We start from the raw sequence: 144,179 nt of genomic DNA, 5'->3' as shown, positions 1-144,179 counted from the left end.
CCACCCGATGATGACAGCTCCCTCAGCCAGCCGATGATGACAGCTCCCTCACCACCCGATGATGACAGCTCCTCAGCCACCCGATGATGACAGCTCCCTCAGCCACCCGATGATGACAGCTCCTCACCAACCCGATGATGACAGCTCCTCAGCCACCTGATGATGATAACAGGGCCCTCAGCCACCCAATGATGACAGATCCGTCACCAACCCGATGATGACAGCTCCCTCAGCCACCTGATGATGACAGCTCCTCAGCCACCCGATGATGACAGCTCCCTCACCAACCCGATGATGACAGCTCCCTCAGCCACCCGATGATGACAGCTCCTTCACCAACCCGATGATGACAGCTCCTCAGCCACCTGATGATGACAGCTCCTCAGCCAGCCGATGATGACAGCTCCTCAGCCAGCCGATGATGACAGCTCCCTCAGCCAGCCGATGACAATTCCCTCACTGACCAGATGACAGCTCCCACAGCCACCCGATGATGACTAGTTGGGCCCAAGCTTGCTGTACAACATTAAAACCTATTCAGTCTGTCTACAAACAGGCTCTCAAAGTGCTTGATAGGAAGTCCAATAACCATCATCATTGTCACATCCTTAGAAAACATGAGCTCTTGAGTTGGGAAAATCTTGTGCAGTACACCGACGCATGTCTTGTATTCAAGATCCTTAATGGCCTGGCTCCCCTCCACTCAATATTTTTGTTAAACAGAAAACCCAGACATATGGCAGCAGATCCACAAGGTCTGCCATGAGAGGTGACTGTATAGTTCCCCTAAGGAAAAGCACCTTTAGTAAATCTGCATTCTCTGTGAGAGCTTCCCATGTCTGGAATACACTGCCATCAGACACACATAACTGCACCACATATCACACTTTCACAAAATGCTTGAAGACATGGCTAAAGGTCAATCAGATTTGTGAACATGGTCCCTAGCTGTGTGTTGCCGCCTTCCATGTTGTCTGTAGCTTGTGAGGTATGGAAACACTTTGTTGCTTTTATGAATTTTGTCTTGCTGCTTTTTGTTCTATGTTGCTCTGTCTGTATGCTATGTCTTGCTTGTCCTATGTTGCTATGTTGCTATGTCTATGGTGCTATTGTCTATATTGTAATTGTTTTTAATAACCTGCCCAGGGACTGCGGTTGAAAATTAGCCGGCTGGCTAAAACCGGCACTTTTACTGAAACGTTGATTAATGTGCACTGTCCCTGTAAAAATAAAATAAACTAAACTAAACTAAAACTAAACATCTCCCTTACCAACCCGATGATGACAGCTCCCTCATGAACCCGATGATGACAGCTCCCTCATCAACCTGATGATGACAGCTCCTCACCAACCTGATGATGACAGCTCCATCAGCCACCTGATGATGACAGCTCCCTCAGCCACCCGATGATGACAGCTCCTCAGCCACCCGATGATGACAGCTCCCTCAGCCACCCGATGATGACAGCTACCTCAGCCACCCGATGATGACAGCTACCTCAGCCACCCGATGATGACAGCTACCTCAGCCACCCGATGATGACAGCTACCTCAGCCACCCGATGATGACAGCTCCCTCAGCCACCCGATGATGACAGCTCCTCAGCCACCCGATGATGACAGCTCCCTCAGCCACCCGATGATGACAGCTCCTCAGCCACCCGATGATGACAGCTCTCTCAGCCAGCCAATGATGACAGCTCCTCAGCCAGCCAATGATGACAGCTCCCTCAGCCACCCGATGATGACAGCTCCCTCAGCAACCCGATGATGACAGCTCCTCAGCCACCCGATGATGACAGCTCCTCACCAACCCGATGATGACAGCTCCTCAGCCACCCGATGATGACAGCTCCCTCAGCCAGCCGATGATGACAGCTCCTCACCACCCGATGATGACAGCTCCCTCACCACCCGATGATGACAGCTCCTCAGCCACCTGATGATGACAGCTCCCTCACCAACCCGATGATGACAGCTCCCTCAGCCACCTGATGATGATAACAGGGCCCTCAGCCACCCAATGATGACAGATCCGTCACCAACCCGATGATGACAGCTCCCTCAGCCACCTGATGAGGACAGCTCCCTCAGCCACCCGACGAGGACAGCTGCCTCAGCCACCCGATGATGACAGCTCCCTCAGCCACCCGATGATGACAGCTCCCTCAGCCACCCGATGATGACAGCTCCTTCACCAACCCGATGATGACAGCTCCCTCAGCCACCTGATGATGACAGCTCCCTCAGCAACCCGATGATGACAGCTCCCTCAGCAACCCGATGATGACAGCTCCCTCAGCAACCCGATGATGACAGCTCCCTCAGCCACCTGATGATGATAACAGCTCCCTCAGCCACCCAATGATGACAGATCCGTCACCAACCCGATGATGACAGCTCCCTCAGCCACCTGATGAGGACAGCTCCCTCAGCCACCCGATGATGACAGCTCCCTCAGCCACCCGATGATGACAGCTCCCTCAGCCACCCGATGATGACAGCTCCCTCACCAACCTGATGATGACAGCTCCCTCACCAACCTGATGATTACAGCTCCCTCAGCCAGCCGATGATGACAGCTCCCTCAGCCAGCCGATGATGACAGCTCCCTCAGCCAGCCGATGACAATTCCCTCACTGACCAGATGACAGCTCCCACAGCCACCCGATGATGACTAGTTGGGCCCAAGCTTGCTGTACAACATTAAAACCTATTCAGTCTGTCTACAAACAGGCCCTCAAAGTGCTTGATAGGAAGCCCAATAACCATCATCATTGTCACATCCTTAGAAAACATGAGGTCTTGAGTTGGGAAAATCTTGTGCAGTACACCGACGCATGTCTTGTATTCAAGATCCTTAATGGCCTGGCTCCCCTCCACTCAATATTTTTGTTAAACAGAAAACCCAGACATATGGCAGCAGATCCACAAGGTCTGCCATGAGAGGTGACTGTATAGTTCCCCTAAGGAAAAGCACCTTTAGTAAATCTGCATTCTCTGTGAGAGCTTCCCATGTCTGGAATACACTGCCATCAGACACACATAACTGCACCACATATCACACTTTCACAAAATGCTTGAAGACATGGCTAAAGGTCAATCAGATTTGTGAACATGGTCCCTAGCTGTGTGTTGCCGCCTTCCATGTTGTCTGTAGCTTGTGAGGTATGGAAACACTTTGTTGCTTTTATGAATTTTGTCTTGCTGCTTTTTGTTCTATGTTGCTCTGTCTGTATGCTATGTCTTGCTTGTCCTATGTTGCTATGTTGCTATGTCTATGGTGCTATTGTCTATATTGTAATTGTTTTTAATAACCTGCCCAGGGACTGCGGTTGAAAATTAGCCGGATGGCTAAAACCAGCACTTTTACTGAAACGTTGATTAATGTGCACTGTCCCTGTAAAAATAAAATAAACTAAACTAAACTAAAACTAAACATCTCCCTTACCAACCCGATGATGACAGCTCCCTCATGAACCCGATGATGACAGCTCCCTCATCAACCTGATGATGACAGCTCCCTCACCAACCTGATGATGACAGCTCCCTCACCAACCTGATGATGACAGCTCCCTCGGCCACCTGATGATGACAGCTCCCTCGGCCACCCGATGATGACAGCTCCCTCGGCCAGCCGATGATGACAGCTCCCTCGGCCAGCCGATGATGACAGCTCCCTCAGCCACCAGATGATGACAGCTCCCACATCGACCCGATGATGACAACTCCCTCACCGACCCGATGACACTTCCCTCACTGACCAGATGACAGCTCCCACAGCCACCCGATGATGACATCTCCCTTACCAACCCGATGATGACAGCTCCCTCATGAACCCGATGATGACAACTCCCTCACCGACAAGATGATGACATCTCCCTCACCGACAAGATGATGACATCTCCCTCACCGACAAGATGATGACATCTCCCTCAGCCACCCAATGAAGACAACTCCCTCACCGACAAGATGATGACATCTCCCTCAGCCAGGCGATGATGACAGCTCCATCAGCCACCCGATGATGACAGCTCCATCAGCCACCCGATGATGACAGCTCCATCAGCCACCCGATGATGACAGCTCCATCAGCCACCCGATGATGACAGCTCCCTCATCGACCCGATGATGACAGCTCCCTCATCGACCCGATGATGACAGCTCCCTCATCGACCCGATGATGACAGCTCCCTCACCGACCAGATGATGACAGCTCCCTCAGCCAGCAGATGATAACAGCTCCCTCAGCCAGCAGATGATAACAGCTCCCTCAGCCAGCAGATGATGACAGCTCCCTCAGCCAGCAGATGATGACAGCTCCCTCAGCCAGCAGATGATGACAGCTCCCTCAGCCAGCAGATGATGACAGCTCCCTCAGCCAGCAGATGATGACAGCTCCCTCAGCCAGCAGATGATGACAGCTCCCTCAGCCAGCAGATGATGACAGCTCCCTCAGCCAGCAGATGATGACAGCTCCCTCAGCCACCAGATGATGACAGCTCCCTCAGCCACCAGATGATGACAGCTCCCTCAGCCACCAGATGATGACAGCTCCCTCAGCCACCAGATGATGACAGCTCCCTCAGCCACCAGATGATGACAGCTCCCTCAGCCACCAGATGATGACAGCTCCCTCAGCCACCAGATGATGACAGCTCCCTCAGCCACCAGATGATGACAGCTCCCTCAGCCACCCGATGATGACAGCTCCCTCATCGACCCGATGATGACAGCTCCCTCATCGACCCGATGATGACAGCTCCCTCACCGACCCGATGATGACAGCTCCCTCAGCCACTAGATGATGACAGCTCCCTCAGCCACTAGATGATGACAGCTACCTCAGCCACCCGATGATGACAGCTACCTCAGCCACCCGATGATGACAGCTACCTCAGCCACCCGATGATGACAGCTACCTCAGCCACCCGATGATGACAGCTACCTCAGCCACCCGATGATGACAGCTACCTCAGCCACCCGATGATGACAGCTACCTCAGCCACCCGATGATGACAGCTCCATCAGCCACCCGATGATGACAGCTCCCTCACCGACCAGATAATTACAGCTCCCTCACCGACCAGATAATTACAGCTCCCTCAGCCGACCAGATGATAACAGCTCCTCAGCCAGCAGATGATGACAGCTCCCTCAGCCAGCAGATGATGACAGCTCCCTCAGCCAGCAGATGATGACAGCTCCCTCAGCCAGCAGATGATGACAGCTCCCTCAGCCAGCAGATGATGACAGCTCCCTCAGCCATCAGATGATGACAGCTCCCTCAGCCACCAGATGATGACAGCTCCCTCAGCCACCAGATGATGACAGCTCCCTCAGCCACCAGATGATGACAGCTCCCTCAGCCACCAGATGATGACAGCTCCCTCAGCCACCCGATGATGACAGCTCCCTCATGAACCCGATGATGACAGCTCCCTCATCGACCCGATGATGACAGCTCCCTCACCGACTAGATGATGACAGCTCCCTCAGCCACTAGATGATGACAGCTCCCTCAGCCACTAGATGATGACAGCTCCCTCAGCCACCCAATGATGACAACTCCCTCAGCCACCCGATGATGACAGCTCCCTCAGCCACCCGATGATGACAGCTCCCTCAGCCACCCGATGATGACAGCTACCTCAGCCACCCGATGATGACAGCTACCTCAGCCACCCGATGATGACAGCTCCCTCAGCCACCCGATGATGACAGCTACCTCAGCCACCCGATGATGACAGCTCCTCAGCCACCCGATGATGACAGCTCCTCAGCCACCCGATGATGACAGCTCCCTCAGCCACCCAATGATGACAGCTCCTCAGCCACCTGATGATGACAGCTCCCTCAGCCACCCGATGATGACAGCTCCCTCAGCCACCCGATGATGACAGCTCCCTCAGCCACCCGATGATGACAGCTCCCTCACCAACCCGATGATGACAGCTCCCTCAGCCACCCGATGATGACAGCTCCCTCAGCCACCCGATGATGACAGCTCCCTCAGCCAGCCGATGATGACAGCTCCCTCACCACCCGATGATGACAGCTCCCTCAGCCACCCGATGATGACAGCTCCCTCAGCCACCCGATGATGACAGCTCCCTCACCAACCCGATGATGACAGCTCCCTCAGCCACCTGATGATGATAACAGGGCCCTCAGCCACCCAATGATGACAGATCCGTCACCAACCCGATGATGACAGCTCCCTCAGCCACCTGATGATGACAGCTCCCTCAGCCACCCGATGATGACAGCTCCCTCACCAACCCGATGATGACAGCTCCCTCAGCCACCCGATGATGACAGCTCCTTCACCAACCCGATGATGACAGCTCCCTCAGCCACCTGATGATGACAGCTCCCTCAGCCAGCCGATGATGACAGCTCCCTCAGCCAGCCGATGATGACAGCTCCCTCAGCCAGCCGATGACAATTCCCTCACTGACCAGATGACAGCTCCCACAGCCACCCGATGATGACTAGTTGGGCCCAAGCTTGCTGTACAACATTAAAACCTATTCAGTCTGTCTACAAACAGGCTCTCAAAGTGCTTGATAGGAAGTCCAATAACCATCATCATTGTCACATCCTTAGAAAACATGAGCTCTTGAGTTGGGAAAATCTTGTGCAGTACACCGACGCATGTCTTGTATTCAAGATCCTTAATGGCCTGGCTCCCCCTCCACTCAATATTTTTGTTAAACAGAAAACCCAGACATATGGCAGCAGATCCACAAGGTCTGCCATGAGAGGTGACTGTATAGTTCCCCTAAGGAAAAGCAGCTTTAGTAAATCTGCATTCTCTGTGAGAGCTTCCCATGTCTGGAATACACTGCCATCAGACACACATAACTGCACCACATATCACACTTTCACAAAATGCTTGAAGACATGGCTAAAGGTTAATCAGATTTGTGAACATGGTCCCTAGCTGTGTGTTGTCGCCTTCCATGTTGTCTGTAGCTTGTGAGGTATGGAAACACTTTGTTGCTTTTATGAATTTTGTCTTGCTGCTTTTTGTTCTATGTTGCTCTGTCTGTATGCTATGTCTTGCTTGTCCTATGTTGCTATGTCTATGGTGCTATTGTCTATATTGTAATTGTTTTTAATAACCTGCCCAGGGACTGCGGTTGAAAATTAGCCGGCTGGCTAAAACCGGCACTTTTACTGAAACGTTGATTAATGTGCACTGTCCCTGTAAAATAAAATAAACTAAACTAAACTAAAACTAAACATCTCCCTTACCAACCCGATGATGACAGCTCCTCATGAACCCGATGATGACAGCTCCCTCATCAACCTGATGATGACAGCTCCTCACCAACCTGATGATGACAGCTCCATCAGCCACCCGATGATGACAGCTCCCTCAGCCACCCGATGATGACAGCTCCTCAGCCACCCGATGATGACAGCTCCTCAGCCACCCGATGATGACAGCTCCTCAGCCACCCGATGATGACAGCTACCTCAGCCACCCGATGATGACAGCTCCTCAGCCACCCGATGATGACAGCTCCCTCAGCCACCCGATGATGACAGCTCCTCAGCCACCGATGATGACAGCTCCCTCAGCCACCCGATGATGACAGCTCCCTCAGCCAGCCAATGATGACAGCTCCTCAGCCACCCGATGATGACAGCTCCCTCAGCCACCCGATGATGACAGCTCCTCAGCCACCCGATGATGACAGCTCCTCACCAACCCGATGATGACAGCTCCCTCAGCCACCCGATGATGACAGCTCCTCAGCCACCCGATGATGACAGCTCCCTCACCACCCGATGATGACAGCTCCTCAGCCACCCGATGATGACAGCTCCCTCAGCCACCTGATGATGACAGCTCCCTCAGCCAACCCGATGATGACAGCTCCTCAGCCAGCCGATGATGACAGCTCCTCAGCCAGCCGATGATGACAGCTCCTCAGCCAACCCGATGATGACAGCTCCTCAGCCACCCGATGATGACAGCTCCCTCAGCCAGCCGATGATGACAGCTCCCTCAGCCACCCGATGATGACAGCTCCCTCAGCCACCCGATGATGACAGCTCCTCAGCCACCTGATGATGACAGCTCCTTCAGCCAACCCGATGATGACAGCTCCTCAGCCACCTGATGATGACAGCTCCCTCAGCAACCCGATGATGACAGCTCCCTCAGCAACCCGATGATGACAGCTCCTCAGCCACCTGATGATGATAACAGCTCCCTCAGCCACCCAATGATGACAGATCCGTCACCAACCCGATGATGACAGCTCCTCAGCCACCCGATGAGGACAGCTCCCTCAGCCACCCGATGATGACAGCTCCTCAGCCACCCGATGATGACAGCTCCCTCAGCCACCCGATGATGACAGCTCCCTCAGCCAACCGATGATGACAGCTCCTCACCAACCGATGATGACAGCTCCTCACCAACCAGATGATGACAGCTCCCTCAGCCAGCCGATGATGACAGCTCCTCAGCCAGCCGATGATGACAGCTCCCTCACCAACCCGATGATGACAGCTCCCTCACCAACCTGATGATGACAGCTCCTCAGCCACCCGATGATGACAGCTCCCTCAGCCAGCCGATGATGACAGCTCCTCACCAACCTGATGATGACAGCTCCTCACCAACCCGATGATGACAGCTCCCTCACCAACCTGATGATGACAGCTCCTCAGCCACCCGATGATGACAGCTCCTCAGCCACCCGATGATGACAGCTCCCTCAGCCAGCCGATGATGACAGCTCCCTCAGCCAGCCGATGATGACAGCTCCCTCAGCCAGCCGATGATGACAGCTCCTCAGCCACCCGATGATGACAGCTCCCTCAGCCAGCCGATGATGACAGCAACCTTTAGCCACCAGATGATGCCAGCTCCCTCATCAACCCGATGATGACAACTCCCTCAGCCACCCGATGATGATGACAGCTCCCACATCCACCCGATGATGACATCTCCTAGCCAACCCGATGATGACAGCTCCCTCATGAACCCGATGATGACAGCTCCCTCACCACCAGATGATGACAGCTCCTCACCAACCAGATGATGACAGCTCCCTCACCACCAGATGATGACAGCTCCTCAGCCACCAGATGATGACAGCTCCCTCAGCCACCCGATGATGACAGCTCCTCAGCCACCCGATGATGACAGCTCCCTCAGCCACCCGATGATGACAGCTCCTCAGCCACCCGATGATGACAGCTCCTCAGCCACCAGATGATGACAGCTCCCTCAGCCACCAGATGATGACAGCTCCTCAGCCAGCCGATGATGACAGCTCCTCAGCCACCCAGATGATGACAGCTCCCTCAGCCAGCAGATGATGACAGCTCCCTCAGCCACCCGATGATGACAGCTCCTCACCAACCCGATGATGACAGCTCCTCAGCCACCCGATGATGACAGCTCCTCAGCCACCCGATGATGACAGCTCCCTCACCAACCCGATGATGACAGCTCCTCAGCCACCTGAGATGATGACAGCTCCCTCAGCCACCCGATGATGACAGCTCCTCAGCCACCCGATGATGACAGCTACCTCAGCAACCCGATGATGACAGCTCCCTCAGCCACCCGATGATGACAGCTACCTCAGCCACCCGATGATGACAGCTCCCTCAGCCACCCGATGATGACAGCTCCATCAGCCACCCGATGATGACAGCTCCATCAGCCACCCGATGATGACAGCTCCATCAGCCACCCGATGATGACAGCTCCTCAGCCACCCGATGATGACAGCTCCTCAGCCACCCGTCATGATGACAGCTCCTCAGCCACCAGATCGATGACAGCTCCTCAGCCACCAGATGATGACAGCTCCCTCAGCCAGCAGATGATGACAGCTCCTCAGCCAGCAGATGATGACAGCTCCTCAGCCAGCAGATGATGACAGCTCCTCAGCCAGCAGATGATGACAGCTCCTCCAGCCACCAGATGATGACAGCTCCCTCAGCCACCAGATGATGACAGCTCCTCAGCCACCCGATGATGACAGCTCCTCAGCCACCCGATGATGACAGCTCCCTCATGAACCCGATGATGACAGCTCCCTCATCCACCCGATGATGACAGCTCCTCACCGACTAGATGATGACAGCTCCTCAGCCACTAGATGATGACAGCTCCTCAGCCACTAGATGATGACAGCTCCTCAGCCACCCAATGATGACAGCTCCCTCAGCCACCCGATGATGACAGCTACCTCAGCCACCCGATGATGACAGCTACCTCAGCCACCCGATGATGACAGCTACCTCAGCCACCCGATGATGACAGCTACCTCAGCCACCCGATGATGACAGCTACCTCAGCCACCCGATGATGACAGCTCCCTCAGCCACCCGATGATGACAGCTCCTCAGCCACCCGATGATGACAGCTCCCTCAGCCACCCGATGATGACAGCTCCTCAGCCACCCGATGATGACAGCTCCCTCAGCCAACCCGATGATGACAGCTCCCTCAGCCACCCGATGATGACAGCTCCCTCAGCCACCCGATGATGACAGCTCCCTCAGCCACCCGATGATGACAGCTCCTCAGCCACCCGATGATGACAGCTCCCTCAGCCACCCGATGATGACAGCTCCTCACCAACCCGATGATGACAGCTCCTCAGCCACCCGATGATGACAGCTCCCTCAGCCAGCCGATGATGACAGCTCCCTCACCACCCGATGATGACAGCTCCTCAGCCACCCGATGATGACAGCTCCCTCAGCCACCTGATGATGACAGCTCCTCACCAACCCGATGATGACAGCTCCCTCAGCCACCTGATGATGATAACAGGGCCCTCAGCCACCCGATGATGACAGATCCCCAGCCAACCCGATGATGACAGCTCCTCAGCCACCTGATGATGACAGCTCCCTCAGCCACCCGATGATGACAGCTCCCTCAGCCACCCGATGATGACAGCTCCTTCACCAACCCGATGATGACAGCTCCCTCAGCCACCTGATGATGACAGCTCCCTCAGCCAGCCGATGATGACAGCTCCCTCAGCCAGCCGATGATGACAGCTCCCTCAGCCAGCCGATGACAATTCCCTCACTGACCAGATGACAGCTCCCACAGCCACCCGATGATGACTAGTTGGGCCCAAGCTTGCTGTACAACATTAAAACCTATTCAGTCTGTCTACAAACAGGCTCTCAAAGTTCTTGATAGGAAGTCCAATAACCATCATCATTGTCACATCCTTAGAAAACATGAGCTCTTGAGTTGGGAAAATCTTGTGCAGTACACCGACGCATGTCTTGTATTCAAGATCCTTAATGGCCTGGCTCCCCCTCCACTCAATATTTTTGTTAAACAGAAAACCCAGACATATGGCAGCAGATCCACAAGGTCTGCCATGAGAGGTGACTGTATAGTTCCCTAAGGAAAAGCACCTTTAGTAAATCTGCATTCTCTGTGAGAGCTTCCCATGTCTGGAATACACTGCCATCAGACACACATAACTGCACCACATATCACACTTTCACAAAATGCTTGAAGACATGGCTAAAGGTCAATCAGATTTGTGAACATGGTCCCTAGCTGTGTGTTGCCGCCTTCCATGTTGTCTGTAGCTTGTGAGGTATGGAAACACTTTGTTGCTTTTATGAATTTTGTCTTGCTGCTTTTTGTTCTATGTTGCTCTGTCTGTATGCTATGTCTTGCTTGTCCTATGTTGCTATGTTGCTATGTCTATGGTGCTATTGTCTATATTGTAATTGTTTTTAATAACCTGCCCAGGGACTGCGGTTGAAAATTAGCCGGCTGGCTAAAACAGGCACTTTTACTGAAACGTTGATTAATGTGCACTGTCCCTGTAAAAATAAAATAAACTAAACTAAACTAAAACTAAACATCTCCCTTACCAACCCGATGATGACAGCTCCTCATGAACCCGATGATGACAGCTCCTCATCAACCTGATGATGACAGCTCCTCAGCCACCTGATGATAACAGCTCCCTCAGCCACCTGATGATGACAGCTCCCTCAGCCAGCCGATGATGACAGCTCCCTCGGCCAGCCGATGATGACAGCTCCCTCAGCCAGCCAGATGATGACAGCTCCCAGCATCAACCCGATGATGACAGCTCCCTCAGCCACCCGATGATGACACTCCTCACTGACCAGATGACACTTCCCCTCACTGACCAGATGACAGCTCCCACAGCCAACCCGATGATGACATCTCCTTACCAACCCGATGATGACAGCTCCCTCATGAACCCGATGATGACAACTCCCTCACCGACAAGATGATGACATCTCCTCACCGACAAGATGATGACATCTCCCTCAGCCAGCCGATGATGACAGCTCCTCAGCCACCCGATGATGACAGCTCCTCACCGACAAGATGATGACATCTCCCTCACAAGACAAGATGATGACAGCTCCTCAGCCAGGCGATGATGACAGCTCCTCAGCCAGCGACGATGACAGCTCCTCAGCCAGCCGACGATGACAGCTCCCTCAGCCAGCCGACGATGACAGCTCCTCAGCCAGCCGACGATGACAGCTCCTCAGCCAGCCGACGATGACAGCTCCTCAGCCAGCCGACGATGACAGCTCCTCAGCCAGCCGACGATGACAGCTCCTCAGCCAGCCGACGATGACAGCTCCTCAGCCAGCCGACGATGACAGCTCCTCAGCCAGCCGACGATGACAGCTCCCTCAGCCAGCCGATGATGACAGCTCCTCAGCCAGCCGATGATGACAGCTCCCTCAGCCAGCCGATGATGACAGCTCCTCAGCCAGCCGATGATGACAGCTCCCTCAGCCACCCGATGATGACAGCTCCTCAGCCAGCCGATGATGACAGCAACCTTTAGCCACCAGATGATATCAGCTCTCTCAGCCACCCAATGATGACAGCTCCCACAGCAACCCGATGATGACAACTCCCTCACCGACCCGATGACACTTCCCTCACTGACCAGATGATAGCTCCCACAGCCACCCGATGATGACATCTCCCTTACCAACCCGATGATGACAGCTCCTCATGAACCCGATGATGACAGCTCCTCATCAACCCGATGATGACAGCTCCTACCAACCCGATGATGACAGCTCCTCATGAACCCGATGATGACAGCTCCTCATCAACCCGATGATGACAGCTCCCTCATCAACCCGATGATGACAGCTCCCTCATCAACCCGATGATGACAGCTCCTCACCGACCAGATGATGACAGCTCCCTCAGCCAACCAGATGATGACAGCTCCTCACCACCAGATGATGACAGCTCCTCAGCCAACAGATGATGACAGCTCCTCAGCCACCCGATGATGACAGCTCCTCAGCCACCCGATGATGACAGCTCCTCAGCCACCCGATGATGACAGCTCCCTCAGCCACCCGATGATGACAGCTCCCTCAGAACCCGATGATGACAGCTCCCCCATGAACCCGATGATGACAGCTCCCTCATCGACCCGATGATGACAGCTCCCTCACCAGCCGATGATGACAGCTCCCTCACCGACCGGATAATTACAGCTCCCTCAGCCACCAGATGATGACAGCTCCCTCAGCCACCCGATGATGACAGCTACCTCAGCCACCCGATGATGACAGCTCCTCAGCCACCCGATGATGACAGCTCCCTCAGCCACCCGATGATGACAGCTCCTCAGCCACCCGATGATGACAGCTCCTCAGCCAGCCGATGATGACAGCTCCCTCAGCCAGCCGATGATGACAGCTCCCTCAGCCAGCCGATGATGACAGCTCCCTCAGCCAGCCGATGATGACAGCTCCTCACCAACCCGATGATGACAGCTCCCTCACCAACCCGATGATGACAGCTCCCTCAGCCACCCGATGATGACAGCACCTCAGCCACCTGATGATGACAGCTCCTCACCAACCCGATGATGAACAGCTCCCTCAGCCACCTGATGATGACAGGGCCCTCAGCCACCCAATGATGACAGATCTGTCACCAACCCGATGATGACAGCTCCTCAGCCACCTGATGATGACAGCTCCTCACCAACCCGATGATGACAGCTCCATCAGCCACCCGATGATGACAGCTCCTCAGCCACCCGATGATGACAGATGATGATGACAGCTCCTCAGCCACCCGATGATGACAGCTCCCTCATCGACCCGATGATGACAGCTCCTCACCGACCAGATGATGACAGCTCACCACCAGATAATTACAGCTCCTCAGCCAGCAGATGATAACAGCTCCTCAGCCAGCAGATGATAACAGCTCCTCAGCCAGCAGATGATGACAGCTCCCTCAGCCAGCAGATGATGACAGCTCCTCAGCCAGCCAGATGATGACAGCTCCTCAGCCACCAGATGATGACAGCTCCTCAGCCACCAGATGATGACAGCTCCCTCAGCCACCAGATGATGACAGCTCCTCAGCCACCCGATGATGACAGCTCCTCATGAACCCGATGATGACAGCTCCCTCATCGATGATGACAGCTCCTCACCGACTAGATGATGACAGCTCCTCAGCCACTAGATGATGACAGCTCCTCAGCCACTAGATGATGACAGCTCCCTCAGCCACCCAATGATGACAACTCCTCAGCCACCCGATGATGACAGCTCCCTCAGCCACCCGATGATGACAGCTCCCTCAGCCACCCGATGATGACAGCTCCCTCAGCCACCCGATGATGACAGCTCCTCAGCCACCCGATGATGACAGCTCCTCAGCCACCCGATGATGACAGCTACCTCAGCCACCCGATGATGACAGCTCCTCAGCCACCCGATGATGACAGCTCCTCAGCCACCCGATGATGACAGCTCCCTCAGCCACCCGATGATGACAGCTCCTCAGCCACCCGATGATGACAGCTCCCTCAGCCACCCGATGATGACAGCTCCTCAGCCACCCGATGATGACAGCTCCTCAGCCACCCGATGATGACAGCTCCCTCAGCCACCCGATGATGACAGCTCCTCACCAACCCGATGATGACAGCTCCCTCAGCCACCCGATGATGACAGCTCCCTCAGCCAGCCGATGATGACAGCTCCCTCACCACCCGATGATGACAGCCACCCTCAGCCACCCGATGATGACAGCTCCCTCAGCCACCCGATGATGACAGCTCCCTCAGCCACCTGATGATGATAACAGGGCCCTCAGCCACCGATGATGACAGATCCTCACCAACCCGATGATGACAGCTCCTCAGCCACCTGATGATGACAGCTCCTCAGCCACCCGATGATGACAGCTCCTCAGCCACCAGATGATGACAGCTCCTTCACCAACCCGATGATGACAGCTCCCTCAGCCACCTGATGATGACAGCTCCCTCAGCCAGCCGATGATGACAGCTCCTCAGCCAGCCGATGATGACAGCTCCTCAGCCAGCCGATGACAATTCCCTCACTGACCAGATGACAGCTCCCACAGCCACCCGATGATGACTACAAGCTTGCTGTACAACATTAAAACCTATTCAGTCTGCAAACAGGCTCTCAAAGTGCTTGATAGGAAGTCCAATAACCATCATCATTGTCACATCCTTAGAAAACATGAGCTCTGAGTTGGGAAAATCTTGTGCAGTACACCCGCATGATGACATGGCCTGGCTCCCCTCCACCAATATTTTTGTTAAACAGAAAACCCAGACATATGGCAGCAGATCCACCTGCCATGAGAGGTGACTGTATAGTTCCCCTAAGGAAAAGCACCTTTAGTAAATCTGCATTCTCTGTGAGAGCTTCCCCATGTCTGGAATACACTGCCATCAGACACACATAACTGCACCACATATCACACTTTCACAAAATGCTTGAAGACATGGCTAAAGGTCAATCAGATGACAGGTCCCTAGCTGTGTGTTGCCGCCTTCCATGTTGTCAGCTTGTGAGGTATGGAAACACTTTGATGATGAATTTTGTCTTGCTGCTTTTTGTTCTATGTTGCTCTGTCCATGATGTCTTGCTTGTCTTATGTTGCTATGTTGCTATGTCTATGGTGCTATTGATGACATTGTTTTTAATAACCTCCCAACCGGTTGATGATGACAGCTGGCTAAAACCGGCACTTTTACTGAAATGATTAATGTGCACTGTCCCTGTAAAAATAAAATAAACTAAACTAAACTAAAATAAACAGCTCCCTTACCAACCCGATGATGACAGCTCCCTCATGAACCCGATGATGACAGCTCCTCATCAACCTGATGATGACAGCTCCCTCAGCCACCTGATGATAACAGCTCCCTCAGCCACCCGATGATGACAGCTCCTCGGCCAGCCGATGATGACAGCTCCTCAGCCAGCCGATGATGACAGCTCCCTCAGCCACCAGATGATGACAGCTCCCACATCAACCCGATGATGACAACTCCTCACCGACCCGATGACACTTCCTCACTGACCAGATGACACTTCCTCACTGACCAGATGACAGCTCCCACACCAACCCGATGATGACATCTCCTTACCAACCCGATGATGACAGCTCCCTCATGAACCCGATGATGACAACTCCCTCACCGACAAGATGATGACATCTCCTCACCGACAAGATGATGACATCTCCCTCAGCCAGCCGATGATGACAGCTCCTCAGCCACCCAATGATGACAACTCCCTCACCGACAAGATGATGACATCTCCCTCAGCAAGGCGATGATGACAGCTCCCTCAGCCAGGCGATGATGACAGCTCCTCAGCCACCGACGATGACAGCTCCCTCAGCCAGCCGACGATGACAGCTCCTCAGCCAGCCGACGATGACAGCTCCCTCAGCCAGCCGACGATGACAGCTCCTCAGCCAGCCGATGATGACAGCTCCTCAGCCAGCCGATGATGACAGCTCCTCAGCCAGCCGATGATGACAGCTCCCCAGCCAGCCGACGATGACAGCTCCTCAGCCAGCCGATGATGACAGCTCCCTCAGCCAGCCGACGATGATGACAGCTCCTCAGCCAGCCGATGATGACAGCTCCCTCAGCCAGCCGATGATGACAGCTCCCTCAGCCAGCCGATGATGACAGCTCCCTCAGCCACCCGATGATGACAGCTCCCTCAGCCAGCCGATGATGACAGCAACCTTTAGCCACCAGATGATATCAGCTCTCTCAGCCACCCAATGATGACAGCTCCCACAGCAACCCGATGATGACAACTCCCTCACCGACCCGATGACACTTCCTCACTGACCAGATGATAGCTCCCACAGCCACCCGATGATGACATCTCCCTTACCAACCCGATGATGACAGCTCCCTCATGAACCCGATGATGACAGCTCCTCATCAACCCGATGATGACATCTCCTCACCAACCCGATGATGACAGCTCCCTCATGAAGATGATGACAGCTCCTCATCAACCCGATGATGACAGCCATCAACCCGATGATGACAGCTCCCCATCGACCCGATGATGACAGCTCCCTCACCGACCAGATGATGACAGCTCCCTCACCGACCAGATGATGACAGCTCCCTCACCGACCAGATGATCACAGCTCCCTCAGCCAACAGATGATCACAGCTCCCTCAGCCACCCGATGATGACAGCTCCCTCAGCCACCCGATGATGACAGCTCCCTCAGCCACCCGATGATGACAGCTCCCTCAGCCACCCGATGATGACAGCTCCCTCATGAACCCGATGATGACAGCTCCCCCATGAACCCGATGATGACAGCTCCCTCATCGACCCGATGATGACAGCTCCCTCACCGACCGGATGATGACAGCTCCCTCACCGACCGGATAATTACAGCTCCCTCAGCCACTAGATGATGACAGCTCCCTCAGCCACCCGATGATGACAGCTACCTCAGCCACCCGATGATGACAGCTCCCTCAGCCACCCGATGATGACAGCTCCCTCAGCCACCCGATGATGACAGCTCCCTCAGCCACCCGATGATGACAGCTCCCTCAGCCACCCGATGATGACAGCTCCCTCAGCCAGCCGATGATGACAGCTCCCTCAGCCAGCCGATGATGACAGCTCCCTCAGCCAGCCGATGATGACAGCTCCCTCAGCCAGCCGATGATGACAGCTCCCTCACCAACCCGATGATGACAGCTCACCAACCCGATGATGACAGCTCCCTCAGCCACCCGATGATGACAGCACCCTCAGCCACCTGATGATGACAGCTCCTCACCAACCCGACGATGACAGCTCCCTCAGCCACCTGATGATGATAACAGCCCTCAGCCACCCAATGATGACAGATGACAGATGACAGCTCCCTCAGCCACCCGATGATGACAGCTCCTCAGCCACCTGATGATGACAGCTCCTCACCAACCCGATGATGACAGCTCCCTCAGATGATGACAGCTGCCTCAGCCACCCGATGATGACAGCTCCTCAGCCACCCGATGATGACAGCTCCTCAGCCAGCCGATGATGACAGCTCCCTCAGCCACCAAAGATGACAGCTCCTGATGACAGCTCCCTCAGCCAGCTGATGATGACAGCTCCTCAGCCAGCCGATGATGACAGCTCCCTCAGCCAGCCGACGATGATCAGCCAGCCGACGATGACAGCTCCCTCAGCCAGCCGACGATGACAGCTCCCTCAGCCAGCCGACGATGACAGCTCCCTCAGCCAGCCGATGATGACAGCTCCCTCAGCCAGCCGACGATGACAGCTCCCTCAGCCAGCCGACGATGACAGCTCCCTCAGCCAGCCGACGATGACAGCTCCCTCAGCCAGCCGACGATGACAGCTCCCTCAGCCAGCCGACGATGACAGCTCCCTCAGCCAGCGATGTCAGCCCTCAGCCAGCCCGATGATGACAGCTCCCTCAGCCAGCCGACGATGTCAGCTCCCTGACAGCTCCTCAGCCAGCCAAAGATGACAGCTCCCTCAGCCAGCCGACGATGACAGCTCCCTCAGCCAGCCGATGATGACAGCTACCTTTAGCCACCAGATGATGCCAGCTCCCTCAGCCACCCGATGATGACAGCTCCACAGACGATGATGACATCTCCCTACCAACCCGATGATGACAGCTCCCCAGCCACCCGATGATGACAGCTCCCTCAGCCACCTGATGACAGCTCCTTCACCAACCCGATGATGACAGCTCCCTCAGCCACCTGATGATGACAGCTCCCTCAGCCACCTGATGATGACAGCTCCCTCAGCAACCCGATGATGACAGCTCCCTCAGCAACCCGATGATGACAGCTCCCTCAGCAACCCGATGAGGACAGCTCCCTCAGCCACCCGATGATGATAACAGCTCCCTCAGCCACCTGATGATGATAACAGCTCCCTCAGCCACCTGATGATGATAACAGCTCCCTCAGCCACCTGATGATGATAACAGCTCCCTCAGCCACCTGATGATGACAGATCCGTCACCACCCAATGATGACAGCTCCCTCAGCCACCCGATGAGGACAGCTCCCTCAGCCACCCGATGAGGACAGCTCCCTCAGCCACCCGATGATGACAGCTCCCTCAGCCACCCGATGATGACAGCTCCCTCAGCCACCCGATGATGACAGCTCCCTCAGCCACCCGATGATGACAGCTCCCTCAGCCACCCGATGATGACAGCTCCCTCAGCAACCTGATGATGACAGCTCCCTCAGCAACCCGATGATGACAGCTCCCTCAGCCACCTGATGATGACAGCTCCCTCAGCCACCTGATGATGATAACAGCTCCCTCAGCCACCTGATGATGACAGCTCCGTCACCAACCCAATGATGACAGCTCCTCAGCCACCCGATGAGGACAGCTCCCTCAGCCACCCGATGATGACAGCTCCCTCAGCCACCCGATGATGACAGCTCCCTCACCAACCTGATGATGACAGCTCCCTCACCAACCTGATGATGACAGCTCCCTCAGCAACCTGATGATGACAGCTCCCTCAGCCAGCCGATGATGACAGCTCCCTCAGCCAGCCGATGATGACAGCTACCTCAGCCACCCGATGATGACAGCTACCTCAGCCACCCGATGATGACAGCTACCTCAGCCACCCGATGATGACAGCTCCCTCAGCCACCCGATGATGACAGCTCCCTCAGCCACCCGATGATGACAGCTCCCTCAGCCACCCGATGATGACAGCTCCCTCAGCCACCCGATGATGACAGCTCCCTCAGCCACCCGATGATGACAGCTCCCTCAGCCACCCGATGATGACAGCTCCCTCAGCCACCCGATGATGACAGCTCCCTCACCAACCCGATGATGACAGCTCCTCAGCCACCCGATGATGACAGCTCCCTCAGCCAGCCGATGATGACAGCTCCCTCATCACCCGATGATGACAGCTCCCTCAGCCACCCGATGATGACAGCTCCCTCAGCCACCCGATGATGACAGCTCCCTCAGCCACCTGATGATGACAGCTCCCTCACCAACCCGATGATGACAGCTCCCTCAGCCACCTGATGATGATAACAGGGCCCTCAGCCACCCAATGATGACAGATCCGTCACCAACCCGATGATGACAGCTCCCTCAGCCACCTGATGATGACAGCTCCCTCAGCCACCCGATGATGACAGCTCCCTCAGCCACCAGATGATAACAGCTCCTTCACCAACCCGATGATGACAGCTCCCTCAGCCACCTGATGATGACAGCTCCCTCAGCCAGCCGATGATGACAGCTCCCTCAGCCAGCCGATGATGACAGCTCCCTCAGCCAGCCGATGACAATTCCCTCACTGACCAGATGACAGCTCCCACAGCCACCCGATGATGACTAGTTGGGCCCAAGCTTGCTGTACAACATTAAAACCTATTCAGTCTGTCTACAAACAGGCTCTCAAAGTGCTTGATAGGAAGTCCAATAACCATCATCATTGTCACATCCTTAGAAAACATGAGCTCTTGAGTTGGGAAAATCTTGTGCAGTACACCGACGCATGTCTTGTATTCAAGATCCTTAATGGCCTGGCTCCCCTCCACTCAATATTTTTGTTAAACAGAAAACCCAGACATATGGCAGCAGATCCACAAGGTCTGCCATGAGAGGTGACTGTATAGTTCCCCTAAGGAAAAGCACCTTTAGTAAATCTGCATTCTCTGTGAGAGCTTCCCATGTCTGGAATACACTGCCATCAGACACACATAACTGCACCACATATCACACTTTCACAAAATGCTTGAAGACATGGCTAAAGGTCAATCAGATTTGTGAACATGGTCCCTAGCTGTGTGTTGCCGCCTTCCATGTTGTCTGTAGCTTGTGAGGTATGGAAACACTTTGTTGCTTTTATGAATTTTGTCTTGCTGCTTTTTGTTCTATGTTGCTCTGTCTGTATGCTATGTCTTGCTTGTCCTATGTTGCTATGTTGCTATGTCTATGGTGCTATTGTCTATATTGTAATTGTTTTTAATAACCTGCCCAGGGACTGCGGTTGAAAATTAGCCGGCTGGCTAAAACCGGCACTTTTACTGAAACGTTGATTAATGTGCACTGTCCCTGTAAAAATAAAATAAACTAAACTAAACTAAAACTAAACATCTCCCTTACCAACCCGATGATGACAGCTCCCTCATGAACCCGATGATGACAGCTCCCTCATCAACCTGATGATGACAGCTCCCTCAGCCACCTGATGATAACAGCTCCCTCAGCCACCCGATGATGACAGCTCCCTCGGCCAGCCGATGATGACAGCTCCCTCGGCCAGCCGATGATGACAGCTCCCTCAGCCACCAGATGATGACAGCTCCCACATCAACCCGATGATGACAACTCCCTCACCGACCCGATGACACTTCCCTCACTGACCAGATGACACTTCCCTCACTGACCAGATGACAGCTCCCACACCAACCCGATGATGACATCTCCCTTACCAACCCGATGATGACAGCTCCCTCATGAACCCGATGATGACAACTCCCTCACCGACAAGATGATGACATCTCCCTCACCGACAAGATGATGACATCTCCCTCAGCCAGCCGATGATGACAGCTCCCTCAGCCACCCAATGAAGACAACTCCCTCACCGACAAGATGATGACATCTCCCTCAGCAAGGCGATGATGACAGCTCCCTCAGCCAGGCGACGATGACAGCTCCCTCAGCCAGTCGACGATGACAGCTTCCTCAGCCAGCCGACGATGACAGCTCCCTCAGCCAGTCGACGATGACAGCTCCCTCAGCCAGCCGACGATGACAGCTCCCTCAGCCAGCCGACGATGACAGCTCCCTCAGCCAGCCGACGATGACAGCTCCCTCAGCCAGCCGACGATGACAGCTCCCTCAGCCAGCCGACGATGACAGCTCCCTCAGCCAGCCAATGATGACAGCTCCCTCAGCCAGCCGATGATGACAGCTCCCTCAGCCAGCCGATGATGACAGCTCCCTCAGCCACCCGATGATGACAGCTCCCTCAGCCAGCCGATGATGACAGCAACCTTTAGCCACCAGATGATATCAGCTCTCTCAGCCACCCAATGATGACAGCTCCCACAGCAACCCGATGATGACAACTCCCTCACCGACCCGATGACACTTCCCTCACTGACCAGATGATAGCTCCCACAGCCACCCGATGATGACATCTCCCTTACCAACCCGATGATGACAGCTCCCTCATGAACCCGATGATGACAGCTCCCTCATCAACCCGATGATGACATCTCCCTTACCAACCCGATGATGACAGCTCCCTCATGAACCCGATGATGACAGCTCCCTCATCAACCCGATGATGACAGCTCCCTCATCAACCCGATGATGACAGCTCCCTCATCAACCCGATGATGACAGCTCCCTCACCGACCAGATGATGACAGCTCCCTCACCGACCAGATGATGACAGCTCCCTCACCGACCAGATGATCACAGCTCCCTCAGCCAACAGATGATCACAGCTCCCTCAGCCACCCGATGATGACAGCTCCCTCAGCCACCCGATGATGACAGCTCCCTCAGCCACCCGATGATGACAGCTCCCTCAGCCACCCGATGATGACAGCTCCCTCATGAACCCGATGATGACAGCTCCCCCATGAACCCGATGATGACAGCTCCCTCATCGACCCGATGATGACAGCTCCCTCACCGACCAGATGATGACAGCTCCCTCACCGACCGGATAATTACAGCTCCCTCAGCCACTAGATGATGACAGCTCCCTCAGCCACCCGATGATGACAGCTACCTCAGCCACCCGATGATGACAGCTCCCTCAGCCACCCGATGATGACAGCTCCCTCAGCCACCCGATGATGACAGCTCCCTCAGCCACCCGATGATGACAGCTCCCTCAGCCAGCCGATGATGACAGCTCCCTCAGCCAGCCGATGATGACAGCTCCCTCAGCCAGCCGATGATGACAGCTCCCTCAGCCAGCCGATGATGACAGCTCCCTCACCAACCCGATGATGACAGCTCCCTCACCAACCCGATGATGACAGCTCCCTCAGCCACCCGATGATGACAGCACCCTCAGCCACCTGATGATGACAGCTCCCTCACCAACCCGACGATGACAGCTCCCTCAGCCACCTGATGATGATAACAGGGCCCTCAGCCACCCAATGATGACAGATCCGTCACCAACCCGATGATGACAGCTCCCTCAGCCACCCGATGATGACAGCTCCCTCAGCCACCTGATGATGACAGCTCCCTCACCAACCCGATGATGACAGCTCCCTCAGCCACCCGATGAGGACAGCTCCCTCAGCCACCCGATGAGGACAGCTGCCTCAGCCACCCGATGATGACAGCTCCCTCAGCCACCAGATGATGACAGCTTCCTCAGCCAGCCGACGATGACAGCTCCCTCAGCCAGTCAAAGATGACAGCTCCCTCAGCCAGCCGACGATGACAGCTCCCTCAGCCAGCCGACGATGACAGCTCCCTCAGCCAGCCGACGATGACAGCTCCCTCAGCCAGCCGACGATGACAGCTCCCTCAGCCAGCCGACGATGACAGCTCCCTCAGCCAGCCGACGATGACAGCTCCCTCAGCCAGCCGACGATGACAGCTCCCTCAGCCAGCCGACGATGACAGCTCCCTCAGCCAGCCGACGATGACAGCTCCCTCAGCCAGCCGACGATGACAGCTCCCTCAGCCAGCCGACGATGTCAGCTCCCTCAGCCAGCCGACGATGTCAGCTCCCTCAGCCAGCCGACGATGTCAGCTCCCTCAGCCAGCCGACGATGTCAGCTCCCTCAGCCAGCCGACGATGTCAGCTCCCTCAGCCAGCCGACGATGTCAGCTCCCTCAGCCAGCCAAAGATGACAGCTCCCTCAGCCAGCCGACGATGACAGCTCCCTCAGCCAGCCGACGATGACAGCTACCTTTAGCCACCAGATGATGCCAGCTCCCTCAGCCACCCGATGATGACAGCTCCCACAGCCACCCGATGATGACATCTCCCTTACCAACCCGATGATGACAGCTCCCTCAGCCACCCGATGATGACAGCTCCCTCAGCCACCTGATGATAACAGCTCCTTCACCAACCCGATGATGACAGCTCCCTCAGCCACCTGATGATGACAGCTCCCTCAGCAACCCGATGATGACAGCTCCCTCAGCAACCCGATGATGACAGCTCCCTCAGCCACCCGATGATGATAACAGCTCCCTCAGCCACCCGATGATGACAGCTCCCTCAGCCACCCGATGATGATAACAGCTCCCTCAGCCACCTGATGATGATAACAGCTCCCTCAGCCACCTGATGATGATAACAGCTCCCTCAGCCACCTGATGATGATAACAGCTCCCTCAGCCACCTGATGATGACAGATCCGTCACCAACCCAATGATGACAGCTCCCTCAGCCACCCGATGAGGACAGCTCCCTCAGCCACCCGATGAGGACAGCTCCCTCAGCCACCCGATGAGGACAGCTCCCTCAGCCACCCGATGATGACAGCTCCCTCAGCCACCCGATGATGACAGCTCCCTCAGCCACCCGATGATGACAGCTCCCTCAGCCACCCGATGATGACAGCTCCCTCAGCCACCCGATGATGACAGCTCCCTCAGCAACCTGATGATGACAGCTCCCTCAGCAACCCGATGATGACAGCTCCCTCAGCCACCTGATGATGATAACAGCTCCCTCAGCCACCTGATGATGATAACAGCTCCCTCAGCCACCTGATGATGACAGATCCGTCACCAACCCAATGATGACAGCTCCCTCAGCCACCCGATGAGGACAGCTCCCTCAGCCACCCGATGATGACAGCTCCCTCAGCCACCCGATGATGACAGCTCCCTCACCAACCTGATGATGACAGCTCCCTCACCAACCTGATGATGACAGCTCCCTCAGCAACCTGATGATGACAGCTCCCTCAGCCAGCCGATGATGACAGCTCCCTCAGCCAGCCGATGATGACAGCTCCCTCACCAACCTGATGATGACAGCTCCCTCACCAACCCGATGATGACAGCTCCCTCAGCCAGCCGATGATGACAGCTCCCTCAGCCAGCCGATGATGACAGCTCCCTCAGCCAGCCGATGATGACAGCTCCCTCACCAACCCGATGATGACAGCTCCCTCATGAACCCGATGATGACAGCTCCCTCACCGACCCGATGACAATTCCCTCACTGACCAGATGACAGCTCCCACATCCACCCGATGATGACATCTCCCTTACCAACCCGATGATGACAGCTCCCTCATGAACCCGATGATGACAGCTCCCTCATCAACCCAATGATGACAGCTCCCTCACCAACCCGATGATGACAGCTCCCTCACCAACCTGATGATGACAGCTCCCTCAGCCACCTGATGATGACAGCTCCCTCAGCCACCTGATGATGACAGCTCCCTCAGCCACCCGATGACGACAGCTCCCTCGGCCAGCCGATGATATCAGCTCCCTCAGCCACCCGATGATGACAACTCCCTCACCGACCCGATGATGACAACTCCCTCACTGACCCGATGACACTTCCCTCACTGACCAGATGACAGCTCCCACAGCCACCCGATGATGACATCTCCCTTACCAACCCGATGATGACAGCTCCCTCATGGACCCGATGATGACAGCTCCCTCATCGACCCGATGATGACAGCTCCCTCATCGGCCCGATGATGACAGCTCCCTCATCGACCCGATGATGACAGCTCCCTCACCGACCAGATGATGACAGCTCCTCACCGACCAGATGATGACAGCTCCCTCACCGACCAGACGATGACAGCTCCCTCACCGACCAGACGATGACAGCTCCCTCAGCCACCCGACGATGACAGCTCCCTCAGCCACCCGACGATGACAGCTCCCTCAGCCACCCGACGATGACAGCTCCCTCAGCCACCCGACGATGACAGCTCCCTCAGCCAGCCGACGATGACAGCTCCCTCAGACAGCCGACGATGACAGCTCCCTCAGCCAGCCGACGATGACAGCTCCCTCAGCCACCAGACGATGACAGCTCCCTCAGCCACCAGACGATGACAGCTCCCTCAGCCACCAGATGATGACAGCTCCCTCAGCCACCAGATGATGACAGCTCCCTCAGCCACCAGATGATGACAGCTCCCTCAGCCACCAGATGATGACAGCTCCCTCAGCCAGCCGACGATTACAGCTCCCTCAGCCAGCAGACGATGACAGCTCCCTCAGCCACCAGACGATGACAGCTCCCTCAGCCACCAGACGATGACAGCTCCCTCAGCCACCAGACGATGACAGCTCCCTCAGCCACCAGATGATGACAGCTCCCTCACCGACCAGATGATGACAGCTCCCTCACCGACCAGATGATGACAGCTCCCTCAGCCACCAGATGATGACAGCTCCCTCAGCCACCAGATGATGACAGCTCCCTCACCCACCAGATGATGACAGCTCCCTCACCCACCAGATGATGACAGCTCCCTCAGCCACCAGATGATGACAGCTCCCTCAGCCACCAGATGATGACAGCTCCCTCAGCCACCAGATGATGACAGCTCCCTCAGCCACCCGATGATGACAGCTCCCTCAGCAACCCGATGATGACAGCTCCCTCAGCAACCCGATGATGACAGCTCCCTCAGCAACCCGATGATGACAGCTCCCTCAGCCACCCGATGATGACAGCTCCCTCAGCCACCCGATGATGACAGCTCCCTCAGCCACCCGATGATGACAGCTCCCTCAGCCACCCGATGATGACAGCTCCCTCAGCCACCCGATGATGACAGCTCCCTCAGCCACCAGATGATGACAGCTCCCTCAGCCACCAGATGATGACAGCTCCCTCAGCCACCCGATGATGACAGCTCCCTCAGCCACCCGATGATGACAGCTCCCTCAGCCACCCGATGATGACAGCTCCCTCTGCCAGCCGATGATGACAGCTCCCTCACCGACCCGATGATGACAGCTCCCTCAGCCACCAGATGATATCAGCTCTCTCAGCCACCCGATGATGACAGCTCCCTCACCGACCCGATGATGACAGCTCCCTCACCGACCAGATGATGACAGCTCCCTCAGCCACCAGATGATGACAGCTCCCTCACCGACCAGATGATGACAGCTCCCTCAGCCACCAGATGATGACAGCTCCCTCAGCCACCAGATGATGACAGCTCCCTCAGCCACCAGATGATGACAGCTCCCTCAGCCACCCGATGATGACAGCTCCCTCAGCCACCCGATGATGACAGCTCCCTCAGCCACCCGATGATGACAGCTCCCTCAGCCACCCGATGATGACAGCTCCCTCAGCCACCAGATGATGACAGCTCCCTCAGCCACCAGATGATGACAGCTCCCTCAGCCACCAGATGATGACAGCTCCCTCAGCCACCAGATGATGACAGCTCCCTCAGCCACCAGATGATGACAGCTCCCTCAGCCACCCGATGATGACAGCTCCCTCAGCCACCCGATGATGACAGCTCCCTCAGCCACCCGATGATGACAGCTCCCTCAGCCACCCGATGATGACAGCTCCCTCAGCCACCCGATGATGACAGCTCCCTCAGCCACCCGATGATGACAGCTCCCTCAGCCACCCGATGATGACAGCTCCCTCAGCCACCCGATGATGACAGCTCCTCAGCCACCCGATGATGACAGCTCCCTCAGCCACCCGATGATGACAGCTCCCTCAGCCACCCGATGATGACAGCTCCCTCAGCCACCCGATGATGACAGCTCCCTCAGCCACCAGATGATGACAGCTCCCTCAGCCACCAGATGATGACAGCTCCCTCAGCCACCAGATGATGACAGCTCCCTCAGCCACCAGATGATGACAGCTCCCTCAGCCACCAGATGATGACAGCTCCCTCAGCCACCAGATGATGACAGCTCCCTCAGCCACCAGATGATGACAGCTCCCTCAGCCACCAGATGATGACAGCTCCCTCAGCCACCAGATGATGACAGCTCCCTCAGCCACCAGATGATGACAGCTCCCTCAGCCACCAGATGATGACAGCTCCCTCAGCCACCCGATGATGACAGCTCCCTCAGCCACCCGATGATGACAGCTCCCTCAGCCACCCGATGATGACAGCTCCCTCAGCCACCCGATGATGACAGCTCCCTCAGCCACCCGATGATGACAGCTCCCTCAGCCCCCCGATGATGACAGCTCCCTCAGCCCCCCGATGATGACAGCTCCCTCAGCCACCCGATGATGACAGCTCCCTCAGCAACCCGATGATGACAGCTCCCTCAGCCACCCGATGATGACAGCTCCCTCAGCCACCCGATGATGACAGCTCCCTCAGCCACCCGATGATGACAGCTCCCTCAGCCACCCGATGATGACAGCTCCCTCAGCCACCCGATGATGACAACTCCCTCACCGACCCGATGATGACAACTCCCTCACTGACCCGATGACACTTCCCTCACTGACCAGATGACAGCTCCCACAGCCACCCGATGATGACATCTCCCTTACCAACCCGATGATGACAGCTCCCTCATGGACCCGATGATGACAGCTCCCTCATCGACCCGATGATGACAGCTCCCTCATCGGCCCGATGATGACAGCTCCCTCATCGACCCGATGATGACAGCTCCCTCACCGACCAGATGATGACAGCTCCCTCACCGACCAGATGATGACAGCTCCCTCACCGACCAGACGATGACAGCTCCCTCACCGACCAGACGATGACAGCTCCCTCAGCCACCCGACGATGACAGCTCCCTCAGCCACCCGACGATGACAGCTCCCTCAGCCACCCGACGATGACAGCTCCCTCAGCCACCCGACGATGACAGCTCCCTCAGACAGCCGACGATGACAGCTCCCTCAGACAGCCGACGATGACAGCTCCCTCAGACAGCCGACGATGACAGCTCCCTCAGCCACCAGACGATGACAGCTCCCTCAGCCACCAGACGATGACAGCTCCCTCAGCCACCAGATGATGACAGCTCCCTCAGCCACCAGATGATGACAGCTCCCTCAGCCACCAGATGATGACAGCTCCCTCAGCCACCAGATGATGACAGCTCCCTCAGCCAGCCGACGATTACAGCTCCCTCAGCCAGCAGACGATGACAGCTCCCTCAGCCACCAGACGATGACAGCTCCCTCAGCCACCAGACGATGACAGCTCCCTCAGCCACCAGACGATGACAGCTCCCTCACCGACCAGATGATGACAGCTCCCTCACCGACCAGATGATGACAGCTCCCTCACCGACCAGATGATGACAGCTCCCTCAGCCACCAGATGATGACAGCTCCCTCAGCCACCAGATGATGACAGCTCCCTCACCCACCAGATGATGACAGCTCCCTCAGCCACCAGATGATGACAGCTCCCTCAGCCACCAGATGATGACAGCTCCCTCAGCCACCAGATGATGACAGCTCCCTCAGCCACCAGATGATGACAGCTCCCTCAGCCACCCGATGATGACAGCTCCCTCAGCAACCCGATGATGACAGCTCCCTCAGCAACCCGATGATGACAGCTCCCTCAGCAACCCGATGATGACAGCTCCCTCAGCCACCCGATGATGACAGCTCCCTCAGCCACCCGATGATGACAGCTCCCTCAGCCACCCGATGATGACAGCTCCCTCAGCCACCCGATGATGACAGCTCCCTCAGCCACCCGATGATGACAGCTCCCTCAGCCACCAGATGATGACAGCTCCCTCAGCCACCAGATGATGACAGCTCCCTCAGCCACCCGATGATGACAGCTCCCTCAGCCACCCGATGATGACAGCTCCCTCAGCCACCCGATGATGACAGCTCCCTCAGCCACCCGATGATGACAGCTCCCTCTGCCAGCCGATGATGACAGCTCCCTCACCGACCCGATGATGACAGCTCCCTCAGCCACCAGATGATATCAGCTCTCTCAGCCACCCGATGATGACAGCTCCCTCACCGACCCGATGATGACAGCTCCCTCACCGACCAGATGATGACAGCTCCCTCACCGACCAGATGATGACAGCTCCCTCAGCCACCAGATGATGACAGCTCCCTCACCGACCAGATGATGACAGCTCCCTCAGCCACCAGATGATGACAGCTCCCTCAGCCACCAGATGATGACAGCTCCCTCAGCCACCAGATGATGACAGCTCCCTCAGCCACCCGATGATGACAGCTCCCTCAGCCACCCGATGATGACAGCTCCCTCAGCCACCCGATGATGACAGCTCCCTCAGCCACCCGATGATGACAGCTCCCTCAGCCACCAGATGATGACAGCTCCCTCAGCCACCACATGATGACAGCTCCCTCAGCCACCAGATGATGACAGCTCCCTCAGCCACCAGATGATGACAGCTCCCTCAGCCACCAGATGATGACAGCTCCCTCAGCCACCAGATGATGACAGCTCCCTCAGCCACCAGATGATGACAGCTCCCTCAGCCACCCGATGATGACAGCTCCCTCAGCCACCCGATGATGACAGCTCCCTCAGCCACCCGATGATGACAGCTCCCTCAGCCACCCGATGATGACAGCTCCCTCAGCCACCCGATGATGACAGCTCCCTCAGCCACCCGATGATGACAGCTCCCTCAGCCACCCGATGATGACAGCTCCCTCAGCCACCCGATGATGACAGCTCCCTCAGCCACCCGATGATGACAGCTCCCTCAGCCACCCGATGATGACAGCTCCCTCAGCCACCCGATGATGACAGCTCCCTCAGCCACCAGATGATGACAGCTCCCTCAGCCACCAGATGATGACAGCTCCCTCAGCCACCAGATGATGACAGCTCCTCAGCCACCAGATGATGACAGCTCCTCAGCCACCAGATGATGACAGCTCCCTCAGCCACCAGATGATGACAGCTCCCTCAGCCACCAGATGATGACAGCTCCCTCAGCCACCAGATGATGACAGCTCCCTCAGCCACCAGATGATGACAGCTCCCTCAGCCACCAGATGATGACAGCTCCCTCAGCCACCCGATGATGACAGCTCCTCAGCCACCCGATGATGACAGCTCCCTCAGCCACCCGATGATGACAGCTCCCTCAGCCACCCGATGATGACAGCTCCCTCAGCCACCCGATGATGACAGCTCCCTCAGCCACCCGATGATGACAGCTCCCTCAGCCCCCGATGATGACAGCTCCCTCAGCCCCCGATGATGACAGCTCCCTCAGCCACCCGATGATGACAGCTCCCTCAGCAACCCGATGATGACAGCTCCCTCAGCCACCCGATGATGACAGCTCCCTCAGCCACCCGATGATGACAGCTCCCTCAGCCACCCGATGATGACAGCTCCCTCAGCCACCCGATGATGACAGCTCCCTCAGCCACCCGATGATGACAGCTCCCTCAGCCACCCGATGATGACAGCTCCCTCAGCCACCCGATGATGACAGCTCCCTCAGCCACCCGATGAGGACAGCTGCCTCAGCCACCCGATGATGACAGCTCCCTCAGCCACCAGATGATGACAGCACCCTCACCAAGCTGATGATGACAGCTCCCCCACCAACCTGATGATGACAGCTCCTTCAGCCACTTGACGATGACAGCTCCCTCAGCCAGCCGACGATGACAGCTCCCTCAGCCAGCCGACGATGACAGCTCCCTCAGCCAGCCAAAGATGACAGCTCCCTCAGCCAGCCAAAGATGACAGCTCCCTCAACCAGCCAAAGATGACAGCTCCCTCAGCCAGCCAAAGATGACAGCTCCCTCAGCCACCCGATGATGACAGCTCCCTCAGCCACCCGATGATGACAGCTCCCTCAGCCACCCGATGATGACAGCTCCCTCAGCCACCCGATGATGACAGCTCCCTCAGCCACCCGATGATGACAGCTCCCTCAGCCACCCAATGATGACAGCTCCCTCAGCCACCCAATGATGACAGCTCCCTCAGCCACCCGATGATGACAGCTCCCTCAGCCACCCGATGATGACAGCTCCCTCAGCCACCCGATGATGACAGCTCCCTCAGCCACCCGATGATGACAGCTCCCTCAGCCACCAGATGATGACAGCTCCCTCAGCCACCAGATGATGACAGCTCCCTCAGCCACCAGACCAACCCAGGCCCTTGTTGCTGCTGCCGCCCGCCAGAGATATCAGATTGCTAAAAGCTAACGTCAAGAAGTTATGTGGAACTGTCACATGCTATTAGAGCACAGATTAGTGACAGGCAGCGCCCTGGCGAGAGAAGAGAGGAGGGGAAAATGGCGAGGGGAGAGGGTGACAGGGCAAGAGAGGAAAGGGAGGGTTGGAAAGAGGAAATGGGGATAGAGTGAGGGAGGAATGTGAAGTCATAAAGAGAGATAGGACAGGGGGGTGGAGTGAGTGAGGGTTGTGGGGGATCTACATACATATTGACTTTCTGTATATACAGAGAGGGGATCTCTTAGCAGGAGTAAGGAAGAGGGACAAAACTGTGAAAGACCACCGCACATAACATTGTGAAAGACCACCGCACATAACACTGTGACAGACCACAGGGAGCACATAACACTGTGACAGACCACCGCACATAACACTGTGACAGACCACAGCACATAACACTGTGACAGACAGCAGCACATAACACTGTGACAGACAGCAGCATATAACCCTGTGACAGACAGCAGCACATAGCACTGTGACAGACAGCAGCACATAACACTGTGACAGACAGCAGCACATAACACTGTGACAGACAGCAGCACATAACACTGTGACAGACAGCAGCACATAACACTGTGACAGACAGCAGCACATAACACTGTGACAGACAGCAGCACATAACACTGTGACAGACAGCAGCACATAACACTGTGACAGACAGCAGCACATAACACTGTGACAGACAGCAGCACATAACACTGTGACAGACAGCAGCACATAACACTGTGACAGACAGCAGCACATAACACTGTGACAGACAGCAGCACATAACACTGTGACAGACCGCAGCACATAACACTGTGACAGACAGCAGCACATAACACTGTGACAGACCACACGGAGCACATAACACTGTGACAGACAGCAGCACATAACACTGTGACAGACCACAGGCAGCACATAACACTGTGACAGACCACAGGCAGCACATAACACTGTGACAGACCACAGGCAGCACATAACACTGTGACAGACCACAGGCAGCACATAACACTGTGACAGACCACAGGCAGCACATAACACTGTGACAGACCACAGGCAGCACATAACACTGTGACAGACCACAGCACATAACACTGTGACAGACAGCAGCACATAACACTGTGACAGACCACAGGCAGCACATAACACTGTGACAGACCACAGGCAGCACATAACACTGTGACAGACAGCAGCACATAACACTGTGACAGACCACAGCACATAACACTGTGACAGACCACAGGCAGCACATAACACTGTGACAGACCACAGGCAGCACATAACACTGTGACAGACAGCAGCACATAACACTGTGACAGACCACAGCACATAACACTGTGACAGACAGCAGCACATAACACTGTGACAGACCACAGGCAGCACATAACACTGTGACAGACCACAGGCAGCACATAACACTGTGACAGACAGCAGCACATAACACTGTGACAGACCACAGCACATAACACTGTGACAGACAGCAGCACATAACACTGTGACAGACAGCAGCACATAACACTGTGACAGACAGCAGCACATAACACTGTGACAGACCACAGCACATAACACTGTGACAGACAGCAGCACATAACACTGTGACAGACAGCAGCACATAACACTGTGACAGACAGCAGCACATAACACTGTGACAGACCAGCAGCACATAACCGCAGGCAGCACATAACACTGTGACAGACAGCAGCACATAACACTGTGACAGACAGCAGCACATAACACTGTGACAGACCAGCACATAACAGGCAGCACATAACACTGTGACAGACAGCAGCACATAACACTGTGACAGACAGCAGCACATGACAGACAGCAGCACATAACACTGTGACAGACCACAGCACATAACACTGTGACAGACAGCAGCACATAACACTGTGACAGACCACAGGCAGCACATAACACTGTGACAGACAGCAGCACATAACACTGTGACAGACAGCAGCACATAACACTGTGACAGACAGCAGCACATAACACTGTGACAGACAGCAGCACATAACACTGTGACAGACAGCAGCACATAACACTGTGACAGACAGCAGCACATAACACTGTGACAGACCACAGCACATAACACTGTGACAGACCGCAGCACATAACACTGTGACAGACAGCAGCACATAACACTGTGACAGACAGCAGCACATAACACTGTGACAGACAGCAGCACATAACACTGTGACAGACCACAGGCAGCACATAACACTGTGACAGACCACAGGCAGCACATAACACTGTGACAGACAGCAGCACATAACACTGTGACAGACCACAGGCAGCACATAACACTGTGACAGACCACAGGCAGCACATAACACTGTGACAGACCACAGGCAGCACATAACACTGTGACAGACAGCAGCACATAACACTGTGACAGACAGCAGCACATAACACTGTGACAGACAGCAGCACATAACACTGTGACAGACAGCAGCACATAACACTGTGACAGACAGCAGCACATAACACTGTGACAGACAGCAGCACATAACACTGTGACAGACCACAGCACATAACACTGTGACAGACAGCAGCACATAACACTGTGACAGACCACAGGCAGCACATAACACTGTGACAGACAGCAGCACATAACACTGTGACAGACAGCAGCACATAACACTGTGACAGACAGCAGCACATAACACTGTGACAGACAGCAGCACATAACACTGTGACAGACCACAGCACATAACACTGTGACAGACAGCAGCACATAACACTGTGACAGACAGCAGCACATAACACTGTGACAGACAGCAGCACATAACACTGACAGACAGCAGCACATAACACTGTGACAGACAGCAGCACATAACACTGTGACAGCACATAACACTGTGACAGACAGCAGCACATAACACTGTGACAGACTGTGACAGCACATAACACTGTGACAGACAGCAGCACATAACACTGTGACAGACAGCAGCACATAACACTGTGACAGACAGCAGCACATAACACTGTGACAGACAGCAGCACATAACACTGTGACAGACAGCAGCACATAACACTGTGACAGACAGCAGCACATAACACTGTGACAGACCGCAGGCACACACATAACACTGTGACAGACACTGTGACAGGCAGCACATAACACTGTGACAGACAGCAGCACATAACACTGTGACAGACAGCAGCACATAACACTGTGACAGACAGCAGCACATAACACTGTGACAGACCGCAGGCACATAACACTGTGACACAGCACATAACACTGTGACAGACAGCAGCACATAACACTGTGACAGACAGCAGCACATAACACTGTGACAGACCACCGCACATAACACTGTGACAGACCACAGGCAGCACATAACACTGTGACAGACAGCAGCACATAACACTGTGACAGACAGCAGCACATAACACTGTGACAGACAGCAGCACATAACACTGTGACAGACCACAGCACATAACACTGTGACAGACAGCAGCACATAACACTGTGACAGACCACAGGCAGCACATAACACTGTGACAGACCACAGGCAGCACATAACACTGTGACAGACAGCAGCACATAACACTGTGACAGACAGCAGCACATAACACTGACAGACAGCAGCACATAACACTGACAAACAGCAGCACATAACACTGTGACAGACCACAGGCAGCACATAACACTGTGACAGACAGCAGCACATAACACTGTGACAGACAGCAGCACATAACACTGTGACAGAAAGCAGCACATAACACTGCGACAGACAGCAGCACATAACACTGTGACAGACAGCAGCACATAACACTGTGACAGACCGCAGCACATAACACTGTGACAGACAGCAGCACATAACACTGTGACAGACAGCACATAACACTGTGACAGACAGCAGCACATAACACTGTGACAGACAGCAGCACATAACACTGTGACAGACAGCAGCACATAACACTGTGACAGACAGCAGCACATAACACTGTGACAGACAGCAGCACATAACACTGTGACAGACCGCAGGCAGCACATAACACTGTGACAGACAGCAGCACATAACACTGCGACAGACAGCAGCACATAACACTGTGACAGACAGCAGCACATAACACTGTGACAGACAGCAGCACATAACACTGTGACAGACAGCAGCACATAACACTGTGACAGACAGCAGCACATAACACTGTGACAGACAGCAGCACATAACACTGTGACAGACAGCAGCTCATAACACTGTGACAGACAGCAGCACATAACACTGTGACAGACCGCAGCACATAACACTGTGACAGACAGCAGCACATAACACTGTGACAGACAGCAGCACATAACACTGTGACAGACCAAGAGGCAGTAGATGGTATAGAGTACAGTATATACATATGAGATGAGTAATGTAGGGTATATAAACATAAAGTGGCATAGTTTAAAGTGACTAGTGATACATGTATTACATAAAGATAGCAAGATGCAGTAGATGATATAGAGTACAGTATATAGATATACATATGAGATGAGTAATGTAGGGTATGTAAACATTATATTAAGTGGCATTGTTGAAAGTGGCTAGTCATACAGTTGAGTCCGTATGTTGGCAGCAGCCACTCAATGTTAGTGTTGGCTGTTTAACAGTCTAATGGCCTTGAGATAGAAGCTGTTTTTCTGTCTCTCGGGTCCTGCTTTGATGCACCTGTACTGACCTCGCCTTCTGGATGAAAGCGGGGTGAACAGGCAGTGGCTCGGGTGGTTGTTGTCCTTGATGATCTTTATGGCCTTCCTGTGACATCGGGTGGCAGGTCGTTTGCCCCCAGGGATGCGTTGTGCAGACCTCACTACCCTCTGGAGAGCCTTACGGTTGTGGGCTGTGCAGTTTCCGTACCAGGCGGGGATACAGCCTGACAGGATGCTCTCGATTGTGCATCTGTAAAAGTTTGTGAGTGCTTTAGGTGACAAGCCAAATTTCTTCAGCCTCCTGAGGTTGAAGAGGCGCTGCTGCGCCTTCTTCACAATGCTGTTTGTGGGGGTGGACCAATTCAGTTTGTCCGTGATGTGTACGCCGAGGAACTTGAAACTTACTACCATTTCCACTACTGTCCCGTCAATGTGGATAGGGGGGTGCTCCCTCTGCTGTTTCCTGAAGTCCACAATCATCTCCTTTGTTTTGTTGAGTGTGATGTTATTTTTCTGACAGGGCCCTCACCTCCTCCTTGTAGGCCGTCTCGTCGTTGTTGGTAATCAAGCCTACCACTGTAGTGTCGTCCGCAAACTTGATGATTGAGTTGGAAGTGTGCATGACCACGCAGTCATGGGTGAACAGGGAGTACAGGAGAGGGCTCAGTACGCACCCCTGTGGGGCCCCAGTGTGTTCTACAGACTGTAACACAACTTTTTGATATTTCGTCTGCAACTAGTGAACACAACTAGTGAGTTTTGATTTGTTTACCAAACGCGCTAACAAAAGGAGGTATTTGGACATAAATTATGGACATTATCGAACAAATCAAACATTTATTTTGTAACTGGGATTCCTGGGAGTGCATTCTGATGAAGATCATCAAAGGTAAGTGAATATTTATAATGTTATTTCTGACTTCTGTTGATTCCAACATGGCGTATATATGTATTGGTTGTCTGAGCGCCGTACTCAGATTATTGCACAGTTTGCTTTTTCCGTAAGGCTTTTTTGAAATCTTCCACTGCATTAAGGAGAAGTTTATGTTTATTTCCATGTATAACACTTGTATTTTCATCAACATTTATGACGAGTATTTCTGTAAATTGATGTGGTTCTCTGCAAAATCACCGGATGTTTTTGGGACGACTAAACATAACGCTCCAATGTATACTGAGATGTTTTGATATAAATATGAACTTTATCGAACAAAACATACATGTATTGTGTGTCATGCCTTGGTCATAGTGTTTTGTGTTTTCGTTATATATTTGGTCAGGCCAGGGTGTGACATGGGTTTAATGTTGTGTTTCGTATTGGGGGTTTTGTAGGTATTGGGATTGCGGCTGAGTAGGGGTGTAGCATAGGTTGGCTGCCTGAGGCGGTTCTCAATCAGAGTCAGGTGATTCTTGTTGTCTCTGATGGGGAACCGTATTTAGGTAGCCGGGGTTTCACTTTGTATTTCGTGGGTGATTGTTCCTGTCTCTGTGTAGTTTCACCAGATTGGCTGTAATTAGGTTTCACGTTCCGTTTGTTGTTTTTTGTATTTATTAAGTTATTTCATGTATCGCTATTCTTTCATTAAAGACATGAGTAACCACCACGCTGCATTTCGGTCCGACTCGCTTTCTACAAACGAAGAACGCCGTTACATTGTGTAACATGAAGTCCTATGAGTCACGCCCGGACCTTAGAGCCTTTTTATGTCTCTATGTTGGTTTGGTCAGGTGTCAGGGTGTGATTTGGCATTCTATGTTCCTTTTCCTATGTTTTTGTATTTATTTTGTTTTGGCCGGGTATGGTTCTCAATCAGGGACAGCTGTCTATCGTTGTCTCTGATTGGGAACCATACTTAGGTAACTTTTTCCCACAGGGTTTTTGTGGGTAGTTGTTTTCTGTATAGTTTAGTTTCCTTACAGAACTGTTCGTTTTCCTCTTTTTTATTTTTGTTCAAGTGTTCTGATTGAATAAAATATCATGAACACGTACCACTCTGCGCTTTGGTCCAGTCATTTACAGAAAGAAGATTGTTACACTACGAGTGTCATCTAATGAAGATCATCAAAGGTTAGTGATTAAATCTCTCTATTTCGGATTTTTGTGACTCCACTCTTTGGTGGGAAAAATGGCTGTGTGTGTTTTTGTGATACGGCTCTGACCTAACATAATCGTTTGGGGTGCTTTCGCTGTAAAGCCTATTTGAAATCAGACACTGTGGTGGGATTAACAACATGATTACATTTAAAATGGTATAAGATACTTGTATGTTTGATGAACTTTAATTTGGAGATTTGTTGTTTTGAATTTGGCACCCTGCACTTTCACTGGCTGTTGTCATATCAATCCCGTTAACGGGATTGCAGCCCTAAGACGTTTTAAGCATCAACTGTCAGAGCAGCTTACTGTGAGCACCTGTTCACAGCAGTCTGTAAATAGCCCACCCAACTACCTCATCCCCATATTGTTACTTGTATTTTTGTTCCTTTTCACCCCAGTTCACATGCACATTCATCTTCTGCACATCTACCACTCCAGTGTTTAATTGCTAAGAGTTAATTATTTTGTCACTATGGCCTATTTATTGCCTTGCATCCCTAATCGTACCTCATTTGCACACGCTGTATATAGACTTTTCTATTGTGTTATTGACTGTACGTTTGTGTATTCCATGTGTAACTCTGTGTTGTTGTTAGTGTCTCACTGCTTTGCTTTATCTTGGCCAGGTCACAGTTGTAAATGAGAACTTGTTCTCAGCTGGCCTACCTGGTTAAATAAAGGTGATTTTTATTTTTTTATCAAATATAAAATAGTAGACTTTGCCCTATTGGCTTGGGTGATACACCGTTCATACATCATACCATGGTTTTTCGAAAAACAGATGTTATGATTTTCAACACCATAAAAAAATATAAATGAACAACACCACGAGTTATAACTATAAGAAATCTAAGATGTGTCAAATAAATGATATGCAGCTCAGGACTCCAGCTATGCATTTGGTTTGCTAACTTTCTAGCTAAGAGACTAGATATCAAGAGAAAGCTTCTTGGTTACAGCGGAGACATTACATCCCATCCTGGATCAAGATCCCTGTTGCCTAAATTATTAAGTGCGTAAAAAAAGAAATGCCCCTTATGTTCACATTCGTTAATACTGCATACCCCGGGATGGTACAGAAACGGTATGATGTTATGACCCAACCCTAGCAGAGAGTACTACTTTTCACCAGAGCCTGTTAGTATTTGTTTTGCTTTTCACCCGAGCCCATAGGATTTGTTTTGCTTTAAACCAGAGCCCATAGGATTTGTTTTGCTATAAACCAGAGCCCATAGGATTTGTTTTGCTTTAAACCAGAGCCTGTCAGGACTTGCTAATTAGCGTTTAAAAATTGTTTTAGAGTAAATTGAGGTGAATATATTGTTTTATTTAAACCAGATTAGGATATGTTTTATTTAAATATAGCCCATATATTGTTAAGAATCATCTTGTTGAGAGAGAATTAAACGGTTATCAAAACTTTATAAAAGGATTTGGTTTTCTTTTCCCAGAGCCCTGGCTCCCGAATCATTCCCGTGCCTGGCTCCCGAATCATTCCCGAGCCTGTATTTGTTTTCTTTTCCCGTGCCATAGGATTTGGCTCCCGAATCATTCAGTGCCTGGCTCCCGAATCATTCCCGTGCCTGGCTCCCGAATCATTCTGCCTGGCTCCCGAATCATTCAGGTGCCTGGCTCCAGAATCATTCAGGTGCCTGGCTCCCAAATCACCAGTGCCTGGCTTTGAATCATTAAACCAGTGCCTGGCTTTGTTTTGCTTTAAACCAGTGCCCTGGCTTTGTTTTCATTCCCGTGCCTGGCTCCCAATCAGCCCGTGCCTGGCTTTGTTTTCTTTAAACCAGAGCCCTGGCTAGAATCATTTGTTTGGCTAATCATTCCTGTGCCTGGCTCCCGAATCATTCCTGTGCCTGGCTCCCGAATCATTCCTGTGCCTGGCTCCCGTTTAAACCAGTGCCTGGCTCCCGAATCATTTTTGCCTGGCTAAACCAGAATCATTCCGTGCCTGGTCGAATCATTCCGTGCCTGGCTCCCGAATCATTCCCGTGCCTGGCTCCCGAATCATTCCCGTGCCTGGCTCCCGAATCATTCCCGTGCCTGGCTCCCGAATCATTCCCGTGCCTGGCTCCCGAATCATTCCGTGCCGGGCTCCCGAATCATTCAGGTGCCGGGCTCCCGAATCATTCAGGTGCCTGGCTCCCGAATCATTCAGGTGCCTGGCTCCCGAATCATTCAGGTGCCTGGCTCCCGAATCATTCCTGTGCCTGGCTCCCGAATCATTCCTGTGCCTGGCTCCCGAATCATTCCTGTGCCTGGCTCCAGAATCATTCCTGTTCCTGGCTCCAGAATCATTCCCGTGCCTGGCTCCCGAATCATTCCCGTGCCTGGCTCCCGAATCATTCCTGTGCCTGGCTCCCGAATCATTCCTGTGCCTGGCTCCAGAATCATTCCTGTGCCTGGCTCCCGAATCATTCATGGCAACGTGACAATTGGAACCACTTCCATGTTTGACCGCTAGGTTTTATGGGTATGTGGGACTCTATTCCTTACGGCTTTATGCAATGTCACATAAAGCCAGACATTTTATACACTAATGGTATCGTCTTATAATCTTGATTTAAATATGTAATGCCTTAAAGCCGTCAAGATATCTCAAGCAGAACGATACTGGTAACTAACCCCTTCATCGGTGTTGTGGATTTTAGCTAGCAGGTCTGATCTATAGAGGAGACGTCAACCTGCTTCAGAGCAGGTCTGATCTATAGAGGAGAAATCAACCAGTATCAGAGCAGGTCTGATCTACAGAGGAGACATGAACCAGTATCAGAGCAGGTCTGATCTATAGAGGAGAAATCAACCAGTATCAGAGCAGGTCTGATCTACAGAGGAGACGTCAACCTGCTTCAGAGCAGGTCTGATCTATAGAGGAGAAATCAACCAGTATCAGAGCAGGTCTGATCTACAGAGGAGACATCAACCAGTATCAGAGCAGGTCTGATCTATAGAGGAGACATCAACCAGTATCAGAGCAGGTCTGATCTATAGAGGAGACATCAACCAGTATCAGAGCAGGTCTGATCTATAGAGGAGAAATCAACCAGTATCAGAGCAGGTCTGATCTACAGAGGAGACATCAACCAGTATCAGAGCAGGTCTGATCTATAGAGGAGACATCAACCAGTATCAGAGCAGGTCTGATCTATAGAGGAGACATCAACCAGTATCAGAGCAGGTCTGATCTATAGAGGAGACATCAACCAGTATCAGAGCAGGTCTGATCTATAGAGGAGACATCAACCAGTATCAGAGCAGGTCTGATCTATAGAGGAGACATCAACCAGTATCAGAGCAGGTCTGATCCTAGAGTAGACATCAACCAGTATCAGAGCAGGTGCCTGGCATCAACCAGTATCAGAGCAGGTCTGATCTATGAGACATCAACCAGTATCAGAGCAGGTCTGATCTATAGAGGAGACATCAACCTGCTTCAGAGCAGGTCTGATCTATAGAGGAGACATCAACCTGCTTCAGAGCAGGTCTGATCTATAGAGGAGACATCAACCAGCATCAGAGCAGGTCTGATCTATAGAGGAGACATCAACCAGTATCAGAGCAGGTCTGATCTATAGAGGAGACATCAACCTGCTTCAGAGCAGGTCTGATCTATAGAGGAGACATCAACCAGTATCAGAGCAGGTCTGATCTATAGAGGAGACATCAACCAGTATCAGAGCAGGTCTGATCTATAGAGGAGACATCAACCTGCTTCAGAGCAGGTCTGATCTATAGAGGAGACATCAACCAGTATCAGAGCAGGTCTGATCTATAGAGGAGACATCAACCAGTATCAGAGCAGGTCTGATCTATAGAGGAGACATCAACCAGTATCAGAGCAGGTCTGATCTATAGAGGAGACATCAACCAGTATCAGAGCAGGTCTGATCTATAGAGGAGACATCAACCAGTATCAGAGCAGGTCTGATCTATAGAGGAGACATCAACCTGCTTCAGAGCAGGTCTGATCTATAGAGGAGACATCAACCAGTTTAGCAGGTTTCTATAGAGTAGACATCAACCAGTATCAGAGCAGGTCTGATCTATAGAGGAGACATCAACCAGTATCAGAGCAGGTCTGATCTATAGAGGAGACATCAACCAGTATCAGAGCAGGTCTGATCTATAGAGGAGACATCAACCAGTATCAGAGCAGGTCTGATCTATAGAGGAGACATCAACCAGTATCAGAGCAGGTCTGATCTATAGAGGAGACATCAACCAGTATCAGAGCAGGTCTGATCTATAGAGGAGACATCAACCAGTATCAGAGCAGGTCTGATCTATAGAGTAGACATCAACCAGTATCAGAGCAGGTCTGATCTATAGAGGAGACATCAACCAGTATCAGAGCAGGTCTGATCTATAGAGGAGACATCAACCAGTATCAGAGCAGGTCTGATCTATAGAGTAGACATCAACCAGTATCAGAGCAGGTCTGATCTATAGAGGAGACATCAACCAGTATCAGAGCAGGTCTGATCTATAGAGGAGACATCAACCAGTATCAGAGCAGGTCTGATTGCTGTAGCCTTCTCACAGTCCTCCAATTACTCAGTCAGTCATTTAGCTCAGAACCAGACTCCATCTTCTCTCCGTCAGCTGGGGGCTACGCCAGCCGCATGAGTATTTGAGTGTATGAAGCCTCCATTTTGTTGACGCTTTGGGTTGTCCGTGCCCACGGCCAGTTATTTATTCAAGGCCTTTATAATGGAGTTGTCACATCTGTCAGATGGCAAGGAGGAGGAATGCTAAAAGGTCAGGGAGAAAGATAGCAGCTGCTCCGGCCAAACATCTCCTGCCTCCAAATAGCACCGTCATCACACAAACAGATGGGTCTCTCCCATTTCTGTCTCCCCCTATCTCCCACACTCTGTGTACTGCCTCTCTCTCTCTCTTCCCCCCACTCCTGTCTCAGATCTCTCTCCCTCCCTCCCTCTGTCCTCCCTCCCTCCTCCCAGTTATATTCTCTTTCTCGCCCCCCAAACCACCCCCACTTCCCCTCTCAGATCTCTCCCTCCCTCCCTCCCTCCCTCCCTCCCTCCCTCCCTCCCTCCCTCCCTCCCTCCCTCTCTCTGTCCTCCCTCCCTCCCCCGTTATATTCTCTTTCTCGCCCCCCAAACCACCCCCACTCCCTCTCAGTGCCTCTCCCCCACTTCCCCTCTCAGTCCTCTCTCTCCCTCTCTATGCACCCTCACTCTTCTTCTCTCTGCTCTCTCTCTCTGCCCTCTCTCTCTGTGTCTTCTTTCCCCTCTCTCTCTATCGGTCCTTTCACTCTGTCTCTCTCACCCTCCCTCTCTAGGTACAACGCAGCTATATCAAGGTCAGTTTAAACTGTCCTGGCCAGAGGTAACACTTCTGCTCAATCAGAAACACAGAGAAACAAGGACGAAGGGACCAACCTGGTGTTTATGCAGAATGTCTTACCTGTTTCTATCTGAATGATATTGTGTTACTCTATCTTCTCCAAGAACAAAATAAAAGCTTCTTTATGACTGGCTAACTGAACCAGTCATCATTTAAAACCTCTGTATGAATGGCTAACTGAACCAGTCATAATTTAAAACCTCTGTATGAATGGCTAACTGAACCAGTCATAACCAGGACACATAGTGCATTGCTTCTGACCAGGACCCATAGGGTACTACTGTTGACCAGGACCCACAGGGTACTACTGTTGACCAGGACCCATAGTGCATTGCTTCTGACCAGGACCCATAGGGTACTACTGTTGACCAGGACCCATAGGGTACTACTTCTGACCAGGACCCATAGGGTACCACTGTTGACCAGGACCCATAGTGCATTGCTTCTGACCAGGACCCATAGTGCATTGCTTCTGACCAGGAACCATAGTGCATTGCTTCTGACCAGGAACCATAGTGCATTGCTTCTGACCAGGACCCATAGGGTACTACTTCTGACCAGGACCCATAGAGTACTACTGTTGACCAGGACCCATAGAGTACTACTGTTGACCAGGACCCATAGAGTACTGCTGTTGACCAGGACCCATAGAGTACTGCTGTTGACCAGGACCCATAGAGTACTGCTGTTGACCAGGACTGCTGTTGACCTGGTCCTTCTGTGGCTCAGTTGGTAGAGTACTACTGCTTGACCAGGACGCCAGGGTAGTGGGTTCGATTCCTGTTGACTAGGACCCATACGTAGAATGTATGCTGTTGACCATGACTGTAAGTACTGCTTTGGACCAGCGTCAGACCCTAAATGGCATATATAGGACCCATAGGATGCCATTTGGGACTCAGCTTGGTAGTTCTGTTGAGGAATAACAAAGGCTGTCTGTCTTGGTCTCTGCTCCTGGTGTTGTCTTTGATGGTCATAGATACATAGTTACGCTGCATAGAAAGGAAGACTCTCCTCTCCTTCCCTACCCCCTCCCCTTCTCTCTCCTCTTCCCTTCCCTCAGTAGGGGACCTTCAGTACATGTTTTATTCAACGTTGTCTAAAAATAGAACTGTAGAACCTAACCTTGAGTACAAGGTGTCTCCTGAAAGCTGGAGATCTTGGCATTCCAGCCATATCATACAATCTTTGTTGCAACTTAGTACCATATATGGGCATGCGGTCATATAAGGGCAGGCCATACCCACAAGCCCATTTCAAGATGGCTGGATGTGGTTAAACAACGTTGATATGTGGTTAAACAACGTTGATATGTGGTTAAACAACGTTGATATGTGGTTAAACAACGTTGATATGTGGTTAAACAACGTTGATATGTGGTTAAACAACGTTGATATGTGGTTAAACAACGTTGATATGTAGTTAAACAACGTTGATATGTGGTTAAACAACGTTGATATGTGGTTAAACAACGTTGATATGTGGTTAAACAACGTTGATATGTGGTTAAACAACGTTGATATGTGGTTAAACAACGTTGATATGTGGTTAAACAACGTTGATATGTGGTTAAACAACGTTGATATGTGGTTAAACAACGTTGATATGTGGTTAAACAACGTTGATATGTGGTTAAACAACGTTGATATGTGGTTAAACAATGTTGATATGTGGTTAAACAACGTTGATATGTGGTTAAACAACGTTGATATGTGGTTAAACAACGTTGATATGTGGTTAAACAACGTTGATATGTGGTTAAACAACGTTGATATGTGGTTAAACAACGTTGATATGTGGTTAAACAACGTTGATATGTGGTTAAACAACGTTGATATGTGGTTAAACAACGTTGATATGTGGTTAAACAACGTTGATATGTGGTTAAACAACATTGATATGTGGTTAAACAACGTTGATATGTGGTTAAACAATGTTGATATGTGGTTAAACAACGTTGATATGTGGTTAAACAACGTTGATATGTGGTTAAACAACGTTGATATGTGGTTAAACAACGTTGATATGTGGTTAAACAACGTTGATATGTGGTTAAACAACGTTGATATGTAGTTAAACAACGTTGATATGTAGTTAAACAATGTTGATATGTAGTTAAACAACGTTGATATGTGGTTAAACAACGTTGATATGTGGTTAAACAACGTTGATATGTGGTTAAACAACGTTGATATGTGGTTAAACAACGTTGATATGTGGTTAAACAACGTTGATATGTGGTTAAACAACGTTGATATGTGGTTAAACAATGTTGATATGTGGTTAAACAACGTTGATATGTGGTTAAAACACACAGATGATAAGGATATGCTACATATGTGTATGTGACCAACACAATTTGATTTGATGTGTTATTTGTCAGCCTGTGACCTACCACTATGAGCCCAGAGAGACAACAAGTTCATTTTATGATTTGTTTTTTTCTAAAACAAGTTAAGCTTCCATGTGGTATGTGTTTGAGCTATATGAATCTTTAGGTTGTTACCAAACACAAGTAGCCCAAACTTATTTGTTACCAAACACAAGTAGCCCAAGCCCAAATAATATACGGCAGAGTTAGAGCGTAAAATGTCCCCCTACTGACTACATCTTTGCCTACAAAAATGTTTTTTTTTAATGTTTATCTTTGGACCTGTGGTTATAGCATGAGACTGGGGAGGAGGGTAAAACGAAAGATGGACAGTCCTTTAGCCAATAGGATAAGCGTCTACAGTTCAATCGGATGACCTGGGTTTGACTAAGTGTGATTTGAGTAGCTCTATAGTGTCATGCGTTTGCTAAAGGGATTGTGAAAGGAGGCACTCAAAACGTAGAGAGAGCATCATAGTAGTTTGGCATGAAAATGTATTATCAGGGATGTAAAAACCAAGTAAACTACCCAACAGGGGGTAAAAACCAAGTAAACTACCCAACATGGGGGGTAAAAACCAAGTAAACTACCCAACAGGGGGTAAAAACCAAGTAAACTACCCAACAGGGGGTAAAAACCAAGTAAACTACCCAACATGGGGGTAAAAACCAAGTAAACTACCCAACATGGGGGTAAAAACCAAGTAAACTACCCAACATGGGGGTAAAAACCAAGTAAACTACCCAACATGGGGTAAAAACCAAGTAAACTACCCAACATGGGGGTAAAAACCAAGTAAACTACCCAACATGGGGGTAAAACCAAGTAAACTACCCAACATGGGGGTAAAAACCAAGTAAACTACCCAACATGGGGTAAAAACCAAGTAAACTACCCAACATGGGGTAAAAACCAAGTAAACTACCCAACATGGGGGTAAAAACCAAGTAAACTACCCAACAGGGGGTAAAAACCAAGTAAACTACCCAACAGGGGGTAAAAACCAAGTAAACTACCCAACATGGGGGTAAAAACCAAGTAAACTACCCAACATGGGGGGTAAAAACCAAGTAAACTACCCAACATGGGGTAAAAACCAAGTAAACTACCCAACATGGGGGTAAAAACCAAGTAAACTACCCAACAGGGGGGTAAAAACCAAGTAAACTACCCAACAGGGGGTAAAAACCAAGTAAACTACCCAACATGGGGGTAAAAACCAAGTAAACTACCCAACAGGGGGTAAAAACCAAGTAAACTACCCAACAGGGGGTAAAAACCAAGTAAACTACCCAACATGGGGTAAAAACCAAGTAAACTACCCAACATGGTAATCCACCACAGACTCAGGTTGGCACTGAGACCGCACTGAAAGAGGTGTATTCCACCATAAGCAAACAGGAAAACTCTCACTAGGCAGCGCTCCTAGTGGCCGGGGACTTTAATGCAGGAAACTTAAATCAAATTTTATCAGCATGTTAAATGTGCAACCAGGGGGGGATTATAGACCACCTTTACTCCACACACAGCGATTCGTAGAAAGCTCTCCCTCGCCTTTCATTTGGCAAACCATAACTCTATCTTCATGATTCCTTCTTATAAGCAAAAACTAAAGCTGGAAGCACCAGTGACTCGGTCTATCAAAAAGTCGAAGCAGATGCTAAACTACAGGACTGTTTTGTTAGCACAGACTGGAGTTTGTTCTGGGATTCTTCCGATGGCATTGAGGAGTACACCACATCAGTCACTGGCTTTATCAATAACTGCATTGAGAACGTCATCCCCACAGTGACTGTACGTTCATACCCCAACCAGAAGCCATGGATTACAGGCAACATCCGCACTGGGATAAACGGTAGAGCTGCCACTTTCAAGGTGCAGGACTTTAACCCGGAAGCATATAAGAAATCCCACAATGCCCTGCGATGAACCATCAAACAGGCAGAGTTTCAATACAGGACTAAGATCGAATCGTACTAAACCAGCTCCGATAATCGTTGGATGTGTCAGGTCTTGCTAACTATTACAGACTACAAAGGGAAGCACAGCCGAGAGCTGCCCAGTAACACGAGCCTAGCAGATGAAATAACTTATATGCTCGCTTAGAAGCAAGTATCACTGAAACATGCACGAGAGCACCAGCTGTTGCGGACGACTGTGTGATCACGCTCTCCGGAGGCGATGTGAGTAAGACCTTTCAACAGGTCAACATTCACAAGACCGCCAGGCCAAACGGATTACCAGGAGGTATTCTGCGCTGACCAACAGCCAAATGTCTTCACTGACCAATCCAGCATGTTTCAAGCAGACCACCACAGTGCCTGTGCCCAAGAACACTAAGGTAACATGCCTAAATGACTACCGACCCGTAGCACTCATGTATGTAGCCATGAAATACTTTGAAAGGCTGGTCATGGCTTACATCAACACCATTATCCCAGAAACCCTAGACCAGCTCCAATTTGCATTCCGCACCAACAGATCCACAGATGATGCAATCTCTATTGCACTCCACACTGCCCTTTCACACGTGGACTAAAGGAACACCTATATGAGAATGCTGATCATTGACTACAGCTCAGCGTTCAACACCATAGTGCCCTCAAAGCTCGTCACTAAGTTAAAGACCATGGGACTAAACACCTTCCTCTGCAACTGGATCCCGAACTGGCCACTCCCAGGTAGTAAGGGTAGGTAACAACACAGCCACCACGCTGATCCTCAACACGGGGGCCCCTCAGGGGTGCTTGCTCAGTCCCCTCCTGTACTCCCTGTTCACTCAAGACTGCATGGCCAGGCATGACACCATCACCATCATTAAGTTTGCCAATGATACAACAATACTAGGCCTAATCACCGACAAGGACGAGACAGCCTATAGGGAGGATGTCAGAGACCTGACCATGTGGTGCAAGGACAACAACCTCTCCCTCAACGTGATAAAGACAAAGGAGATGATTGTGGACTTCAGGAAAAGGAGGACCGAGCACGCACCCATTCTCATCAATGAGGCTGTAGTGGAGCAGGTTGAGAGCTTCAAGTTCCTTGGAGTCCACATCACCAACAAACTACCATGGTCCAAACACCAAGACAGTTGTGAAGAGGGCACGACAAAACCAATTCCGCCTCAGGAGACAGAAAAGATTTGGCATGAGTCCTCAGATCCTCATAAGGTTTTACAGCTGCACCATAGAGAGCATCCTGACGGGTTGCATCACTGCCTGGTATGGCAACTGCTCGGCATCCGACTGCAAGGCACTACAGAGGGTAGTGCGTACGGCCCAGTACATCATCGGGGCCAAGGCTTTTGCACCCCCCCCCTCCCTACTCTCTGTTATTATCTATGCATAGCCACTTTAATAACTCTACCTGCATGGTCATAGGCACTACAGAGGGCACATTGACATGATGACTCTGTACCGGTACCCCCCGTTTACAGCCCTTTGTTATTTACTGCTGCTCTCTGTTATTATCTATGCATAGCCACTTTAATGAGTGATCAGTGAGATATACCTGCTGGAGCGCGTGTTTTTATCGTGACCAGTGAGCTGAGATAAGCGGTGGAGCTTTACCTAGCATAGACTTATAGACGACATGGAGCCAGTGGGTCTGGCAACGAATATGTAGCAAATATGTACCTGATACCAGATCAATAGATATTCTGGTTACAGGGAAATTATTCAGCATACACTTGACTACTCTGCCTCTGGCATCTCCTCCTAACTCTAGTCAACATTAATACTGTAAATGACTTACCTAACATCTCCTAACTCTAGTCAACATCAATACTGTAAATGACTTACCTAACATCTCCTCCTAACTCTAGTCAACATCAATACTGTAAATGACTTACCAAGCATCTCCTAACTCTAGTCAACATCAATACTGTAAATGACTTACCTAACATCTCCTCCTAACTCTAGTCAACATCAATACTGTAAATGACTTACCTAACATCTCCTAACTCTAGTCAACATCAATACTGTAAATGACTTACCTAACATCTCCTCCTAACTCTAGTCAACATCAATACTGTAAATGACTTACCAAGCATCTCCTAACTCTAGTCAACATCAATACTGTAAATGACTTACCAAGCATCTCCTAACTCTAGTCAACATTAATACTGTAAATGACTTACCAAGCATCTCCTAACTCTAGTCAACATCAATACTGTAAATGACTTACCAAGCATCTCCTAACTCTAGTCAACATCAATACTGTAAATGACTTACCAAGCATCTCCTAACTCTAGTCAACATCAATACTGTAAATGACTTACCTAACATCTCCTAACTCTAGTCAACATCAATACTGTAAATGACTTACCTAACATCTCCTAACTCTAGTCAACATAAATACTGTAAATGACTTACCTAACATCTCCACCTAACTCTAGTCAACATTAATACTGTAAATGACTTACCAAGCATCTCCTAACTCTAGTCAACATCAATACTGTAAATGACTTACCAAGCATCTCCTAACTCTAGTCAACATCAATACTGTAAATGACTTACCTAACATCTCCTAACTCTAGTCAACATCAATACTGTAAATGACTTACCTAACATCTCCTCCTAACTCTAGTCAACATCAATACTGTAAATGACTTACCTAACATCTCCTCCTAACTCTAGTCAACATCAATACTGTAAATGACTTACCAAGCATCTCCTAACTCTAGTCAACATCAATACTGTAAATGACTTACCTAACATCTCCTCCTAACTCTAGTCAACATCAATACTGTAAATGACTTACCAAGCATCTCCTAACTCTAGTCAACATCAATACTGTAAATGACATACCTAACATCTCCTCCTAACTCTAGTCAACATCAATACTGTAAATGACTTACCTAACATCTCCTCCTAACTCTAGTCAACATCAATACTGTAAATGACATACCTAACATCTCCTCCTAACTCTAGTCAACATCAATACTGTAAATGACTTACCTAACATCTCCTCCTAACTCTAGTCAACATCAATACTGTAAATGACTTACCTAACATCTCCTCCTAACTCTAGTCAACATCAATACTGTAAATGACATACCTAACATCTCCTCCTAACTCTAGTCAACATCAATACTGTAAATGACTTACCTAACATCTCCTAACTCTAGTCAACATCAATACTGTAAATGACTTACCTAACATCTCCTCCTAACTCTAGTCAACATCAATACTGTAAATGACATACCTAACATCTCCTAACTCTAGTCAACATCAATACTGTAAATGACATACCTAACATCTCCTCCTAACTCTAGTCAACATCAATACTGTAAATGACTTACCTAACATCTCCTCCTAACTCTAGTCAACATCAATACTGTAAATGACATACCTAACATCTCCTCCTAACTCCAGTCAACATCAATACTGTAAATGACATACCTAACATCTCCTCCTAACTCTAGTCAACATCAATACTGTAAATGACTTACCTAACATCTCCTCCTAACTCTAGTCAACATCAATACTGTAAATGACATACCTAACATCTCCTCCTAACTCTAGTCAACATCAATACTGTAAATGACTTACCTAACATCTCCTCCTAACTCTAGTCAACATCAATACTGTAAATGACATACCTAACATCTCCTCCTAACTCTAGTCAACATCAATACTGTAAATGACATACCTAACATCTCCTCCTAACTCTAGTCAACATCAATACTGTAAATGACTTACCTAACATCTCCTCCTAACTCTAGTCAACATCAATACTGTAAATGACTTACCTAACATCTCCTCCTAACTCTAGTCAACATCAATACTGTAAATGACTTACCTAACATCTCCTAACTCTAGTCAACATCAATACTGTAAATGACTTACCTAACATCTCCTCCTAACTCTAGTCAACATTAATACTGTAAATGACTTACCTAACATCTCCTCCTAACTCTAGTCAACATCAATACTGTAAATGACTTACCTAACATCTCCTCCTAACTCTAGTCAACATCAATACTGTAAATGACATACCTAACATCTCCTCCTTACTCTAGTCAACATTAATACTGTAAATGACATACCTAACATCTCCTAACTCTAGTCAACATCAATACTGTAAATGACTTACCTAACATCTCCTTCTAACTCTAGTCAACATCAATACTGTAAATGACATACCTAACATCTCCTCCTAACTCTAGTCAACATCAATACTGTAAATGACATACCTAACATCTCCTCCTTACTCTAGTCAACATTAATACTGTAAATGACATACCTAACATCTCCTAACTCTAGTCAACATCAATACTGTAAATGACTTACCTAACATCTCCTCCTAACTCTAGTCAACATCAATACTGTAAATGACTTACCTAACATCTCCTCCTAACTCTAGTCAACATCAATACTGTAAATGACTTACCTAACATCTCCTCCTAACTCTAGTCAACATCAATACTGTAAATGACATACCTAACATCTCCTCCTAACTCTAGTCAACATCAATACTGTAAATGACTTACCTAACATCTCCTAACTCTAGTCAACATCAATACTGTAAATGACATACCTAACATCTCCTCCTAACTCTAGTCAACATCAATACTGTAAATGACATACCTAACATCTCCTCCTAACTCTAGTCAACATCAATACTGTAAATGACTTACCTAACATCTCCTCCTAACTCTAGTCAACATCAATACTGTAAATGACATACCTAACATCTCCTCCTAACTCTAGTCAACATCAATACTGTAAATGACTTACCTAACATCTCCTAACTCTAGTCAACATCAATACTGTAAATGACTTACCTAACATCTCCTCCTAACTCTAGTCAACATTAATACTGTAAATGACTTACCTAACATCTCCTCCTAACTCTAGTCAACATCAATACTGTAAATGACTTACCTAACATCTCCTCCTAACTCTAGTCAACATCAATACTGTAAATGACTTACCTAACATCTCCTAACTCTAGTCAACATCAATACTGTAAATGACTTACCTAACATCTCCTCCTAACTCTAGTCAACATCAATACTGTAAATGACATACCTAACATCTCCTCCTAACTCTAGTCAACATCAATACTGTAAATGACTTACCTAACATCTCCTCCTAACTCTAGTCAACATCAATACTGTAAATGACTTACCATACACAGTTCAATATTGAAGAGCAATGTATTTGAACTGGGTATTTAATAGGGCCGTTTAAAATAGGAATTTTACTGGTGATGAGGTGATAAATGTGAACAGGTAGTCCTCAGAGTAACTCCAAGATAACAGACTTAAAAAGATGAATAGGGAGAGATGGCCTTACTCTGTTAATTCAAAAGGTTTTAAAATTCTACACAAGCAGGGTAAAACAAGCTCAAGTAGAGTTCTGTTAATAATAATAATAATAATAATATATGCCATTTAGCTGACGCTTTTATCCAAAGCGACTTACAGTCATGTGTGCATACATTCTACGTATGGGTGGTCCCGGGAATCAAACCCACTACCCTGGCGTTACAAGCGCCATGCTCTACCAACTGAGCCACAGAAGGACCACAAGGATTCCAAGGATATCGATGCTCAACCTTTCAGAAGCGTGTCTCCCCCTGCTCGCCGTTTGCAATATGCTCAGTTCATGTTCCCGTTTACATTTTAGTCATTTAGCAGACACTGTTATCCAAAATGACTGTTAGTGCCGCCTCCTTACGATATGTAGTTGGAACAACCACATATCACAGGCATATAAAGTACATGTTCCCCCAATAACATATCTGACAGTGGAGTCAGAGCTAGAGGGGGGGGGGTCATGTGCAAGTGGTGGTAAAAAAATAAAAAATACATTTAACAGGCAGTGGCTTGGGTGGTTGTTGTCCTTGATGATCCTTCTGGATGGTAGCACTATTAACAGGTAGTGGCTCGGGTGGTTGTTGTCCTTGATGATATTTTTGGCCTTCCTGTGACATCAGGTGCTGTAGGAGTCCTGGAGGGCAGGTAGTTTGCCCCCGGTGATGCGTTGGGTAAACCGCACCACCCTCTGGAGAGGCCTGCAGTTGCAGGCGGGGCAGTTGCCGTACCAGGCGGCCAGGCGATACACCCCGACAGAATGCTCTCAGTTGCGCATCTGTGAAATGAGGGTTTTCCCCAATGGGTCGGTCCCGAGGCCATTACACTTCCTACAGTGTATGAAACTGTGATTTAGATGGAGCCGTAAAAATAAAAATAAACACAAAATGGAGATCGGAGGCTTGTTGGTTAATTGACCTTTATTGGGCCTTCTGGTTCATTTGAGTAGGGGAATTAAATGAACATGATCATTCAGGCCCAGAGTATTAACAGCCATCCATCCAACCCCATTACATGTATCACCTGATTTAGTACTGCTTTTTATTAACAGCCTTTAATTTTGCAGTGAAGAGAGAGAGAGGCTTCATTCCAGCTGAGCAGATACAGTAGCATGATTCCTCTTCCTGGTTTATGACCCTCAGGATTCTATTATAGATAGGGAATAGGGTGTGTCTGAAATGGCACCCTATCTAGTGCACCGTTGACCCAATAGGAATTCCTCGACTCCATTTTGGACTCGCACTACTACAGTCTGCAGTATACAGAAGTGCTCTAATAGTTGTTCCCAGCTGAACTGTGAACTGGGTTTTGAAAAAGGCTGACGGAATTCCGTTGCCTCGGTTTTAAGAAATAAATGTCCATTTGTCTAAAATAGCCTAATGACTTAATTGGCTGCAGGAGTGAGAGATGTATTTTTTTTAACCTTTATTTTACCAGGCAAGTCAGTTAAGAACAAATTCTTATTTTCAATGACTGCCTAGAAACAGTGGGTCAACTGCCTGTTCAGGGGCAGAACGACAGATTTTGTACGGGGATTTGAACCTGCAACCTTTCGGTTTCTAGTCCAATGCTCTAACCACTAGGCTACCCTGCCGCCCCAGGTGTTATAAACTGTAAGGTTGGCGATGGAAGAGGGTTTCTGGGGTGTTAAATGGGGAGTGCTAGTACCATCTTGTGGTAGGTGCATATCACACGTGTAGGTTGGGACTCCAGGAAACATTTAGCTCTGATTGAACCTGATTAAATATTACATCAATATAAAAATTAATAAAAACTTAACTATAGTTATTTTTAACCTGTTTACTCCTACCCCCTACTTTTTCGAACATTCTGTTAAAAATCACGCAAAATTTCAGCACCCTGCTTCTCATGCCAGGAATATAGTATATGCATATGATTAGTATGTGTGGATAGAAAACACTCAGACGTTTATAAAACTGGTTAAATCACGGCTGTGACTATAACAGAACGTGCGTTTCATCGAAAAGTGCAGGAAAATCTGATCACTGAAAATGGAAAAATATATCCATGCGCAACTTCAACCGATTGATAAAGGTGAACCACATTAAATGGGGCCGAGGTTGCAATACCTACAGCTTCCACACGATGTCAACAGTCTTGTCATTTGCCTACGATTTGTTTCTTGGTCAAACGAAGAAGAGACAGCCCATTTCTTCAGGTCTCCGACTGGATATTTTGGTTGAGATTTACCCGGACATTATTTCAAGACGTACAGCAATAGAATATACATCGCCTCGTGATCAATTTGATCGCTTATTAACGTTTACTAATACCTAAAGTTGCATTACAAAAGTATTTCGAAGTGTGCTGCCATCCTGTTAGAAGATAACAGATTATTTTATTACAATGGTTAAATTGGATTTTCATTGTGTTCAATGGTGTTATTTGCCCCCTAGTGGCGCTTTCTGGTACTTAGAAAGTCAACGCAAACGGGAAGTTCAGAATTTGTTTTGCAGCATAGAAGCAGCTACAAACAACGCTACGGTGCAGGTCTTTCAATGTAGTTATTTCTTGTCACGCTTCAGCCTTGGAAAAATATTTGTTTGTAAGTTCGATTCAAGCATTTAGCTAATGATGATAATCTTGTTATTGATAGAGTTTCTTACATATCAATGTTGGTTGCATTTACTCACAAAGTGCAATGCCTTTTGTGTATGTCGTTAGCTGTATTACTTTGCTCATGCGTCATGCAAACGAATTGTAAAATATACAATACTGTAGTTTTGTTACTGTTTTTAGTGTAATATGCTTTGTTATTCTACATAGATGGTTATACATTATTAGAGTAATGAAAGGAGCAATTACCATATGGTTAACAATTAGCTATATGGTTTGGCATCATGCCAGATGCATGGTACCTTAGCGTGTGCTTTGTATTCATGCAACTTCAAATGTTTAATGTACAGCTACAGTATGTCGGTGTGAATTGTCATTATATGTTGCCCTAGAAGACTAAATCAACCCTTGTTCACCAGAATGTCATAAGTCGTTTGAAGCATTCATACCATCTAGTTGTAAAAGTCTGATTCATTCATGGAGCAAATAGAAAATGTCTCCCGTGGATCTTTATGGCCTTCCTGTGACATTGGGTAGTGTAGGTGTCCTGGAGGGCAGGTAGTTTGCCCCCGGTGATGCGTTGTGCAGACCTAACTACCCTCTGAAGAGCCTTATGGTTGAGCAGTTAGCTTTCCAGGCGGTGATACAGCCCGACAGGATGCTCTCGATTGTGCATCTGTAACAGTTTGTGAGTGCTTTTGGTGACTAGCCGAATTTCTTCAGCCTCCTGAGGTTGAAGAGGCGCTGCTGCGCCTTCTTCACGATGCTGTATGTGGGGGTGGACCAATTCAGTTTGTCCGTGATGTGTACGCCGAGGAACTTAAAACTTACTACCCTCTCCACTACTGTTCCATCAATGTGGATAGGGGGGTGCTCCCTCTGCTGTTTCCTGAAGTCCACAATCATCTCCTTAGTTTTGTTGACGTTGAGTGTGAGGTTATTTTCCTGACACCACACACTCCAAGGGCCCTCACCTCCTCCCTGTAGGCCGTCTCATCGTTGATGGTAATCAAGCCTACCACCGTTGTGTCGTCCGCAAACTTGATGATTGAGTTGGAGGCGTGAGTGGCCACGCAGTCGTGGGTGAACAGGGAGTACAGGAGAGGGCTCAGAACGCACCCTTGTGGGGCCCCAGTGTTGAGGACCAGGGTCTCGAGTTTGATGACGAGTTTGGAGGGTAAATGCTGAGCTGTAGTCGATGAACAGCATTTTACTCATGCCGGCTGCAGTGAGTCTGCATGTTTTGGTTGCAGGCCGTGTCAGTGGCACTGTATTGTCCTCAAAGCGGGCAAAAAAGTTATTTAGTCTCTCTGGGAGCAAGACATCCTGGTCCGTGATGGGGCTGGTTTTCTTTTTGTAATCCGTGATTGACTGTAGACCCTGCCACATACCTCTTGTGTCTGAGCCGTTGAATTGCGACTCTACTTTGTCTCTATACTGACGCTTAGCTTGTTTGATTGTCTTGCGGAGGGAATAGCTACACTGTTGGTATTCGGTCATGTTTCTGGTCACCTTGCCCTTGTTATAAGCAGTGTTTCGCGTGAATGCTGCAATCAATCCACGGTTTCTGGTTTGGGAATGTTTTAATCGTTGCTGTGGGTATAACATCGTTAATGCACTTTCTAATGAACCCACACACCGAATCAGTATATTCGTCAATGTTGTTGTTTGACGCAGTGCGGAACATATCCCAGTCCAGATGATGGAAGCAGTCTTGGAGTGTGGAGTCAGCTTGGTCGGACCAGCGTTGAACAGACCTGAGCGCGGGAGCTTCTTAATTTAAGGCTGGAAGGAACAAAATGGAGTCGTGGTCAGCTTTTCCGAAAGGAGGGCAAGGGAGGGCTTCATATGCGTCGCGGAAGTTAGAATAACGATGATCCAAGGTTTTACCAGCCCTGGTTGCACAATCGATATGCTGATACAATTTAGGGAGTCTTGTTTTTAGATTAGCCTTGTTAAAATCCCCAGCTACAATGAATGCAGCCTCAGGATATGGGTGGACATTGTTACATTCCCCAGCAAGAAAACCAAATAAACTATCTCAAACAGAAGAGGGAACATTTAACTCATCTGAATGGTAGGCTACAGTTCCCTTGACGTACCATAGGCCTATTTAAAGACCCCTCTGTGGACGTGATTCTGAGTTAATATCAAAAGGGTCGTGAGAGGTTATAGACCTACAGTCAGTGTCCAGATGTCAGTGTCCAGATGTCAGTGTCCATTTAACTCACCTGAATGGTAGGCTACAGTTCCCTTGACGTACCATAGGGCTATTTAAAGATCCCCCCCCCCTCTTGTGACTGTCAAATGTGTATAGAGTCTCACAATCATCACACATAACCTAGACAGCCCTGCTATCATCCTCTTTTAGCTCTTGGATCTACCCATCCCGGACCCGGGATTATTGTCATCAACTGACACCAAGTAGCATAACACAACGTACAAAAAATCTTACTAGAAAGTATTTATATTCATGAAATCACAAGTGAAATATACCACCACTACTGCTACCACCACCACTACCAACACCACCACCAATACAACCACCACTACCACCACTACTGCTACCACCACCACTACCACCACTACTGCTACCACCACCACTACCACCACTACTGCTACCACCACCACTACCAACACCACCACCAATACAACCACCACTACCACCACTACTGCTACCACCACCACCACTACTACAACCACCACCACTACAACCACCACCACTACTGCTACCACCACCACTACAACCACCACTACCACCACTACTGCTACTACCACCACCACTACTACAACCACCACCACTACAACCACCACCACTACTGCTACCACCACCACTACCAACACCACCACCAATACAACCACCACTACCACCACTACTGCTACCACCACCACCACTACTACAACCACCACCACTACAACCACCACCACTACTGCTACCACCACCACTACAACCACCACTACCACCACTACTGCTACTACCACCACCACTACTACAACCACCACCACTACAACCACCACCACTACTGCTACCACCACCACTACCAACACCACCACCAATACAACCACCACTACCACCACTACTGCTACCACCACCACTACTACAACCACCACCACTACTGCTACCACCACCACTACTACAACCACCACCACTACAACCACCACCACTACTGCTACCACCACCACTACTACAACCACCACCACTACAACCACCACCACTACTGCTACCACCACTACCTCCACCACCACCACTACCTCCACTACAACCACCACTACCGCCACCACCACCACTACAACCACCACCACCACCACCACCACCACTACTACCACCACCACCACTGCTACCACTACTACCACCACCACTACTGCTACCACCACTATCACTACTACTACCACCACTACTGCTACCACCAACACCACTACTACTACCACCACTACATGCTACCACTACCACCACCACCACTACTGCTACCACCAACACCACCACCACTACCAGCACTACTACGACCACTACCACCACCACCACTACTACTACCAGCACTACTACTACCACCACAAACACCACCACCACTACTACTACCAGCACTACTACTACCACCACCACTACCACTACCACTACCACCACCACCACTACTACTACTACTACCACCACTACCACCACCACCCAACCAGTGAACATCCTCCCAATCCAATTATCCCCCAGGTCAGCTGCCCCCCCCAACCCTCACAACGAGGACCTCAACATGACAATAACACATAGGATCTGAGCAGAGCAACAGGCCCAACCTCTACTATTACACCCACCCAAACCACGTCCTGTGAACTAAGTGGCATGTAGTAGATGCTCAACATACTCTACTGTGACTGTGAGGGCCTAAACCACACAAAAACAACACTAGACACTATGGAACACAAACATTTAATATCTCATCCTGGAATATACAAGGTCAGAGGTCATCTGCCTTTGGCCTAAAGAGCAGGAACCCAGACCTCAAAGAAATCAGAAATACAGACATTGTCATCCTACTGGTTGCCCTCTAGGTTACAGAGAGCTGGTAGTCCCATCCACCATACTACCAGGTGTGTGGTATAGAGGAGATGGACCCACTCGTTGCCCTCTAGGTTACAGAGAGCTGGTAGTCCCATCCACCATACTACAAGGTGTGTGGTATAGAGGAGACGGACCCACTCGTTGCCCTCTAGGTTACAGAGAGCTGGTAGTCCCATCCACCATACTACAAGGTGTGGGGTATAGAGGAGACGGACCCACTCGTTGCCCTCTAGGTTACAGAGAGCTGGTAGTCCCATCCACCATACTACCAGGTGTGTGGTATAGAGGAGACGGACCCACTCGTTGCCCTCTAGGTTACAGAGAGCTGGTAGTCCCATCCACCATACTACCAGGTGTGTGGTATAGAGGAGACGGACCCACTCGTTGCCCTCTAGGTTACAGAGAGCTGGTAGTCCCATCCACCATACTACCAGGTGTGAAACAGGGAAGGGTCTCAGGGGGTATGCTAATTTGGTATAGATCAGATGTAACCCACTCTGTTAAATTAATTAAAACAGCAAAATGGTACATTTGGCTAGAGTCCTACCTACAGTATATCCAGCCCCCCACACACACACACACACTGTAAATAGCTGTATGTCAATATATAATTTTCCCATATGGGACACACAGGGGACTCAGACAAAAGCAGAAAAGCGATAATCTAGCAGCACATTAGAGGACAATCCCAGATGCTGCAAACCCTTCTCCTCTCCTAAGTGAATGCATTATAATTTCACGATGTGTGTCCCAAATGGCACCCTATTCCCTATATAATGCACTACTTTTGACCAGGGCCCTATGGCACCCTATTCCCTATATAGTGCACTACTTTTGACCAGGGCCTTAAATGCTTTTGCATCTGCGTTCTATTAATTTTCATGTCTGAATTAGCTTCGACTCAAAGCCAATTCTCTGTCCATCTGGGTTATGGCTGGTGGAGGTAATGAATATGTTTTATTTGTGAGGCAGTAATACATCGTGGTGGTTGGTGGTTGAAGATATCCCTCTAGTGGTGTGGGGGCTGTGCTTTGGCAAAGTGGGTGGGGTTATATCCTTCCTGTTTGGCCCTGTCCGGGGGTGTCCTCGGATGGGTCCACAGTGTCTCCTGACCCCTCCTGTCTCAGCCTCCAGTATTTATGCTGCAGTAGTTTATGTGTCGGGGGGCTAGGGTCAGTTTGTTATATCTGGAGTACTTCTCCTGTCCTATTCGGTGTCCTGTGTGAATCTAAGTGTGCGTTCCTTAATTCTCTCCTTCTCTCTTTCTTTCTCTCTCTCGGAGGACCTGAGCCCTAGGACCATGCCCCAGGACTACCTGACATGATGACTCCTTGCTGTCCCCAGTCCACCTGGCCATGCTGCTGCTCCAGTTTCAACTGGCCTGGGCCCTAGGACCATGTCCCAGGACTACCTGACATGAGGACTCCTTGCTGTCCCCAGTCCACCTGGCCATGCTGCTGCTCCAGTTTCAACTGTTCTGCCTTACTATTATTCAACCATGCTGGTCATTTATGAACATTTGAACATCTTGGCCACGTTCTGTTATAATCTCCACCCGGCACAGCCAGAAGAGGACTGGCCACCCCACATATGCTCTCTCTAATTCTCTCTTTCTTTCTCTCTCTCGGAGGACCTGAGCCCTAGGACCGTGCCCCAGGACTACCTGACATGATGGCTCCTTGCTGTCCCCAGTCCACCTGACTGTGCTGCTGCTCCAGTTTCAACTGTTCTGCCTTATTATTATTATTCGACCATGCTGGTCATTTATGAACATTTGAACATCTTGGTCATGTTCTGTTATAATCTCTACCCGGCACAGCCAGAAGAGGACTGGCCACCCCACATAGCCCGGTTCCTCTCTAGGTTTCTTCCTAGGTTTTGGCCTTTCTAGGGAGTTTTTCCTAGCCACCGTGCTTTTACACCTGCATTGTTTGCTGTTTGGGGTTTTAGGCTGGGTTTCTGTACAGCACTTTGAGATATCAGCTGATGTACGAAGGGCTATATAAATAAATTTGATTTGATTTGATTTGATCGTGAATTTCCTCTCCTCTCTTTCCTGTTCTAACTTGAATATATGAGAGAGAGAGAGAGAGAGAGAGAGAGAGAGAGAGAGAGAGAGAGAGAGAGAGAGAGAGAGAGAGAGAGAGAGAGAGAGAGAGAGAGAGAGAGAGAGAGAGAGAGAGAGAGAGAGAGAGAGAGAGAGAGGTAGTGGGTGAGAGGGAGACCACGAGAAAGAGTGGGAGAGAGGAAGTGAGCAGATGAGCTCTCACATTTTTTAGCATGTTTTTACAAAAAGATAGATAAACTTGGATTTTTCCACAAGGACATATACAGGATACTACCCTCCACAACACAACCTAAACTCCAAACCTACCAACTGATTTTGGACAAAATGACCTGATAGCATTCCTACTACCAAAAAATGTTTATTCCCAATGGTAATCTTGTTGGGGATAGGGGGCAGTATTTTCACTTTGGATGAATTGCGTGCCCATAGTGAACTGCCTCCTACTCTGTCCTAGATTGCTAATATATGCATATTATTATTACTATTGGACAAAAAAACACTCTGAAGTTCATAAAACTGTTTGAATTATGTCTGTGAGTATAACAGGAAGTGAAATTCTGAATACATGTCTAATTTCCAGTCATCGCCTATCCACTTCAAAATAAGATATGGATCTGGTAGCACTTCCTACGCCTTCCACTAGATGTCCTCATTCAGTAGAACGTGGAATGGAGCCTCTGGTGTGAACTTTGACCGAATGGGAGGGGAAATAGTCACTGTCCTGGCAGAATGCAATTTCCCCGTTGCACCTTTGTCTGTTGATGTCACCATCGTTCCATTTGTCTGTGGATGTCACCATCGTTCCATTTGTCTGTGATGTCACCATCGTTCCATTTGTCTGTGGATGTCACCATCGTTCCATTTGTCTGTGGATGTCACCATCGTTCCATTTGTCTGTTGATGTCACCATCGTTCCATTTGTCTGTTGATGTCACCATCGTTCCATTTGTCTGTGGATGTCACCATCGTTCCATTTGTCTGTGGATGTCACCATCGTTCCATTTGTCTGTGATGTCACCATCGTTCCATTTGTCTGTGGATGTCACCATCGTTCCATTTGTCTGTGATGTCACCATCGTTCCATTTGTCTGTTGATGTCACCATCGTTCCATTTGTCTGTGATGTCACCATCGTTCCATTTGGCTGTTGATGTCACCGTCGTTCCATTTGTCTGTGGATGTCACCGTCGTTCCATTTGTCTGTGGATGTCACCATCGTTCCATTTGTCTGTTGATGTCACCATCGTTCCATTTGTCTGTGGATGTCACCATCGTTCCATTTGTCTGTGGATGTCACCTTCGTTCCATTTGTCTGTTGATGTCACCATCGTTCCATTTGTCTGTGGATGTCACCATCGTTCCATTTGTCTGTTGATGTCACCATCGTTCCATTTGTCTGTGGATGTCACCATCGTTCCATTTGTCTGTGGATGTCACCATCGTTCCATTTGTCTGTGGATGTCACCATCGTTCCATTTGTCTGTGGATGTCACCATCGTTCCATTTGTCTGTGGATGTCACCATCGTTCCATTTGTCTGTGGATGTCACCATCGTTCCATTTGTCTGTGGATGTCACCATCGTTCCATTTGTCTGTTGATGTCACCATCGTTCCATTTGTCTGTGGATGTCACCATCGTTCCATTTGTCTGTGGATGTCACCATCGTTCCATTTGTCTGTTGATGTCACCATCGTTCCATTTGTCTGTGATGTCACCATCGTTCCATTTGTCTGTGGAAATGCAGGATACTAGACAACAAGGTATCTGAGTCAACCAATGTCAACCTGTGCAAGTCTGGAACAGTATTGGTTGAGGGCAACCCCAAACAGTTTCAGCTGGATTTTTACATAATCAAAGAGCGAGCGCAGCAGAAGAAGCTCTCTTGAGAAAGATACCCCCGCCCCGAGCATGTCAGACCAGACTCTTCAATAAACAACCCCACAGATGAGCAACCCCAAGCGGAAAGTCAATCTCCCAGCACAGAGCACTACTCCCTCATTGAAATGAAGGTTAAATTCACCCAGCTGGAGGTGAGGCAAGTGGAGCTGGACACACTCCAATCAGCTCAAAAAAATTGTCCAGCTCAACAACAGCCCCTCAACCAGACCTGGAGAGCTGGAGGTGGAGAGAGACTTGTCTGCACTCTGGACTGTGGTGAGACAACTTCAACAGGAGGAAGAGCAGGAGAAGGAGAAGAAGAACCAGCGGCAGGAGAAAAACAGAGCACTCGAGGAGAAGGTGAGAGTTCTGGAGGAGAAGGTGAGAAGGATGGCGTGTGACAGAGAACAACCCATTAGAGAGCTGGCCACCCCCGCAGAGAAGACAGTAGAACAGTCCACCCCCACAGAGAAGCCAGCAGAACAGCCCACCCCAGACTCTGACCATAGCCTCAACATCACAGAAGAACAGTCCTCCTCAGACCCTGACCAAACTCTCAACATCACAGCAGAACCGTCCACTTCAGACCCTGACCATAGCCTAGATATCACAGCAGGACAGACAAATGACGAACCCCAAGCTCAGGGGATCCCACCCCCTATAAGCACCCCCATGTCAGCCACCCTGATAGCAATCCTGACAGTCCCCCCACCGAGGACACACACAAGCCACAGATTGTACTTCTTATGGACTCAAATAGGAAATAGAAACAAGAAAATAAACTTATTCCCAAACACAGTGTGTAAACTCTGGTGTCCAAACACCCAGCACGCCCTAGACCTTCTGTCTGAGGACAAAATAGAGTTGTGAGCCAGCCACATAATAATACACACAGGCACGAACAACCTGAGAACACAGCAGGAAAGGGTGGCCACAGCAGGAAAGGGTGGCCACAGCAGGAAAGGGTGGCCACAGCAGGAAAGGGTGGCCACAGCAGGAAAGGGAGTGATTGAAAAAGCTTATTTCACTTTCCCCAACACGAAAGTTGTTCTCCACCCTGCTACCACAAAAAGACTTCCACCCTGCTACCATGCAGCGGGTAAACACAAGTATTTCCCGTGACTAACCAAACGTTTTCCTGGCCCACCACTCCACCCTGGACTTCAACCGCCTTTACGGCCAGGTCCACATATACAAGGCAGCCGGGCGCTAAAGGCCCTCAACCGCAGCCCCAACACTTCACACAGGAGCAACAGATCAATAGACACCGCACCCAGATCAGCAAAACACCTCTGGACCTACATCCAGAACACAACACAACCAGCCACATCCACACCTCCCGAAACAAACCACACCCCATATAGACGCCCTCAGATCAGACCTGTAGGCCCCACCCTACCTTTATTTTTTACATTGAACCTTTATTTAACTAATCAGCTAAGAACAAATTCTTATTTACAATGACGGCCTGCCCGAACAAACCCGGACGACGCCGGGTCAATTGTGCGCTGTCCTATGGGACGGTTGTGATACATCCTGGAATCAAATGAGGGTCCGTCTCCAGCACTGAGATGCCACATGTTTATCAAATGCGTTCTCCAAGTTGTGCAAGTTGATTTTGTTCACCCACACCAGAAGAGATCAGGACACACAGATTGAAATATCAAAACAAACTCTTAATCAATTATATTAATTTGGGGGACAGGTCCAAAAGCACTAAACATTTATGGCAATTTAGCTTGCTGTTCCTAACTAATCTGTCCTGGTATTTAAACATTGGGTTGTTATTTTACATGAAATGCACAAGGTCCTCTACTCCGACAATTCATCTATAGATAAAACATTTAAACTGAATTTGTTTCTCGTCATCTCTCCTTCAGGCTTCTTGTTCTTCTTGGGACTTTATATGGCGGTTGGCAACCAACTTTACAGTGTGGACCTAAGTTCATCTTTCAATCACCCATGTAGGTATATGCTCCTATAAACCAATGAGATGGGAGAGGCCGGACTTACAGCGCATTGAGCGTCACAAATGGAACACAGACTACCATCATTTATACTACTACAACTACCATCATTACTACTACAAGACTGTGCAAAGCTGGTAAGGCAAAGGGTGGCTACTTTGAAGAATCTCACATATAAAATATATTTCGATTTTTTTAGCACTTTTTTGGTTACTACATGATTCCATATGTGTTATTTCATAGTTTTGATGTCTTCACTATTATTCCACAAATATTAAAAATGAAGAAAACGCCTTGAATGAGTAGGTGTGTCCAATCTTTTGACTGGTAGTGTTTATCCCACCAGTAGAATCCCCATACATTAATGAAGACAGCTTCTCCATCCTTGAGGAGGAAATCAATCATTTCCAGGCCCAGAAACATGTACTAGTCTGTGTCGACCTAAATGCCAAAACCGGACAAGAACCCGACACCCTCAGCACACAGTGGAACAAACACCTACCTGCAGGTGACAGCATCCCCTCCCCCATATGCCCCCCTAGACACAACTACAACAACATAACCAACAGCATTCCCTCCCCCATATGCCCCCTAGACACAAGTACGACAACATAACCAAACACCTGCCTAGAGGTGACAGCATTCCCTCCCCCATATGCCCCCTAGGCACAAGTACGACAACATAACCAAACACCTACCTGCAGGTGACAACATCCCCTCCCCATATGCCCCCTAGGCACAACTACGACAACATAACCAAACACCTACCTGGAGGTGACAGCATTCCCTCCCCCATATGCCCCCCTAGACACAACTACGACAACATAACCAAACACCTACCTGGAGGTGACAACATTCCCTCCCCCATATGCCCCCCTAGACACAACTACAACAACATAACCAAACACCTACCTGGAGGTGACAACATTCCCTCCCCCATATGCCCCCCTAGGCACAACTACAACAACATAACCAAACACCTACCTGGAGGTGACAACATTCCCTCCCCCATATGCCCCCCTAGACACAACTACAACAACATAACCAAACACCTACCTGCAGGTGACAACATTCCCTCCCCCATATGCCCCCTAGACACAACTACAACAACATAACCAAACACCTACCTGCAGGTGACAACATCCCCTCCCCCATATGCCCCCTAGACACAACTACAACATAACCAAACACCTACCTGGAGGTGACAACATTCCCTCCCCCATATGCCCCCCTAGACACAACTACGACAACATAACCAAACACCTACCTGGAGGTGACAACATTCCCTCCCCCATATGCCCCCCTAGGCACAAGTACGACAACATAACCAAACACCTACCTGCAGGTGACAACATTCCCTCCCCCATATGCCCCCTAGACACAACTACAACATAACCAAACACCTACCTGGAGGTGACAACATTCCCTCCCCCATATGCCCCCTAGGCACAACTACGACAACATAACCAAACACCTACCTGGAGGTGACAACATTCCCTCCCCATATGCCCCCTAGGCACAACTACAACAACATAACCAAACACCTACCTGGAGGTGACAACATTCCCTCCCCCATATGCCCCCCTAGGCACAACTACAACAACATAACCAAACACCTACCTGGAGGTGACAACATTCCCTCCCCCATATGCCCCCCTAGGCACAACTACGACAACATAACCAAACACCTACCTGGAGGTGACAACATTCCCTCCCCCATATGCCCCCCTAGACACAACTACAACAACATAACCAAACACCCACCTGCAGGTGACAACATTCCCTCCCCCATATGCCCCCCTAGACACAACTACAACAACATAACCAAACACCTACCTGCAGGTGACAACATCCCCTCCCCCATATGCCCCCTAGACACAACTACAACATAACCAAACACCTACCTGCAGGTGACAACATTCCCTCCCCCATATGCCCCCCTAGCCACAACTACAACAACATAACCAAACACCTACCTGGAGGTGACAACATTCCCTCCCCCATATGCCCCCCTAGACACAACTACGACAACATAACCAAACACCTACCTGCAGGTGACAGCATTCCCTCCCCCATATGCCCCCCTAGGCACAAGTACAACAACATAACCAAACACCTACCTGGAGGTGACAACATTCCCTCCCCCATATGCCCCCCTAGGCACAACTACAACAACATAACCAACAGCATTCCCTCCCCCATATGCCCCCCTAGGCACAACTACAACAACATAACCAAACACCTACCTGGAGGTGACAACATTCCCTCCCCCATATGCCCCCCTAGGCACAACTACGACAACATAACCAAACACCTACCTGGAGGTGACAACATTCCCTCCCCCATATGCCCCCCTAGGCACAACTACAACAACATAACCAAACACCTACCTGGAGGTGACAACATTCCCTCCCCCATATGCCCCCCTAGGCACAACTACAACAACATAACCAAACACCTACCTGGAGGTGACAACATTCCCTCCCCCATATGCCCCCCTAGGCACAACTACAACAACATAACCAAACACCTACCTGGAGGTGACAACATTCCCTCCCCCATATGCCCCCCTAGGCACAACTACAACAACATAACCAACAGCATTCCCTCCCCCATATGCCCCCCTAGGCACAACTACAACAACATAACCAAACACCTGCCTAGAGGTGACAGCATTCCCTCCCCCATATGCCCCCCTAGACACAACTACGACAACATAACCAAACACCTGCCTAGAGGTGACAGCATTCCCTCCCCCATATGCCCCCCTAGACACAACTACGACAACATAACCAAACACTTGCCTAGAGGTGACAGAATTCCCTCCCCATATGCCCCCTAGACACAACTACGACAACATAACCAACAGCATTCCCTCCCCCATATGCCCCCCTAGGCACAACTACAACAACATAACCAACAGCATTCCCTCCCCCATATGCCCCCCTAGGCACAAGTACAACAACATAACCCACAGCATTCCCTCCCCCATATGCCCCCCTAGACACAACTACAACAACATAACCAAACACCTACCTGGAGGTGACAGTATTCCCTCCCCCATATGCCCCCCTAGACACAACTACAACAACATAACCAACAGCATTCCCTCCCCCATATGCCCCCCTAGACACAAGTACGACAACATAACCAAACACCTACCTGCAGGTGACAGCATTCCCTCCCCCATATGCCCCCCTAGGCACAAGTACAACAACATAACCAACAGCATTCCCTCCCCCATATGCCCCCCTAGGCACAACTACAACAACATAACCAAACACCTACCTGGAGGTGACAGCATTCCCTCCCCCATATGCCCCCCTAGACACAACTACAACAACATAACCAAACACCTACCTGGAGGTGACAACATTTCCTCCCCCATATGCCCCCCTAGGCACAAGTACAACAACATAACCAAACACCTACCTGGAGGTGACAACATTTCCTCCCCCATATGCCCCCCTAGGCACAACTACAACAACATAACCAAACACCTACCTGGAGGTGACAACATTCCCTCCCCCATATGCCCCCCTAGGCACAACTACAACAACATAACCAAACACCTACCTGCAGGTGACAGCTTTCCCTCCCCCATATGCCCCCCTAGGCACAACTACAACAACATAACCAACAGCATTCCCTCCCCCATATGCCCCCCTAGACACAACTACAACAACATAACCAAACACCTACCTGGAGGTGACAGTATTCCCTCCCCATATGCCCCCTAGGCACAACTACAACAACATAACCAACAGCATTCCCTCCCCCATATGCCCCCCTAGGCACAAGTACAACAACATAACCAAACACCTACCTGGAGGTGACAGCATTCCCTCCCCCATATGCCCCCCTAGGCACAACTACAACAACATAACCAACAGCTTTCCCTCCCCCATATGCCCCCCTAGGCACAACTACAACAACATAACCAACAGTATTCCCTCCCCCATATGCCCCCCTAGGCACAACTACAACAACATAACCAACAAAAACAGGTCACAACTCCTGCAGCTCTGTCGCACGCTGGGTATGTACATAGTCAATGGTAGACTTTGAGGGGACTCCTATGGTAGGTACACCTATAGCTCATCTCTTGGCAGTAGTACTGTAGACTACTTTTTCACTGACCTCAACCCAGAGTCTCTCAGAGCGTTCACAGTGAGCCCACTGACACCCCTATCAGATCACAGCAAAATCATAGTCTACTTGAACAGAGCAATACTCAATCATGAGGCATCAAAGCCAAAGGAACTGAATAATATCAAGAGCGGCAGGGTAGCCTAGTGGTTAGAGCATTGGACTAGTAACCGGAAGGTTGCAAGTTCAAATCCCTGAGCTGACAAGGTACAAATCTGTCGTTCTGCCCCTGAACAGGCAGTTAACCCACTGTTCCTAGGCCGTCATTGAATAATAATAATAATATAATATAATAATAATAATAATAATATATAATATAATATAATAATCATTGTCATTGAAAATAAGAATTTGTTCTTAACTGACTTGCCTAGTTAAATAAAGGTAAAAATCAATTTTAAAAATAAAATAAATGCTATAGATTGAAGTAAAGTATTGGGGAAATCTACCAAAAACAATTAGGCAACAACAAATGTGATCCCTTTTAGAAAACTTCTTGGACAAGACGTTTCACTGTAACAGGAAAAGAAGGAACAACATGTCAGAAAGTAGCTCAATGTCATTGAAGAATCTATAGACACTTCTTGGAAAACACTAACAACACGAATAATTATCTATCCAACACGGAGATGTATGGATAAACCATTTCTCCAATCTTAGAACATACCAGAACACACTGGAATCTCTCATTACATGAACTACAGGACAAAATGTTGTAACGCAGCACGCTGAGAGTCGGGAATCAATTTCAGGGAGTGTTTTAATAAATAAACACAACAGACATAACACAGGAACAGAACCAATAACGCCTGGGGAAGGAACCAAAGGGAGTGACAAATATAGGGATGGGAATCAGGGAGATGATGGAGTCCAGGGAGATGATGGAGTCCAGGGAGATGATGAGTCTGATGATGCGCAGGTGCAGGTAATGATGGTGACAGGTGTGAGCCATAACGAGCAGCCTGGTGACCTAGAGGACGGAGAGGGAACACACTTGACAGGTGTGAGCCATAACGAGCAGCCTGGTGACCTAGAGGACGGAGAGGGAACACACTTGACAGGTGTTGATGGTATTCTAAATAAAATGATAAAATATACAGACCACAAACTCCAATTGGCTATACTTAAACTTTTTAACATCATACTTAGCTCTGGCATCTTCCCAATTATTTAGAACCAAGGACTGATCACCCCAATCCACTAAAGTGGAGACAAATTTGACCCCAATAACTACCGTGGGATAAGCAACCATAGGAAAATCCTCTGCATTATCATTTACAGCAGACTTGTGCATTTCCTCAGTGAAAACAATGTACTGATCAATGTCAAATTGGCCTTTTTACCAAATTACCGTACAACAGACCACGCATTCACCCTGCACACCCTAATCGACAAAGAAATAAACCAAAACAAAGGCAAAACCTTCTCATGCTTTGTTGATTTCAAAAAAAGATTTAGACTCAATTTGGCATGAGGGTCTGCTATACAAATTGATGGAAAGTGGTGCTGGGGGTAAAACATACGACATTATAAAATCTATGTGCATCAACAACAAGTGTGCGGTTAAAATTGACAAAAAACACACATTTCTTTCCACAGTGGGGTGAGACAGGGATGCAGCTTAAACCCCACCATCTTCAACATATGTTAACAAATTGAGTGAGGGCACTAGAACAGTCTACAGCACAGCACCCTACTTTAATTTTAAATCAAATGTCTACTATTTGCTGATGATCTGGTGCTTCTGTCGCCAACCAAGGAGGGCCGACAGCAGCACCTAGATCTTCTACACACATTCTGTCAGACCTGGGCCCCGACAGACCTGGGCCCCGACAGACCTGGGCCCCGACAGACCTGGGCCCCGACAGTACATCTCAGTTAGACAAAAATAATGATGTTCTAAAAAGGTCAATTTCCCATAAAACAAATTCCATACAGACACTGTTGCCCTAGAGCACACAAACTATACATAACTCTGTCTAAACATCAGCGCCACAGGTAACGTCCACAAAGCTGTGAATGAGCTGAGAGACAAGGCAAGAAGGGCCTTCTATGCTATCAAAAGGAATATAACATTTGACATACCAATCAGAATCTGGCAAAAATTATATATATTCTATTTTATTTAACCTTTATTTAACTAGGCAAGTCAGTTAAAGAACAAATTCTTATTTACAATGGCGGCCAAACAAAAAGTTAAAAGGCCTTCTGCGGGGACGGGGGCTGGTATTAAAAATGACAAATAAAATAAAAATATAGGACAATACACAACAAGAGAGACACCACGCCACTACATAAAGAGAGACCTAAGACAACAACATAGCACTGCAGCAACACATGAAAACATAGCATGGTAGCAACACAACATGACAACAACATGGTAGCAGCACAACATGGTAGCAGCACAACATGGTAGCAGCACAACATGGTAGCAGCACAAAGGGCAAGAAGGTAGAGACAACAATAAATAGATCACGCAAAGCAGCCACATTTTTTTTTAAATTTTTTTATTTCACCTTTATTTAACCAGGTAGGCTAGTTGAGAACAAGTTCTCATTTGCAACTGCGACCTGGCCAAGATAAAGCATAGCAGTGTGAACAGACAACACAGAGTTACACATGGAGTAAACAATTAGCAAGTCAATAACACAGTAGAAAAAATGGGCAGTCTATATACAATGTGTGCAAAAGGCATGAGGAGGTAGGCGAATAATACAATTTTTGCAGATTAACACTGGAGTGATAAATGATCAGATGGGCATGTACAGGTAGAGATATTGGTGTGCAAAAGAGCAGAAAAGTAAATAAATAAAAACAGTATAAAAACAGTATGGGAATGAGGTAGGTGAAAATGGGTGAGCTATTTACCTATAGACTATGTACAGCTGCAGCGATCGGTTAGCTGCTCGGATAGCTGATGTTTGAAGTTGGTGAGGGAGATAAAAGTCTCCAACTTCAGCGATTTTTGCAATTCGTTCCAGTCACAGGCAGCAGAGTACTGGAACGAAAGGCGGCCAAATGAGGTGTTGGCTTTAGGGATGATCAGTGAGATACACCTGCTGGAGCGCGTGCTACGGATGGGTGTTGCCATCGTGACCAGTGAACTGAGATAAGGCGGAGCTTTACCTAGCATGGACTTGTAGATGACCTGGAGCCAGTGGGTCTGGCGACGAATATGTAGTGAGGGCCAGCTGACTAGAGCATACAAGTCGCAGTGGTGGGTGGTATAAGGTGCTTTAGTGACAAAACGGATGGCACTGTGATAGACTGCATCCAGTTTGCTGAGTAGAGTGTTGGAAGCCATTTTGTAGATGACATCGCCGAAGTCGAGGATCGGTAGGATAGTCAGTTTTACTAGGGTAAGCTTGGCAGCGTGAGTGAAGGAGGCTTTGTTGCGGAATAGAAAGCCGACTCTGGATTTGATTTTTGATTGGAGATGTTTGATGTGAGTCTGGAAGGAGAGTTTGCAGTCTAGCCAGACACCTAGGTACTTATAGGTGTCCACATATTCAAGGTTGGAACCATCCAGGGTGGTGATACTAGTCGGGCATGCGGGTGCAGGCAGCGAACGGTTGAAAAGCATGCATTTGGTTTTACTCGCATTTAAGAGCAGTTGGAGGCCACGGAAGGAGTGCTGTATGGCATTGAAGCTCGTTTGGAGGTTTGATAGCACAGTGTCCAATGACGGGCCGAAAGTATATAGAATGGTGTCGTCTGCGTAGAGGTGGATCAGGGAATCGCCCGCAGCAAGAGCAACATCATTGATATATACAGAGAAAAGAGTCGGCCCGAGAATTGAACCCTGTGGCACCCCCATAGAGACTGCCAGAGGACCGGACAGCATGCCCTCCGATTTGACACACTGAACTCTGTCTGCAAAGTAATTGGTGAACCAGGCAAGGCAGTCATCCGAAAAACCGAGGCTGTTGAGTCTGCCGATAAGAATATGGTGATTGACAGAGTCGAAAGCCTTGGCGAGGTCGATGAAGACGGCTGCACAGTACTGTCTTTTATCGATGGCGGTTATGATATCATTTAGTACCTTGAATCAGTTATAGAACTCATTGGCATTTATGGTTGTGATGGTCTGAGGTCCGCTCACCAATCAAGAATTCACAAAATGGGACAAACACCAAAATGCAAAAACATCATCCGTGTACAACATAAAACCCCAAATAATGTGTGCAGAATTAGGACAATCCAGAAAAGAGCAATTCAATTTGACAACCACCTAACATTAAGTGATTCTCAAACCAGCCAGCTGGTACGGGGACTCTGTTCACAAACAGAACCCACAGAGCCCCAGGGCATTAACACAATTAGACCAAACCAAATCATGAGAAAATGTCATTACTTGACACATTGGAAAGAATTAACAAAGAAAACTAAGCAAACTAGAATGCTATTTGGTCCTAAACACAGTGGCAGAATCCATGTGTCTGACACGAAATTAATCAAATGATATCTATCTGTTATATCTATATCTATTAGGTTAAATACCACAGTGTGCCATCACAACAGCAAGATGTGTGACCTGTTGCCACAAGAAAGGGGCAACCAGTGAAGAACAAACACCATTGTAAATACAACCCATATTTATGTTGATTTATTTGTAAATCCAATTTTCCCTTTTGTACTTTGTTACAACACTGTAAATATGCAATAATATAACATCTGACATTTCCATATGATTTTCTAACTTTTGTGAGTGTGAGGTTTACTGTTAATTCATTTCTGGTAAGACAAGGGGTGGCGGTCTACGTATATTTGTAAACAAGAGGTGCACAAAATCTAAGTAAGTCTCAAGGTATAGATAGAGTATCTCATGATAAACACTATCTACCTTGAGAGTTTTCATCGATATTATTCATAGCTGTCTATTTACCACCACAAACCGATGCTGGCACTAAGACTGCCATAAGCAAACAGGAAAACGCTCACCCAGAGGCGGCGCTCCTACTGGCCGGGGACTTTAATGCAGGGAAACTCTAATCCATCTTAAATAATTTCCACCAGCATGTTAAATGTGCAACTAGAGGGGAAAGACTCTGGACCACCTTTACTCCAAACCCAGAGATGCGTACAAAGCTCCCCCCCACCCTCCATTTGGCAAATCTGACAATAATGATTTCCTCTTGATTCCTGCTTACAATCAAAAACTAAAGCAGGAAGTACCAGTGACTCAGAAAAATAAGAAAGTGGTCAGATGCAGCAGATGCTAAGCTACAGGACTGTTTTGCTATCACAGACTGGAATATGTTCTGGGATTCTTCTGATGGCATTGAGGTGTACACAACATCAGTCACTGGCTTCATCAGTAAGTGCATCGAGGACGTCCTCCCCACAGAGATTGTACGTACATACCCCAACCAGAAGCCATGGATTATAGGCAACATCCACACTGAGCTAAAGGGTAGAGCTGCCACTTTCAAGGAGCAGGACTTTAACCCGGAAACTCAGAAGAAATCCCGCTATTCCCTCCGACGAACCTTCAAACAGGCAAAACTTCAATACAGGACGAAGATTGAATTCTACAACACCAGCTCTGACACTTGTCGGATGTGGCAGGACTTGCAAACTATTACAGACTACAAAGGGAAGCAGAGCAGAGAGCTGCCCAGTGACACGAGCCTACCAGACAAGCTAAATCATTTTATGCTCGCTTCGAGGCAAGTAACACTGAAACATGCATGAGAGCTGCAGCTTCCAGACGTGTGTGATCACGCTCTCCGTAGCCGATGTGAGTAAGAACTTTAAACAGGTCAACATTCACAGGCTGCGGGGCCAGACGGACTACCAGGACATGTAATCATTCACAAGGCCGTGCGTCTGTAGCCATGAAGTGCTTTGAAAGGCTGGTCATCAACACCATTATCCCAGAAACCCTAGACCCACTCTAATATCGCCTACCACCCGAACAGATCCACAGATGATGCAATCTTAATCGCACTCCACACTGTCCTTTCACACGTGGACAAAAGGAACACCTATGTGAGAATGCTGTTCGTTGACTACAGCTCAGCGTTCAACACCATAGTGCCCATGAAGCTCATCACTAAGCTAAGGACCCTGGGACTAAACACCTCCCTCTGCAACTGGATCCTGGACTTCCTGACGGGCTGCCCCCAAGTGGTAAGGGTAGGTAACAACACATCCGCCAGGGCCCTTCAGGGGTGTGTGCTCATTCCCCTCCTGTACTCCTATGTTCACTCATGACTGCACGGCCATGCATGACTTCAACACCATCATCAAGTTTACCGATGACACAACAGTGGTAGGCCTGATCACCGACAACGTTGACTCTGTACCCCCTGTATATAGCCTCCACGTTGACTCTGTACCAGTACCCCCTGTATATAGCCTCCACACTGACTCTGTACCGGTACCCCCTGTATATAGCCTCCACATTGACTCTGTACCGGTACCCCCTGTATATAGCCTCCACATTGACTCTGTACTGGTACTCCCTGTATATAGCCTCCACGTTGACTCTGTACCAGTACCCCCTGTATATAGCCTCCACACTGACTCTGTACCCCCTGTATATAGCCTCCACATTGACTCTGTACTGGTACCCACCTGTATATAGCCTCCACCTAGGCTAGGGCTCTATGGTTAGCTAGGGCTCTATGGTCAGATAGAACTATGGTGGACTAGAGCTCTATGGTTAGCTAGGGCTCTATGGTTGGCTAGGGCTCTATGGTTGGCTAGGGCTCTATGGTTGGCTAGGGCTCTATGGTTGGCTAGGGCTCCATGGTTGGCTAGGGCTCTATGGTTGGCTAGGGCTCCATGGTGGACTAGGGCTCTATGGTAGGCTAGGGCTCTATGGTTAGCTAGGGCTCTATGGTCAGCTAGAACTATGGTGGACTAGGGATATATGGTGGACTAGGGCTCTATGGTGGACCATCTCTCCCTGAGGGCTTCTGGACTGGGTCCAACCCCATCTCTCCCTGAGGGCTTCTGGACTGGGTCCAACCCCATCTCTCCCTGAGGGCTTCTGGACTGGGTTCAACCCGTTCTCTCCCTGAGGGCTTCTGGACTGGGTTCAACCCCATCTCTCCCTGAGGGCTTCTGGACTGGGTTCAAACCCATCTCTCCCTGAGGGCTTCTGGACTGGGTTCAACCCGCTCTCTCCCTGAGGGCTTCTGGACTGGGTTCAACCCGCTCTCTCCCTGAGGGCTTCTGGACTGGGTTCAACCCGCTCTCTCCCGGGGGCTTCTGGACTGGGTCCAACCCCATCTCTCCCCGAGGGCTTCTGGACTGGGTCCAACCCCATCTCTCCCCGAGGGCTTCTGGACTGGGTCCAACCCCATCTCTCCCCGAGGGCTTCTGGACTGGGTCCAACCCCATCTCTCCCCGAGGGCTTCTGGACTGGGTCCAACCCCATCTCTCCCCGAGGGCTTCTGGACTGGGTCCAACCCCATCTCTCCCCGAGGGCTTCTGGACTGGGTCCAACCCCATCTCTCCCTGAGGGCTTCTGGACTGGGTCCAACCCCATCTCTCCCTGAGGGCTTCTGGACTGGGTCCAACCCCATCTCTCCCTGAGGGCTTCTGGACTGGGTCCAACCCCATCTCTCCCTGAGGGCTTCTGGACTGGGTCCAACCCCATCTCTCCCTGAGGGCTTCTGGACTGGGTCCAACCCCATCTCTCCCTGAGGGCTTCTGGACCGGGTCCAACCCCATCTCTCCCTGAGGGCTTCTGGACCGGGTCCAACCCCATCTCTCCCTGAGGGCTTCTGGACTGGGTCCAACCCCATCTCTCCCTGAGGGCTGCTGACCAGGTCCAACCCTCTCAATTCTCCCTGAGGGCTGCTGACCAGGTCCAACCCTCTCTCTCCCTGAGGGCTGCTGACCAGGTCCAACCCTCTCTTTCTCCCTGAGGGCTGCTGACCAGGTCCAACCCTCTCTCTCTCTCTCTCTCTGAGGGCTGCTGGACCAGGTTAAACCCTCTCCCTCCCTGAGGTGGAGGAGGGTGGGGGAGGGGGAGTGTGGAGGAGGGGGGAGGGTGGTTGGAGGAGGAGGGATGGAGGAGGATGAGGGGTGGAGGAGGCGGAATGGAGAGCAGGAGAAGGAAGGGTGGAGCGATGGAGGAGGAGAGGTGTCAACTCTAAACACATCGGGTCACACCCAGAGGCAACAGAGATTATGCACACAACAGTACGTAGACTCTCCACCGGGCCCCGCTAAGTCCCCTGCCTGTGACATATGTCAGTCCCAATCTGTTCAGTGGGAAGCTGGGAGCTCACCTCCTTAACATAACATATCACTGCAGCAGGCGAACCCACACACACACACACACGCACTGCGGCAGGCACAGAGCAGAGGGCTGCATGCGAACACAGAGCACTAGCTGGCTGCATCCCGCTCACTGCTAATTGGTGTTTTAGTAATAACACCATCTGCCCTTCTTTAAGAACACCAGACTTTCCAGAAAGACAGCAGCTACTTTCTCCTGAAAACATTTACATACAAGGCAAACAATCCACCACATACCACCAGCCCTCGGATGAGGTTACACACACACACACACACACACACACACACACACACACACACACACACACACACACACACACACACACACACACACACACACACACACACACACACACACACACACACACACACACACACACACGGCCTAGTTCAACAGTGAGTCTAGGACCCTCCTGTTGTAGATAGTTAAATAGACCAATAGCTACCCAGACTATCTGCAACAGGACCCCTCTACCTCCAAGCCATTACACAGTTACATAGTTAAATAGACCAATAGCTACCCAGACTATGTAACTGTGTAATGGCTTGGAGGTAGAGGGGTCCTGTTGCAGATAGTTAAATAGACCAATAGCTACCCAGACTATCTGCAACAGGACCCCTCTACCTCCAAGCCATTACACAGTTACATAGTTAAATAGACCAATAGCTACCCAGACTATGTAACTGTGTAATGGCTTGGAGGTAGAGGGGTCCTGTTGCAGATAGTTAAATAGACCAATAGCTACCCAGACTATGTAACTGTGTAATGGCTTGGAGGTAGAGGGGTCCTGTTGCAGATAGTTAAATAGACCAATAGCTGCCCAGACTATCTACAACAGGACCCCTCTACCTCCAAGCCATTACACAGTTACATAGTTAAATAGACCAATAGCTACCCAGACTATGTAACTGTGTAATGGCTTGGAGGTAGAGGGGTCCTGTTGCAGATAGTTAAATAGACCAATAGCTACCCAGACTATGTAACTGTGTAATGGCTTGGAGGTAGAGGGTCCTGTTGCAGATAGTTAAATAGACCAATAGCTACCCAGACTATCTACAACAGGACCCCTCTACCTCCAAGCCATTACACAGTTACATAGTTAAATAGACCAATAGCTACCCAGACTATCTGCAACAGGACCCCTCTACCTCCAAGCCATTACACAGTTACATAGTTAAATAGACCAATAGCTACCCAGACTATCTGCATTGGCCCTTTTTTCACCAACTCTTTTGACTCCTCAGATAAACTGCTGTTACTATCTGTCACTTTATTCCTAGTTATAGGTACATGTCTACCTCCATTACCTCGTACCCCTGCACATTGACTCTGTACTGGTTCCCCATGTACAGTTGAAATCGGAAGTTTACATACTCCTTAGCCAAATACATTTAAACTCAGTTTTTCACAATTCCTGACATTTAATCCTAGTAAAAAAAAAAACTGTTGAGGTCATTTAGGATCACCACTTTATTTTAAGAATGTGAAATGTCATCCATGTCATCCATGACACAAGTAATTTTTCCAACAAATGTTTACAGACAGATTATTTAACTTATAATTCACTAATATTACAATTCCAGTGGGTCAGAAGTTTACATACATTAAGTTGACTGTGCTTTTAAACAGCTTGGAAAATTCCAGAAAATGATGCCATGGCTTCAGAAGCTTCTGATAGGCTAATTGACATCATTGGAGGTGTACCTGTGGATGTATTTCAAGGCCTACCTTCAAATTCAGTGCCTCTTTGCTTGAAATCATGAATCATCAAGGGAAAATCTAAAGAAATCAGCCAAGACCTCAGAAAAAAATGGAGACCTCCACAAGTCTGGTTCATCATTGGGAGCAATTTCCAAATTCCTGAAGGTACCACATTCATCTGTACAAACAATAGTACGCAAGTATAAACACCATAGGGCCATGTAGCCGTCATACCGCTCAGGAAGGAGACGCGTTCTGTCTCTTAGAGATTAGCGTAATTTGGTGCGAAAAGTGCAAATCAATCCCAGAACAACAGGCCGTCTTGGTATGAAGAACTCCCTATTTTACTTCCTTTACCACCTTCACCACCTTTAATGTGACATCGTATCTGTAAAGAAGTGCCTTAATAGATAGGCTGACAAGTCTGACAGTCAACTATTCAGGTACACTGATAGATATATTTATTTCACCTTTATTTAACCAGCTAGGCTAGTTGAGAACACCTTTATTTAACCAGGTAGGCTAGTTGAGAACACCTTTATTTAACCAGGTAGGCCAGTTGAGAACACCTTTATTTAACCAGGTAGGCTAGTTGAGAACACCTTTATTTAACCAGGTAGGCTAGTTGAGAACACCTTTATTTAACCAGGTAGGCTAGTTGAGAACACCTTTATTTAACCAGGTAGGCTAGTTGAGAACACCTTTATTTAACCAGGTAGGCTAGTTGAGAACACCTTTATTTAACCAGGTAGGCTAGTTGAGAACACCTTTATTTAACCAGCTAGGCTAGTTGAGAACACCTTTATTTAACCAGCTAGGCTAGTTGAGAACACCTTTATTTAACCAGGTAGGCTAGTTGAGAACACCTTTATTTAACCAGGTAGGCTAGTTGAGAACACCTTTATTTAACCAGGTAGGCTAGTTGAGAACACCTTTATTTAACCAGGTAGGCCAGTTGAGAACACCTTTATTTAACCAGGTAGGCTAGTTGAGAACACCTTTATTTAACCAGGTAGGCTAGTTGAGAACACCTTTATTTAACCAGGTAGGCCAGTTGAGAACACATTCTCATTTACAATTGCGACCTGGCCAAGTTAAAGCAAAGCAGTTTGACACATACAACGACACAGAGTTACACATGGAGTAAAACAAACATACAGTCAATAATACAGTATAAACAAGTCTATATACAATGTGAGCAAATGAGGTGAGATAAGGGAGGTAAAGGCAAAAAAGGCCATGGTGGCAAAATAAATACAATATAGCAAGTAAAACACTGGAATGATAGATGTGCAGTGGAAGAATGTGCAAAGTAGAAATAATGGGGTGCAAAGGAGCAAAATAAAAAAATAAAAAAAATAGAAAATACAGTAGGGAAAGAGGTAGTTGTGTGGGCTATGGTCAGTTTTACAAGGCTATGTTTGGCAGCATGAGTGAAGGATGCTTTGTTGCGAAATAGGAAGCCAATTCTAGATTTAACTTTGGATTGGAGATGTTTGATGTGGGTCTGGAAGGAGAGTTTACAGTCTAACCAGACACCTAGGTATTTGTAGTTGTCCACGTATTCTAAGTCAGAGCCGTCCAGAGTAGTGATGTTGGACAGGCGGGCAGGTAGCGATCGGTTGAAGAGCATGCATTTAGTTTTACTTGTATTTAAGAGCAATTGGAGGCCACGGAAGGAGAGTTGTATGGCATTGAAGCTTGCCTGGAGGGTTGTTAACACAGTGTCCAAAGAAGGGCCAGAAGTATACAGAATGGTGTCGTCTGCGTAGAGGTGGATCAGAGACTCACCAGCAGCAAGAGCGACATTATTGATATAGAATAGAGTCGGTCCAAGAATTGAACCCTGTAGCACCCCCATAGAGACTCTCCGATTTGACAAACTGAACTCTATCAGAGAAGTAGTTGGTGAACCAGGCGAGGCAATCATTTGAGAAACCAAGGCTGTCGAGTCTGCCGGTGAGGATGTGGTGATTGACAGAGTCGAAAGCCTTGGCCAGATCAATGAATACGGCTGCACAGTAATGTTTCTTATCGGTGGCGGTTAAGATATTGTTTAGGACCTTGAGCGTGGCTGAGGTGCACCCATGACCAGCTCTGAAACCAGATTGCATAGCAGAGAGGGTATGGTGAGATTCAAAATGGTCGGTAATCTGTTTGTTGACTTGGCATTCGAAGACCTTAGAAAGGCAGGGTAGGATATAGGTCTGTAGCAGTTTGGGTCAAGAGTGTCCCCCCCTTTGAAGAGGGGGATGACCGCAGCTGCTTTCCAATCTTTGGGAATCTCAGATGACACGAAAGAGAGGTTGAACAGGCTAGTAATAGGGGTTGCAACAATTTCGGCAGATCATTTTAGAAAGAGAGGGTCCAGATTGTCTAGCCCGGCTGATTTGTAGGGGTCCAGATTTTGTAGCTCTTTCAGAACATCAGCTGACTGGATTTGGGAGAAGGAGAAATGGGGAAGGCTTGGGTGAGTTGCTGTGTGGGGGGTGCAGTGCTGTTGACCGGGGTAGGGGTAGCCGGGTGGAAAGCATGGCCAGCCGTAGAAAAATGCTTATTGAAATTCTCAATTACAGTGGATTTATCAGTGGTGACAGTGTTTCCTATCTTCAGTGCAGTGGGCAGCTGGGAGGCGGTGTTCTTATTCTCCATGGACTTTACAGTGTCCCAGAACTTTTTTGAGTTAGTGTTGCAGGAAGCAAATTTCTGCTTGAAAAAGCTAGCCTTGGCTTTTCTAACTGCCTGTGTATAATGGTTTCTAACTTCCCTGAAAAGCTGCATATCACGGGGGCTGTTCGATGCTAATGCAGAACGCCATAGGATGTTTTTGTGTTGGTTAAGGGCAGTCAGGTCTGGGGAGAACCAAGGGCTATATCTGTTCCTGGTTCTAAATTTCTTGAATGGGGTATGCTTATTTAAGATGGTTAGGAAGGCATTTAAAAAAATAACCAGGCATCCTCTACTGACGGGATGAGATCAATATCCTTCCAGGAAACCCCGGCCAGGTCGATTAGAAAGGCCTGCTCGCTGAAGTGTTTCATAAAGAAGCCAGGCTACGGTTTGCAACTGCACATGGGGACAAAGATCACACTTTTTGGAGAAATGTCCTCTGGTCTGATGAAACAAAAATAGAACTGTTTGGCCATAATGACCATCGTTATGTTTGGAGGAAAAAGGACAGGCTTGCAAGCCGAAGAACACCATCCCAACCGTGAAGCAGCATCATGTTGTGGGGGTGCTTTAGCTGCAGGAGGGACTGGTGCACTTCACAAAATAGATGGCTTCATGAGGCAGGAAAAGCATGTGGATATATTGAAGCAACATTTCAAGACATCAGTCAGGAAGTTAAAGCTTGGCCGCAAATGGGTCTTCCAAATTGACAATGACCCCAAGCATACTTCCAAAGTTGTGGCAAAATGGCTTAAGGACAACAGGGTCAAGGTTTTGGAGTGGCCATCACAAAGCCCTGACCTCAATCCCATAGAAAATGTGTAGGCAGAACTGAAAAAGCATGTGCGAGCAAGGAGGCCAAGCAACCCTGACAGCTCTGTCTGGAGGAATTGGCCAAAATGTATCTCTCTCTATATAGATCATATATCTATCAATCATATAAACTGCTGCTACTCGCTGTTTATTATCTATGCATAGTCATTATACATAGATACATATATGATAGATATATGATAGTTATAGATACATATATGATAGATATATCATAGATATAGATACATAGATGATAGATATAGATTCATATATGATAGATGTATGATGGATATAGATACATATATGATAGATATAGATACATATGATAGATATAGATACATATATGATAGATATAGATACATATATGATAGATATATTATAGATATAGATACTTAGATGATAGATATAAATACATATATGATAGTTATAGATACATATATGATAGATATATTATAGATATAGATAAATATATGATAGATATATTATAGATATAGATACATAGATGATAGATATATTATAGATATAGATACATATATGATAGGTATATTATAGATATAGATACATACATGATAGATATATTATAGATATAGATACATACATGATAGATGTATTATAGATATACATACATAGATGATAGATATATTATAGATATAGATACATAGATGATAGATATATTATAGATATGATAGATGTATGATGGATATAGATACATATATGATAGATATAGATACATATGATAGATATAGATACATATATGATATATATTATAGATATAGATACTTAGATGATAGATATAGATACATATATGATAGTTATAGATACATATATGATAGATATATTATAGATATAGATACATATATGATAGATATATTATAGATATAGATACATACATGATAGATATAGATACATATAGATACATACATGATAGATATATTACAGATATAGATACATACATGATAGATATATGATAGATATAGATACATACATGATAGATATATTATAGATATAGATACATATATGATAGATATATTATAGATATAGATACATATATTATAGATATAGATACATATATGATAGATATATTATAGATATAGATACATAGATGATAGATATATTATAGATATAGATACATATATGATAGATATATTATAGATATAGATACATATATGCTAGATATATGATAGTTATAGATACATAGATGATAGATATATTATAGATATAGATACATAGATGATAGATATATTATAGATATAGATACATAGATGATAAATATATTATAGATATAGATACATAGATATATTATAGATATAGATACATAGATGATGGATATAGATACATAGATGATAGATATATTATAGATATAGATACATAGATGATAGATATATTATAGATATAGATACATAGATGATAGATATATTATAGATATAGATACATAGATGATAGATATATTATAGATATAGATACATAGATGATAGATATAGATACATAGATATATTATAGATATAGATACATAGATGATGGATATAGATACATAGATGATAGATATATTATAGATATAGATACATATATGATAGATATAGATACATAGATATATTATAGATATAGATACATAGATGATAGATATAGATACATATATGATAGATATATGATAGTTATAGATAGTTATAGATAGATATGATAGATATAGATACATATATGATGGATATAGATACATAGATGATAGATATATTATAGATATAGATACATATAGGATAGATATATTATAGATATAGATACATAGATGATAGATATAGATACATAGATATATTATAGATATAGATACATAGATGATAGATATAGATACATATATGATAGATATATGATAGTTATAGATAGTTACAGATAGATATGATAGATATAGATACATAGATATATTATAGATATAGATACATAGATGATAGATATAGATACATATATGATAGATATATGATAGTTATAGATAGTTACAGATAGATATGATAGATATATTATAGATATATGATACATAGATGATAGATATATGATAGTTATAGATAGATATGATAGATATGATAGATATATGATAGATATATGATACATAGATGATAGATATATGATAGTTATAGATAGATATGATAGATATATTATAGATATGATAGTTATAGATAGTTATAGATACATATATGATAGATATATGATAGTTATAGATAAATTGATATATGATAGTTATAGATAGTTATAGATACATATATGATAGATATATGATAGTTATAGATAGATATGATAGATATATTATAGATATGATAATTATAGATAGTTATAGATACATATATGATAGATATATGATAGTTATAGATAAATTGATATATGATAGTTATAGATACATATATGATAGATATATGATAGTTATAGATAGATATGATAGATATATTATAGATATGATAGTTATAGATAGTTATAGATACATATATGATAGATATATTATAGATATGATAGATATATGATAGTTATAGATACATATATGATAGATATATTATAGATATAGATACATAGATGATAGATATATTATAGATATAGATACATATATGATAGGTATATTATAGATATAGATACATACATGATAGATATATTATAGATATAGATACATACATGATAGATGTATTATAGATATACATACATAGATGATAGATATATTATAGATATAGATACATAGATGATAGATATATTATAGATATGATAGATGTATGATGGATATAGATACATATATGATAGATATAGATACATATGATAGATATAGATACATATATGATATATATTATAGATATAGATACTTAGATGATAGATATAGATACATATATGATAGTTATAGATACATATATGATAGATATATTATAGATATAGATACATATATGATAGATATATTATAGATATAGATACATACATGATAGATATAGATACATATAGATACATACATGATAGATATATTACAGATATAGATACATACATGATAGATATATGATAGATATAGATACATACATGATAGATATATTATAGATATAGATACATATATGATAGATATATTATAGATATAGATACATATATTATAGATATAGATACATATATGATAGATATATTATAGATATAGATACATAGATGATAGATATATTATAGATATAGATACATATATGATAGATATATTATAGATATAGATACATATATGCTAGATATATGATAGTTATAGATACATAGATGATAGATATATTATAGATATAGATACATAGATGATAGATATATTATAGATATAGATACATAGATGATAAATATATTATAGATATAGATACATAGATATATTATAGATATAGATACATAGATGATGGATATAGATACATAGATGATAGATATATTATAGATATAGATACATAGATGATAGATATATTATAGATATAGATACATAGATGATAGATATATTATAGATATAGATACATAGATGATAGATATATTATAGATATAGATACATAGATGATAGATATAGATACATAGATATATTATAGATATAGATACATAGATGATGGATATAGATACATAGATGATAGATATATTATAGATATAGATACATATATGATAGATATAGATACATAGATATATTATAGATATAGATACATAGATGATAGATATAGATACATATATGATAGATATATGATAGTTATAGATAGTTATAGATAGATATGATAGATATAGATACATATATGATGGATATAGATACATAGATGATAGATATATTATAGATATAGATACATATAGGATAGATATATTATAGATATAGATACATAGATGATAGATATAGATACATAGATATATTATAGATATAGATACATAGATGATAGATATAGATACATATATGATAGATATATGATAGTTATAGATAGTTACAGATAGATATGATAGATATAGATACATAGATATATTATAGATATAGATACATAGATGATAGATATAGATACATATATGATAGATATATGATAGTTATAGATAGTTACAGATAGATATGATAGATATATTATAGATATATGATACATAGATGATAGATATATGATAGTTATAGATAGATATGATAGATATGATAGATATATGATAGATATATGATACATAGATGATAGATATATGATAGTTATAGATAGATATGATAGATATATTATAGATATGATAGTTATAGATAGTTATAGATACATATATGATAGATATATGATAGATAAATTGATATATGATAGTTATAGATAGTTATAGATACATATATGATAGATATATGATAGTTATAGATAGATATGATAGATATATTATAGATATGATAATTATAGATAGTTATAGATACATATATGATAGATATATGATAGTTATAGATAAATTGATATATGATAGTTATAGATACATATATGATAGATATATGATAGTTATAGATAGATATGATAGATATATTATAGATATGATAGTTATAGATAGTTATAGATACATATATGATAGATATATTATAGATATGATAGATATATGATAGTTATAGATACATATATGATAGATATATGTCACGTTCGGTGTAACGAGGCGCAGCGTGATTGGAATAAATACGTCTTAATAAAAGGAAGAACACTTAAACAAACTAACCAAAAAGAACGTGACGCTATAAACAACTCGTGCTGACACAGACAACTACACATAGACAATAACCCACAGATAAACCAAGGAATATGGCTACCTAAATATGGTTCCCAATCAGAGACAACGATAAACAGCTGCCTCTGATTGAGAACCAATCTAGGCAACCATAGACATATAAACCCCTAGACTAGACTCATATGTATCTATAACTATCATATATCTATCTATAACTATCACATGTTTCTATAACTATCATATATGTATATATAACTATCATGTATGTATCTATATCTATCATATCTATCATGTTCTAATTCATCCCGAAGGTGTTCAATGAGGATCAGGTCAGGGCTCTGTGCAGGCCAGTCAAGTTCTTCCACACCGATCTTGACAAACCATTTCTGTATGGACCTCGCTTTGTGCACAGGGGCATTGTCATGCTGAATCAGGAAAGGGCCTAACTAAACTTTACATTTGGCGCCACAATATGCATTGGGCAGGTAACGTTCTCCTGGCATCTGCCAAACCCAGATTAGTCCGTCAGACTGCCAGATGGCGAAGGGTGATTAATCACTCCAGAGAATGTTTTTCCACTGCCCCAGAGGCCAATGGCGGCAAGCTTTACACCACTCCAGCCAACGCTTGGCATTGCGTTTGGTGATCGTAAGCTTGTGTACGGCTGCTTGGCCACGGAAACCCATTGGTGGTATATTACAGGTATAGGTGGTATATTACAGTAGAATATTTCATTTATACTCAGGTATAGGTAGTTTAACACAGTAGAAGATGTAATTTATACTCATGTATAGGTAGTTTAATACAGTAGAATATTTAATTTAGACTCAGGTATAGGTAGGTTAGTACAGTAGAATATTTAATTTATACTCCGGTATAGGTAGGTTAGTACAGTAAAATATTTAATTTATATTCAGGTATAGGTAGGTTAGTACAGTAAAATATTTAATTTATACTCAGGTATAGGTAGTTTAATACCAGTAAAATATTTAATTTATACTCAGGTATAGGTAGGTTAGTACAGTAAAATATTTAATTTATACTCAGGTATAGGTAGTTTAATACCAGTAGAATATTTAATTTATACTCAGGTATAGGTAGTTTAATACCAGTAGAATATTTAATTTATACTCAGGTATAGGTAGGTTAGTACAGTAGAATATTTAATTTATACTCAGGTATAGGTAGGTTAGTACAGTAAAATATTTAATTTATATTCAGGTATAGGTAGGTTAGTACAGTAAAATATTTAATTTATACTCAGGTATAGGTAGGTTAGTACAGTAGAATATTTAATTTATACTCAGGTATAGGTAGGTTAGTACAGTAAAATATTTCATTTATATTCAGGTATAGGTAGGTTAGTACAGTAAAATATTTAATTTATATTCAGGTATAGGTAGGTTAGTACAGTAAAATATTTAATTTATATTCAGGTATAGGTAGTTTAATACCAGTAAAAGCAAAGCAGCAACCGAGAACCTAATGACAGATTTGTCTTATATTTGCTTCTTACTTCTTCTTCTATATTATTACAGACATAGCCCTAATTTATTAATTAAATCCTCATTGTTAAATTAATTCATTTAATAAATATATATATATATATATATATATATATATATATATATTTGGGTATGGCAATTCTCCAGATATCAGAATGATTTCCTCATCCGTGTTTATTCAGTATCGGCTACTAGAATACATCACCACACAGACATGCCCCTAGTCTCCCAACAGAAGCAGGATAAAGGACAGAAAGAGCCTACTTCCATCAAGTGGATAACTGCTGTAATCACACTGATCTTTCATTTTCAGACTTCAACATCTCCTATATTAGACCCCTTTACTACCATCAAAGCAAAACAACTACACTGATAATATTCACCACAATCTCCCTGAACGTAGAATTATACTTTAAACTATTAGTGACAGTAACACGATGAATCTCTCACCCCTTCACAAACTAGACAATGGATTCTGTCAATATTTATCTAAACATTTCCTATTTGGTTATTGGGCTGATCATGTGTCAAATATTCTATGAAAATTATAAAGAAGAATGTGTCAAATCTAATTTCCATCACCATGTTGTTAGGTGTTAGGTGCAATGATCAGATCCAAATGAATTTAACTAGAAACCATCCTCTCTCTAATAGATCTCACCTATGATCAGATATCCAAATGAATTTAACTAGAAACCATCCTCTCTCTAATAGATCTCACCTATGATCAGATATCCAAATGAATTTAACTGGAAACTATCCTCTCTCTAATAGATCTCACCTTTGCTTATCCAACATATAACAGTGCATTGTCTCCATACAAATTTGAATGGGCAACGCTATATTGAAGAGCAGACCAAGGTTATCAGGTGATGCCTAATACACAATGAATATCTGTTTGTACTGGCTGACAGAGGGAATATAGGAATGCTAAAGTGGATTCCAAACACACACACACACACACACACACACACACACACACACACACACGCGCACACACACACACACAACCACACACACAACCACACACACACAACCACACACACACAACCACACACACACAACCACACACACACACACAACCACACACAGCTAAATGCAATGACCGTGTTTACACAGACAAGCTGTTACAGTGGAATCTCCCCTGCTTCAATCCCATGGATGATTAAGCACAGTAATGAAGGTTTTTGGACATTCTCCACAGATACAGCAGCTGGTGACATTCATGCATGAGAAGCAGAGGAGGAGCGAGTTACGATGAATCCCCATTAATTTCAATGATCACAAAGTCTGCTTTTGGCACCGTTTCAAATGAATAAAAAGGCCATATTTATTGGTGTAACTCTCTGCTCTGCAATGTGGAAGATGCAGCCGATTTCTACCCGGGGAGTCGTAGAAACCAATTGCTATTCTCTTCCTCTTCGTTTGTCTCGGCAACCTTGAACAACTAGTCCTAGAAAAACTCAGACATGTTTTTCTAAATATGAAGTTAGTTTTAATACGGCCTTGACTTGATTGATTTGATTGGTGTTATTATTATAGTGGCATCTCAGGATGCCCTGTTAGACACTGATCCTATATACACACATAAACCAAAAACATATGCCATACTATGTTTCGTTTTTAAAGAGAAAACACAAATCTAAAATAAGGATAAGTTTCTCAGTTCATTCAAATCATTATTTCAGTTCCACAGCAGCGGTTGGTCTGGGGGTACGAGGTGGGGGTTAGGGTCCTGGTACAGGGGAGGGGGTAACAGCCAGACAGCACAAGGCCAGGCAGCGGAGGGAGTTGCTATACAGCATGGAACACCTATAACCTATAATCAATGGGTCATTTTCTTCCCCTCGTGTCAACGACCTTCCTATCGGAAGATAAAACCTTTTTGGGCTAGGGGGCACTATTTGGAATTTTGGATGACTGACGTGCCCAGGTGTAAACTGTAAACTGCCTGTTACTCAGGCCCAGAAGCTGGGACATGCATATAATTGGAAGCATTGTATAGAAAACACTCTGAAGTGATCTTTATTATCTATGAACAGTCCAGTCGCTTTAAAACTTACCTTGACTACCTGAACCCCTGCACATTGACTCGGTATATGTACCCCCTGTATACAGCCTCCACATTGACTCAGCAACGGTACCCCCTGTATACAGACTCCACATTGACTCTGTACCGGTACCACCTGTATAGAGCCTCCACACTGACTCTGTACTGGTACCACCTGTATATAGCCTCCACCTTGACTCTGTACCGTAACACCCTGTATATAGCCTCCACATTGACTCTGTACCGTAACACCCTGTATATAGCCTCCATGTTGACTCTATATTAATAATATTATAATAATATTTTCTCATAACAAAAGGTTTTAGAAGTATACTAGACATTTATAGAATAAATCATGTCTAGTTTGAAGATTGTGACAAACGGTCAATTAGTTATTGATTTTTACATTTGTAAATGGTTTTTGGTGAATGTCTGTTGAATGTCTGTTGAATGCCTGTTGAATGTCTGTTGAATGTCTGTTGAATGCCTGTTGAATGTCTGTTGAATGCCTGTTGAATGCCTGTTGAATGCCTGTTGAATGCCTGTTGAATGCCTGTTGAATGTCTGTTGAATGCCTGTTGAATGCCTGTTGAATGTCTGTTGAATGTCTGTTGAATGCCTGTTGAATGCCTGTTGAATGTCTGTTGAATGTCTGTTGAATGTCTGTTGAATGCCTGTTGAATGCCTGTTGAATGCCTGTTGAATGCCTGTTGAATGTCTGTTGAATGCCTGTTGAATGCCTGTTGAATGTCTGTTGAATGCCTGTTGAATGCCTGTTGAATGTCTGTTGAATGTCTGTTGAATGCCTGTTGAATGCCTGTTGAATGCCTGTTGAATGTCTGTTGAATGCCTGTTGAATGTCTGTTGAATGTCTGTTGAATGTCTGTTGAATGCCTGTTGAATGCCTGTTGAATGCCTGTTGAATGCCTGTTGAATGTCTGTTGAATGCCTGTTGAATGCCTGTTGAATGCCTGTTGAATGCCTGTTGAATGTCTGATGAATGCCTGTTGAATGCCTGTTGAATGTCTGTTGAATGTCTGTTGAATGCCTGTTGAATGTCTGTTGAATGCCTGTTGAATGTCTGTTGAATATAAAACCAACTTGACCTCTGTCTTTGGATTGGTGTGGATAATAGGACTTCAGGACGAGCCAGTTAACACGTCAGCAACAGGTAGGCCTATAATTCATCAAATGTTTTTGTCACTAGTGGTGGAGAGTAACGTTAGTTCCACTCGATATAACTCAAGAATTTTAGATGGTCCATGATTAATTAAAGGCAATATCCCCATCTGTTATTATAAGGAGTTGTGTAGCCTAAAACCAACTAATGACGATACATCTGAAATAACTAGAATAATAAATTAATTGTTTCAAAGTTAGAATTCTTTAGTAAAAACAAGACAAAGAAATGCACACATGCAGTTGATCTCCATAAAATGTAGGCAGTGACAGAGCTCCTCGTGGGTGACTCCATTTCCCATCATACTCTACCGGAAAGAATCATCTCCATGGAAACGGCTCCCGGACGTGAAGCTTACCTCGCTTATTACACGAGCAAATCAATCCCACTCACCCGTTAGCTAGCTAACGTTACCTAACTGCTGGATCAGAAGCGTATCTGCATCGTAGCATTGTTTTATACCGGATCGCATTACCACTTTTTACTCTGCAGTTATGAGCCGGACTCCGGATGCAAGGGCAAGGTAAGGCATGTTTACAACTTGCAAGACAGAGCAAACTAACGTTAGCTATCGTAAAGACGTTAGACATCGTGCAAAATTCTTGATTTATATAACTTTTTAGTGACTTGTTAGTTAGCTAACCCTTTCTTCAATTATTGAACCAGCTGGCTAGCTATTGCGTTAAACCTTTAGCTTGATATCAGTGTTTATATGATAGTTTGTCTAGCTATGTAACTTCAGTTAACTTTAACCAGGCTAGCTAGCGAGCTAAAGTTCCCCGGATGTTCCCATCACAGAGACAGCCAGACCAGACAGATCCAGGAGAACATCACCAACACGGAGAAGCACTTTGGAGAGATGTGCCAACTGTTCGCCGCCTACGTGCGTAAAACGGCGAGGTTACGGGACAAGGCAGACCTACTGGTCAGAGAGATCAGCATTTATGCGGAGACAGAAACGCCAAATCTGCAGAGGGGTATGAAACAGTTTGCAGACAACCTTGCCAAAGTTCAGGATTATCGTCAAGCAGAGGTAAACCTACGCACCATAATATTGCCTGATCATTTTCAACCATAATGGATACATTCTATAAATATGGTTGTTATTGAAACTAGTACAGACTTCTATTGATAATGTTTCATCTGCAGGTATTTTTAATCTTCTAATCTAGCTACCTATGATTTCAAATCCTCTCAGGAATCGATTAACTAAGTAACTTTGATATTTCCAATGTATTTGCAGGTGGAGAGGCTTGAAGCCAAAGTGGTAGAGCCTTTGAAAAGCTATGGAAGTGTTGTTAAACTTAAAAGGGTAAGATACAGTCTTTGGATACGACTGTGGGTCGTTTTTCTGTTCTGATGTATAGGTCTACTGTTTTGGGTGACAGTTATCCTCTATCTTGTTGTGTCAACAGAACAGAAAGTCTGTTGCACACCGGAGGGGTATCATACGAGCAGGTTTGAGGAATTAGCAAGGTAACTTTGGTCAACTCTTGAGTTCAACTCGGGATAAGCGGTCGTATGAAAGTGGCTCACCTTTTAGCCAGGTACATTTCTATGGCAACAAATCCTTCAGAACGGTCCTGTTCTGGGGCAGGCTAGCACACGGCTAACTCCGCTTACCCTGAATGAAATGACGGAGCCATGAGTTGAGGACCAATGAAATTAGATTCCTCAAGTATCATTTTAATTGTCACATGCTTCGTAAACAGGTGTAGACTATCAGTGAGATGCTTACTTGTGGACCCTTCCCAACAATGCAGAGTACAATAAAATACCAAATGAAATAAATTGTATAAAAAAAAATTGTAACACAAGGAAGAAATACACAATGAGCAACAATAGCATGGCTATATACACGAGGTACCAGTACCAAGTCAATGATAGCATGGCTATATACACGAGGTACCAGTACCAAGTCAATGATAGCATGGCTATATACACGAGGTACCAGTACCAAGTCAATGATAGCATGGCTATATACACGAGGTACCAGTACCAAGTCAATGATAGCATGGCTATATACACGAGGTACCAGTACCAAGTCAATGATAGCATGGCTATATACACGAGGTACCAGTACCAAGTCAATGATAGCATGGCTATATACACGAGGTACCAGTACCAAGTCAATGATAGCATGGCTATATACACAAGGTACCAGTACCAAGTCAATGATAGCATGGCTATATACACGAGGTACCAGTACCAAGTCAATGATAGCATGGCTATATACACGAGGTACCAGTACCAAGTCAATGATAGCATGGCTATATACACGAGGTACCAGTACCAAGTCAATGATAGCATGGCTATATACACAAGGTACCAGTACCAAGTCAATGATAGCATGGCTATATACACGAGGTACCAGTACCAAGTCAATGATAGCATGGCTATATACACGAGGTACCAGTACCAAGTCAATGATAGCATGGCTATATACACGAGGTACCAGTACCAAGTCAATGATAGCATGGCTATATACACAAGGTACCAGTACCAAGTCAATGATAGCATGGCTATATACACGAGGTACCAGTACCAAGTCAATGATAGCATGGCTATATACACGAGGTACCAGTACCAAGTCAATGATAGCATGGCTATATACACGAGGTACCAGTACCAAGTCAATGATAGCATGGCTATATACACGAGGTACCAGTACCAAGTCAATGATAGCATGGCTATATACACGAGGTACCAGTACCAAGTCAATGATAGCATGGCTATATACACGAGGTACCAGTACCAAGTCAATGATAGCATGGCTATATACACGAGGTACCAGTACCAAGTCAATGATAGCATGGCTATATACACGAGGTACCAGTACCAAGTCAATGATAGCATGGCTATATACACGAGGTCCCAGTACCAAATCAATGATAGCATGGCTATATCTAGGTACCAGTACCAAGTCAATGATAGCATAGCTATCTACACGAGGGTACCAAGTCAATGATAGCATGGCTATATACACGAGGTACCAGTACCAAGTCAATGATAGCATGGCTATATACACGAGGTACCAGTACCAAATCAATGATAGCATGGCTATCTACACGAGGTACCAGTACCAAATCAATGATAGCATGGCTATATACACGAGGTACCAGTACCAAATCAATGATAGCATGGCTATCTATACGAGGTACCAAGTCAATGATAGCATGGCTATATACACGAGGTACCAGTACCAAGTCAATGATAGCATGGCTATATACACGAGGTACCAGTACCAAGTCAATGATAGCATGGCTATATACACGAGGTACCAGTACCAAGTCAATGATAGCATGGCTATATACATGGGGTACCAGTACCAAGTCAATGATGGCATGGCTATATATACGAGGTACCAGTACCAAGTCAATGATAGCATGGCTATCTACACGAGGTACCAGTACCAAGTCAATGATAGCATGGCTATATACATGGGGTACCAGTACCAATTCAATGATAGCATGGCTATATACATGGGGTACCAGTACCAATTCAATGATTGTTTGGCTATATACATGGGGTACCAGTACCAATTCAATGATTGCTTGGCTATATACATGGGGTACCAGTACCAAGTCAATGATAGCATGGCTATATACACGAGGTACCAGTACCAAATCAATGATAGCATGGCTATATACATGAGGTACCAGTACCAAATCAATGATAGCATGGCTATATACACAAGGTACCAGTACCAAGTCAATGATAGCATGGCTATATACACGAGGTACCAGTACCAAGTCAATGATAGCATGGCTATATACACGAGGTACCAGTACCAAGTCAATGATAGCATGGCTATATACACGAGGTACCAGTACCAAGTCAATGATAGCATGGCTATATACACAAGGTACCAGTACCAAGTCAATGATAGCATGGCTATATACACGAGGTACCAGTACCAAGTCAATGATAGCATGGCTATATACACGAGGTACCAGTACCAAGTCAATGATAGCATGGCTATATACACGAGGTACCAGTACCAAGTCAATGATAGCATGGCTATATACACAAGGTACCAGTACCAAGTCAATGATAGCATGGCTATATACACGAGGTACCAGTACCAAGTCAATGATAGCATGGCTATATACACGAGGTACCAGTACCAAGTCAATGATAGCATGGCTATATACACGAGGTACCAGTACCAAGTCAATGATAGCATGGCTATATACACAAGGTACCAGTACCAAGTCAATGATAGCATGGCTATATACACGAGGTACCAGTACCAAGTCAATGATAGCATGGCTATATACACGAGGTACCAGTACCAAGTCAATGATAGCATGGCTATATACACGAGGTACCAGTACCAAGTCAATGATAGCATGGCTATATACACAAGGTACCAGTACCAAGTCAATGATAGCATGGCTATATACACGAGGTACCAGTACCAAGTCAATGATAGCATGGCTATATACACGAGGTACCAGTACCAAGTCAATGATAGCATGGCTATATACACGAGGTACCAGTACCAAGTCAATGATAGCATGGCTATATACACGAGGTACCAGTACCAAGTCAATGATAGCATGGCTATATACACGAGGTCCCAGTACCAAATCAATGATAGCATGGCTATCTACACGAGGTACCAAGTCAATGATAGCATAGCTATCTACACGAGGTACCAAGTCAATGATAGCATGGCTATATACACGAGGTACCAGTACCAAGTCAATGATAGCATGGCTATATACACGAGGTACCAGTACCAAGTCAATGATAGCATGGCTATCTACACGAGGTACCAGTACCAAATCAATGATAGCATGGCTATATACACGAGGTACCAGTACCAAATCAATGATAGCATGGCTATCTATACGAGGTACCAAGTCAATGATAGCATGGCTATCTACACGAGGTACCAAGTCAATGATAGCATGGCTATATACACGAGGTACCAGTACCAAGTCAATGATAGCATGGCTATATACACGAGGTACCAGTACCAAGTCAATGATAGCATGGCTATATACATGGGGTACCAGTACCAAGTCAATGATGGCATGGCTATATATACGAGGTACCAGTACCAAGTCAATGATAGCATGGCTATCTACACGAGGTACCAGTACCAAGTCAATGATAGCATGGCTATATACATGGGGTACCAGTACCAATTCAATGATAGCATGGCTATATACATGGGGTACCAGTACCAATTCAATGATTGCTTGGCTATATACATGGGGTACCAGTACCAATTCAATGATTGCTTGGCTATATACATGGGGTACCAGTACCAATTCAATGATTGCTTGGCTATATACATGGGGTACCAGTACCAAGTCAATGATAGCATGGCTATATACACAAGGTACCAGTACCAAGTCAATGATAGCATGGCTATATACACGAGGTACCAGTACCAAGTCAATGATAGCATGGCTATATACACGAGGTACCAGTACCAAGTCAATGATAGCATGGCTATATACACGAGGTACCAGTACCAAGTCAATGATAGCATGGCTATATACACAAGGTACCAGTACCAAGTCAATGATAGCATGGCTATATACACCATGATAGCATGGTACCAGTACCAAGTCAATGATAGCATGGCTATATACACGAGGTACCAGTACCAAGTCAATGATAGCATGGCTATATACACGAGGTACCAGTACCAAGTCAATGATAGCATGGCTATATACACAAGGTACCAGTACCAAGTCAATGATAGCATGGCTATATACACGAGGTACCAGTACCAAGTCAATGATAGCATGGCTATATACACGAGGTACCAGTACCAAGTCAATGATAGCATGGCTATATACACGAGGTACCAGTACCAAGTCAATGATAGCATGGCTATATACACAAGGTACCAGTACCAAGTCAATGATAGCATGGCTATATACACGAGGTACCAGTACCAAGTCAATGATAGCATGGCTATATACACGAGGTACCAGTACCAAGTCAATGATAGCATGGCTATATACACGAGGTACCAGTACCAAGTCAATGATAGCATGGCTATATACACGAGGTACCAGTACCAAGTCAATGATAGCATGGCTATATACATGGAGGTACCAGTACCAAGTCAATGATAGCATGGCTATATACACGAGGTACCAGTACCAAGTCAATGATAGCATGGCTATATACACGAGGTACCAGTACCAAGTCAATGATAGCATGGCTATATACACGAGGTACCAGTACCAAGTCAATGATAGCATGGCTATATACACGAGGTCCCAGTACCAAATCAATGATAGCATGGCTATCTAGGTACCAAGTCAATGATAGCATAGCTATCTACACGAGGTACCAAGTCAATGATAGCATGGCTATATACACGAGGTACCAGTACCAAGTCAATGATAGCATGGCTATATACACAAGGTACCAGTACCAAGTCAATGATAGCATGGCTATCTACACGAGGTACCAGTACCAAATCAATGATAGCATGGCTATATACACGAGGTACCAGTACCAAATCAATGATAGCATGGCTATCTATACGAGGTACCAAGTCAATGATAGCATGGCTATCTACACGAGGTAAGTCAATGATAGCATGGCTATATACACGAGGTACCAGTACCAAGTCAATGATAGCATGGCTATATACACGAGGTACCAGTACCAAGTCAATGATAGCATGGCTATATACATGGGGTACCAGTACCAAGTCAATGATGGCATGGCTATATATACGAGGTACCAGTACCAAGTCAATGATAGCATGGCTATCTGACACGAGGTACCAGTACCAAGTCAATGATAGCATGGCTATATATACATGGGGTACCAGTACCAATTCAATGATAGCATGGCTATATACATGGGGTACCAGTACCAATTCAATGATTGCTTGGCTATATACATGGGGTACCAGTACCAATTCAATGATTGCTTGGCTATATACATGGGGTACCAGTACCAAGTCAATGATAGCATGGCTATATACACGAGGTACCAGTACCAAGTCAATGATAGCATGGCTATATACACGAGGTACCAGTACCAAGTCAATGATAGCATGGCTATATACCAAGGTACCAGTACCAAGTCAATGATAGCATGGCTATATACACGAGGTACCAGTACCAAGTCAATGATAGCATGGCTATATACACGAGGTACCAGTACCAAGTCAATGATAGCATGGCTATATACACAAGGTACCAGTACCAAGTCAATGATAGCATGGCTATATACAGAGGTACCAGTACCAAGTCAATGATAGCATGGCTATATACCGAGGTACCAGTCAGTCAATGATAGCATGGCTATATACACGAGGTACCAGTACCAAGTCAATGATAGCATGGCTATATACACGAGGTACCAGTACCAAGTCAATGATAGCATGGCTATATAGAAGGTACCAGTACCAAGTCAATGATAGCATGGCTATATACACGAGGTACCAGTACCAAGTCAATGATAGCATGGCTATATACACGAGGTACCAGTACCAAGTCAATGATAGCATGGCTATATACACGAGGTACCAGTACCAAGTCAATGATAGCATGGCTATATACACGAGGTACCAGTACCAAGTCAATGATAGCATGGCTATATACACGAGGTACCAGTACCAAGTCAATGATAGCATGGCTATATACACGAGGTACCAGTACCAAGTCAATGATAGCATGGCTATATACACGAGGTACCAGTACCAAGTCAATGATAGCATGGCTATATACACGAGGTACCAGTACCAAGTCAATGATAGCATGGCTATATACACGAGGTACCAGTACCAAGTCAATGATAGCATGGCTATATACACGAGGTACCAGTACCAAGTCAATGATAGCATGGCTATATACACGAGGTACCAGTACCAAGTCAATGATAGCATGGCTATATATATACAGTCAATGATAGGTACCAGTACCAAGTCAATGATAGCATGGCTATATACACGAGGTCCCAGTACCAAATCAATGATAGCATGGCTATACACGAGGTACCAAGTCAATGATAGCATAGCTATCTACACGAGGTACCAAGTCAATGATAGCATGGCTATATACACGAGGTACCAGTACCAAGTCAATGATAGCATGGCTATATACACAAGGTACCAGTACCAAGTCAATGATAGCATGGCTATCTACACGAGGTACCAGTACCAAATCAATGATAGCATGGCTATATACACGAGGTACCAGTACCAAATCAATGATAGCATGGCTATCTATACGAGGTACCAAGTCAATGATAGCATGGCTATCTACACGAGGTACCAAGTCAATGATAGCATGGCTATATACACGAGGTACCAGTACCAAGTCAATGATAGCATGGCTATATACACGAGGTACCAGTACCAAGTCAATGATAGCATGGCTATATACATGGGGTACCAGTACCAAGTCAATGATGGCATGGCTATATATACGAGGTACCAGTACCAAGTCAATGATAGCATGGCTATCTACACGAGGTACCAGTACCAAGTCAATGATAGCATGGCTATATACATGGGGTACCAGTACCAATTCAATGATAGCATGGCTATATACATGGGGTACCAGTACCAATTCAATGATAGCATGGCTATATACATGGGGTACCAGTACCAATTCAATGATTGCTTGGCTATATACATGGGGTACCAGTACCAATTCAATGATTGCTTGGCTATATACATGGGGTACCAGTACCAAGTCAATGATAGCATGGCTATATACACGAGGTACCAGTACCAAATCAATGATAGCATGGCTATATACATGAGGTACCAGTACCAAATCAATGATAGCATGGCTATATACACGAGGTACCAGTACCAAATCAATGATAGCATGGCTATCTACACGAGGTACCAGTACCAAATCAATGATAGCATGGCTATATACACGAGGTACCAGTACCAAATCAATGATAGCATGGCTATCTATACGAGGTACCAAGTCAATGATAGCATGGCTATATACACGAGGTACCAGTACCAAGTCAATGATAGCATGGCTATATACACGAGGTACCAGTACCAAGTCAATGATAGCATGGCTATATACACGAGGTACCAGTACCAAGTCAATGATAGCATGGCTATATACACGAGGTACCAGTACCAAGTCAATGATAGCATGGCTATCTACACGAGGTACCAGTACCAAGTCAATGATAGCATGGCTATATACATGGGGTACATTTACATTTACATTTACATTTAAGTCATTTAGCAGACGCTCTTATCCAGAGCGACTTACAAATTGATGCAAACACCTATGACAACCAGTGGAACAGCCACTTGCATCTAACTCTTGTTGGGGGGGGGAGTGAGAAGGATTACTTGCCCTTACTTACCCTATCCTAGGTATTCCTTGAAGAGGTGGGGTTTCAGGTGTCTCCGGAAGGTGGTGATTGACTCCGCTGTCCTGGCGTCGTGAGGGAGTTTGTTCCACCATTGGGGGGCCAGAGCAGCGAACAGTTTTGACTGGGCTGAGCGGGAACTGTACTTCCTCAGTGGTAGGGAGGCGAGCAGGCCAGAGGTGGATGAACGCAGTGCCCTTGTTTGGGTGTAGGGCCTGATCAGGGCCTGGAGGTACTGAGGTGCCGTTCCCCTCACAGCTCCGTAGGCGAGCACCATGGTCTTGTAGCGGATGCGAGCTTCAACTGGAAGCCAGTGGAGAGAGCGGAGGAGCGGGGTGACGTGAGAGAACTTGGGAAGGTTGAACACCAGACGGGCTGCGGCATTCTGGATGAGTTGTAGGGGTTTAATGGCACAGGCAGGGAGCCCAGCCAACAGCGAGTTGCAGTAGTCAAGACGGGAGATGACAAGTGCCTGGATTAGGACCTGCGCCGCTTCCTGTGTGAGGCAGGGTCGTACTCTGCGGATGTTGTAGAGCATGAACCTACAGGAACGGGACACCGCCTTGATGTTAGTTGAGAACGTCAGGGTGTTGTCCAGGATCACGCCAAGGTTCTTAGCGCTCTGGGAGGAGGACACAATGGAGTTGTCAACCGTGATGGCGAGATCATGGAACGGGCAGTCCTTCCCCGGGAGGAAGAGGAGCTCCGTCTTGCTGAGGTTCAGCTTGAGGTGGTGATCCGTCATCCACACTGATATGTCTGCCAGACATGCAGAGATGCGATTCGCCACCTGGTCATCAGAAGGGGGAAAGGAGAAGATTAATTGTGTGTCGTCTGCATAGCAATGATAGGAGAGACCATGTGAGGTTATGACAGAGCCAAGTGACTTGGTGTATAGCGAGAATAAGAGAGGGCCTAGAACAGAGCCCTGGGGGACACCAGTGGTGAGAGCGCGTGGTGAGGAGACAGATTCTCGCCACGCCACCTGGTAGGAGCGACCTGTCAGGTAGGACGCAATCCAAGCGTGGGCCGCGCCGGAGATGCCCAACTCGGAGAGGGTGGAGAGGAGGATCTGATGGTTCACAGTATCGAAGGCAGCCGATAGGTCTAGAAGGATGAGAGCAGAGGAGAGAGAGTTAGCTTTAGCAGTGCGGAGCGCCTCCGTGATACAGAGAAGAGCAGTCTCAGTTGAATGACTAGTCTTGAAACTAGTCTTGAAACGCTATATACACGAGGTACCAGTACCAAGTCAATGATAGCATGGCTATATACACGAGGTACCAGTACCAAGTCAATGATAGCATGGCTATATACACGAGGTACCAGTACCAATTCAATGATAGCATGGCTATATACATGGGGTACCAGTACCAATTCAATGATTGCTTGGCTATATACATGGGGTACCAGTACCAATTCAATGATTGCTTGGCCATATACACGAGGTACCAGTACCAAGTCAATGATAGCATGGCTATATACACGAGGTACCAGTACCAAGTCAATGATAGCATGGCTATATACACGAGGTACCAGTACCAAGTCAATGATAGCATGGCTATATACACGAGGTACCAGTACCAAGTCAATGATAGCATGGCTATATACACGAGGTCCCAGTACCAAATCAATGATAGCATGGCTATCTACACGAGGTACCAAGTCAATGATAGCATAGCTATCTACACGAGGTACCAAGTCAATGATAGCATGGCTATATACACGAGGTACCAGTACCAAGTCAATGATAGCATGGCTATATACACAAGGTACCAGTACCAAGTCAATGATAGCATGGCTATCTACACGAGGTACCAGTACCAAATCAATGATAGCATGGCTATATACACGAGGTACCAGTACCAAATCAATGATAGCATGGCTATCTATACGAGGTACCAAGTCAATGATAGCATGGCTATCTACACGAGGTACCAAGTCAATGATAGCATGGCTATATACACGAGGTATCAGTACCAAGTCAATGATAGCATGGCTATATACACGAGGTACCAGTACCAAGTCAATGATAGCATGGCTATATACATGGGGTACCAGTACCAAGTCAATGATGGCATGGCTATATACACGAGGTACCAGTACCAAGTCAATGATAGCATGGCTATCTACACGAGGTACCAGTACCAAGTCAATGATAGCATGGCTATATACATGGGGTACCAGTACCAATTCAATGATAGCATGGCTATATACACGAGGTACCAGTACCAAATCAATGATAGCATGGCCATATACATGGGGTACCAGTACCAATTCAATGATTGCTTGGCTATATACATGGGGTACCAGTACCAATTCAATGATTGCTTGGCTATATACATGGGGTACCAGTACCAATTCAATGATTGCTTGGCTATATACATGGGGTACCAGTACCAAGTCAATGATAGCATGGCTATATACACGAGGTACCAGTACCAAATCAATGATAGCATGGCTATATACATGAGGTACCAGTACCAAATCAATGATAGCATGGCTATATACACGAGGTACCAGTACCAAATCAATGATAGCATGGCTATATACATGAGGTACCAGTACCAAATCAATGATAGCATGGCTATATACATGGGGTACCAGTACCAATTCAATGATAGCATGGCTATATACATGAGGTACCAGTACCAAATCAATGATAGCATGGCTATATACATGGGGTACCAGTACCAATTCAATGATAGCATGGCTATATACATGGGATACCAGTACCAAATCAATGATAGCATGGCTATATACATGGGGTACCAGTACCAAGTCAATGATTGCTTGACTATATACATGAGGCAGTGGTGACCCGTTTGGCTAAAAATAAATCTTTCAGGATCTGGGGTCCATGCCACATCTTTTCAGCCTCCTGAGTAGGAAGGAAGAGGTGTTGTCGTGCCCTCTTCACGTCTGTGTTGGTGTGTTTGGACCATGATGGGTCCTTAGCAATGTGGACACCGAGGAACTTGAAGCTCTCGACCTGCTCTACTACAGCCCTGTTCAATGGGGGCATGTTAGGCCTTCCGTTTCCTGTAGTCCACCATCAGCTCCTCTGTTTTGCCCACGTTGAGGCAGAGGTTGTTGTCCTGGCACCACACTGCCAGTTCTCTGACCTCCCTATAGGCTTCCTCATTGTTGTAGGACAGGTTGTTGTCCTGGCACCACACTGCCAGTTCTCTGACCTCCCTATAGGCTTCCTCATTGTTGAGGGAGAGGTTGTTGTCCTGGCACCACACTGCCAGTTCTCTGACCTCCCTATAGGCTTCCTCATTGTTGAGGGAGAGGTTGTTGTCCTGGCACCACACTGCCAGTTCTCTGACCTCCCTATAGGCTTCCTCATTGTTGTAGGACAGGTTGTTGTCCTGGCACCACACTGCCAGTTCTCTGACCTCCCTATAGGCTTCCTCATTGTTGAGGGAGAGGTTGTTGTCCTGGCACCACACTGCCAGGTCTCTGACCTCCCTATAGGCTTCCTCATTGTTGAGGGAGAGGTTGTTGTCCTGGCACCACACTGCCAGGTCTCTGACCTCCCTATAGGCTTCCTCATTGTTGTAGGACAGGTTGTTGTCCTGGCACCACACTGTAGTAATGACAATGCATTTTAAACTTCATGCAATTTACCACTTTTATATGATTGACCCATTATGTTGGTGATTAATTTAAATCCATGTTTTACTGTGACCAGGTTGTATTCTACAGTTGGTTGGATCTTAATGTGACCTGGCTGTATTCTACAGTTGGTTGGATCTTACTGTGATCTGGTTGTATTCTACAGTTGGTTGGATCTTAATGTGACCTGGCTGTATTCTACAGTTGGTTGGATCTTACTGTGACCAGGCTGTATTCTACAGTTGGTTGGATCTTACTGTGACCTGGCTGTATTCTACAGTTGGTTGGATCTTACTGTGACCTGGTTGTATTCTACAGTTGGTTGGATCTTACTGTGACCTGGCTGTATTCTACAGTTGGTTGGATCTTACTGTGACCTGGCTGTATTCTACAGTTGGTTGGATCTTACTGTGACCTGGCTGTATTCTACAGTTGGTTGGATCTTACTGTGACCTGGCTGTATTCTACAGTTGGTTGGATCTTACTGTGACCTGGCTGTATTCTACAGTTGGTTGGATCTTACTGTGACCTGGCTGTATTCTACAGTTGGTTGGATCTTACTGTGACCTGGCTGTATTCTACAGTTGGTTGGATCTTACTGTGACCTGGCTGTATTCTACAGTTGGTTGGATCTTACTGTGACCTGGCTGTATTCTACAGTTGGTTGGATCTTACTGTGACCTGGCTGTATTCTACAGTTGGTTGGATCTTACTGTGACCTGGCTGTATTCTACAGTTGGTTGGATCTTACTGTGACCTGGCTGTATTCTACAGTTGGTTGGATCTTACTGTGACCTGGCTGTATTCTACAGTTGGTACTGGATGGCTGTATTTTACAGTTACTGATGACCTGTATCCCCTCACAGCTGTATTCTACAGTTGGTTGGATCTTACTGTGACCTGGCTGTATTCTACAGTTGGTTGGATCTTGCTTTGATTTGAATTGAAATCGTAATTTATTGAAATATGTATAACTGTTTATCCCAAATGACACCATATTCCCTTATATAGTTCACTACTGTTGTCCAGCACCCATAGAATCCTGGTCAAAACTAGTGCACTATACAGGGAATAGGGTGTGATTTGAGACACTAACCCCAGCTGCCTCAACATGCACCTCTGATTGACAGGAGGACCTGAAGACCAGTCAGAGTGCCAGGAACAGGGAGTCTAAACAGATGCAGCAGCTGGAGAGAATGAGACAGAGAAACCCCTCTGACAGACAGATCATTGTATCCTTATTGCTCTCTCACCTATCAGCCCTTTACACCAATCATGTTTTAGGCTACATTGTTATGGTGTATGCATGTGTGTGTCAATGGGATGAGACTAAAGACTAGTAAGGTCAATGGGATGAGACTAAAGACTAGTAAGGTCAATGGGATGAGACTAGTAAGGTCAATGGGATGAGACTAAACACTAGTAAGGTCAATGGGATGAGACTAGTAGGGTCAATGGGATGAGGCTAAACACTAGTAAGGTCAATGGGATGAGACTAGTAGGGTCAATGGGATGAGACTAAACACTAGTAAGGTCAATGGGATGAGACTAGTAGGGTCAATGGGATGAGACTAAAGACTAGTAAGGTCAATGGGATGAGACTAGTAAGGTCAATGGGATGAGACTAGTAAGGTCAATGGGATGAGACTAGTAGGGTCAATGGGATGAGACTAAACTAGTAAGGTCAATGGGATGAGACTAAACACGAGTAGGGTCAATGGGATGAGACTAAACACTAGAGTAGGTCAATGGGATGAGACTAAACACTAGTAGAGGTCAATGGGATGAGACTAGTAAGGTCAATGGGATGAGACTAGTAAGGTCAATGGGATGAGACTAGTAGGGTCAATGGGATGAGACTAGTAAGGTCAATGGGATGAGACTAGTAAGGTCAATGGGATGAGACTAGTAAGGTCAATGGAATGAGACTAGTAGGGTCAATGGAATGAGACTAGTAGGGTCAATGGGATGAGACTAAAGTAAGGTCAATGGGATGAGACTAGTAAGGTCAATGGGATGAGACTAGTAAGGTCAATGGGATGAGACTAGTAAGGTCAATGGGATGAGACTAGTAAGGTCAATGGGATGAGACTAGTAGGGTCAATGAAATGAGACTAGTAGGGTCAATGGGATGAGACTAGTAAGGTCAATGGGATGAGACTAGTAAGGTCAATGGGATGAGACTAGTAAGGTCAATGGGATGAGACTAGTAAGGTCAATGGGATGAGACTAGTAAGGTCAATGGGATGAGACTAAAGACTAGTAAGGTCAATGGGATGAGACTAGTAGGGTCAATGGCATGAGACTAAACACTAGAGAGGTCAATGGGATGAGACTAGTAGGGTCAATGGGATGAGACTAGTAGGGTCAATGGCATGAGACTAAACACTAGAGAGGTCAATGGGATGAGGACTAAAGACTAGTAAGGTCAATGGGATGAGACTAGTAGGGTCAATGGGATGAGACTAAACACTAGAGAGGTCAATGGATGAGATGAGACTAAACACTGAGACTAGTAGGTCAATGGGATGAGACTAAACACTAGTAGAGGTCAATGGGATGAGACTAGTAAGGTCAATGGGATGAGACTAGTAAGGTCAATGGGATGAGACTAGTAGGGTCAATGGGATGAGACTAAAGTAAGGTCAATGGAATGAGACTAGTAGGGTCAATGGGATGAGACGAGTAAGGTCAATGGGATGAGACTAGTAAGGTCAATGGGATGAGACTGAGACTAAAGTAAGGTCAATGGGATGAGACTAGTAAGGTCAATGGGATGAGACTAAAGACTAGTAAGGTCAATGGGATGAGACTAGTAAGGTCAATGGAATGAGACTAGTAGGGTCAATGGGATGAGACTAGTAAGGTCAATGGGATGAGACTAGTAAGGTCAATGGGATGAGACTAGTAGGGTCAATGGGATGAGACGAGTAGTAGGTCAATGGGATGAGACTAGTAAGGTCAATGGGATGAGACTAGTAAGGTCAATGGGATGAGACTAAACACTAGTAGGGTCAATGGGATGAGACTAGTAGGGTCAATGGGATGAGACTAAACACTAGTAGGGTCAATGGCATGAGACTAAACACTAGAAAGGTCAATGGGATGAGACTAGTAAGGTCAATGGGATGAGACTAGTAGGGTCAATGGGATGAGACTAAAGACTAGTAAGGTCAATGGGATGAGACTAGTAGGGTCAATGGGATGAGACTAAACACTAGTAAGGTCAATGGGATGAGACTAGTAGGGTCAATGGGATGAGACTAAACACTAGTAGGGTCAATGGCATGAGACTAAACACTAGAGAGGTCAATGGGATGAGACTAGTAGGGTCAATGGGATGAGACTAAAGACTAGTAGGGTCAATGGGATGAGACTAGTAAGGTCAATGGGATGAGACTAAACACTAGTAAGGTCAATGGGATGAGATGAGACTAAAGACTAGTAAGGTCAATGGGATGAGACTAGTAGGGTCAATGGGATGAGACTAAACACTAGTAAGGTCAATGGGATGAGACTAGTAGGGTCAATGGGATGAGACTAAACACTAGTAGGGTCAATGGCATGAGACTAAACACTAGAGAGGTCAATGGGATGAGACTAGTAGGGTCAATGGGATGAGACTAAAGACTAGTAGGGTCAATGGGATGAGACTAGTAGGGTCAATGGGATGAGACTAGTAAGGTCAATGGGATGAGACTAGTAGGGTCAATGGGATGAGACTAAAGACTAGTAGGGTCAATGGGATGAGACTAGTAAGGTCAATGGGATGAGACTAAAGACTAGTAGGGTCAATGGGATGAGACTAGTAAGGTCAATGGGATGAGACTAAAGACTAGTAGGGTCAATGGGATGAGACTAGTAGGGTCAATGGGATGAGACTAAACACTAGTAGGGTCAATGGCATGAGACTAAACACTAGAGGGGTCAATGGGATGAGACTAGTAAGGTCAATGGGATGAGACTAGTAAGGTCAATGGGATGAGACTAGTAAGGTCAATGGGATGAGACTAAACACTGGTATGTTGATTGCTGTCACTGTTATTCATAACTATATTAAAGACAGGTGAAAGATACTAATGTCCTAAATCCCTTAATGATTCCAACAGTCCCAGGTGGGTGTCTGTCTTCTGACTCTGGTGTTGTATGATGGCGGTCCAGTATAGTCATTTATTTCTCTGAGACATTTATTTAGTCAAATAGCCATCTATGAAAATGATTTGAAGTGTATGTTACGTGTCGCATTGTGTCGTCGTGACAACAGGCTGAAAGCGACCTGCAGAGAGCCACGATGGACGCCACGCGCACGACACGACAACTGGAGGAGACAATAGACGCGTTTGAAAAGCAGAAAATACAAGATATCAAGGTCTCTCTATCTCTCAAATTCAATTGAAGGGATTTATTGGCTTGGGAAACGTATGTTAACATTGCCAAAGCAACTGAATTAGGTAAACAAAGTTAAATAAACAATACATATTAACAGTGAACATGACACTCACAAAAGTTCCAAAACAATTATAAATGTAATATGTGCAAATAGTTAAAGTACAAAAGGGAAAATATGTAAAAATGTAAATATGGGTTGGATTTACAATGGTGTTTGTTCTTCACTGGTTGCCCTTTTCTTGTGGCAACAGGTCACACATCTTTATGCTGTGATGTCACACTGTGGTATTTCACCCAGTAGATGTGGGAGTTTTTCACAATTGGGTTTGTTTTCAAGTTATTTGTGGATCTGTTTAATCTGAGTGAAATATGTGCCTCAAATATGGTCATACATTTGGCAGGAGGTTAGGAAGTACAGCTCAGTTTCCACCTCATTTTGTGGGCAGTGAGCACATAGCCTGTCTTCTCTTGAGAGCCATGTCTGCCTACGGCGGCCTTTCTCAATAGCAAGGCTATGCTCACTGAGTCTGTACATAGTCAAAGATTTCCTTAAGTTTGGGTCAGTCACAGTGGTCAGGTATTCTGCCACTGTGTACTCTGTTTAGGACCAAATTGCATTCTAATTTGCTCTGTTTTTTTGTGTCAAGCAATTATCTTTTTGTTTTCTGATGATTCTCTCTCTCTGTCTCTGTCTGTCTCTCTCTCTCTCTCTCCAAATAGCATCCTGTGTTTCTTTGTCATTAGATTTAACCCATACCAATCATTCTTTGTTGAATATAATCTGTTTAATCATTATTACAATAATTGATTATGGCCCACGTCAAATCTTTATTAATTTGATAGTTGTCATTACTTCCTATTGTGCTATGTTGACAATGTGATACTGCTCTTACTCTCCTCTCTCTCCCTATAGAAGATCTTTGGGGAGTTTTTGACAGTGGAGATGTCGTTCCATGCCAAGGCGTTGGAGGCGTACACCACAGCTTACCAGAGCATACACAACGTAGATGAAGAGGGGGATCTGGAGGTAAGGGTTATTACATTTACATTTAAGTCATTTAGCAGACGCTCTTATCCAGAGCGACTTACAAATTGGTGCATACACCTTATGACAACCAGTGGAACAGCCACTTGCATCTAAATCTTGTTGGGGGGGAGAAGGATTACCTAGTTACTTACCCTATCCTAGGTATTCCTTGAAGAGGTGGGGTTTCAGGTGTCTCCGGAAGGTGGTGATTGACTCCGCTGTCCTGGCGTCGTGAGGGAGTTTGTTCCACCATTGGGGGCCAGAGCAGGAACAGTTTTGACTGGGCTGAGCGGGAACTGTACTTCCTCAGTGGTAGGGAGGCGAGCAGGCCAGAGGTGGATGAACGCAGTGCCCTTGTTTGGGTGTAGGGCCTGATCAGAGCCTGGAGGTACTGGTGCCGTTCCCCTCACAGCTCCGTGGCGAGCACCATGGTCTTGTAGCGGATGCGGTTCAACTGGAAGCCAGTGGAGAGAGCGGAGGAGCGGGGTGACGTGAGAGAACTTGGGAAGGTTGAACACCAGACGGGCTGCGGCGTTCTGGATGAGTTGTAGGGGTTTAATGGCACAGGCAGGGAGCCCAGCCAACAGCGAGTTGCAGTAATCAAGACGGGAGATGACAAGTGCCTGGATTAGGACCTGCGCCGCTTCCTGTGTGAGGCAGGGTCGTACTCTGCGGATGTTGTAGAGCATGAACCTACAGGAACGGGACACCGCCTTGATGTTAGTTGAGAACGTCAGGGTGTTGTCAGGATCACGCCAAGGTTCTTAGCGCTCTGGGAGGAGGACACAATGGAGTTGTCAACCGTGATGGCGAGATCATGGAACGGGCAGTCCTTCCCGGGAGGAAGAGGAGCTCCGTCTTGCTGAGGTTCAGCTTGAGGTGGTGATCCGTCATCCACACTGATATGTCTGCCAGACATGCAGAGATGCGATTCGCCACCTGGTCATCAGAAGGGGAAAGGAGAAGATTAATTGTGTGTCGTCTGCATAGCAATGATAGGAGAGACCATGTGAGGTTATGACAGAGCCAAGTGACTTGGTGTATAGCGAGAATAAGAGGAGGGCCTAGAACAGAGTTATAGGGGACACCAGTGGTGAGAGCGCGTGGTGAGGAGACAGATTCTCGCCACGCCACCTGGTAGGAGCGACCTGTCAGGTAGGACGCAATCAAGCGTGGGCCGTCGCCGGAGATGCCCAACTCGGAGAGGGTGGAGAGGAGGATCTGATGGTTCACAGTATCGAAGGCAGCCGATAGGTTAGAAGGATGAGAGCAGAGGAGAGAGAGTTAGGTTATAGCAGTGCGGAGCGCCTCCGTGATACAGAGAAGAGCAGTCTCAGTTGAATGACTAGTCTTGAAACCTGACTGATTTGGATCAAGAAGGTCATTCTGAGAGATAGCGGTTAGAGCTGGAAGAGGAGGACTGGCACGCTCAAGAGTTTTGGAGAGAAAAGAGATCTGGAGGAAGGTTATGGGAGAGGAAGAGGGGGATCTGGAGGTATGAGTTATAGGAGAGGAAGAGGAGGATCTGGAGGTATGAGTTATAGGAGATGAAGAGGAGGATCTGGAGGTATGGGTTATAGGAGATGAAGAGGAGGATCTGGAGGTTATAGGAGATGAAGAGGAGGATCTGGAGGTATGAGTTATAGGAGAGGAAGAGGAGGATCTGGAGGTATGGGTTATAGGAGAGGAGGATCTGGAGGTAAGGGTTATAGGAGATGAAGAGGAGGATCTGGAGGTATGGGTTATAGGAGAGGAAGAGGAGGATCTGGAGGTTATAGGAGAGGAAGAGGAGGATCTGGAGGTATGGGTTATAGGAGATGAAGAGGAGGATCTGGAGGTATGGGTTATAGGAGAGGAAGAGGAGGATCTGGAGGTTATAGGAGAGGAAGAGGAGGATCTGGAGGTAAGGGTTATAGGAGATGAAGAGGAGGATCTGGAGGTATGGTTATAGGAGAGGAAGAGGAGGATCTGGAGGTATGGGTTATAGGAGATGAAGAGGAGGATCGGGAGGTTATAGGAGAGGAAGAGGAGGATCTGGAGGTATGGGTTATAGGAGAGGAAGAGGAGGATCTGGAGGTATGAGTTATAGGAGAGGAAGAGGAGGATCTGGAGGTATGGTTATAGGAGAGGAAGAGGAGGATCTGGAGGTATGGGTTATAGGAGATGAAGAGGAGGATCGGGAGGTATGAGTTATAGGAGAGGAAGAGGAGGATCTGGAGGTATGGGTTATAGGAGAGGAAGAGGAGGATCTGGAGGTATGAGTTATAGGAGAGGAAGAGGGGGATCTGGAGGTATGGGTTATAGGAGAGGAAGAGGAGGATCTGGAGGTATGAGTTATAGGAGAGGAAGAGGAGGATCTGGAGGTTATAGGAGATGAAGAGGAGGATCTGGAGGTAAGGGTTATAGGAGATGAAGAGGGGGATCTGGAGGTATGAGTTATAGGAGAGGAAGAGGAGGATCTGGAGGTATGGGTTATAGGAGAGGAAGAGGAGGATCTGGAGGTATGGGTTATAGAAGAGGAGGATCTGGAGGTAAGGGTTATAGGAGATGAAGAGGAGGATCTGGAGGTTATAGGAGAGGAAGAGGAGGATCTGGAGGTAAGGGTTATAGAAGAGGAGGATCTGGAGGTAAGGGTTATAGGAGATGAAGAGGGGGATCTGGAGGTAAGGGTTATAGGAGATGAAGAGGAGGATCTGGAGGTATGAGTTATAGGAGAGGAAGAGGAGGATCTGGAGGTTATAGGAGAGGAAGAGGAGGATCTGGAGGTAAGGGTTATAGGAGATGAAGAGGAGGATCTGGAGGTATGAGTTATAGGAGAGGAAGAGGAGGATCTGGAGGTATGGGTTATAGGAGAGGAAGAGGAGGATCTGGAGGTATGGGTTATAGGAGAGGAAGAGGAGGATCTGGAGGTATGGGTTATAGGAGAGGAAGAGGAGGATCTGGAGGTTATAGGAGATGAAGAGGAGGATCTGGAGGTATGGGTTATAGGAGAGGAAGAGGAGGATCTGGAGGTAAGGGTTATAGGAGAGGAAGAGGAGGATCTGGAGGTTATAGGAGAGGAAGAGGAGGATCTGGAGGTATGGGTTATAGGAGAGGAAGAGGAGGATCTGGAGGTAAGGGTTATAGGAGAGGAAGAGGAGGATCTGGAGGTTATAGGAGAGGAAGAGGAGGATCTGGAGGTATGGGTTATAGGAGAGGAAGAGGAGGATCTGGAGGTAAGGGTTATAGGAGAGGAAGAGGAGGATCTGGAGGTTATAGGAGAGGAAGAGGAGGATCTGGAGGTATGGGTTATAGGAGAGGAAGAGGAGGATCTGGAGGTTATAGGAGAGGAAGAGGAGGATCTGGAGGTATGGGTTATAGGAGAGGAAGAGGAGGATCTGGAGGTTATAGGAGATGGGTCTGTATTCATAAAGCATATCAGAAAAGGTTCTAGGGATCCTGGTGACTTGTTTTAGGACAACAACAAACCTCCCAGCTCAGGTTTTAGGGTGATGTTAAGCCAGGAGTAAACATGTTTATGTTGCAATTGGAAAACGTTTAATGTGATTTTCTTATGACACGGTCACTTTGCCTCCTATTAATCCTAATATATTGGCATGCATGACACTTTTATTATTATTATTTTTTAAATATATTTTTTACAAATTCTGATATTTTGATTAATGTGATAGGCATATTGCACTGAATCACACAGTCTGATGGTTGTTGAAATCTGAATTATGACGGTATTACCGTTAAACGTACCAACACACGCCTCAGTCTTGTTCAACAACTAAACCACTTCAGTCGGCATCAAGTCGATAATGTTTGAAAGGTCTTATCATTTTCCCGGCTGCCTTCTATTTCCCACACATGCCCAATTTTTTTAAACATTTCATTTAATTTTTTAAGAAGGTGATATTGCGCTCCAAAGCGATAATCTGAAATAACGTGATGTAGCCTAAATTAATGAAACAATAATACATAAACATGAGATTATTTAGTAGCCTCGTGGTTATAAGTGAAATGTGCATGAAGATTTCACAAAGCTTATCTTTTTATTTTTACCCATAAGAGGAAAATATTTCCATTCTCAACTCTGAGACGAGTTGTGGATCCTAATGAATCAGATTACATGGACAGTGGGGGCCTGATCCTAGATCAGCACTACTCTGAGACGCGTTGTGGATCCTAATGAATCAGATTACATGGACAGTGGGGGCCTGATCCTAGATCAGCACTACTCTGAGACGTGTTGTGGATCCTAATGAATCAGATTACATGGACAGTGGGGGCCTGATCCTAGATCAGCACTACTCTGAGACGTGTTGTGGATCCTAATGAATCAGATTACATGGACAGTGGGGGCCTGATCCTAGATCAGCACTACTCTGAGACGAGTTGTGGATCCTAATGAATCAGATTACATGGACAGTGGGGGCCTGATCCTAGATCAGCACTACTCTGAGACGCGTTGTGGATCCTAATGAATCAGATTACATGGACAGTGGGGGCCTGATCCTAGATCAGCACTACTCTGAGACGCGTTGTGGATCCTAATGAATCAGATTACATGGACAGTGGGGGCCTGATCCTAGATCAGCACTACTCTGAGACGAGTTGTGGATCCTAATGAATCAGATTACATGGACAGTGGGAGCCTGATCCTAGATCAGCACTACTCTGAGACGCGTTGTGGATCCTAATGAATCAGATTACATGGACAGTGGGGCCTGATCCTAGATCAGCACTACTCTGAGACGAGTTGTGGATCCTAATGAATCAGATTACATGGACAGTGGGGCCTGATCCTAGATCAGCACTACTCTGAGACGCGTTGTGGATCCTAATGAATCAGATTACATGGACAGTGGGGGCCTGATCCTAGATCAGCACTACTCTGAGACGCGTTGTGGATCCTAATGAATCAGATTACATGGACAGTGGGGCCTGATCCTAGATCAGCACTACTCTGAGACGTGTTGTGGATCCTAATGAATCAGATTACATGGACAGTGGGGGCCTGATTCTAGATCAGCACTACTCTGAGACGAGTTGTGGATCCTAATGAATCAGATTACATGGACAGTGGGGGCCTGATCCTAGATCAGCACTACTCTGAGACGCGTTGTGGATCCTAATAAATCAGATTACATGGACAGTGGGGGCCTGATCCTAGATCAGCACTACTCTGAGACGCGTTGTGGATCCTAATGAATCAGATTACATGGACAGTGGGGGCCTGATCCTAGATCAGCACTACTCTGAGACACGTGGATCCTAATGAATCAGATTACATGGACAGTGGGAGCCTGATCCTAGATCAGCACTACTCTGAGACGAGTTGTGGATCCTAATGAATCAGATTACATGGACAGTGGGAGCCTGATCCTAGATCAGCACTACTCTGAGACGCGTTGTGGATCCTAATGAATCAGATTACATGGACAGTGGGGGCCTGATCCTAGATCAGCACTACTCTGAGACGCGTTGTGGATCCTAATGAATCAGATTACATGGACAGTGGGGGCCTGATCCTAGATCAGCACTACTCTGAGACGCGTTGTGGATCCTAATGAATCAGATTACATGGACAGTGGGGGCCTGATCCTAGATCAGCACTACTCTGAGACACGTGGATCCTAATGAATCAGATTACATGGACAGTGGGGGCCTGATCCTAGATCAGCACTACTCTGAGACACGTTGTGGATCCTAATGAATCAGATTACATGGACAGTGGGGGCCTGATCCTAGATCAGCACTACTCTGAGACGCGTTGTGGATCCTAATGAATCAGATTACATGGACAGTGGGGGCCTGATCCTAGATCAGCACTACTCTGAGACGCGTTGTGGATCCGAATGAATCAGATTACATGGACAGTGGGGGCCTGATCCTAGATCAGCACTACTCTGAGACGCGTTGTGGATCCTAATGAATCAGATTACATGGACAGTGGGGGCCTGATCCTAGATCAGCACTACTCTGAGACACGTGGATCCTAATGAATCAGATTACATGGACAGTGGGAGCCTGATCCTAGATCAGCACTACTCTGAAACACGTGGATCCTAATGAATCAGATTACATGGACAGTGGGAGCCTGATCCTAGATCAGCACTACTCTGAGACGCGTTGTGGATCCTAATGAATCAGATTACATGGACAGTGGGGGCCTGATCCTAGATCAGCACTACTCTGAGACGCGTTGTGGATCCTAATGAATCAGATTACATGGACAGTGGGGGCCTGATCCTAGATCAGCACTACTCTGAGACGCGTTGTGGATCCTAATGAATCAGATTACATGGACAGTGGGGGCCTGATCCTAGATCAGCACTACTCTGAGACACGTGGATCCTAATGAATCAGATTACATGGACAGTGGGGGCCTGATCCTAGATCAGCACTACTCTGAGACACGTTGTGGATCCTAATGAATCAGATTACATGGACAGTGTGAGCCTGATCCTAGATCAGCACTACTCTGAGACGCGTTGTGGATCCTAATGAATCAGATTACATGGACAGTGTGGGCCTGATCCTAGATCAGCACTACTCTGAGACGCGTTGTGGATCCTAATGAATCAGATTACATGGACAGTGGGAGCCTGATCCTAGATCAGCACTACTCTGAGACACGTTGTGGATCCTAATGAATCAGATTACATGGACAGTGGGGGCCTGATCCTAGATCAGCACTACTCTGAGACACGTGGATCCTAATGAATCAGATTACATGGACAGTGGGGCCTGATCCTAGATCAGCACTACTCTGAGACACGTGGATCCTAATGAATCAGATTACATGGACAGTGGGGCCTGATCCTAGATCAGCACTACTCTGAGATCAGCACGTTGTGGATCCTAATGAATCAGATTACATGGACAGTGGGGGCCTGATCCTAGATCAGCACTACTCTGAGACGAGTTGTGGATCCTAATGAATCAGATTACATGGACAGTGGGGGCCTGATCCTAGATCAGCACTACTCTGAGACGCGTTGTGGATCCTAATGAATCAGATTACATGGACAGTGGGGGCCTGATCCTAGATCAGCACTACTCTGAGACGCGTTGTGGATCCTAATGAATCAGATTACATGGACAGTGGGGCCTGATCCTAGATCAGCACTACTCTGAGACGCGTTGTGGATCCTAATGAATCAGATTACATGGACAGTGGGAGCCTGATCCTAGATCAGCACTACTCTGAGACGAGTTGTGGATCCTAATGAATCAGATTACATGGACAGTGGGGGCCTGATCCTAGATCAGCACTACTCTGAGACGAGTTGTGGATCCTAATGAATCAGATTACATGGACAGTGGGGGCCTGATCCTAGATCATCTCTGCAGTATGTCTGGTGCTATGGGGTAATGGGCAGACCAGGGTCATGTTCAACACTGTAGCAAAACATGTTGCAACAGAACCGAAAACTGTCTTCCATTTTCTTCTTTTTTATTGCCTCCCTGTTTCACTCAGTGTTCGAAACGTTTCCCCTTACTGGACACGACCCAACATTAGAGCACTGTTGTCGATGGTTTTGAGCTGTTTGACTGACACCCAAGCCAACAATTACTAGGTTTTTATCTATCTATACAGTAGTTGTGTCATGAAAGCATTTTCATTCTGCAGCAGATAGGTATTTTTCTCCTTTTTGTTGGTTTTTTAAATTCATCTGCCATTCACATCATCCGTTCATATCAAATGGAAACTGGTACCCTGGATAACCTGTTTGAGTGACTCACCTTGTGAGCAATGGGAGATTGATTCATTCTATAAGCACCAATGACAACAAAGCTTCTAGCTAGACCTGATCAAGTGGCTTTGACCTAGATGACTCCCTATCCCCTATATATAGTGCACTATCTTTACATATGGCTCTGGTCAAAGGTGGTGCACTGAATAGGGAATAGGTTGCCATTTGGGATGCTACCAAGGACTTAGTGGAATGGAATGCATCCTCCACACTTTCCCCTGATGAGTCCTTATTTAACACACTTAGTGGTTTCTGGGGACATACTTTTAACTGGTTGGTTGGTTTTACACTGAGGTGTAATTAGATTGTCAGTTTGATTACTGGGCTCCTTGCTTGCACAATATTTTCTCATGTGTGTGCATAGTGTTTCTTTTCTTATAAAATTGTATGATTGGCGACAGATCCTGAAGGAAGGGCAGAGGAGGATGTGTTGCTATTGAAGAAAGTTTGTATCATCAATGACATCAGGCCCATTGTTTGGCTTAGCGACGACCACGAAGGGTAAAGAACGTTTCCTAACGTTATGAACCTGTTTTCCTCTGTACAATTTCCGTACCCGTTGACTTGCATGTGTTTTGAAATTAACATGCTGATTATCTGGCTCTATAATATATCCTTCACTACAGCACTACTAATATCCAACTTTGACTTGAATGTCTCTTCTGTAATATGTATCTAGCTAACTGCCTATTGCTTGCTAGTTGGATGGGCAGCTAGCTAGCCAGTTTAGAATTGCATCGCTAGTTAGCTAGCATTTCAGAGCGACAAACAATGCAAAAAAGTATCATCTATGCAGGCTAAATGAAGCTAGTTTGAAACCTAAGCATACTTCCAAAGTTGTGTCAAAATGGCTTAAGGACAACAAAGTCAAAGTATTGGAGTGGCCATCACAAAGCCCTGACTTCAATCCTATAGAAAACAGAACTGAAAAAGCGTGTGCGAGCAAGGAGGCCTACACATCTGACTCAGTTACTCCAGCACTGTCAGGAGGGGCCAAAATGGGCCAAAATTCACCCAAATTATTGTGGAAAACTTGTGGAAGGCTACCCGAAACGTTTGACCCAAGTTGAACAATTTAAAGGCTATGCTACCAAATACTAATTGAGTGTATGTAAACTTCTGACCCACTGGGAATGTGATGAAAGAAATAAAAGCTGAAAGAAATCATTCTCTCTTCTATTATTCTGACATTTCACATTCTTAAATAAAGTGGTGATCCTAGCTGACATAAGACAGGGAATTTTGACTAGGATTAAATGTCAGGAATTGTGAAAAACTGACTTCAAATGTATTTGGCTAAGGTGTGTGTAAACTTCCGAATTCAACTGTAGATACTGTATTCCATTCTACTGTATGTTAGTCGATTCCATGCTGACATTGCACAATCTAATAATATATATATTTCTTAATTCCATTATTTTACTTTTAGATTTGTGTGTACAATTGTGAATCATTTTTAGATACTACTGAGCTGTTAGATACTACTGCATTGTTAGATACTACTGTACTGATGGAGCTAGGAACACCAGCATTCAGTTAGATACTACTGTACTGTTGGAGCTAGGAACACCAGCATTTAGTTAGATACTACTGTGCTGTTGGAGCTATGAACACCAGCATTTAGTTAGATACTACTGTACTGTTGGAGCTAGCAACACCAGCATTTAGTTAGATACTACTGTACTGTTGGATACTACTGTACTGTTGGAGCTAGGAACACCAGCATTTAGTTGGATACTACTGCACTGATGGAGCTGGGAACACCAGCATTTAGTTAGATACTACTGCACTGATGGAGCTAGGAACACAAGCATTTAGTTAGATACTACTGTACTGTTGGAGCTAGGAACACCAGCATTTAGTTAGATACTACTGTACTGTTGGAGCTATGAACACCAGCATTTAGTTAGATACTACTGTACTGTTGGAGCTAGGAACACCAGCATTTAGTTACATACTACTGTACTGTTGGAGCTAGGAACACAAGCATTTAGTTAGATACTACTGCACTGATGGAGCTAGGAACACCAGCATTTAGTTAGATACTACTGCACTGATGGAGCTAGGAACACCAGCATTTAGTTAGATACTACTGCACTGATGGAGCTAGGAACACCAGCATTTAGTTAGATACTACTGTACTGTTGGAGCTAGTAACACCAGCATTTAGTTAGATACCACTGTACTGTTGGAGCTAGGAACACAAGCATTTAGTTAGATATTACTGCATCGTTGGATACTACTGTACTGATGGAGCTAGGAACACCAGCATTTAGTTAGATACTACTGTACTGTTGGAGCTATGAACACCAGCATTTAGTTAGAAACTACTGTACTGTTGGAGCTATGAACACCAGCATTTAGTTAGAAACTACTGCATTGTTAGATACTACTGCACTGTTGGAGCTAGGAACACCAGCATTTAGTTAGATACTACTGTACTGTTGGAGCTAGGAACACCAGCATTTAGTTAGATACTACTGCACTGTTGGAGCTATGAACACCAGCATTTAGTTAGATACTACTGTACTGTTGGAGCTAGGAACACCAGCATTTAGTTAGATACTACTGTACTGTTGGAGCTAGGAACACCAGCATTTAGTTAGATACTACTGCAATGTTGGAGCTAGGAACACCAGCATTTAGTTAGATACTACTGCATTGTTAGATACTACTGCACTGTTGGAGCTAGGAACACCAGCATTTAGTTAGATACTACTGCATTGTTAGATACTACTGCACTGTTGGAGCTAGGAACACCAGCATTTAGTTAGATACTACTGCATTGTTAGATACTACTGCACTGTTGGAGCTAGGAACACCAGCATTTAGTTAGATACTACTGCATTGTTAGATACTACTGCACTGTTGGAGCTAGGAACACCAGCATTTAGTTAGATACTACTGCACTGTTGGAGCTAGGAACACCAGCATTTAGATAGATACTACTGTACTGTTGGAGCTATGAACACCAGCATTTAGTTAGATACTACTGCACTGTTGGAGCGAGGAACACCAGCATTTAGTTAGATACTACTGCATTGTTAGATACTACTGCACTGTTGGAGCTAGGAACACCAGCATTTAGTTAGATACTACTGCACTGATGGAGCTAGGAACACCAGCATTTAGTTAGATACTACTGCATTGTTAGATACTACTGCACTGTTGGAGCTAGGAACACCAGCATTTAGTTAGATACTACTGTACTGCTGGAGCTAGTAACACCAGCATTTAGTTAGATACTACTGTACTGATGGAGCTAGTAACACCAGCATTTAGTTAGATACTACTGCATTGTTAGATACTACTGTACTGATGGAGCTAGGAACACCAGCATTTAGTTAGATACTACTGTACTGTTGGAGTTAGGAACATACGCATTTAGTTAGATACCACTGCATTGTTGGAGCTAGAAACACCAGCATTTTGCTACACCCCCAATAACATTAGCTAAAAATGAATATGTGACCAATAAAATGTTATTTTATTTGTCAACACTTCTTCCAAAAACAAGTAGTGATGAAGGGTAACACTGCATGTCTGTCCAGTGTACTATAGGACTTTTATCCAGGGTAATGTCTAGGATTCTGCACATTATTGATAGTGTTCCATTCTTCATACTCATTTATAATTGGCTATCAAAGGCAGAACATATATTTGTTTACGTTCTGGAAATGTCCATTGTTTTACACCCAATTGTCAGTTCAAGAGGCCAGCAGAAGCACCGTTTTTTTGGGGGGTTCCTAAATGGAAGAGTATAGCCAGCCCTCCGTCCTGTTTTGGCAGGTATTCAGGACCTTGCTGCACCCCCCTGACTACCAGTCTCGCTTAGAAATAGTGCGTGCTAATTCCAAAACATCACTCAATCTGACTGCGTCTACCCTGAGTAAAACGGGGACCTTACAGGTAAGATACTGGTGCCTAAAACCAATTTACTCTCTTCAGGTTCTGAACCTTTGACCTTTGGCTACATCTACTGTTGGTGCCCGATAACTGTAATTGAACCACTTGTTTTGATTGATGGGAGTGTTAATGGGGTAATCTTGATGCTTCCAACATGGATTTTGCTCCACGCACCTTTATCAGTCAGGCTGTATCTGAGCTGTGTACAGCAACATCATCTTTATCATTACAACCTAACTAACCTCTTCACAGGAACACCTAGAGGTATCCTGTAATCTGACTTCAAACTGCTTTATTTAACAGGAAGACTGAGAGGTAGCCTGTAATCTGACTTCAAACTGCTTTATTTAACAGGAAGACTGAGAGGTAGCCTGTAATCTGATATCAAACTGCTTTATTTAACAGGAACACCTAGAGGTAGCCTGTAATCTGATATCAAACTGCTTTATTTAACAGGAACACCTAGAGGTAGCCTGTAATCTGATATCAAACTGCTTTATTTAACAGGAACACCTAGAGGTAGCCTGTAATCTGATATCAAACTGCTTCATTTAACAGGAACACCTAGAGGTAGCCTGTAATCTGATATCAAACTGCTTCATTTAACAGGAACACCTAGAGGTAGCCTGTAATCTGATATCAAACTGCTTCATTTAACAGGAACACCTAGAGGTAGCCTGTAATCTGATATCAAACTGCTTTATTTAACAGGAACACCTAGAGGTAGCCTGTAATCTGACATCAAACTGCTTTATTTAACAGGAACACCTAGAGGTAGCCTGTAATCTGACATCAAACTGCTTCATTTAACAGGAACACCTAGAGGTAGCCTGTAATCTGACATCAAACTGCTTTATTTAACAGGAACACCTAGAGGTAGCCTGTAATCTGACATCAAACTGCTTCATTTAACAGGAACACCTAGAGGTAGCCTGTAATCTGATATCAAACTGCTTCATTTAACAGGAACACCTAGAGGTAGCCTGTAATCTGACATCAAACTGCTTTATTTAACAGGAACACCTAGAGGTAGCCTGTAATCTGACATCAAACTGCTTTATTTAACAGGAACACCTAGAGGTAGCCTGTAATCTGACATCAAACTGCTTCATTTAACAGGAACACCTAGAGGTAGCCTGTAATCTGACATCAAACTGCTTCATTTAACAGGAACACCTAGAGGTAGCCTGTAATCTGATATCAAACTGCTTTATTTAACAGGAACACCTAGAGGTAGCCTGTAATCTGATATCAAACTGCTTTATTTAACAGGAACACCTAGAGGTAGCCTGTAATCTGATATCAAACTGCTTCATTTAACAGGAACACCTAGAGGTAGCCTGTAATCTGATATCAAACTGCTTCATTTAACAGGAACACCTAGAGGTAGCCTGTAATCTGACTTCAAACTGCTTCATTTAACAGGAACACCTAGAGGTAGCCTGTAATCTGACATCAAACTGCTTTATTTAACAGGATCACCTAGAGGTAGCCTGTAATCTGATATCAAACTGCTTTATTTAACAGGAACACCTTTAGGTAGCCTGTAATCTGATATCAAACTGCTTCATTTAACAGGAACACCTAGAGGTAGCCTGTAATCTGACATCAAACTGCTTTATTTAACAGGAACACCTAGAGGTAGCCTGTAATCTGATATCAAACTGCTTTATTTAACAGGAACACCTAGAGGTAGCCTGTAATCTGATATCAAACTGCTTCATTTAACAGGAACACCTAGAGGTAGCCTGTAATCTGATATCAAACTGCTTCATTTAACAGGAACACCTAGAGGTAGCCTGTAATCTGATATCAAACTGCTTCATTTAACAGGAACACCTAGAGGTAGCCTGTAATCTGATATCAAACTGCTTCATTTAACAGGAACACCTAGAGGTAGCCTGTAATCTGATATCAAACTGCTTTATTTAACAGGAACACCTAGAGGTAGCCTGTAATCTGACATCAAACTGCTTTATTTAACAGGAACACCTAGAGGTAGCCTGTAATCTGACATCAAACTGCTTCATTTAACAGGAACACCTAGAGGTAGCCTGTAATCTGACATCAAACTGCTTCATTTAACAGGAACATCTAGAGGTAGCCTGTAATCTGACATCAAACTGCTTCATTTAACAGGAACACCTAGAGGTAGCCTGTAATCTGACATCAAACTGCTTTATTTAACAGGAACACCTAGAGGTAGCCTGTAATCTGACATCAAACTGCTTCATTTAACAGGAACACCTAGAGGTAGCCTGTAATCTGACATCAAACTGCTTCATTTAACAGGAACACCTAGAGGTAGCCTGTAATCTGACATCAAACTGCTTCATTTAACAGGAACACCTAAAGGTAGCCTGTAATCTGACATCAAACTGCTTCATTTAACAGGAACACCTAGAGGTAGCCTGTAATCTGACATCAAACTGCTTCATTTAACAGGAACACCTAGAGGTAGCCTGTAATCTGACATCAAACTGCTTTATTTAACAGGAACACCTAGAGGTAGCCTGTAATCTGACATCAAACTGCTTCATTTAACAGGAACACCTAGAGGTAGCCTGTAATCTGACATCAAACTGCTTTATTTAACAGGAACACCTAGAGGTAGCCTGTAATCTGACATCAAACTGCTTCATTTAACAGGAACACCTGTAGCCTTTGATATCAAACTGCTTCATTTAACAGGAACACCTAGGGTAGCCTGTAATCTGATATCAAACTGCTTCATTTAACAGGAACACCTAGAGGTAGCCTGTAATCTGACATCAAACTGCTTTATTTAACAGGAACACAGAGAGTGGTCCTTCTGTAGCTCAGTTGGTAGAGCATGGCGCTTGTAACGCCAGGGTAGTGGGTTCGATTCCCGGGACCACCCATACGTAGAATGTATGCACACATGACTGTAAGTCGCTTTGGATAAAAGCGTCTGCTAAATGGCATATATTATTATTATTAGGTAGCCTGTAATCTGATATCAAACTGCTTTATTTAACAGGAAGACTGAGAGATGTAGCCTGCTTTATTTCAATCTCCTCTGTCTTTGAGGATGCTGAGCCTGGTCTCAGGGGCTAGCCTAGCCCTGGTCTCGAGGGCTAGCCTAGCCCTGGTCTCGAGAGCTAGCCTAGCCCTGGTCTCGGGGGCTAGCCCAGCCCTGATCTCGGACTCTAGCCTAGCCCTGGTCTCGGACACTAGCCTAGCCCTGGTCTCGGACGCTAGCCTAGCCCTGGTCTCGGACGCTAGCCTAGCCCTGGTCTCGGACGCTAGCCTAGCCCTGGTCTCGGACGCTAGCCTAGCCCTGGTCTCGGACGCTAGCCTAGCCCTGGTCTCGGACGCTAGCCTAGCCCTGGTCTCGGACGCTAGCCTAGCCCTGGTCTCGGACGCTAGCCTAGCCCTGGTCTCGGACGCTAGCCTAGCCCTGGTCTCAGATACTGGTTGTGTGCTTGCCAACTCCAAATATGGCTTGGCAATGAGTAACAAGGAGTTGACATGATAGCAGAAACAGACTCATACAAAGTTTCATTGTATTGAATAATGTACTTTACAGCACAGTCACAGAATACATGGTTTTAGAATGGTAACAAGTTATAGTGATCATCTTTTTAGTCAGTCTATTTACTGAATGACTGCCTGTTTTCTATAGCAATCACTGACCCCGAGCAGACAGAGGAGAGAGGAGGAGGAGGAGGAGGGAGATGACGAAGATGTGGATGATGAAGAGGAAGATGATGATCTTGAAGAAGTCACAGATGATGAATGAATTCGGAAATCTGTTTTGATTAGTATCTTTTCATTTGTGATGGGAGGAGGTTTTCTAGAAAATAGTGTGTTCTTTATGGCCATGAAATGATGTCCTAAATGGGGGCCATATGGGGCCCATAGGGCTCTGGTCAAAAGTAAGTGCACTATATAGGGAACAGGGTGTCACTTATGGACACAGGATAATATTCAAGTGTTTTTAACCCAGCAGTTGTACATGGTCGTTATTATTTCCAATTCTGGAGCTGAAATAATTGCTATGTTATTTGTTTATCTATTTCATTGACCAAAGGGATGGTGGGACATCATTGTCTTTGTCATGTGGCAGTATTAATGTCTAATTGTATTTGTATATAACAAAGTGCCAAATCTGTATTTGTTTTGTGTGGCAATGTTGCCTCTTGTATAAACTTTCCAGAATAGAAAAACGGTTGTTTTTATGGAATAAAAACAATGGACTCAACAATGGAATTGATAAATTGTTCAGAATCTTCAATGTCTTGTTTTTGCCATGTCGACTTATTGGCACCATGTGTTGAATGATACACAATGGTGATAACAGGAGGGTTTAGTTGAACCTCACTGGTCATAATGATGATGATGGTGGATTAGAAATGGTCATGCCAATGCAGTGATATGAAATACCCTCTACATACTGTTCAGTGTTTTACTGTCTGTTTAGTAACCACTAAACTAGACTGGTCCCAGGTCTGTTTAGTAACCACTGAACTAGACTGGTCCCAGGTCTGTTTAGTAACCACTAAACTAGCCTGGTCCCAGGTCTGTTTAGTAACCACTAAACTAGCCTGGTCCCAGGTCTGTTTAGTAACCACTAAACTAGCCTGGTCCCAGGTCTGTTTAGTAACCACTAAACTAGCCTGGTCCCAGGTCTGTTTAGTAACCACTAAACTAGCCTGGTCCCAGGTCTGTTTAGTAACCACTAAACTAGCCTGGTCCCAGGTCTGTTTAGTAACCACTAAACTAGCCTGGTCCCAGGTCTGTTTAGTAACCACTAAACTAGCCTGGTCCCAGGTCTGTTTAGTAACCACTAAACTAGCCTGGTCCCAGGTCTATTTAGTAACCACTAAATTAGCCTGTTCCCAGGTCTGTGTGCTGTCTGTTTAGTAACCACTAAACTAGCCTGGTCCCAGGTCTGTTTAGTGCTGTCTGTTTAGTAACCACTAAACTAGCCTGGTCCCAGGTCTGTTTAGTAACCACTAAACTAGCCTGGTCCCAGGTCTGTTTAGTAACCACTAAACTAGCCTGGTCCCAGGTCTGTTTAGTAACCACTAAACTAGCCTGGTCCCAGGTCTGTTTAGTAACCACTAAACTAGCCTGGTCCCAGGTCTGTTTAGTAACCACTGGTAAACACTAGCCTGGTCCCAGGTCTGTTTAGTAACCACTAAACTAGCCTGGTCCCAGGTCTGTTTAGTAACCACTAAACTAGCCTGGTCCCAGGTCTGTTTAGTAACCACTAAACTAGCCTGGTCCCAGGTCTGTTTAGTAACCACTAAACTAGCCTGGTCCCAGGTCTGTTTAGTAACCACTAAACTAGCCTGGTCCCAGGTCTGTTTAGTAACCACTAAACTAGCCTGGTCCCAGGTCTTTAGTAACCACTAAATTAGCCTGTTCCCAGGTCTGTAACTGTCTGTTTAGTAACCACTAAGCCTGGTCCCAGGTCTGTGTGTGCTGTCTGTTTAGTAACCACTAAACTAGACTGGTCCCAGGTCTGTTTAGTTACCACTAAACTAGCCTGGTCCCAGGTCTGTTTAGTAACCACTAAACTAGCCTGGTCCCAGGTCTGTTTAGTAACCACTAAACTAGCCTGGTCCCAGGTCTGTTTAGTAACCACTAAACTAGCCTGGTCCCAGGTCTGTTTAGTAACCACTAAACTAGCCTGGTCCCAGGTCTGTTTAGTAACCACTAAACTAGCCTGGTCCCAGGTCTGTTTAGTAACCACTAAACTAGCCTGGTCCCAGGTCTGTTTAGTAACCACTAAACTAGCCTAGTCCCAGGTCTGTTTGTGCTGTCTGTTTAGTAACCACTAAACTAGCCTGGTCCCAGGTCTGTTTAGTAACCACTAAACTAGCCTGGTCCCAGGTCTGTTTAGTAACCACTAAACTAGCCTGGTCCCAGGTCTGTTTAGTAACCACTAAACTAGCCTGGTCCCAGGTCTGTTTAGTAACCACTAAACTAGCCTGGTCCCAGGTCTGTGTGCTGTCTGTTTAGTAACCACTAAACTAGCCTGGTCCCAGGTCTGTTTAGTAACCACTAAACTAGCCTGGTCCCAGGTCTGTTTAGTAACCACTAAACTAGCCTGGTCCCAGGTCTGTTTAGTAACCACTAAACTAGCCTGGTCCCAGGTCTATTTAGTAACCACTAAATTAGCCTGGTCCCAGGTCTTGTGCTGTCTGTTTAGTAACCACTAAACCAGCCTGGTCCCAGGTCTGTTTAGTAACCACTAAACTAGACTGGTCCCAGGTCTGTTTAGTAACCACTAAACTAGCCTGGTCCCAGGTCTGTTTAGTAACCACTAAACTAGCCTGGTCCCAGGTCTGTTTAGTAACCACTAAACTAGCCTGGTCCCAGGTCTGTGTGCTGTCTGTTTAGTAACCACTAAACTAGCCTGGTCCCAGGTCTGTTTAGTAACCACTAAACTAGACTGGTCCCAGGTCTGTGTGTGCTGTCTGTTTAGTAACCACTAAACTAGCCTGGTCCCAGGTCTGTGTGCTGTCTGTTTAGTAACCACTAAACTAGCCTGGTCCCAGGTCTGTGTGTGCTGTCTGTTTAGTAACCACTAAACTAGCCTGGTCCCAGGTCTGTTTAGTAACCACTAAACTAGCCTGGTCCCAGGTCTGTTTAGTAACCACTAAACTAGCCTAGTCCCAGGTCTGTTTGTGCTGTCTGTTTAGTAACCACTAAACTAGCCTGGTCCCAGGTCTGTTTGTGTTTTCTGGAGTCTTCTCCACTCCTAGGGTGTCATGGATACCAGTGTGCTGCAATGAACTACATGACAAAATGAGTTGTGGATATGATCCAATGACATCCTCCGGTGGTGAAGGACAACCCAGGGGTGGTGAGGGGGGGGGGTCAGAAGCAGGGATAAGGGGCCCTCGCTGACCCCTCGGAAAGCGAGGTCTGTCTATTTTTGTATTTTTTTAGGGATCCCCATTAGCTGTTGCCAAGCGACTGTTGCTGGGGTCAAAACACACCAAAGCAACCATATTACATATGAAACGAGAGATGAACTTGGTTTTAACTGAATGACCTTTAGATTAAACAGTACATCATATAACATCTCTACACCACCACACATCCACAACATGTTCTATATCACCATGTGTGTGTCTCTTCACAGTCCCCGTTGTTCCAGAAGGAGTATTTTTATCCGTTTTGTAAATCTGATTCTACTGCTGCATCAGTTACCTGATGTGGAATAGAGTTCCATGTAGTCATGGCTCTATGTAGTACTGTGAACCTCCCATAGTCTGTTCTGGACTTGGGGACTGTGAAGAGACCTCTGGTATCTCTTCGTGTACTTTTAAAGGTCAGCCGTGCTGCCCGGTTCTGAGACGACTGCAATTTTCCCAAGTCCGTTTTTGTGGCAACTTTCCACACAACTGAACAGTAGTCCAGGTGGGACTAAACCAGGGCCTGTAGAACCTGTTCAGAAGGCAGAGCAGCGATTTATGTCTATCACAGTAATGCATCCAAAATAGCACCCTATTCCCTACATAGGACACTATCTTTGACCAGGGACCAAAGGGCTCTATGGAGGGAATAGGGTGTCATTTGGGACTCACCCCTACCTGGCTGTTCTTCTAGCTGGTCCTCTCCTCACCACTCCTCAGCTAGCTGGTCCTCTCCTCACCACTCCTCTGCTAGCTGGTCCTCTCCTCACAACTCCTCTACAAGCTGGTCCTCTCCTCACCACTCCTCTGCTAGCTGGTCCTCTCCTCTGCTAGCTGGTCATCTCCTCTGCTAGCTGGTCCTCTCCTCACCACTCCTCTGATAGCTGGTCCTCTGCTCTACTAGCTGGTCCTCTCCTCACCACTCCTCTGTTAGCTGGTCCTCTCCTCTGCTAGCTGGTCCTCTCCTCACCACTCCTCTGCTAGCTGGTCCTCTGCTCTACTAGCTGTTCCTCTCCTCACCACTCCTCTGCTAGCTGGTCCTCTCCTCACCACTCCTCTTCTAGCTGGTCCTCTCCTCACCACTCCTCTGCTAGCTGGTCCTCTGCTCTACTAGCTGGTCCTCTCCTCACCACTCCTCTGCTAGCTGGTCCTCTCCTCACCACTCCTCTGCTAGCTGGTCCTCTCCTCACCACTCCTCTGCTAGCTGGTCCTCTGCTCTACTAGCTGGTTCTCTCCTCACCACTCCTCTGCTAGCTGGTCCTCTCCTCACCACTCCTCTGCTAGCTGGTCCTCTGCTCTACTAGCTAGTCCTCTGCTAGCTGGTCCTCTGCTCTACTAGCTGGTCCTCTCCTCACCACTCCTCTGCTAGCTGGTCCTCTCCTCACCACTCCTCTGCTAGCTGGTCCTCTCCTCACCACTCCTCTGCTAGCTGGTCCTCTCCTCACCAATCCTCTGCTAGCTGGTCCTCTCCTCACCACTCCTCTGCTAGCTGGTCCTCTCCTCACCACTCCTCTGATAGCTGGTCCTCTGCTCTACTAGCTGGTCCTCTCCTCACCACTCCTCTGTTAGCTGGTCCTCTCCTCTGCTAGCTGGTCCTCTCCTCACCACTCCTCTGCTAGCTGGTCCTCTGCTCTACTAGCTGGTCCTCTCCTCACCACTCCTCTTCTAGCTGGTCCTCTCCTCACCACTCCTCTGCTAGCTGGTCCTCTGCTCTACTAGCTGGTCCTCTCCTCACCACTCCTCTGCCAGCTGGTCCTCTCCTCACCACTCCTCTGCTAGCTGGTCCTCTCCTCACCACTCCTCTGCGAGCTGGTCCTCTGCTCTACTAGCTGGTTTTCTCCTCACCACTCCTCTGCTAGCTGGTCCTCTCCTCACCACTCCTCTGCTAGCTGGTCCTCTGCTCTACTAGCTAGTCCTCTGCTAGCTGGTCCTCTGCTCTACTAGCTGGTCCTCTCCTCACCACTCCTCTGCTAGCTGGTCCTCTCCTCACCACTCCTCTGCTAGCTGGTCCTCTCCTCACCACTCCTCTGCTAGCTGGTCCTCTCCTCACCACTCCTCTGCTAGCTGGTCCTCTCCTCACCACTCCTCTGCAAGCTGGTCCTCTCCTCACCACTTCTCTGCTAGCTGGTCCTCTCCTCACCACTCCTCTACTAGCTGGTCCTCTGCTCTGCTAGCTGGTCCTCTCCTCACCACTCCTCTGCTAGCTGGTCCTCTCCTCACAACTCCTCTGCTAGCTGGTCCTCCACATCTCCTCCTCCATATCTCCTCCTCCATATCCCCTCCTCCATATCCCCTCCTCCATATCTCCTCCTCCATATCCCCTCCTCCATATCCCCTCCTCCATATCTTATCCATATCCCCTCCTCCATATCTTATCCATATCCCCTCCTCCATATCCCCTCCTCCATATCTCCTCCTCCATATCCCCTCCTCCATATCTCCTCCTCCATATCCCCTCCTCCATATCCCCTCCTCCATATCTCCTCCTCCATATCCCCTCCTCCATATCTTATCCATATCTCCTCCTCCATAGCTCCTCCATATCCCCTCCTCCATATCCCCTCCTCCATATCTCCTCCACCATATCTCCTCCTCCATATCCCCTCCTCCATATCTCCTCCTCCATATCTCCTCCTCCATGTCCCCTCCTCCATATCTCCTCCTCCATATCCCCTCCTCCATATCCCCTCCTCCATATCTCCTCCTCCATATCCCCCTCCATATCCCCTCCTCCATATCTCCTCCTCCATATCCCCTCCTCCATATCCCCTCCTCCATATCTCCTCCTCCATATGCCCTCCTCCATATCCCCTCCATATCTCCTCCTCCATATCTCCTCCTCCATATCTTATCCATATCTCCTCCTCCATATCTCCTCCATATCCCCTCCTCCATATCTCCTCCATATCCCCTCCTCCATATCCTCCATCCTCCATATCTCCTCCTCCATATCTCCTCCATATCCCCTCCTCCATATCTCCTCCTCCATATCCCCTCCTCCATATCTTCTCCTCCATATCCCCTCCTCCATATCTCATCCTCCATATCTTATCCATATCTTCTCCTCCATATTTCCTCCATATCTTCTCCTCCATATCTCCTCCATACCTCCTCCTCCATATCCCCTCCTCCATATCTTCTCCTCCATATCCCCTCCTCCATACCTCCTCCTTCATATCCCCTCCATACCTCCTCCTCCATATCTCCTCCTCCATATCTCCTCCATATCTCCTCCTCCATATCTCCTCCTCCATATCTCCTCCATATCCCTCCTCCATATCTCCTCCTCCATATCTTATCCATATCACCTCCTCCATATCTCCTCCTCCGTACCTCCTCCTCCATATCTCCTCCTCCATATCTTCTCCTCCTCCATATCTTATCCATATCTCCTCCACCATTTCTCCTCTGTACCTCCTCCTCCATATCTCCCCCTCCATATCTCCTCCTCCATATCTCCTCCTCCATATCTTCTCCTCGTCCATATCTCCTCCACCATTTCTCCTCTGTACCTCCTCCTCCATATCTCCTCATCCTTATCTCCTCCATACCTGCTCCTCCATACCTCCTCCTCCATATCCATATCTTCTCCTCCATATATCTCCTCCATAGCCCTCCTCCGTATCTCCTCCATATCTCTCCTCCATACCTCCTCCTCCATATCTCCTCCTCCATATCTCCTCCTCCATATCTCCTCCTCCATATCTTATCCATATCTCCTCCTCCATATCTTCTCCTCCATATCTCCTCCTCCATATCTCCTCCTCCATATCTCCTCCATATCTCCTCCATATCTCCTCCTCCATATCTTCTCCTCCATATCTTCTCCATATCTCCTCCTCCATGTCTCCTCCTCCATATCTTCTCCATATCTCCTCCATATCTCCTCCTCCATATCTCCTCCTCCATATCTTCTCCTCCATATCTCCTCCATATCTCCTCCTCCATATCTCCTCCATATCTCCTCCTCCATATCCATATCTCCTCCTCCATATCTCCTCCATATCTCCTCCTCCATATCTCCTCCTCCATATCTCTCCTCCATATCTCCTCCTCCATATCTCTCCTCCATATCTTCTCCTCCATATCTCCTCCTCCATATCCATATCTCCTCCTCCATATCTCCTCCTCCATATCTCTCCTCCTCCATATCTCCTCCATATCTCCTCCTCCATATCTCCTCCTCCATATCTCCTCCTCCATATCTTCTCCTCCATATCTCCTCCATCTCCTCCTCCATATCTCCTCCTCCATATCTCCTCCTCCATATCTCCTCCTCCATATCTCCTCCTCCATATCTCCTCCTCCATATCTCCTCCATATCTCCTCCATATCCTCCATATCTCCTCCTCCATATCTCCTCCTCCATATCTCCTCCATATCTCCTCCTCCATATCTCCTCTCTCCTCCATATCTCCTCCTCCATATCTCCTCCTCCATATCTCCTCCATATCTTATCCATATCCTCCTCCATATCTCCTCCTCCATATCTCTCCTCCATATCTCCTCCTCCATATCTTCTCCTCCTCCTCCTCCATATCTCCTCCATATATCCATATCTCCTCCATATCTTATCCATATCTCCTCCTCCATATCTCCTCCTCCATATCTCCATATACCTCCTCCTCCATATCTCCTCCTCCATATCTTCTCCTCCTCCTCCATATCTCCTCCATATCTCCTCCTCCATATCTCCATATCTTCTCCTCCATATCTCCTCCATATCTCCTCCTCCATATCATATCCTCCTCCATATCTCCTCCTCCTCCTCCTCCATATATCCTCCTCCATATCTCCTCCTCCATATCTCCTCCCTCCATATCTCCTCATATCTCCTTATCTCCTCCTCCATATCCTCCTCCTCCATATCTCCTCCTCCATCCTCCTCCTCCATATCTCCTCCTCCATATCTCTCCTCCATATTTCTTTCCTCCATATCTCCTCCTCCATATCTCCTCCATATCTTATCCATCCATATCTCCTCCTCCATATCTTCTCCTCCATATCTCATCCTCCATATCCTCCTCCTCCATATCTCCTCCTCCATATCTTATCTCCATATCTCCTCTCCATATCTCCTCCTCCATATCTCCTCCATATCTCCTCCTCCATATCTCCTCATCCATATCCATATCTCCTCCATACCTCCTCCTCCATATCTCCCTCCTCCATATCTCCTCCATACTCCTCCATATCTCCTCCATATCTCCATATCTCCTCCTCATATCTCTCCATATCTCCTCCATATCCTCCTCCTCCATATCCTCCTCCATATCTTCTCCTCCATATCTTCTCCATATCTTCCTCCATATCTTCTCCTCCATATCTCACTCCTCCATATCTCCTCCATATCTTCTCCCCTCCATATCCCTCCTCCATATCTCCTCCTCCATATCTCCTCCTCCATATCTCCTCCTCCATATCTTCTCCTCCATATCTCCTCCTCCATATCTTCTCCTCCATATCTTCTCCTCCATATCTCCTCCTCCATATCTCCTCCATATCTCCTCCTCCATATCTTCCTCCTCCATATCTCCTCCTCCATATCTCCTCCTCCATATCTCCCCCTCCATATCTTCTCCTCCATATCCTCCTCCATATCTCCTCCATATCTCCCCCTCCATATCTTCTCTTCCATAACTTCTCCATATCTCCTCCGTACCTCCTCCATATCTCCCCCTCCATATCTTCTCCTCCATATCTCCTCCCTCATGTCTTCTCCTCCATATCTCCTCCTCCATATCTTATCCATATCTCCTCCTCCATATCTCCTCCTCCATATCTCCTCCTCCATATCTTCTCTTCCATATCTTCTCCTCCATATCTCCTCCTCCATATCTTCTCCTCCTATCTTATGCGGAATCATATCCATATCTCTCCTCCATATCTCCTCCTCCATATCTTCTCCATATCTCCTCCTCCATATCTCCTCCATCTTATCTCCTCCTCCATATCCTCCTCCATATTTCTCCTCCTCCATATCCTCCTCCATATCTCCGGGTGCCTCCATATATCTCCTCCATATCTCCTCCATATATCTCCTCCAGTCTTCCTCCTAAGGAGTCATATCTCCTCCTCCATGTCATCATATCTCCTCCTATCTCCTCCATACCTCCTCCTCCGTATCTCCTCCTCCATATCTTATCCATATCTCCTCCATACCTTCTCCTCCATATCTTCTCCATATCTCCTCCGTACCTCCTCCTCCATATCGCCTTCTCCTCCATACCTCCTCCTCCGTATCTCCTCCTCCATATCTTATCCATATCTCCTCCATACCTCCTCCTCCATATCTCCTCCTCCATACCTCCTCCTCCATATCTCCTCCTCCATATCCATATTTTATCCAGCATATCTCCTCCTCCATATCTCCCCCTCCATATCTCCTCCATCCATCTCCTCCAGGTATCTCCTCCATCATCTCCCTCCAATCTCCTCCTCCATATCCTCTGCCGATCGCTTCTCCTCCATACCTCCTCCTCCATAGCCTCCATGCATCATATGAAGATGGAGCCAGTATCCATATCTATATCCTATCCATATCTTCCTCCATATCTCCTCTTCCATATCTCCTCCTATCCTCCTCCTCCATATCTCCTCCTCCATATCTCCTCCATACCTCCTCCTCCATATCTCCTCCGTATCTCCTCCTCCATATCTTATCCATATCTCCTCCTCCATATCTCCTCCATATCTCCTCCATATCTCCTCCTCCATATCTCCTCCATACCTCCTCCTCCATATCTCCTCCATACCTCCTCCTCCATATCTCCTCCTCCGTACCTCCTCCTCCATATCTCCTCCTCCATGTCTTCTCCTCCATATCTCCTCCTCCATGTCTTCTCCTCCATGTCTCCACCTCCATATCTCCTCCTCCATATCTTATCCATATCTCCTCCGTACCTCCTCCATATCTCCCCCTCCATATCTTCTCCTCCATATCTCCTCCTCCATATCTCCTCCTCTTCTCCATCCATATCTCCTCCATATCCCTCCTCCATATCTCCTCCTCCATTTCTCCTCCATAGGACATATCATACCTCCTCCTCCATATCTCCTCCTCCATATCTCCTCCTCCATATCTCCTCCATATCTTCTCCATACCTCCTCCTCCATATCTCCTCCTCCATATCTCCATATTCTCCTCCATATCTCTCCTCCATATCTCCTCCTCCAGTCTCTCCTCCATATCTCCTCCTCTCCTCCATATCTCCTCCTCCATTCTCTATCATATCTCCTCCTCCATATCTCCTCCTCCATATCTCCTCCTCCATATCTCCCTCCATATCTCCTCCTCCATCTCCTCCTATCTACCTCTCCTCCATATCTCCCATCTTCTCCTCCATATCTCCTCCATCCATATCTTCTCCTCCATATCTCCTCCATATCTCCTCCATATCTCCTCCATATCTCCCCCTCCATATCTTCTCCTCCATATCTCCTCCCTCATGTCTTCTCCTCCATATCTCCTCCTCCATATCTTCTCCATATCTCCTCCTCCATATCTCCTCCTCCATATCTCCTCCTCCATCTTCTCTCCTCCATATCTTCTCCTCCATATCTCCTCCATATCCTCCATCCTCATACCTCCTCCATATTGTCCATACTCCTCCTCCTCCATATCTTCTCCTCCTCCATATCTCCATATCTCCTCCATATCTCCTCCTCCATATCTCCTCCTCCATATCTTCCTCCATATCTCCTCCATATCTCCTCCTCCATATCTCTCCTCCATATCTCCTCCTCCATATCTTATCTCCATATCTCCTCCATACCTCTCCTCCATATCTCCCATATCTCCATATCCTCCTCCTCCGTATCTCCTCCTCCATATCTTATCCATATCTCCTCCATACCTCCTCCTCCGTATCTCCTCCTCCATATCTTATCCATATCTCCTCCATACCTCCTCCTCCATATCTTATCCATATCTCCTCCGTACCTCCTCCTCCATATCGCCTTCTCCTCCATACCTCCTCCTCCGTATCTCCTCCTCCATATCTTATCCATATCTCCTCCGTACCTCCTCCTCCATATCTCCTCCTCCATACCTCCTCCTCCATATCTCCTCCTCCATATCTTATCCATATCTCCTCCTCCATATCTTCTCTTCCATATCTTCTCCTCCATATCTCCTCCTCCATTTCTCCTCATATCACCTCCTCCTCCATATCACCTCCTCCTCCATATCGCCGCCTCCTAGATATCCTCCTCCATATCTCCTCCATACCTCCTCCTCCGTACCTCCTCCTCCATATCTTATCCATATCTCCTCCTCCATATCTCTCCTCCATATCTCCTCCATATCTCCTCCTCCATATCTCCTCCTCCATATCTCCTCCTCCATATCTCCTCCATATCTCCTCCTCCATATCTCCTCCATATCTCCTCCCTCCATATCTCTCCTCCATATCTCCTCCTCCATATCTCCTCCTCCATATCTCCTCCCTCCATACCTCCTCCTCCATATCTCCTCCATATCTCCTCCTCCATATCTCCTCCTCCATATCTCCTCCTCCTCCATATCTCCTCCTCCATCCTCTTCTCCTCCATATCTCCTCCTCCATATCTCTCCTCCATATCTCCTCCTCCATATCTCCTCCTCCATATCTCTCCTCCATATCTCTCCTCCATACCTCCTCCATATCTCCCCCTCCATATCTTCTCCTCCATATCTCCTCCTCCATATCTCCTCCTCCATATCTCTCCTCCATATCTCCTCCTCCATATCTCTCCTCTGTATCTCCTCCATATCTCCTCCTCCATATCTCCTCCATATCTCCTCCTCCATATCTCTCCTCCATATCTCCTATCTCCTCCTCCATATCTCCTCCTCCATATCTTATCCATATCTCTCCTCCTCCATATCTCTCCTCCATATCTCCTCCTCCTCCTCCATATCTTCTCCTCCATATCTTCTCCTCATATCTCTCCTCCATATCTCCTCCATATCTCCTCCTCCATATCTCCTCCATATCTCCTCCATATCTCTCCTCCATATCTCCTCCTCCATATCTTCTCCTCCATATCTCCTCCTCCATATCTCTCCTCCATATCTTCCTCCTCCATATCTCCTCCTCCATCTCCTCCATATCTCCTCCTCCATATCTCCTCCTCCATATCCATATCTCCTCCATATCCTCCTCCCTCCTCCATATCTCCTCCTCCATATCTTCTCTTCCATATCTCTCCTCCATATCTCCTCCTCCATATCTCCTCCTCCATATCTCCTCCATCATCTCCTCCATATCTCCTCCTCCATATCCTCCATATCTCCTCCATATCTCCATCTCCTCCATCTCTCCTCCTCTCCTCCATATCTTATCCATATCTCCTCCGTACCTCCTCCTACATATCTCCCCCTCCATACCTCCTCCTCCATATCTTATCCATATCTCCTCCGTACCTCCTCCTCCATATCTCCTCCATACCTCCTCCTCCGTATCTCCTCCTCCATATCTTATCCATATCTCCTCCATACCTCCTCCTCCGTATCTCCTCCTCCATATCTTATCCATATCTCCTCCATACCTCCTCCTCCATATCTTATCCATATCTCCTCCGTACCTCCTCCTCCATATCGCCTTCTCCTCCATACCTCCTCCTCCGTATCTCCTCCTCCATATCTTATCCATATCTCCTCCGTATCTCCTCCATATCTCCTCCTCCATATCTCCTCCTCCATATCTCCTCCTCCATATCTCCTCCTCCATATCTTCTCCTCCATATCTCCTCCTCCATTTCTCCTCTGTACCTCCTCCATATCACCTCCTCCTCCATATCGCCTCCTCCTCCATATCGCCTTCTCCTCCATACCTCCTCCTCCGTACCTCCTCCTCCATATCTTATCCGTATCTCCTCCTCCATATCTTATCCATATCTCCTCCGTACCTCCTCCATATCTCCTCTTCCATATCTCCTCCTCCATATCTCCTCCGTATCTCCTCCTCCATATCTTATCCATATCTCCTCCTCCATATCTCCTCCTCCATATCTCCTCCTCCATATCTCCTCCATATCTCCTCCTCCATATCTCCCCCTCCATATCTCCTCCTCCATATCTTCTCCTCCATATCTCCTCCATATCTCCCCCTCCATAACTCCTCCTCCATATCTTCTCCTCCATATCTCCTCCATATCTCCTCCTCCATAACTTCTCCTCCATATCTCCTCCTCCATATCTTCTCCTCCATATCTCCTCCTCCATATCTCCTCCATATCTCCTCCATATCTCCTCCTCTCCTCCATATCTCTCCTCCATATCTCCTCCTCCTTATCTCCTCCATACCTGCTCCTCCATACCTCCTCCTCCATATCTCCTCCTCCATATCTTCTCCTCCATATCCTCCTCCATATCTCCTCCTCCATATCTTCTCCTCCATATCTCCTCCTCCATATCTCCTCCATACCTCCTCCTCCATATCTCCTCCATATCTCCTCCATATCTCCTCCTCCATATCTCCTCCATACCTCCTCCTCCATATCTCCCCCTCCATATCTCCTCCATATCTTCTCCTCCATATCTCCTCCTCCTCCTCCTCCATACCTGCTCCTCCATATCTCTCCATATATCTCCTCCATACCTTCTCCTCCATATCTCCTCCATATCTCCTCCTCCATATCTCCTCCTCCATATCTCCTCCTCCATATCTCCTCCTCCATATATCTCCTCCTTCTCCTCCATATCTCCTCCTCCATATCTCATATCTCTCCTCCATATCTCCTCCTCCTCCTCCTCCTCCATATCTCCTCCTCCATATCTCCCCTCCCTCTCCTCCATATCTTCTCCTCCATATCTCCTCTCCTCCGTATCTCCTCCATATCTCCTCCTCCATATCTCTCCTCCATATCTCCTCCTCCATATCTCCTCCATCCTATCTCCTCCATATCTTCCTCCATATCTCCTCCTCCATATCTTCTCCTCCATATCTCCTCCATATCTCCTCCATATCTCCTCCTCCATATCTTCCTCCATTTCTCCTCTGTATCTCTCCTCCATATCCTCCTCCTCCATATCTCCTCCTCCATATCTCCTCCTCCATATCTCCTCCATATCTCCTCCTCCTCCATATCTTCTCCTCCATATCTCCTCCATATCTCCTCCTCCATATCTCCTCCATATCCTCCTCCATATCTCCTCCATATCTCTCCATATCTTCTCCTCCATATCTCCTCCATATCTCCTCCCATATCTCCTCCATACCTCTCCTCCATATCTCCTCCTCCATACTCCTCTCCTCCATATATCCATATCTCCTCCATATCTCCTCCATATCCTCCTATCTCTCCTCCTCCTCCTCCATATCTCCTCCATATATCCATATCTCCTCCATATCTCCTCCATATCTCCTCCTCCATATCTCCTCTCCCATATCTCCTCCTCCCTCCATATCTCCTCCTCCATATCTCCTCCATATCTCTCCTCCATATCTTCTCCTCCATATCTCCTCCTCCATATCTCCTCCTCCTCCATATCTCCTCCATATCTCCTTCTCCATATCTCCTCTCTCCTCCTCCATATCTCCTCCTCCATATCTCCTCTCCATATCTTCTCATATCTCCTCTCTCCTCCATATCTCCTCCTCCATATCTCCTCCTCCATATCTCCTCCTCCATATCTATCTCCTCCATATCTCCTCCTCCATATCTTCTCCTCCATATCTCTCCTCCATATCTCCTCCTCCATATCTCCTCCCATATCTCCTCCTCCATATCTCCTCCTCCATATCTCCTCCTCCATATCCTCCTCCATATCTCTCCTCCTCCATATCTTCTCCTCCATATCTCCTCCTATATCTCTCCTCCATATCTCCTCCTCCATATCTTCTCCTCCATATCTCCTCCATACCTCCTCCTCCATATCTTCTCCTCCTCCTCCTGTATCTCCTCCTCCTCCATATCTCCTCCTCCTATATCCTCCTCTCCTCCATATCTCTCCTCCATATCTCCTCCGTACCTCCTCTTCCATATCTTCTCCCTACCTCCTCCTCCATACCTCCTCCATATCTTTTCCTCCATATCTCCTCCGTACCTCCTCCTCCATACCTCCTTCATATCTCCTCCTCCATATATCCTCCTCCATGTCTTCTCTGTACCTCCTCCTCCATATCTCCTCGTCCATACCTCCTTCTCCATAACTCCTCCGTACCTCCTCCATATCTCCTCCTCATCTCCTCCATATCTCCTCCTCCATATCTTCTCCATATCTTATCCTCCATATCTTCTCCTCCATATCTCCTCCATATCTTCTCCATATCTTCTCCTCCATATCTTCTCCATATCTTCTCCTCCATATCTCCTCCTCCATATCTTCTCCTCCATATCTCCTCCTCCATATCTCCTCCATATCTCTCCTCCATATCTCTCCTCCATATCTCCTCCTCTCCATATCTCCTCCTCCATATCTCCTCCATATCTCCTCCATATCTCCTCCTCCATATCTCCTCCTCCATATCTCCTCCTCCATATCTCATCCTCCATATCTCCTCCGTACCTCCTCCGTACCTCCTCCATATCTCCTCCTCCATATCTTCTCCTCCATATCTCCTCATATCTCCTCCTCCATCTTCTCTCCTCCATATCTCTCCTCCATATCTTCTCTCCATATCTCCTCCTCCATATCTCCTCCACCTCTCCTCCATATCTCCTCCATATCTCCTCCTCCATATCTCCTCCATATCCATATCTCCTCCTCCATATCTTCTCCTCCATATCTCTCCTCCATATCTCCTCCTCCATATCTCCTCCATGTCTCCTCCTCCATATCTCCATATCTCCTCCTCCATATCCTCCTCCATATCTCCTCTCCATATCTCCTCCATATCTCCTCCTCCATATCTCCTCCATATCCTCCGTATCTCCTCCATATCTCCTCCTCCTCCATATCTCCTCCTCCATATCTCTCCTCCATATCTCCTCCTCTCCTCCTCCATATCTCCTCCCATATCTCCTCCTCCATATCTCCTCCTCCATATATCTCCTCCATATCTCCTCCATATCTTCTCCATACCTCCTCCTCCATACCTCCTCCATATCTCCTCCATATCTCCTCCTCCACATCTCCTCCTCCATATCTTCTCCTCCATATCTTCTCCTCCATATCTCCTCCGTATCTCCTCCATATCTCCTCCATATCTTCTCCTCCATATCTTCTCCTCCGTATCTCCTCCATAACTCCTCCATATCTCCTCCATATCTCCTCCATATCTTCTCCTCCATATCTTCTCCTCCATATCTCCTCTGTATCTCCTCTGTATCTCCTCCATATCTCCTCCATATCTCCTCCATATCTTCTCCTTCATATCTTCTCCATATCTCCTCCTCCATAACTCCTCCATATCTCCTCCATATCTTCTCCTCCATATCTCCTCCTTCATATCTTATCCAT

General features: G+C 46.7%; 1 protein-coding gene and 2 long non-coding RNA genes across 3 annotated transcripts; all 3 read left to right on the top strand.

The window, feature by feature from the left end:
* The first annotated feature begins 94,172 nt into the window (after window positions 1-94,172).
* Window positions 94,173-128,132, top strand: cibar1 (CBY1 interacting BAR domain containing 1). Its single transcript, XM_052472928.1, has 9 exons — window positions 94,173-94,401; window positions 94,677-94,911; window positions 95,122-95,190; window positions 107,963-108,064; window positions 110,942-110,947; window positions 111,097-111,201; window positions 112,135-112,248; window positions 123,783-123,902; window positions 127,546-128,132. The coding sequence occupies exons 1-9, from the start codon at window positions 94,373-94,375 to the stop codon at window positions 127,660-127,662; spliced, it is 897 nt and encodes a 298-aa protein (XP_052328888.1). The 5' UTR covers window positions 94,173-94,372; the 3' UTR covers window positions 127,663-128,132.
* LOC127910044 (uncharacterized) lies at window positions 113,759-114,701 on the top strand. Its single transcript, XR_008073729.1, has 3 exons — window positions 113,759-114,187; window positions 114,432-114,503; window positions 114,678-114,701. It is a non-coding gene; the product is annotated as an uncharacterized LOC127910044 (long non-coding RNA).
* On the top strand, window positions 124,225-126,238 carry LOC127910043 (uncharacterized). Its single transcript, XR_008073728.1, has 5 exons — window positions 124,225-124,418; window positions 124,572-124,826; window positions 124,878-125,285; window positions 125,592-125,897; window positions 126,051-126,238. It is a non-coding gene; the product is annotated as an uncharacterized LOC127910043 (long non-coding RNA).
* Window positions 128,133-144,179: the final 16,047 nt, after the last annotated feature.

The sequence above is a fragment of the Oncorhynchus keta genome, chromosome 20 (assembly GCF_023373465.1).
Source record: "Oncorhynchus keta strain PuntledgeMale-10-30-2019 chromosome 20, Oket_V2, whole genome shotgun sequence".
NCBI classification, from domain to species: domain Eukaryota; kingdom Metazoa; phylum Chordata; class Actinopteri; order Salmoniformes; family Salmonidae; genus Oncorhynchus; species Oncorhynchus keta.
Note: the sequence above shows the minus strand (reverse complement) of the source record. Positions and strands in the feature narration are given on the sequence as shown.

Excerpts from the sequence above, each read along its gene's own strand:
- cibar1 (XM_052472928.1), top strand. The coding sequence starts at position 94,373 with ATGAGCCGGACTCCGGATGCAAGGGCAAG. Across the intron at positions 94,402-94,676 it reads ACTCCGGATGCAAGGGCAAG|AGACAGCCAGACCAGACAGA; the intron begins GTAAGGCATGTT and ends TTCCCATCACAG. Across the intron at positions 111,202-112,134 it reads AGAAAATACAAGATATCAAG|AAGATCTTTGGGGAGTTTTT; the intron begins GTCTCTCTATCT and ends CTCTCCCTATAG.